At 46.6% G+C, this 144179-nt stretch overlaps 1 protein-coding gene, 1 long non-coding RNA gene and 4 pseudogenes across 2 annotated transcripts; 2 read left to right on the plus strand and 4 right to left on the minus strand.

The window, feature by feature from the left end:
- The first annotated feature begins 29662 nt into the window (after nt 1-29662).
- LOC125961327 (uncharacterized) lies at nt 29663-32193 on the plus strand. Its single transcript, XR_007471932.1, has 3 exons — nt 29663-29681; nt 31090-31165; nt 32152-32193. It is a non-coding gene; the product is annotated as an uncharacterized LOC125961327 (long non-coding RNA).
- A 3126-nt stretch (nt 32194-35319) lies between these two features.
- LOC125961286 (uncharacterized protein C2orf78-like) lies at nt 35320-65922 on the minus strand (annotated as a pseudogene).
- On the plus strand, nt 44978-75019 carry LOC101283647 (RNA/RNP complex-1-interacting phosphatase-like; annotated as a pseudogene).
- LOC101283149 (RING finger protein 11-like) lies at nt 55371-57268 on the minus strand (annotated as a pseudogene).
- LOC125961237 (uncharacterized protein C2orf78-like) lies at nt 68208-71687 on the minus strand (annotated as a pseudogene).
- Nucleotides 75020-84565: 9546 nt separating the features above from the next.
- Nucleotides 84566-86847, minus strand: LOC125961287 (uncharacterized). The gene is made up of 4 exons (XM_049698145.1): nt 86304-86847; nt 85199-86253; nt 84854-85148; nt 84566-84777 (listed from the first exon to the last, which is right to left on the minus strand). Exons 1-4 carry the CDS (start codon nt 86845-86847, stop codon nt 84566-84568), a joined length of 2106 nt encoding a protein of 701 aa, XP_049554102.1.
- Nucleotides 86848-144179: the final 57332 nt, after the last annotated feature.

The following is a 144179-nucleotide window of genomic DNA, read 5'->3' on the forward strand; positions in this document are numbered from 1 at the left end:
AGACAAAATCACACACAGAAGCATACGAATACACACTTACAAAAAGATAAAAAGTGAAAAAAAAATGTATATATATCGTTGCTCCCAAAGTCCATCTCCTCAGTTTGGGATGATTCTTTGTCTGTTCAGGTATTCCACAGATGCAAGGCACACAAGTTGATTGTGGAGATTTCATCCACTGATCCTGAGGCTGCTGGGAGAGATTTCCCTTTCTCTTCTTTGTTTGCACAGTTCCTGGGATTCAGCTTTGAATTTGGCCCTGCCTCTGCATGTCGCCTGAGGGCATCTGTTCTTCACTCAGACAGGAAGGGGTTAAAGGAGAAGCTGATTAGGGGCCTCTGGCTCACTCAGGCTAGGGAGAGGGAGGGGTACAGAGTGTGGGGTGAGCCTGCGGTGGCAGAGGCTGGTGTGACGTTGTACCAGCCTGAGGCACACCGTGTGTTCTCCTGGGGAAGTTGTCCCTGGATCACGGGACCCTAACAGTGGCGGGCTGCACAGGCTCCCGGGAGGGGAGGTGTGGATAGTGACCTGTGCTTGCACACAGGCTTCTTGATGGTTGTAGCTGCAGCCTTAGTGTCTCATGTCCGTCTCTGTGGTCCATGCTGATAGCCACAACTTGCGCCCATCTCTGGAGCTCCTTAAGCAGCACTCTTTTTTTTTTTTTTTTTTTTTGCTGTCCGCGGTCCTCTCACTGTTGTGGCCTCTCCCATTGCAGAGCACAGGCTCCGGACGTGCAGGCTCAGCGGCCATGGCTCACGGACCCAGCCACTCCACGGCATGTGGGATCTTCCTGGACTGGGGCACGAACCCATGTCCCCTGCATCGGCAGGCAGGCTCTCAACCACTGCGCCACCAGGGAAGCCCAAGCAAGCACTCTTAATCCCCTCTCCTCGTGCACCCGGAAACAAAGAGGCCAGAAAATGTCTCTTGCTTCTTTGCCAGTTCCAGACCTTTTCCTGGACTCCCTCCCTGTCAGCCATGGCGCACTAGCCCCCATCAGGCTGTGTTCATGCAGCCAACCTCAGTCCTCTTCTCGGATCTGATGTCCGAAATCCAAGCCTCAGCTCCCACCTCCCACCCGTCCCGGCGGGTGAGCACACAAGTCTCTTGGGCTGGTGAGTGCTGGTGGGCACCAATCCTCTGTGTGGGAATGTCTCCGCTTTGCCCTCTGCATCCCTGTTGCTGCGCTCTCCTCTGTGGCTCTGAAGATTCCACCCTCCACCACTTGCAGTCTCCGCCCACAAAGGGGCTTCCTAGTATGTGGAAACCTTTCCTCCTTCACAGCTTCCTCCCTCTGGTGCAGGTCCCATCCCTATTATTTTGTCTCTGTTTTTGCTTTTTTCTTTTGCCTTACCCAGGTACGTTTGGAGTTTCTTGCCTTTTGGGAGGTCTGAGGCTTCTGCCAGCATTCAGTAGGTGTTCTGTAGGAGTTGTTCCACATGTAGATGTATTTCTGATGTATTTCTGGGGAGGAAGGTGATCTTCACTTCTTATTCTTCTTCCATCTTGAAGCTCCTCCACCAAAACAATCTTATTCACTCCTCCTCATAACAACTTTGTTATTAACTCCCTGCTCTGGGCGAAATCCCAGGTTCTAGGCCTTGGGGCCTCGTTTACTCAGTGTGCCCCACCTTTTGCTTCCTCTGACAGGCAGACACTAGGCACGTCACAGGGAGCCGTTCATTGAGGACTGCACGAGCTACCAACGCCAGGCCTGACCTGGATGCCAGATGCTGCCTGGGGCCTGGTTCAGCTCCGACCCATGGAACTCAGAAGCTCTGGAAGTTTATACCTTCTGAGTCCCTTCATCCCATTTCTCCTACCCCCTCCCCATGCTTCTGATAACCAAAAGTCTGATGTCTTTTTTAAAAGTTTGTTTGGTTTTGAAGTGCAGTTGATCTACAACACTATGTAAGTTCCTGGTGCACAGCATAATGATTTGATATTTCTATAGATTACAAAATGATCACCACAATAAGTCCACTTACCATCTTTGATCATACAAATGTATTACATAATTATTGACTATGTTCCAAACACTGTACATTACTTAACTCTGACTCATTTATTTTGGAACTTGAAGTTTGTAACTTTTAGTTTCCCTCATTTATGACTTTCATCTCCCCACCCCCACCTCTGGCAACCACCTGTTTTTTCTATGTATCTATGACTGTTCCTATTTTTTGTGTTTGCCCATTTGTTTTGCATTTTAGATTTCCATGTATAAGTGAAATCATGAGGTATTTGTCTTTCTCTCTCTGATTTACTTTGCTTAGTATAATACCCTCTCTATCTGTGCTGTCACAAATGGCAAGATGTCATTCTTTTTTAATGGCTAATAGTAATATACTAACAGTAATTAGTAATAGTAATATATATAAAATACATATTATATATACCACTATATTTCTACCACAGCTTCTTTATCCATTCATCTATTGATGAACATTTAGGTTGTTTCATAATTGGCTATTGTAAAAATGCTTCACTGAAAACAGGGGTGCCTATATCTTTTTGAATTAGTGTTTTCATTTTCTGAGATTAATATCCAGGAGTGGAATTGCTGGATCATATGGCAGTTCTATTTTTCATTTTTTGAGGACTCTCCAAATTGTTTTCCATAGATGCTGTAACAATTTACACTCCCACCTACTATGCACTAGTGTTCCCTTTTCTACACATTCTCACCAACATTTGTTATTTATTGTATTTTTGATGATAACCATACTGAAAAATGTGAGGCAATATCTCACTGTGGTATTGATTTGCATTTCCCTAATGATTAGTGATGTTAAGCATATTTTTATGTGCCTCTTGGCCATATGTATGTCTTTTTTGGAAAAATGCCTATTAAGATACTCTGCTAATTTTTAAACCATATTGCAAATATCTTTTATCCCATTCTGTTGCCAGCTTTTCATTTTGTTGATATTTCCCTTCACTATGCAAAAGCTTTTTAGTTTGATATAGTCACAGTTGTATATTTTTGCTTTTGTTTCCCTTGCCTGAGGAGACATATCCAAAAAACGTTGTGAAGACCTACATCAGAGAGCATAATATGCATGTTTTCTTCTAGAATATTTATGATTTCAGGACTTACATTTAAGTCTTTAATTCATTTTGAGTTTATTTTTGTATATGGTGTCAGAAAGTAGTCCAGTTTGATTCTTTTGCATGCCACTGTTCAGTTTGCCGAACAACATTGTTGAAGAAGTATTTCTTCCCCATTGTATAATTTTGCCTGCTTTGTCCTAGATTAATTAACCATAGAACTGTGGGTTCATTTCTGGGCTCTCTATTCTCTTCCATTGATCTATGTGTTTGCTTTTGTGTCAGAATCATACTGTAGTTCTGTAGTATAGTTTGAAATCTTTGCTACTGTACATCTAAGAGTTTTGAAAGTACATGTCTTTTGCCTCCTTAGATTTATTCCTAGGTATTTTGTTCTTTTTAATATGAATGTAAATGGGATTTTCTTAATTATTCTTTCTGATAGTTTATTGTAAGTTTATAGAAAGCAGTGGATTTCTGTAGATTAATTTTGTATTCTGCAACTTTACCAAATTCATATGATGAGTTCTAATAATTTTTTACTGGTGTCTTTAGGATTTTCTATGTATGATATCATGTCATAGGCAAACTGTGACAGCTTTACCTTTTTTTTTCCAATTTTGATTCCATTTATTTCTTTTTCTTGTCTGATTGCCTTGGCTAGGACTTCCAAAATTATACTGAAGAAAACTGACAATAGTGGGCATTCTTGTTTTATTCTTGATATTAGAGGAAATGCTTTCACTTTTCATCATTGAGTGATATTAGCTGTGGGCTTATCATATATGGCCTTCATTATATTGAGGTATGTTCCCTCTATATCAACCTTTAGAGTTTTTAATATTAAAAGGATGTTGAAATTTATCAAAAGTATTTTTCTGAGTTTATTGAGATAATCATATGATTTTTATCTTTGTTTTGTTAATGTGATGTATCACATTGATTGATATGCAGATATTGAACCATTCTTGCATCACTGGGATGAATCTCACTTGATATTGGTGTATGATACTTTTATTGTATTGTTGAATTAAGTTTGCTAATATTTTGTTGAAATTTTGCATCTATGTTCATCAGTGATGTCAGCTTGTGCTTTTCCTTTTTGTAATGTCTTTGGTTTGGTATTAAGCTGATGCTGGCCTTTTAGAATGAGTTTGAAAGTATACATTCCTCTTCAATATTTGGAATAATTTGATAAGGATAGATGTTAACTCCTCTTTAAGTGTTTGAAAGAATTCACCTGTGAAGCCATCTTGTCCAGGACTTTTGTTTTGCGGAAGTTTTTTGATTAGTGAATCAATTTGATTATTGGTAATTGGTCTGTTCATATTTTCTACTTCTTCCTGATTCAGTCTTGGAAGACTGTACATTTCTAGGAATTTGTGCATTTATTCTAAGTTGCACATTTTATTAGTGTATAATTGTTCATAGTATTCTCTTGTTATTCTGTGTATTTCTGTGGTATTGGCTGTAACTTCTTTTTCATTTCTGATTTATTCGTTTGGGCTCTCTCTCATTTTCTTTTTTCTTGATGGGTCTGGCTAAGGGTTTATCAATTTTGTTTACCTTGTCAAAGAACGATCTCTTAGTTTCATTGAACTTTGCTATTGATTTTTGTCTCTATTTCTATTTATTTTTGCCTGGATTTTTATCATTCATTCCTTCTAGTAATTGTGCATTTTGTTTATTCTACTTTTTCTAGAGCCTTTAGGTATAAGCTTTGGTCATTTATTTGGATTTTTCTTGTTCCCTGAGGTAGGCTTATATTGCTATAAAGTTTCCTCTTATAACTGATTTTGCTGTGTCCTATAGATTTTGGATAGCTGTGTTTTTGTTTTATTTTGTCACTTGGAATTTTGATTCCTTTTTTTCTTTCTTTAGTGACCCATTCATTGTTAAGTTGCATATTGTTTAGCCTCCACTCCATGTATTTGTGGTTTTTGCAGTTCTTTTCTAGTCTCATAATATTGTAGTTCAAAAAAAATGCTTGAAATGATTTCAACCTTCTTAATTTACTGAGATTTGTTTTGTGTCTTTCTTAGCATGTGATCTGTCATGAAGAATGTTCCATGTGCAGTTGAGAAAAATATATTCTACTGCTTTTGGATGGAATGTTCTTTATATATCTATTAAGTCTATTGTTCTACTGTATCATTTAAGGGCTGTGTTTCTTTATTGATTTTCTGTCTGGAATGATATGTCCATTGATGTAAATGGTGTGTAAAAGACCCTTACTATTATTGTGTTCCTATCATTTTTTCATATTTTATGTGTTAATATTTGTTGTATACATTTAGGTGATCCTATATTCAGTGCATATATATTTACAATTATTATATCTTCTGGTTGGACAGATCCCTTTATCATTATGCAATGTTCTTTTTTGGCTCTTGTTACAGTCTTTGTTTTAAAGTCTATTTTGTATGGTACATTTATTGCTACCTCCACATTCCTTTTATTTCCATTTGCATGGAATAACTTTTTCAATCCTTGTTTTTTCAGTTTGTGTGTTTCTTTAGATCTGAAGTGAGTCTTTTGTAGCCAGCATACATATGGGTCTTGTTTTTATATCCATTCATCCACTCCACGTCTTTTGATTGCAGCATTTGTTCAATTTACCTTTAAAGTAATTATTAAAATATATGTACTTATTGCTATTTTATTAATTATGCTGGGGTTGCTTTTGTAGTTTTTTGTTGTTGTTGTTCCTTTTTTCTTCTTTTGCTCTCCCTTATGATTCAATATCTGTCTTTAGTGTTAGTTTGGATCCCTTTCTCTTTTTTCTTTATGTATCACAAATTTTGGTTGGTGGTTAACATGAGGTTTATTTTTAGCAATCTCTCTCTATATATATACATGATTAATTTAACTTGATGATCTAAGTTTGAATGTATTTTTTCCTCCTCCCACCCAATGATTAATATCTTTGATATCATATTTTACATCTTTTTGGTTTTGTATCTATCCCTTAACCACATATTATGGATATAGATGATTTTACTACTTTTGTCTTTTAACCTTGCTCTTAGCTTTATAGGTCATCGATAATCTACTTTAACTTTATATTTTCCTTTAACAATACTATTTGTCTTTTCATACTTTTTATATTTCTAGCTGTGGCCTTTGCTTTCCTTTTAAAATTTCTTGTAGAAACACTTCTGTGGTGCTGAAGTCTTAGTTTTTGCTTGTCTGTAAAACTCTTGATTTCTCCTTCAAACCTGAATGATAGTCTTGTCAACTAACGTTCTCTAAGTTCTAGGTTTTTGTTTTTGTCCTTTCATTACTTCCTTTTGGCGTGGAGAGTTTCTGCTTAGAAGTCCATTGATAGCCTTATGGGAGTTTCCTTGTACATAACTAGTTGCTTTTTCCTTGATGTATATAATATTCTCTTTTTAGTTTTAATTCTTACCATTTTAGTTACAATTTAATTACAATTTACCAATTTAATAACAATATGTCTTGGTGTAGACCTCATTTGGTTGATTTTGTTTAGGATACTCTGTGCTTCCTGTGTCTGGATGTGTTTCTTTTCAATTTTAGGGATGTTTTCAGCTATTATGTCTTAAGATACATTCTCTGTCCCTTTATCTCTTCTCCTTCTGGTACCCCTACAATATAAATGTTAGTACCCTAGATGTTGTCTGAAGTCTCTTAAACTCTCTTTTTTAAATTATTTGTTTTCCCTTTTTCTGTTTAGCTAGGTTGATTTCCACTACTCTGTCTTTGAGTTCACTGATCTTTTCCTTTGTATCAACTAATCTACTGTTGATTCCTCCTAGTGTATTTTTATTTCAGTTATTATATTATTCAGCTCTGTCTCATTCTTACTTATATTTTCTAACTCTGTTAAAATTCTCACTGTGTTTGTTCATTCTTTTCCTGAGTTCTCTGAACATATTTATGTCACTACCCTGAACTCCTTATTGGGTAATTTGCTTATTTCCATCTCACTTAGTTCTTCTTCTGAGGTTTTATGTTTTTCCTTCTTTTGGAACTCATTCCTCTGTTGCCTCATTTTTTGCCTAATTCTCTGTTTTTATTTCTGTGTTTTAGATAGATTGATTATGTTTCCTGATCTTGGAAAAGTGACCTTATATAACAGACATTCTACAGGTTCTAGCAGTGCAATAACCAGAGGTATATGCTCTAGGGGTGCTCTCTATGTGGGCTGTTTGGGCCCTTCTACCGTGATAGGGCTAACTACTATGGACACAGTGATAGGCATGGCTGGCTCCTAGCCTGGTTGTTGCCAGGCCTGCCTAGTGTGGAGGTTTCCATCTGCTTGTGTTCAGCCCATGTACTGGGCTTGTGTTCAGCCCATGTACTTATATATCTATTAAGGAGTCAAGGAGTCCTTGTCCTGGTGCCAGCCTGTTGCTTGGTGGGTTAGGTCAAGGAGTGGCTGGATGCATGGCCCTTGGTTCGTGGATCTGGTGTCAGCCCACTGGCAGGTGAGCTGGGTGCTGACATGACTACCTGTAGGGATGCAGTGTTCCCAGATCTTTTGTCACTTGTGGATGGACAGGGTCTGGGCCTTGTGCTAGTGCCATCCCACACTGGTGGGTGGGGCTGGATCCTGGTATGGTTGGCTGAAGGTCCTAAGTTGTCCCATAGCTGATGTTGTTCACTGGTAGGTGGGGCTATATCCCAGTGAGACCTGAAGCTGGTACCCACTCACTGGTGGATAAGGTCCCAGGACTAGTGTTAGCTTACTGGTGGGTGAATTTTTATCTTGAGGTCTTTGGCTATTGGGTTCAGGATTCTCAGAGCTGACATTGGTTCTTTGGTTGGTGAGGCTAGGTTCTGCATCTAGAACAAGTCCACTGGTGGGTGGGATCAGATCCCTGAGTGGCTGACTGAGGGGTCCAAAGTGACCTGGAGTTGGTGCTGGTCCACTGGTGGCAGAAACTGGGCCCCAAGATCTCTGACTGTGGGACCCTGACAACCCTGGAGTTGATGCCAGCCTTTTGGTTGGTGAGGTTGTGTCCTGATGGGACTCAAGAGATCCCAGGGATAGTGCTGGACCACTGGTGGATGGGGCTTAGTCCTGGGCCCTCTTGTGGGTGTCAGGATACTGGGACGCCTGGGGCCTTAGGGGTCTCTACAGCTGTTTCCAATCTGATGTTAAGTGGAGCTGTGTCCCCATGCAGCTAGCTGCTTGGTCTGGGAAGTCCCAGAAATGGTGCTGGCTGGGTGGTGAGTGGGGCTGGGTCCTGGTGCTAATAAGCTAGAGGGAAACTCCAAAATTCTGCTTGCCAGCACCAGTGTACTCCTGGTAGAAGTGTTCTCTAAAAGCATTGCCATCAGTGTCTATGTTCCCAGAGTGAGTCCCAGTTGCCTCTTGCCTCTCCAGAAGGCTCTCCAAGATTAACAAGTTGGGTCTGATCCAGGCTCATCTTAAATTACTACTTCTGCCCTGGGTCTCAGAGCATGTGAGATTTTGTATGCACCGTTTAAAAGCAGAATCTCTGTTTCATACAGTCCTTTGGCTCTTCTGAAATCCAGCCCTTCTGACCTTCAAAGCCAAACTTCTGGAGGCGAATCTTCCTGGTACAGGATTCCCAGGCACAGGTTCCCAATGTGGGGCTTGGACCCACCCCACCATCACTTCTTGGGGACCACCCCTGCAATTGTGATTATCCTCTTATTTGTGGGTCACCTACCCAGGGGTCGGATCGTGACTATACCTTGTCTCGTGCCTTACTGACTTTTTGTGGTTCCTTCTCTATATCTTTAGTGGTAGGTTATATATTCTGATAGTTTTCAGGCCATTATCATTGATAGTTGCTCTGTAAATTGTTGTAATTTTGGTGTGCCTGTGGGAGGAGGTGAGCTCAGGGATTTCCTACTCCACCATCTTGGTCACTACTTTTGCCCTGCTTTCTTTTCTAACTCTTGTGAAAACATCCCATTTAGCCACTCACCACTATGACTCCTCATTGTTTGGAAATTACATTATATTTGTAAGTATCTAATGAGAATATTGGCAAACATTATCTCTTTTTTTTATGACAACCAGTTGAAATATATGTACTATTTCTCATGTGTCTGATGGAGAAATTGGGTATGGAAGGTCACACATATCTAAGAATCACAGTTTTAACTCATGCCTATCTGACTACAGAGCCCATGTCCTTTATCAAAAATACTTTGTTCCTGAGCAAAGCTTCTGCCCATAAAACCTGTTTCCCTACTTTTCATGCTGAGAATATCTGTGAATCCTAGAATAAAACTTCAAAGACTCACTTACCTCTCGATTTTAGAGTCTGGAGCCAAATCTGGCCAAAAACAACTAGTGCCCAATCCTTCTCTTCTTTCCCCTACCATGTGCCTCTAGCTCTGCTTAGAGAGTCTCATCCATTAAATGTAACTTCAAATATGTCTTCCCATCTCAAAATTCCAACCATAGAGGGAAGAGGTCAGAATTTATTTGTCCATGGAAATTATGATACTTTTTAAAATAATTTAAAGGCTGATGCTTGATCGTCATTTGAATTGTAAACACTTGGCAGTTACATTCAGTCTTATCCTAAGAAATACAGCATAATAATGGAGCAGAAGGGAAGAATGTGGATCTAGCATGCCTCAGGAACTAATAATTCATTAATGTTTCACTTTCAAACTAGTCTTATTGTGGTGATCATTTTGTAATGTATATAAATATTGAATCACTATGTTGTGCACCTGGAATTAACACTCTGTAGGTCAATTATCTTTCAGTTAAAATAATTAATTAATTAAAAAAATAACAACAGTATTTCACTTCCAACCTCTTCTACAAAAGTCTGGGGACTCCCCTGGTGGTGCAGTGTTAAGAATCTGCCTGCCAATGCAGGGGACACGAGTTTGATCCCTGGTCCGGGGAGATCCCACATACTGTGGAGCAACTAAGCCTGTGTACCACAACTACTGAGCCTGCACTCTAGAGCCCTCAAACCACAACTACTGAAGCCCACATGCCTAGAGCCTGTGCTCTGCAACAAGAGAAGCCACCACAATGAGAAGCTGCATACCTCAAGAAGAGTAGCCCCCACTCTCTGCAACTAGAGAAAGCCTGTGCATAGCAATGAAGACCCAATGCAACCAAAAATAAATAAATAAATAAATTTAGGGGGGAAAAAAGCAATCTCTCTTACAGGAGGGACTGCATTATAAAAGTCTGACTATGCAAGGTCAAGAATAGCTGACTGTAAGCTCCTTCTCACTGTACAGTTCAAGAGGTTTTCACATTTTAAGAAATAAATGGGAGGTGTTAGAGGTAAATAGGGGATTTTTAAGGCAGTGAAACTATTCTTTATGATACTATAATGGTGGGCATGTTATTATACATTTTTCAAAACTCATAGAACTATATAACACACAAAAATACTTTTTACTTAATAATATTAATATTTTTCATCAGTTGTAACAAATGTTCACACTAATGCAAAATGTTAATAATAGGGTAAACTGTGGGGAGGAGAAGAGGGGAGCATATGGAACTGTACTTTCTGATCAAATTTTCTGTAATTCTAAAACTGCTGTAAAAGCAAAGTCTATTAATTAAGAAAGAGAGAGATTAGTCCATATTTCTGGCAAGGGGAAATGGAAACTGAAGAATGTCAGAGGTTGAAGGTGAGGGTGTTTGGCTCTTCTTAGTACCCTTAGTTATTCCTCTACTTATTTCTGAAAATGTTTAGACTGTTATGTCTACCCATGTAAACCAGTCATCTGGGCTCTGAGGTGAATTGTATTTAAAATTATTATGAAGGTAAAAATTATTGAACAGCCCTCCTTCCTCCCCCAAGAGAAAAAACAATTTACCTATGCTTCCGTTTCTATAAAATTCACTGGTTTCCTTGAATTTAGTTGTCTTCCTGGGGAGCAGTAGTGTTCTGAAGTTTTTAAATACTGGAAAATCACAGGACCTGACACTGTTTTGGAACACAAAGTAAGAGATAAACCCCAAATTAAAAGCAGTATTACTTGGGACACTGTAGTTTAACACATATTACAGTCAATCTTTCCCTGTCTACTAAGTTTTCTTTCTTATTTCTTGCAGAATACCTTGTGTCATGATACTAAGGGCAGACCTTGATTCAATCTTTCATCCTAACATAAGAGGAGGAAGATTAGGTGAAGATTACATGTGTAGTCTTTTGACAAAAACTGCATGTACTGTTTTCCAACACTTTAACTGTCAGCCTCAGTGCCAGAATTGTCACCCATTTCTAGAACCTTCACATCTTTCAGAGGTTAGATCAAATCTACCTCCTAAAACTATATCTTGATAGTCACCTTCACCCGTGCTTTCAGCTTCTCACTGAGCACTTCAGCTGGCCAACTCAAAGTTCAGAACTTGACCACATGCCACTGTATTGTACATTGTACTTTCAATTTACAATCTTGTCTAACTTAAAATATAGAATATATATATGTATATGTATTCCTAAAGCTAGGAGTTTCTTATTACATCTGTTGAAACTTTACTTCTAACCACTCTCAATGCCTGCCACTGTGTGTGTTTGTTCAAAGCAATATGTTGGAGATTTGAAAGGAAAAAAACCTCAGAAGCCCTCTGTGTGCACTATTTCCTTTCCTAATTAGACCCTGAAACTCTAAATTTTTACCGTTACATTCCTAGGCTTACTGGGTTGACTCTGATATTATCCTATTTGATATTTATTACAAAAATTTTGTTTCATTAGTCAATTAATACAGACCCTTTTAGCCTATGCTTGAGATTTTAGGAAAGCAAGGTATCCTGTTTAAATAAGGAATGTGAGAATAGAGTCTTTCTATGAATAGAGAGGAAGAACAGAATAGCAAAGCTGTGGGACAGAGGGCACAGGCCCTGTATGATTAGATCAGTTTGGAGCATCAACCACACAGTGCTGGACCCTGAGATAGAACATGTTCCCAAGGAAGAAATAAGGATTTGGGATTCAAATACTTGTTCTAATACTTTAAAGTCCTGTGAGCAAGTTTCTTACCTTAAAACTCAGTTTTCACATTTGGAAATAAGTTTTGCTTCTGTCTCACACACATCAGTGAAAGCCACATAAGACAATACCTAAGAAAGTTACAAAGTGCAAAATACAGGTATGGATTTGTCAGTGATAAACGAAAAGTTAGCATGATAGCATTTTCTATTTTGGGAAGGTGGGATGTATAATGAGAGATATAGATTCTAGAAAAACAGGAAGTGATTGCCAGTTATAAAGTTTCCCTACTTCTTTATTTGAGATTAAGCCTGTTCAAAGAAACAGAGAATTCAAAATGACTGAAACAAACTTTGATAACTGTTTAGTTGAATGTCTTTGTTTTCTAAATAATGAGATTGAGTCACCAAAAGATTAAATGCAAGCCCAAGTTTCGATGCATGAAACATAGTCACATTCATATATCTTTGGCCAAAGCATGTGAAGATTTCCAAATTATTGGCTTGAACTTGGGCAATTTTTTCTTATTGATTATCTTAGCCATAGTTTTTATTCTTATCATGGAAATTTTGAAAGCCATCTGGCAAAAGACCTGTCAATTTACCTCTTTGGTTTTCAGTATTGAATCAACTACTTTGCCTAATGTTAGCATTAACTAGCACCCCAAAATGGCTAGGAAAATTTTATGTTGTACTTTGCATTTATACAGTTTTGCTTTCTCCCATCTATGTAATACAGTGACATTTTCTGCAAAGTAGAAGGAGAAATTTGTCCTCTGCTGGTGTTCCTTTTCCTATAAACTCCTCCCAATCACTTGCATTCCCAAAAGTGAATTCTCTCACGGAATTCTGTATCAATGACAGACTAAACCTAAGGCTTGTTTGTTTTCCTTTCTTTTCTTTTTTTTTTTTTTTGTCACAGAACTGACCAAGAACTGATGAATAGTCAATTAACCAGGATTTATTGAGAGCTTACTATGTGTTAGATAAAGATCAAAAAGGACGCATAAAGACCCTGCCCTATTCAAGGAGGCAAGCTATATACTTCACAGAAACAAAAGAGGCTATGATGTGGGGCAAACTGAACTCTAACAATGACACATGGAGTTCATTGGAAGGGTAATTGTACTAAATATGGAAGCTCAGAGGTTGATGCACAGAATGGATCATGTTGAAGATGTTCTGAGAAATGTCAAGGTTTAAATCAGCAGAGTGGAGGAGAGGAGAATGCCATGTGTAGGAAACTGGAATTAATGAAGGGCAGGATTAGGCAAATCAAATAATAAGCTTGAGGAGAAGATTGTTATGCCTGGAATGTAAAGTTGGTCTGGGGAGATGATGAAAAATGAGGCAGAAAAACATTTTAGGATAGACTGTGGATCACCATTCCTGCCAGGATGAGAAACCAGGCCTTCTGTTGTTAGCACTGATGTGTGAACACAGAATGGGTTTTCAGAGCCTGAGCACAGAGCCAGAGACATTCAATTTTGACTTGTGACACATAAATCCACCATCTGCAGGATTGGGGTAACTTGCATGATTCCTCTGATTCTTGATTTCCCTGATTCTTGATTTCCCTCAATGTAAAATTAAATTAATAAAATCTCATAGGTCTATGTACTATGTAAAGTAAAGTAGGTACTATAATAGAGTAGGTGCTGAACATTGTTTGGGGGCTATTGCTTTCCAGTATTGGTTTATATTTTGTTTGTTTTGGAATAGCAGTCATGTTGATGTGATTGTTTTTCTTCTTAGCTTCTTAGTAATTATCTGACTTAGAATACTACTTTAAAAATACATCTTTTTCTATCTATTCTCATTAATGGTTTTCAGAGCCAACATATTCTTCCTGATTATGGGATCATGAACTTTGAATTTCAATTTCCCTCTAGTCAGCACTTCTTTACATTTTGGGAGCTACAACCATCAGTCATCATCTGACCTTGTGTCATTTTCATAAATTAAAAGTTATAGAATAAATCTTTATAATGAAAAATGACAAGTAACCTGCAAATAACTTTTATTTTTATACTAAAAGAAAAAAGCTGTTTCGTGAGTAGGTAAAATCAGCAACTTTAAAAGAGTTTTCTTCTTCAACAGAAATATTTCCCTCACTGACCTCCCATGGTGCCTGAAATTCCACCATATGCTCTCCTCCTTAAAACGTCATGGACCCAACATGAGCATATTGATACAATTATGGCTTTCATGGGCATTATATTCTCTGGGAAAGGTAACACATTTACAAGCCAATACACCAAAAGTATATCTTTCATCTCATATTGGTCACCCTGTTACTCTCCTCTAACATCATGGAAGTGCTTCAAAGGTGGTCAATGACAAAATAAGAATTATAGAAAATACCTATAGTACTTGCTATATGCCAGGTATGTAAAATTCTTATAACATTTTTTGGAGATGGGTACTAATACTACCCTCATTTTACAGTCAAAATAACTGAAGCAGAGAGAGATGACTAAGTTTAAAAAATAAGTTACAGGACTGGAATTTGATTGAACTCAGATCCTTTGGCTTTAAGTCTAGTGCTTAACCATTGCTTGAAACTATCTTGATCTATAAAATGGTTGCTTATTTCCTCCTCCATGATCAATGATGGGACCTTTTTGGGAGACATGAGGGAAATAGAAGTAGATCTGATGACAGAATTTTTTTTGCATCTATAGGGCTTCGTCAATAATTGTGTACATCTGTGTTCCCTCCTCCTCCACCTTTGGAGATTGTAATTGCCATTTCAGGGCGGCTTCACCTGCAAAGCTTTGTAAGGCTATCAATGCTTATCTTTACCTGATCAGGGGAAATTAAAGTAGTTGCCTTCTTATGCCTGGTCTTGTTTCAAAACTTTAAAACTGAAAAGCAAACGCTATTTTATTAAAGTTTTTACAGTACACATTCAAGGTCTCCACAGCCTTGTATAGACTAAATTCTAGCCAGCAATGAAAAGCATACATTCTGTTAAAGTACTTGAACAAGGAGGCCATTAGGCTATTAAACAAGCTGGGTCTTATGACTTGGCAGCATAGGTAAGCAAACCAAAACCTAAGCTAGTCTCAATTCTTATAAATGCCTCAAGGTTAATAAATCAAAATTTAAGAAAAACTAATCACAAATAGCCAATTAGACTTTCCCAAATAGGGCAACAGCTTAAGTTATAGTCAATCAAATCATTTCCCTGTTTGCTTGTTTTGCTTCCAGTCTGCCCGATAAAAGTCTTTCCCTTAGCTCCTGCTGATGGAATATTTCTAATCATTTTTTGGCTTGTTGCTGCCTGATTCAAATAGATCTTTGCTCAAATAAAATCTTCAAAATTTTAATGTACCTCAGTTTACCTTTTAACAGTCACATTATGCTAAATCTCCTCGGAGTCTCATTTTATCAGCAAAGACCTGGGAAGATGTATATAGAAAAAGAAAGGAAAATGTCCCACATCATGTATGATTACCCATCCTGACAGAATGGAAACAAGATCAGATAACTTTGATAGGGGAAGAGGCTGAAAGAATGATGCTCAAAAGAGCATGAAAGCTCAGAATTTTTTATGAAGTAGAACATATAAAGCAGAAAGAGATCTAAAAGACAAGGCTGTAATATATGGAGGATTTGGCACATACTATCTGAAGCTTAACAACCCAGAGATTGCATATCAATAATTGTGGAAGACTATATTTTCCAATGATGACCACAACAGTATCTACCATTCCTTTGTTCTGCAATGTGACTTTGCTGCTCTTCCATCAAGAGTAAAATCTATATCTCCATACTCCCTCTTTGAATCTGTATGACATAGGGTCAGTGACTGTTATCTAATATAATCTGGTAGTAGTGACACTGAGAATCCAGTAAACATGCTGGGACATCCAAGGTGCATGGAGTAATCATGTATAGGTATTCCCATAGACAGTCCCAGCTTCCAGCTAACAGCCAGCATAAACTACAACCACATAAGTGATCTTAGTTATCTAAACTAGTCCATTCTATCAATGGTTCCAGCTCCAGCTGTTGTCTGACTGAAGCTACGTATAAGGCCTTGAGCAAACACTGGGCTGATAAGCTCAGTCAACCCACAAAACCACAGAGATAATAATAAATTGCTGTTTTAAACTACTAAGTTTTAGGATGACTTATTATACAGAAATAAGATAACCAAAAGAATACTGCAACCAAAGGGGGCAGAACATAATACTACCTAAAGAATTCTTAATATCTAAGAACTAAGCAGAAGGAATTCTAGGGTACTGATACACCAGCATATGACAACCACACTAGACATACCTTCCCCTTTATTGAGGTCCTATGCCCTAATTCTAATGAAGACCACCATTCTCACTTCCTTTAGCACAGAAAAGACTTAATTTCTTCTTGAGATTTTTGGCCTCTTTCTTCTGAATCAATGTACTGCAGATTTACACTGGAGGTTTTATCTCTAGGTCCTGCTGTAGTTCCTATGAGAAGTAATTCCTCCCCTGAACCCACCAGACCTAATAATAAAGACCTATCAGGAGATGGGGACTAATGGACAGGAGATCACTTGAAACTCAGAAAGAGGCCAATAATTCCACTCCCATCTTTCATTCTTCAAATATCAATGAACATTTTTCATGAAAAAGATAAAAATAAATACAGCATTGACCAAAATAATACCTCCTGCACCAGTGAATTATTGGTGAGTTTCTCTATTTCCATCTTCATCTTCCAAATTCCTTTCAAATCTTCTGCAGGTGTGTCATGAAAATTCAAACAGGATATCTTTGAAATACTCTGGCCACTTGCTGTTGAACTTGGGCCTCTAGAACCTCCATGAAGTTATTATACTTCTTCCTATTCTCCTATGCTTTTGATGTGGCTGCTTGCAGCTTGTTATCTGTGTTCTACCCTCTCAGGTGCCTTCAAAGTATGTCTGATAGTTTCACTAGTTTAGTCAATTTATATGTATTTGATTTTTTCCTGCTTTGATTAAATGTCAGTGGCACTTCAGTTGGTAGCACAAACACATTAATGTTACCAGTAAGCTTAACAAAAAGCACAAGTTTTTCTCCAGCTTCTTAAACTTCCATTTCTAGATATTATTTTGGAGAAGATTACATCATAATTCTAAGATTTTCTTTCTTATCAAAATAAAGGTACAATAATAGATCCTTTCTTGAACTCATCTATTAATAGAACTCAAAGTGTTCCTAGATACCAAATGCCAAGGTGGCTAAATAAATCACATTATTTAGATATGTAATAGATTAACAACTATCTACTTGAGTATACTTTGCTTTGAAAAGTCTACTGTGAAGTGGTCCAGGGGGTTATAAATCCCTGAGAAGAGCCTTTTTAGGCATGGTGATTCAAAGTAGAGATGGGCAGTGGCAATCAAAGAGTTGGAGCTGTCGCTAGGTGATAAACTGAGCCTAGAATTAATACAGTTCAGGAGCGAAGGCACATTTCTGCCTGGATTCTTTTCTAGCAGATAAGGTAGGCTTGGGGTTCATGAGCGTGGGTGGAATTTAACAGCAGTATAATTGCTAGCTCTCTGCTGTATTAGTTTTGGTGAAGATTGACCCTATGCTCATGTCCTTGCAAAAAAAGTTGTCCTTTTATTAAAAGCTGATGCTTGAAGAAAGTGTCCAAATTTCCTTGTGCATAGCATCATTCAGTGGCTGTGTCCACCAAGAAGAGTAACTGCTCCATGCAACTGAGAGAGTATGTAGAATATTTCTGTCTTGGCATAACTTGTCAATTTTATTTTTTAATCTCTTAGTGTGATCTGCTAAATAAGCTGCTTTAAAAACTAAAATAAGACCCAGAAAAAAGATCATTTCATAAAATCAATACAGATTTTTAGCTCCAAAGGTAAATCTAAACAACAGATTGCCTTCAGTAAATTGCTTTTCCCACTGCACAGTATAGTTTTTGTTTTGTTGCATGTACAAGTGTGTGTGTCTTTGTGTAGGTCATAGGTCATCATCATGATGTTTTTCTTTCACTCATTAATTTACTATTCTTTTTTAAAAAAATTTGTTCAGCAAATGATTGTAGAGTACCTACTAAGTCCCATGCTCTCTTTAAGTACTGGGATATGATATTGAATAACACGCTCAAAACCTGATCAGAGAGGCAAAGGAATAGTAACAGTAGAGGGTAAGGGCTGAGAGGCAAACATGGACCTTGTGCTAAAGGAACACAAATGAGAGGGTGACTTACTTTTCCTGGAAGTGTCAGAAAACCTTTGCAGGAGTGGGAACTGAAGCGAATATTAAGGGATTTTCCAGGTTGTAAGCTATATTTTTAAAAAGTGTACATTTTAGAAAAAGAAATAGAAAAATAGAACGCACAGTGCACTTGGGGTTTAGTATGGCAAGTAACAAAGCCCCGTGTTAAAGAGGGTAAGCACCAAGCAGGCTTAATCCCTGGTCTACCTGGCTGGTTGTGGGAACTTAAATAAGCCTCTGACCTCCCTGTGTCTCACTTTCCTCATCTGGCAATAATAATTATATCTACCTCATAAGGTTGTTCAGCAGACTAAAACAGTTAGTTCCTGTCAAGTTCTTACAAAAACGAATGACTACATAAATGTTTTATTGAAACATGGTGATTCAAAGTAGAGATGGAAAAGTGACAATAAAAGACTTGATTTTTATAGATGAAATTAAGGGTCTGATTTGGGAAAGAGACGGGAATGAAATTAAAACTTAGGAAGGTATAGAGCATAACTGAAGATTGTAGTATGAAGTTTGGATTTTATTTCTATCCAAGATCATGCCTTAGAAGTGCTTTTAAGTAGAATGATTGCCTAATTAAGTACTCATCTATAAAAAGTTCCTTGATGGTGATATATAGGAAGGAAACTCAATTTTGAGCTCCTTACAATAATGCAAATAAGATAAATACTTGAGCTAGAAACAAGGGAAGTGGAGGAGTGAGAATGTATATTAAAGATTATAAAGACAACCTATAGCTTTTGGGAACTATATTTTGGATTATAAGTAGCCTAAAATAATTGACATATTCTTGTTTACATAACTAGATGTACAGTTTCTATTCATTAAAATAGAAAATTCAGGAAAAATGTAAGTTGAAAATAGTATGATGAGTTGGTTTTCAGACATGATGAGCTTGAAGTATTTAGGGCTATCACGGTAGGCAGCTATATGTCCTGATGTCAGGTGTTGAATATTTATTCAATATGAATCTTGAAATATAGAATTAATAATCCCAAGCTTAAGTATGGTTAAGCCATAGAAACAGTTAGATAATAAAACTAGAATTTACTGAGTACTTATTATATGCTAGGACACAAACTAATCTCTCTGCATGGATAATCCTACATGTTATAAACGTCAAAGGGAAGAGTCTTTAAAAGCTTAGGTAACTTGCGAAAGTTCACATAGCTAAAAAGTGGAGAACAGGAATGAACAAATTGCTACTAAATTCTTGTGAGTGACAGATCCCTCAACACAATAGTGAGTTAAATAATGTTAATGCATTTCCTTTTCATCTCAAATAAATCTAAAGGGACCCAATTTCCTTCTAATTTATTTCTCTGCAATACTTAGCATCTGGTGTTCTTTTCAAATTCCATTGTGTCTGTATTCCAACCAGCAGAAAAGAAGAAACTAAAGTATGTTACTCTGGTATGAACTCTCTCTAGAAGTTGGACCCAATGCTTCTTCTTACATTCTACTGGTAGTACTTAGTCACATGACATTCTACCTTCAAGGGAATCTGGAAAATGCTGTGTTTTAATTTTTCCTCCTGGGGAGCTATTGCTCAGGTAAAAATTGCAGATTTAATTACTACATAGAAATTGGAAAATAGATACTAAGACAGAAATAACAACCTCTACTTCAGGGATCCACTAAAAAAGGTAAAGTTTAGAAAACTTAACTGAATACATCAGTTAGATTCCTGGAGAACTTCAGCATTAAATGGAGAAGCTGAAGGAAATGAGTCAAAAAACATACTCAGATATCCTAGCAGACTAGGATAGGTCTGAGACTTATCATTGTTATCATCATGAGTACATTAATGGGATGAATATTGAGGCCTAACAGTAGGTTGGGCACACTGAAAAATGAATATTCTTGGTAGGAACTTGGTGTACGTAATACACACAACTCTGTTGAAGAGAAACATGGAGAAATCTGGAGAGCTATAACTAGATATGTCAAGGCATCAATTTAGTTCAACCCTCACTTTAACACCACTACAAATAAACCAAGCATAATGAAACGATGATTATTTACTTATTAAATGTTTGCTCAAATTACAAAAGGATTTATCTCAAGGTTTCTGTAAATAATGAACTCCCCTAGTGCACTTAAAATATAATTCATTTTAAGACATTGAATTTGCAGGAACTTTTCAGAAACATATTTATGAGGTAAGCAAGATGTACCTAAATCTCAGGAATAGAAAGGAGTGATTGGCACAAAGAGGATCATTGCAGGTAAATATTTAGATTTGAGGAGAGAAACTAAGTGTTTATGTTCTGAGGGAGCTCCTTTAGGGAGAGAGGTTTTTATATAAGATGCTTACCTTGAATAGTTTTTCTTAAGAATACCTGAAAAGAATCTTCAAATAGAATTCTCCTGAATGTTCTTGGTTCTATGTCAAAGCTAATTCTCAAATGTATACTTCCATATAATTTTGAAAAAAAAGTTGTGAATGATGAAGAGGTTTTATAAATTGCCTCACAGACCTGACTTATGTGAGAGGAGAATAGAGAGGCAAATCATCACACTGTCCTGCCTATACATTTCCTGTTTTTCAGGGATACATAGATACATAAAAACATACATACATACCATTCACCTAGAAACATTTGCAAATTAAATTTGAATCAGAGATTCAATAACTGGCTTTGAATCCTTAGGATGTGTACGACAGTCCTTACATTTGTAAGTCAAAGACAGTGCTTTTTGCCCCAAAGGTAACCTGGTCTCATCCTTAGTCTAATTCTGTGTTTAAACTTTTTGCTGAAATCTAGACACATTGATTTACTACAAAAGTCTCTTTAGCACCTCCCCAAAACCCTATCCTTCATATCTGTCATCTTAGTTTGGTGAAACCTGCAATTTCATCATTACAAATGTATGGCTTTAGTTTAAGCACAATGGGATATTTTACCTTTATACGAAGGGTTCTAGTAATAGAACATAGAAATCTTGCCACCTATTTACACCTTAGTTACCAAAGGAAGAACTAAAGTACCTGAAGATGGGGTATAGAAATATGAACTGCGAGTATATTTCTACTTCCATACTGTACTTGATATTCAGAGAGTAAATTGCAAATTGTTTAAGAGTCTCCTCAGCAGAGTTTCCTCTAGGCTATTTCTTTTCTTTTTAATTAACTTTTTAGTGAGGTATAATTGACATTTAACATTACATTAGTTTCAACTGTACAACATAATGATTTGATATTTGTATACACTGAAAGATGATCACCATAATAAGTCTAGATAACATCCATCACCATATATAGTTACAAAAATATTTTTCTTGTGATGGAACTTAATTATTTTTATTTAAGTATCCTTGACATAAAATATTATATCAGTATCAGGTGTAAAACATAGTAATTAAATATTTTTATAGATTATACTTCACAAAAAGTTATTACAAAATATTTACTATATTAACTGTGCTGTATATCAAATGATTGTAACATTTATTCCGTACCTAGTACTTTGTACCTCTTAATCCCCTTCACCTATTTTGCCTGGACCCCCACCTCACTGTCCTCTAGTAAAACACTAGTTTGTTCTCTGTATCCATGAATCTGTTTCTGTTTTGTTATATTTGTTCATTTGTTTTATTTTTTATTCCATACATAAGTGAAAATATATATTATTTGTTTTTATCTGTCTGACTTATTTCACTAAGTATAACACACTCCAGGTCCATACATGTTGTCACAAATAGCATAATTTCATTCTTTTAGATGTCTGAGTAATATTCCTGTGTGTGTGTGTGTGTGTGTGTGTGTGTGTGTGTGTGTGTGTGTGTATAACATCTTCTTTATCTGTTTATCTGTTGATTTACAGCACTCAGGTTCCATATCTCAGCTATTATAAATAATGCTGCTATATCAATTGAGGATGCATATATCTTTTCAAATTAGTGTTTTCATTTTCTTTGGATAAACACTGAGGAGAGAAAATGCTGAGTCTCATGATAGTTCTATATGTAATTTTTTGAGGACTCTCCATACTGTTTCCATAGTGGCTGCACCAATTTACTTTATCACCAACAGTGCAAGAGGATTCTCTTTTCTCCACATTCTTGCCAGCATGTGTTATTTCTTGTCTTTCTGATGATAACCATTCTGACAGGTGTGAGGTCACAGCTCATTGTGGTTTTGATTTGCATTTCCCTGATGTTGAGCATCTTTTCATGTGCCTGTTGGCCATTTTTATGTCTTCTTTGGAAAACATGCCTATTCAGGTCCTCTGCCCATTTTCTAATCTGGTCATTTGGTTTTTTGGATGTTGAGTTGTTTATATATTTTGAATAGTAAACTTTTATTGGATGTCATGTTTGCAAATATCTTCTCCCATTCAGTAGGTTGTCTTTTTTGATTTGTTGATGGTTTCCTTAGATGTGCAAAATCTTTTAAGTTTAATTAGGTCCCATTTATTTTTGCTTTTATTTCCCTTGCCTAAGGACACAGATATAAAATATATTGCTAACACCAATGTCAAAGAGCATCCTGCCTATGTTTTCTTCTAGGACTTTTAGGGTTTCAGGTCTTACAGGTCTTCAGGTCATACATATAAGTCTTTCATCCATTTTGAGTTTATTGTGGTACATGGTGAAAGAAAATGTTTTAGTACCATTTTTTACATGTAACTATACAGTTTTAGTGGCACTACTTATTGAAGAGACTGTCTATTTTTCATTATATATTCTTACCTCATTGTTGTATATCCATTGACCATATGTGCATGGGTTTATTTCTGGGTTCTCTATTCTGCTCCATTGATCTATGTGTCTACTTTTGTTCCAGTACCACACTATTTTGATTACTATAGCTTTTACTATACTCTGAAATCAGGGAGTGTGATACCTACATGTTTATTCTTTTTTCTCAAAATTACTTTGACTATTCAGGGTATTTTGTGGTTTCACACAAATTTAGGATTTTTTTTTTTAGTCCTGTGAAAAATGCCCTTGTTATTTTGATAGGTATTACATTGGATCTGTAGATTGCTTTGAGTAGTATGAACATTTTAACAATATTAATTCTTCCAGTGCATGAACACATAATATCTTTCAATTTATTTTTATTTTCTTCAATTTCCCTCATCAATTCTTATCAGTTTTAGAGTACATTCTTTTACCTCCTTGGTTAAATTTATTCCTGGGTATTTTATTCCTTTTCATATAATTTTATAAGGGGTTGTTTTCTTGATTTTTCTTTCCATTTATTGTTAATGTATAGAAATGCAGCAGATTTCTGTATATTAACTTTGTATCCTGCAAGTTAACAGAATTCACTGACTAGTTCTGATAGTTTTTTGGTGGTGTCTTTAGGGTTTTCTATATATAATATTATGTCATCTGGAAATAGTAACAGTTTTACTTCCTCCCTTCCAACTTGGGTGCCTTTTCTTTTCATTTCTTGTCTGATTACTGTTACTAAGACTTCCATTACTATGTAAAATTGAAGTGGTGAGAGTGGGCATGTGTCTTATTCCTGATATTAGAGGAAAAGCTTATAGCTTTTCACCCTTGAGTATGATGTTAGCTTGTCATAAATAACCTTCATTATGTGGAAGGAGGTTCCCTCTATAACAGCTTTGTTGAGAGTTTTAAACATGAATGGATGTTGAATATTGTCAAATGCTTTCCATGCATGTATTAAGATGATCATATGATTTTTATATTTCATTTTGTTAATGTGGTGTATCACATTGATTGTTTTTTGGTTATTGAACCATCCTTGCATCCCTGGAATGAATCCCACTCAATTATGATATATGATCCTTTTTATATATTGTTGAATTTAGTTTGGTATTATTTTGTTTGTGATTTTTGCATCTGTGTTTATTAGAGATTTGGTCTGTAGTTTTCTTTCTTGGTAGTGTCTTTGTCTTGTTTTGGTATCACATATGCTGGTCTTGTAAAATGAGTTTGGTAGTGCTCCTCTCTCTTCAATTTGTTGAAATAGTTTGAGAAACTGTCTTTAAATATTTGCTAGAATTCCTCTGTGAAGACTTCTGATGCTGGACTTTTGTTTGTTGGGAGTTTTTGATTACTGATTTAATTTTTTTACTAGTAATTGGTCATTTCATATTTTCTATTTCTTCCTGATTCAGTCATGAGAGATTGTACATTCTAGGAATTTATCCATTTCTTCTAGGTTGTTCAGTTTGTTAGTGTGTAACTGTCTATAGTGTTTTCTTATGGTTGTGCTTTTGTGATATCAGTTGTAATGTCTCCTTTTTAATTTCTAATTTTATTTTGGGGGGTCTTCTTTCTTTACCTGGAGGAGTCTGGCTAAATATTTATCGATTTTGTTTATAAATAACTGGCTGTTAAATTTATTGATATTTTCTATTACTCTTTGGTCTCTATGTATTTCCACTCTGGCCTTTATTATTTCCTTCCTTCTGCTTACTTTGGGCTTTTTTTCCTCTACTTTTTCTAATTCCTTTAGCTAGAAAGTTGGGTTGTTTATTTGAGATTTTTCTTTTCTTGAAGTAGGACTGTATCATGATAAACTTCCCTCATAAACTTCCCTCAAAACATTTGACTACAGACCTAGGCCATGAAAGGTTTCATCTTTGTTTACTACTCTAGAAGTTTTTACTTTTGTTTAATAGTGGCTTTACTAAGATGAAATTCACATTCCATACAATCCACCCATTTAATTGTTTAGAGAACAATTAAGGTTTCTTTTTATATTTAAAGATTTACACGTATTTACAGATATGGGCTACCATATGGGCTACCAGATATGGGCTACAGATATTTACACATATTTACAGATATGGGCTACCATCATCACAGTCAATTTAGATCATTTTTGTCACTTCAAAAAGAAACTCTGTACACTTTAGCTATCACTCTTGTAATTCCCGATATCCCCAAGCCATAAGCAACCACAAATTTACTTTTAGACACAATTAATTTACCTATTTTGGACATTTAATAAAAATAGAATCAAATAATATATGTAATTTGTTACTGATTTCTTTTCACTAAACAATATTTTCAAGGCTTTCCTATGTTATATTTATCAGTACTTTCTAGTTTTCTGTGACTGAATAATATTTAATGGTATAGATATAAACATTTTGTTTATCCATACATCATTTGATGGATATTTAGAGGTCTTTGCTTTTCATTTTACCTTTTATATTTATATTTACTGTCCATCTGAAATTGAATTAGGTGGTGATATAAAGTAGAAATTCAAGACTTGTTTTTTTTTCCTTATGGATACTGAATTGATGCAGTACCATTTATTGAAAAGGTCATTCTTTCCTCACTACATCAATATTAGGAAGTTTGTTTGTTGTTTTACTCTTCTGTTGCTGTTTATTATCATGCACCAGGTCATTCTATATGTGTGTTTGTGGCCTCTTTCTTCTGTCTCCCCTGTATTTTTTTTTACATCTTTATTGGAGTATAATTGCTTTACAATGGTGTGATAGTTTCTAGTGTATAACAAAGTTAATCACTATAGGTACACATATATCACCATATTCCCTCCCTCTTGCATCTCCCTGCCACACTCCCTATACCAATCTTCTAGGTGGACACAAAGGATCAGGCTAATTTCCCTGTGCTATGTGGCTGCTTCCCACTAGCTATCTATTTTATATTTGGTAGTGTATATATGTCTATGTCACTCTTCCATTTCATCCCAGCTTACCCTTCCCCACCCTGCATCCTCAGGTCCATTCTCTATGTCTGCATCTTTATTCCTCTCCTGCCCCTAGGTTCTTCAGAACCATTCTTGGTTATATTTAGATTCCATACATATGTGTTAGCATACGGTATTTGTTTTTCTCTTTCTGACTTACTTCACTCTGTATGACAGTCTCTAGGTCCATCTACCTCACTACAAATAACTAACTTTCGTTTCCTTTTCTGGCTGAGTAATATTCCATTGTATATATGTGCCACATCTTCTTTATCCATTCATGTGTTGAGGGACATTTAGGTTGTTTCCATGCCCTGGCTATTGTAAATAGAGATGCAATGAACATTGTGGTACATGACTTTTTCTGAATTATGGTTTTCTCAGGGTATATGCCCAGTAGTGGGTTTGCTGGGTCATATGGTAGTTCTATTTTTAATTTTTTAAGGAACCTCCATACTGTTCTCCATAGTAGCTCTATAAATTTACATTCTCACCAACAATGCAAGAGGGTTCCCTTTTCTCCAAACCCTCTCCAGCATTTATTGTTTCTAGATTTTTTGATGATGGTCATTCTGACTGGTGTGAGATGATACCTCATTGTAGTTTTGATTTGCATTTCTCTAGTGATTAGTGATGTTGAGCATCCTTTCGTGGGTTTGTTGGCAATCTATACCTTCTTTGGAGAAATGTCTATTTAAATCTTCTGCCCATTTTTGAATTGGGTGGTTTGTTTTTTTGATATTGGGCTAAATGAGCTGCTTGTATATTTTGGAGATTAATCCTTTGTCAGTTGCTTCATTTGCAAATATTTTCTCCCATTCTGAGGATTATCTTTTCATCTTGTTTATGGTTTACTTTGCTGTGCAAATGGTTTTAAGTTTCATTAGGTCCCATTTGTTTATTTTTGTTTTTATTTCTATTTCTCTAGGAGGTGGGTCAAAAAGGATCTTGCTGTGATTTATGTCACTGAGTTTTCTGCCTATGTTTTCCTCTAAGAGTTTGATAGTGTCTGGCCTTACATTTAGGTCTTTAATCCATTTTGAGTTTATTTTTGTGTTTGGTGTTAGGGAGTGTTCTAATTTCACTCTTTTACATGCAGCTATCCAGTTTTCCCAACACCACTTATTGAAGAGACCTTCTTTTCTCCATTGTATATTCTTGCCTCCTTTATCAAAGATAAAGTGACCATATGTGAATGGATTTATCTCTGGACTTTCTATCTTAATTCATTGATCTATATTTCTGTTTTTGTGCCAGTACCATGCTATCTTGATTAATGTATCTTTGTAATATAGTCTGAAGTCAGGGAACCTGATTCCTCCAGCTCCATTTTTTTTCCTAAAGATTGCTTTGGCTATTTGGGGTCTTTTGTGTTTCCATAGGAATTGTGAAATTTTTACTTCTATTTCTGTGAAAGCTGCTCTTGGTAGTTTGATAGATTGCATTGAACCTGTAGATTGCTATGGGTCGTATAGTCATTTTCACAATGTTGATTTTTCCAGTCCAAAATATGGTATATCTCTCCACCTGTTTGCATCATCTTTAATTTCTTTCATCAGTTTCTTATAGTTTTCTGCATACAGGTTTTTCTCTCCTTAGGTAGGTTTATTCCAAGGTATTTTATTCTTTTTGTTGCAATGGTAAATTGGAGTCTTTCCTTAATTTATCTTTCAGAGTTTTCATCATTAGTGTATAGGAATGCAAGAGAATTCTGTGCCACACCCCATTTGCTGACAGAGTTTCTGCTGAAATATTAACCTTATGGGGATGTCCTTGTATGATATTTGTTGCTTTTCCCTTGCTGCTTTTAATTTTTTTCTTTGTACTTAATTTTTGATAGCTTGATTAATATGTGTCTTGGCATGTTTCTCCTTGGATTTATCCTGTATGGGATTCTCTGTGCTTCCTGGACTTGATTAACTATTTCCTTTCCCATATTAGGGAAGTTTTCAACCATGATCTCTTCAAATATTTTCTCAGTCCCTTTCTATTTCTCTTCTTCTTCTGGGACCTCTATAATTTGAATGTTGGTACATTTAATGTTGTCCCAGAGTTCTCTGAGACTGTTCTCAATTCTTTTCACTTTATTCTACTCTGCAGTTGTTACTTCCACTACTTTATCTTCCAGGTCACTTATCCGTTCTTCTGCCTCAGTTATTCTGCTATTGATCCCTTCTAGAGAATTTCTAATTTCATTTACTGTGTTGTTCATCACTGTTTATTTGCTCTTTAGTTCTTCTAGGTCTTTGTTAAAAGTTTCTTGTATTTTTTCCATTCTATTTCCAAGATTCTGGATCATCTTTACTATCATTACTCTGAATTCTTTTTCAGGTAGGCTGCCTATTTCTTCTTCATTTGTTTGGTCTGGTGGGTTTTTACCTTGCTCCTTCATCTGCTGTGTATTTCTTTGTCTTCTCATTTTGCTTAACTTACTGTGTTTTGTGTCTCCTTTTCACAGGCTGCAGGTTCATAGATCCCATAGGCTTTGTTGTCTGTCCACAGTGACTAACGTTGTTTCAGTGGGTTGTGTAGGCTTCATGTTGGAGGGAACAGGTGCCTGTGTTCTGGTGGATGAGTCTGCATTTTCAGCAAATATTTGTATAACACCTTCTAAGTTGAAGGCACTGTTCTAGGAAGTAGGAAGAGAACAAAGTTCTTGCCCTTACGTACTTTACATTCTAGTGGGGGAGAGAGGTGAATAAATAAGTCAATATATGGAGTGTCAAGTGGTGGTAAATGCTGTGGAGAATAACAAAAGAAGATGAAGAGGTGAGGGAATGTGGTAGGTGATCAGGGAAGTCCCCTCTATTAAAATGTCGATTGAGCAGAGCCTTGAAGTGAGAAACAAGCCATTGGATATGTGGGAGAGTGGAGATGGGGTGGGAGGGTGTGTTCTGAAGCAGAAGGAATAGTATGTGCAAAGTCCCTGGGGCACGATTGCGCTTGGCATATTTGAGGAATAGTAAGGAAGCCAGTGTGGCTGGACAGGGGAAAGTGAGTGAGGGCAGGGCAGTAGAGGATGAGATCAGGGAGGCTGGCAGGGCAAAGGAGGGAGGTGGATGATGTAGGTCCTTGTAAGTCATAGTTTCAACTTATAATTCAGTTGGAGAAACAAACTGATATTTGTTTATGAAGAGTTCTCAATGCTGTGCTAAAAACTTGGGCTTTATTCTGTGCTAAGTGAAGATGTTTAAGCAACAGAACAATCCAGCCAAGTTTATATTTTAGAAAGGTAACAGCGGCACTATCCAAGACACATTGTAGACTAAGTATATAGTATGTACATAGTATGCTGCTCTTCTATAAAATACAGGATATCTGTTACATACAAATACTTACATACAAGATACAACTGTGAATGTAAGCACTTGGGAAATATCTGAAAGAGCCACACAAGAAACTGGGAGAGTGGGACAACTTTCCATGTCCCATATGATTGGAATTCTGAAGGGTACACACACGAACTAATGGACGTGTGCTACCAGCCTCCGGCTAAGGAGGGAAATTGCAGGCATCAGAATCCTCTTTACTAATCAAGCGCGTTAATCCGCCTGCGTGATGACGTCATCTCGATGCGGGGTGACGCATGCGCAGTAAAAAAGTGGTCCGCGAGCTGCGTGGGCTTGTGCCTAGGCGCCTGTGGTTCTTGGCCTTGTGCTGGCACCGGGGGCGCCGGGTTGGCAACTTTGTTACTCCTGGCATTGGGTGGGCGGTATCTTGGGGGTGACGTGAGCCAGTGGCATCATACCCGCGGGCGTTGGGGTCAGCATTGCGGCTTTCCCGGACGTTCGTTCGTCAGCATGAGGAAGGGTGGAAAGCACATCCCGGAAAGGTAATACGCCTTGGGCCCTGGGCGTTGTTGGTGGAGTTCAGAGCCCCTGGGCCTGAGCTTCGTCTCTTGTGCTGTCGCCTGTCACAGTTGCCCCCGCGCGCTGGCCCGTCCGCGCTGTGCTGGGGGTATTTGTCGTCTCGTGGCTCAGTTCACAGTAGCTGAAAGGGACAGTGTGTGATGTTCTGCTTTCTCCCCATCGTTTTAAAAGGGAGGCTCTGGCCATTGCTCCTTGGGTAAAATGCAGAGGGACTGCTTTTTAAGATTGGGACTGTCAGTGTTGGGGACACTCCTTAATTACCAAAATGGAATTCCCTTCAGTTCCTCAAGCTGTGTTGTTTAGGCACAGAAAACGTGCGTAATAGTTACTGGAACTAAGTTTGAGTGAAAAAACGCACCGGTAGCGCCGAATTTTCCATCGAAACAGTTGATTTGTGTTGTCTCTAGGAATTATAAAGGCCGTACTGTTGCTTCCTAACCAGTGTCATTTGAGAGATCTACCTCTGTACGTTCAAATGATTAATTTTGCGGCTGTGCTCATGTGTATAGTAAACCCTGAAATTCCCTAAGACCTTCCTTTCCTCCATCTCATACCCCATTAAGCCCGCTTCAGTTTATCTCCTGAATTTCTTCCGAATCTGTCACCTCTTCCTCAACATCCTAATACTGAACTTGCCTGTGTGCTGCAATTAGGTCCTAACTAGTGTCCATATATCTTGTTTCCTTCCAATCCATCCTGCACACAAGAAACCATAAAAGCAAGTTGGAACATTGCTCATAAACATCGCTCAAAAACATTCTTTTGAGAATAGAAAACAAACTGTTGGCCTTTAAGACTCTGCGTGGTCTAGAATCCTCTCTGATTCTCTAACCCCATCTTGTGCCACTATTGCCCTCACTTTCTATGCTTCAGATATACTGAATTAACCTTAGTTCTAACTCATCTTACAGAAGTCAGTTCAGATATTATTTTTCACTGTGATTCCTAGCATCAAGGAATTTTATTATTCAGGTTTTGTATAAGTACTAAAAGAAAATTATGAAGTGGAATAATTGAGTTTAAACTATTTCAGTCAACACGCATGTATTAATGATACCTTAGTAGTCCACACCAGGCTAGGTTCTATCAGGGATACAGAAGTTCTGGCCACCTCTGGTTTTAGATATCCCTTATTTGTTGAGACCGTTGCATTGTTTTGTTGCCTTTTATCTGTTTTCAAGATGGGAAAACAGGAACAAGGGAAGTATAGCTTATTACAAGGTGGGGTTGAATAAGTGGAGCAGCAAAGTGCAAAGCAGAAAGAAGAGGGACCTACTATAGAGGGATATGATTTCCATTTTCAAGGCGCATTCATCCTATGCAGGGAGACAGCCTAACATAAAATTTGCCTAACAAAAAATATATTAACAGGCGGTAAGACTATCTCCCAGTTGAACAGCGGATGCCTGGGACTCGTTTCATTGCTTTCAAAGTTCCTTTAAAAAAGGTAAGCAAAAGTTAATACCGTATTCTTCCAGAAATCTGAATTCACCATATAGAGCCCTGACTCTCAACCCCATCGTACTCCATTTTCCCTTTATATAGCAAATTATTTTTACTACCACTTTCGCTATCCAGAAATGGAATTCATAGATAAATACAACCTACTTTTGTACTTAATTTAAAAAAACAACAAAAACAATGGAATACCCTAACTATAAATAAAGAATATAGTAATTTATAAGAAAGTAATATGTATCTCTGTATGTAAATGCTTGGGGATGACTATACTAGAAATAAAGAAATAGTCAGTTACTTGTATCAGGAATGCAATAAACTATGGACTTTGATTGATACTGATGTGTCAGTGTTGGTTCATGAATTCTCACAAATGAAGCACACTGGTATGGCATGTTGATAATGGGGAAGGCTGTGTGGTTTGAAGGAGAGAGGGTATAAGTGGGAACTGTGTACTTTTAGCTCAGTTTTTCTGTGAATCTCAAACTGCTCTAAAACTAGTCTACTAATTTAAAAAAAAAAGTGTGTTGCTGGCACTTGAATAACCAAACAGATCAATCGAACAGAGTACATAAATAAGCCAAATACATAAAAGATTATTTAGCAGTGAAAACCATCCTTGATATAGGTAGATATTCAAGAAGTATTTATTTATGTGTCTATTCACAGGCACTCTGCTTGGAGCTGGCAGTACAGCGGTAGGCAAAATTGATGTAGTCCCTGCCTTCTGGGAGTTTACAATCTGGTTAGGAGACCAACATGAAATAAAGAAACAGAGAAATAAATATATAGAAGTGAGCTTATTTTCTTCCGTCTAATCTCTCTGGAAGAAAGGATCGTAATACCGCTTGTAAACTCCAGAGGAAGAAACTTTACTTTGAATCTCATATGTTAGCATCACAGAGTTTGAATAAATGGATAATATAATAAAGGATTTTAAATGCATGTTCTTTCTTACTTTATTCTTTCTGACAGAGTTTTGAAAAGAATCTTGCTCCAGAAGAATGTATTTCCACCTTGGATTTTTTTTAACAAACTCCAAGAACACAACGAAGAACTTGGGCTGATTATTGAGTTAACATATACTCGCCGCTATTATAAGCTAGAGGTAAATGGAACCCGTAATTGAAAATGACCTTCTTTCTGATACTGTAATAATTCATAGTAGTTCAGTAATTATCATCTTATGCTAAGGTGAATCCTGACCTTCTTTCATGGGTTCAAAAAGGGAAGCTAGTCGTTTCCTTAAATACACATTTGTAATTGCTGTTTCAAAATGAGATTAAAGATATGAATTGCACTATTGTATTTGGCAGTAGGCTCTAGATATGCTTAAGAAGTGCTATAAGCTTCCATGTTCTATATTTTGAAAATGAAGTAAACTTTTAGTAAGAATAGTAGTAGCCTAAAAGGAAAGAAAGGTATGTCCATTATGTCTTTAGCACTTATTTTAAGCAGTTGCCTGAGCATGTTTAAGCATCGGGGTAAAAGACAATTGTTCTCTAAGTTTTATGCTTTCTTTTCCTAATACCTTCTGATATAGTACAGAAACCCATATATTCTCTTGGCCCATGTAGGACATACCAGTGCAAAAGAATTATCCTTCTTCTGACCTGTTCCATAGCTTTGGGAGACAGTAACACCTAATGTTTGTTAATATTTATATAGCAGTTTGCCATTTATAAGGTTCTTTCATATCCATTGACTTAGTTAATCTTCACAAGAGTCCTTTGCTGTTGAAGTGGAAGTAGTACTGATACCTCCTACTGAATGCTTACTCTGCACTAAACTCAGAGGATAGACAACTACAATTACGAATTTTATGGACGATGAAACTGAGTATCGGACAAGGAAGAATTGAAATTTCAACTCAGTTATTCCTCTTTTTTATTGTGGTTAAATATACATAAATCATATTTATTTTAACCATTTATAAATATGCAGTTCAGTGGCATTAAATACAGTCACAGTGTTGTGTAACTATCACCACTGTCTATAACCAAAACATTTTCATCATCCTCAACAAAAACTGTGTAACCATCAAAAAGTAACAACCCCATTATCCCTCCCACCAGCCCTTAGAAACCTCTATTCTATTTTCTGTCTCTATGAATTTGCCTATTCTAGGTACCTCGTGTAAGTGGAATCTACAATATTTATCCTTCTATGTCCGGCTTATTTCACTAAACCTATTGTTTTCAAGGTTCATCCATGTTATAGCATGTAACAAAATGCCATTCCTATTTTGGCTTAATAAATCCCACTGTGTGTATATACCATATTTTGTTATTCATCGGTTGATTGACACTTGGGTTGTTTCCACCTTGTAGCTATTGTGAATCTTGCTGCTATGATCATTGGTGTACAAATATTTGCTCAAATCCCTGCTTTCAGTTCTTTTAGATGGGCAGTGTAGGTAGTAGCAGAGTTGTTGGATCATACGGTAGCTCTACGTTTAATCTTTGAGAAACTGCCAAACTGTTTTCTACAGTGTCATCTTGATTTTAAACAATTATCACAAATTTTAAACATACACAAAAGTATACAAAATACTGTAAGTGTTCCTTGTATACACATGAACTCATCCAGCTTTAATATTTACCAACTGATGGCTGTCATGTTTTATCTGTACTCCCACCTGTTTCACCCCATTCCATATTATCTTGAAGCAGCTCCGAGACAACATGTAATTACACCTATACATTTTTAAAAATTAATTATTTAGTTTATTTATTTTTTGGCTGTGTTGGGTCTTCGTTTCTGTGAGAGGGCTTTCTCTAGTTGCGGCAAGCAGGGGCCAGTCTTCATCGCGGTACGTGGGCCTCTCACTATCGCGGCCTCTCTTGTTGTGGAGCACAGGCTCCAGACGCGCAGGCTCAGTAGTTGTGGCTCAGGGGCCTAGTTGCTCCGCGGCATGTGGGATCTTCCCAGACCAGGTCTCGAACCTGTGTCCCCTGCATTGGCAGGCAGATTCTCAACCACTGCGCCACCAGGGAAGCCCCAGCTATATATTTTTGGTATGTATATTTAAAATCTAGGACTTCTATTCCTTAATATCATTTTTTAATAGTAAATACCCAGTGACTGCTCAAATTTGCAGTTGTCTCCTAAATGTCATAAAAAATTGTTTTTAAGAATTTTGAGTTAGATCCAAATAAGGTCCACACTTTGCCATTGATTGTTAGGTCTCTGAAGTCTTCTTTAATCTCTAGGCCCTGCCTCCATGTCTCTGTCACTTTTTTTTTTTCCTCCTTGACTTTTATTTTTAAACAAACCAGGTAATTTGTCCCATCTAGATTTTGATGATTATATTCACCTCTCTAAGTGAAGTGGCACAGGAATACTGGCCTTGCCTGTCATTGCCAGGATTAACTGAATAGTTCATTAGCTGCCCTGGTGCTCAGGTGTTGAGTACATGGTGATTTACATACCAGGCCCTATTCGTGGGCCTCCTGATGCAGCAGTTCCCTTGGCTCAGCCCCTGTCGTCAGCTGCCCCTAGGATAACTCTGAGCCCTAGCCACCTCTCTCGTAGATTTCCCTATCCCCCCACTATAATCACACCTGAATAAGGCAACTCAAACCTTTCAGAGGTGTGTCCTGAACCTCTTGTTTTCTTAAATACCTATCTGGTGGTTGTGAGACTTAAGGCCAACCTCCCCAAGAGACCTTTTCTATTTCTCCTAGTGAACCTAGAGTCACCTTCTGTCATCTTCAACTCTACTCAGATTTGGTTCTTTCAACCCTGACCTCTGACCCTGCTTTTTACTTCTGCCATTTCATCCTCACTCCTGCTTCCTTTCATAAATCCATAAATGTCTTTTGGCCTTCCTAGCCCTGGGCCAAGTTCCTTTTTCTTTCCTCAGTTTTTACCCCTTTCCTTCATTGTCCCATCCAACATTCAGTTCTTCCTTTCTCATGCAGACTTTGACTCCAACTCCATCAAAAACAAAACAAAAAAACACGCCACAGTTAGCAGCATCTCAAAATTCAAAAGGTTTATTACTCATCTATTAATTCTATTACATTTTTTATTCAGTTTTATTGTTTTAAAATATACCAATATAAATAAATTTATGCCTATCTTGTCTATATATGGAAGAACAGCTGGTCCCCAAGGTGGCACCAGCAATCCTAGCAGCTCTTACTTTAAATATCCGTAGTAGTCAGCAATTTCCATTTCTTTTTCCCTCTCAATGAAAAATTGCAGTTTCCCCAAAGAGGTGTATTTGGCAGCATTCTCACCTTGTTGTTGGGCCCACCTCTTCATGGCCTCCCGCTCTGGCCTCTGCTCTTTTTTGATGGGCTTTGACATTACTGCCTCAGGAACATTGCGTTCCCTCCATGGAACTGGTTGCTTGCTGAAGTCTTGGAGTAGAAATGGGGTTTGGAGCTTGGCTGGGGACTGGCGCTTAGTCACAGCAGGGGGAACAGGCTCTCGCTGGAGAGAAGTGCAAGATAAAGTTTTGTAGGGTGCAAGCCTAGGAGCAGCAGACTGAGGGACACTAGGCTGGGTACGGTCGGTCCAACCTGGTTACGTTGGGTTGGTCACAGTTGGCTGAGATGGTTTGGCAGGACCTGACAAAGAGGCAGGAGCTGGCTGGGAAGAACTGACTGCAGCAGGTTGAGCTGAGTTAGTAGAAGCAGGGTGGGCACGGTCAGCAACAGCAGGCTGATGTGAGGCCAGAGACTGTGGCCTCCGAGGAGCAGGTCGACCTTGGGGCTTGTCCCAGGCAGAGAAAGGCAGAGGTATCAACTTGACCTTCCCAGGAGGCAGCAGCTCATAGTGGGGTGGAGACGGACACTCTCTTTCAGCACTGCTGTCTGGTTTCTGGGCTTCGACTTGAGTTTTCTCAGGACCCTTACCCTCACGTGGGGTATTCCGCCATGGCTGGATAGCTGGGGGTGGCTGGGGGTCTTTAGGTTTGCTTGAATTTCCCAAGACCCAACAGGAGGAGAGCCCAGTTCTCTTATCATTCTTCTTCCCCAGTGCATGAAAAACCTTCACAGACTCCAGCATGCACATGCCTATGGAGGTTCGAGGCTTTTTAAAGCTCTCTTGGATAAGCTCAGTTTGGTGTTGCTTTCACTTCGTCTGGGGAATTGTTGGCTTCTCTTCTGCCTTGAATTTGTTCCCTGACTGCTTATTCTCTTCAGCCTTCTTTCTTCCTCTGGTGCTTTTTGTCTTTTCCTGCCCATGGCTCGCTCGTTTTGCTGATCTTTCTGGATGCAGCTTTCTGAGGTTTGCCTTTAGAATCCTTGGCCGTGTTCACAGGAGCCCTGTCACTGACTGCAGCATTGCATAGAACCACTTCTCCCCCTAACAGGCACTCGATTCTTTGGCTGGATTTTGGCCTTGGGAGCACCACTGATAGGCTCAGAGGCTTTATGTTTGTTCTTCCTGGGTTGATCAGAGGGAAGCTTTATGATACCTGTCTTTTCCTGCACCTGATTCACCTTAATGGCTCTGTTGCCTTTGGCTTTGATCACGTTCGGACCTTTTGATTGATCAAAATCTTTCAAAGAATTAAAGAGCTGGGGAAGGTGAATATCCTCTGCCAATGTAGTAATGTCTGCAAAACCACTGCTAGATTCCATCCCATTTTCAACTGTCCCTCGGTCCTCAAGACTCAGGCTGTTCTTTCCCAGATCAGCATTTTCAGAACCAGGCTTCTCCTCTTGGCTGAGGGGATCAGTGCAAGCCAGGAGCTGGTGAGTATCAGGGATTTCTTGAAAACTTGTTTCTGTGATGGGTTGAGCATACACAGGGTAGTAGATTCCAGAGGTGGAAGCTGGTGGTTGGATATTTGTGGGCTGAATCTCCCTTAGTACCATTACCAATTCTGGTTGCACAGAGGCCCTACTTCCTGTGTATGACACAGAGCCATAGGATTGCATGCAGGAGCCAAGTTCTCCATACAGTAAAGACCCCAATGTTCCTTGGTTATAGTAATATATTTGCCTTCCTTCCTGGTAGGGAAGTGACAGGCTGTGTCCCTGATTGGGAATTTGAGATGGTGTTCCCTGAGCAAGTCTGGCAGAAAGTGATGGATATAGAGGGGCCATGTTATTGGGGCCTGCAGTTTTATCATACTGGGCTGCCATAAACATGGAGGAAGCATCTGTGTGTGGGTCAGTGACTGCCAGAGTAAAGTCTCCGAGTGAAGAAAAATTCTTTTCAGTGCTTCCTGTGATGTCCCAGTCAAGAACACCTGGATAGGAAGCAGCTGAAGTGGAGATCTGGCTCTGGTCAGTAACTGCAGATAACATAGTTGTGCTAGACTGTTGGTGAAGGTAGGCACTACACATGAGTGTCCGGAAGGAGGTACCAGTAGCTGATGCCAAACTGATGGCAGGAGCAGAGACTCTGGAGAAGTTGCAGACACTTCCTGTTAGGGAAGTTGCATTCCTCACCATAGGAAGAGAGTGCTGCAGAGAATTTAGAGTTCCAAGTACAGGTGGATTTTGGAAATTTTCTGTAAGAACAAGAGGGTAATGAAAAAATCAGGGAGATTGATAAATTCTCACTATGTTTGAGGAACAGCATTATCTTAAGATTCTTGCTATCAGGACACCTCTAACGTCAATACTTACTGAGAAACCAAAAATCAGACCGTTATGATGGTTGTAAGGACTGAGCAGTTTTACACTCTTCTGTATTAACTGCCTGTGCTCCCATGTTGGGCACAGATGGGCAGAAGACCCAAGTGGTATGGTTCAGACATTGTTCTCTAGGCTGGAAGCAACCTTCTCCCTGCCCTATCTTTCCCTTCAGCCTGCGCTAGTATTGACTTCTATGCTGTTTCCTAGACTGGAAGCATTTTAGAACTAGGAGGTCCTTAGAGAACTTCTATTTTCACAGTCTCATTTCATGAGGAAGGAAACTGAGGCTCAGAGAGGTCGGGTTGAATTGTTCAAATTCTCTCATTATGTTAGTATCCTTACCAGGTTTCAGAACCTAAGTATCCTGACTTCCTTGGCAGGATGCTACTCTGAGCATGATACTGCCAGAAAGCAGGAGAAATAGAACTTATACTATAGGCAGTTTTTTTGTCTGTTAGAAAACAGTACGGCTATTACCATTGTAATCTTCAGTGTCTCACTTTGCTTGTGCAGTTCCCACGCTATTACCTAGAGTTCACATATAGCTCAGTCCACCTGGTAAATTTAAAGAGTCATTTTTACCCTTGTCAAGCCTGGTTTCTCATCCTACCTCAAAATGATTACCTGAAAGTGAATTTCTTAAGAAAGTAAATTTCTTTTCTTAAGAGAAAAGTTATCTGATTACTTCAGATTACTCATCTATAAAGTGGTTATAACACCACCACCAATAATAATAGCAGTAATAATTAATACATGAATAAACTGTTATATTGTATATGATTTATATGGAGGAAGATACAATAAGTTCTAGAAAGACAAAGAAAAATCATGAAAAACATATTACATAATGAAAACGAAATACATAGTTATGAAAACTGGGGTATGTGGCAAGTATCAAAGCATAATGAGTTTACTAACAAATGACATTCTGTACCATACATACAATGTTATGAAAGTGAATTTTGCCCACTGTGTTTTAGTGAATACTATTAACCAAAAAACACGATAGAAGGTGATTTTGAATGAATTCCTAGCCAATACATACAGACAGAGAAGATATATCAGTAAAAATGCATAACAAGCAACAAAATTCAATCAATGTGAAAGTATAGGTAGCCACAATATATGCAGACAAGTATTTCAATGAAAACTGGTACAAAGCAGACAGCAAAATAATAAGTGTAAAAGAATTTCATTATTGTGCTCATTCATATTTTTTACCCAGCAAGTAACAGGTATTAAGCCTAGTAGAAATATATGTTTCAAAGAATAGAAATATATAATAAGCAGAAAGGAAGCTTAAAAAGTATCAAGAAGGTTTTTGTATTTATCCTAGAACTTAGATTATAATCATCTTCAACATCCAAGAAGATGACATCCCAAAACCTAAAAAAAACATCATCACTAGAGTCCAATTAAAAAAGATTTTTCAAATTTAAGAACATCGAAAGGACTCCGCAATATTGTTCTAGATAAATGTGGAATTTTTTTTTTTTTGCCACGCCGCGTGGCCCTGGCAGTGAAAGCACCGAGTCCTAACCACTAGATCCCCAGCGATTTCCCTCAATATGGAATTAGAAATGTGGGGCTTGACTTTTTTTTTTTCTTCTTAGGTAGCTAAGATGTAAAAACGAACGATGGCTGTTGATCAATGTGCTCTCTGTGTTAGGAAGGAAAGAACTGTAAAGATGAAAAGCAACCTTGCCTTAGAAGCTACATATCACACAAAGGAAATAGTCCTTCTGATTCAATTTCGAAGATATCATTTAAAATGTTTAATTGGTAAAACGTCTACATAGTTTAAACATTAGAAAGAATAAAACATTGAAAAGCAGACCCCTAGATAACCACTTTGGTTTCTTGTATATAGGAAGCATCATTTCTAGGACATATTTCTAAAATGTTTATATTGAAAACTGTCAAGTGCCAGCTGTATTCAGAGAGGCAATAAAAGAAAAAAAAACTGAGTATGACTTTTCTGGTAAGCTGCCTTTCCTGGTGATACCCTCTTCTGTCCTTACTTTCCTCTTAGTCTGTTAAAATAAGGATTTGCTACAATCAACTTTGTTTTGCCCTGCTCTGAGCAGAATTCACTCTATGCTGTTTCTGCTTTAATTTAAAATCTTTGGTTCCCATCAACATTCCATTGCAAACTACGTTTTTCTTGAGAGCTCCTCAATGCTTTCCCTCTTCATTCTTATATTGTTTCCTATCTCTTGGTTCCTGTTGGCCTGTGCTGATGAAAACAATCCTAAACTTCCTTACGTTTGACTCTGTGCCTCCCTATATAGCCCAGTACTCTCCATCCTCTCTCCCTGTTTTCTCTTTTCAACTAGTCGAAATATTAGTGGAGGGAGACCAGTAGAGATGAAACATCTTGGTATATATTGCTAGTTTTCTATGTCACCTGGCTTTTCTGTGTTTCTGTTGAAACACTCTTGAGAAGTCCCTGCTTTCATTTTCTACATGGGTACCCTTTAAGGCTCAATATTAGAGAAGAAAGGGATCAGAGTGATCAACCAATGTAGTATCCTAACGTAACAGGTAAGGAAAATATCAGGCTTTGTGAGACAGTCACTGATTTGTCCAAAGTCACACAGATAGTAAAGTCAAACCTGAAATTAGGTCTCCAGACTTCTAGTGCAATACGTTCCCTCATTATTCCATGCTATTTTGAATCTACTAGTAAATTTAGGGGCAAAATAAATCTAATGAAAAACTTTTAAAAGTTTCTTTTCTTACCTGACATGGTCAGAGAAGAAGAGAAAACATCAACTGCAGATACAAGGGATGAGGAGGCAACACCAGAGGATGTCTGAGTGGCTGCAGCTGAACAGTGCATGTGTCCAGTACAAAGGTCACTGGTTACTACTCACTGGTCACTTATATGATATAGGAGAATGATGTCACAAAGCAGGCAGTTTCAAGGTATGAGATAGACAATAGGGAGGTCCGATCCCAAACAGGAAGGTGGGGTTGGGTGGACAGAGTGTAGGAGAGCTAAAACAACACCTAAATTTCTGAGCTCTGGGGAGGAAATCCTAGAAGACAGATTTACCTCCCCCAGGCTCTTACATTAGGGAAATCATTGCAACATTTCTTACAGACGTTCATTAATATAATTTACTAACAGTTACCTATATCCTACACAGTATTATATTTTATGTATCATATACTTAGAGCTATATATATCTTATTTAATTAATATCCTTAGGAAGGCAAGAGCCATCTAGTTTGAACTATTACAGGTGCTCTGAAATCATATCTGTCTAATTAGTGAACTTATAGCAGCTTTTAAGGAGCAAAAGTAAGGATTAAGAAGCTCTTTTTGTAACTTGGTTAAAGCGTAGGGTGAAGTTCGTTGAGTGTACCTTGTGGAGAGTGTTGTGGTCCAAGGCTCTTCTCTTTTAATTTCGTCTCCTTGACTCCTACCTTCCTTGGACTGGGCCAGGCTGGGCCAGGTTGGACTTGCGACTTACATTTCTCTTCTGCTTTCTTTTTTTTTTTTTTTTCCATTATGGGCATTGTTTCTAGGACAAGCCTTGATCTTACCCTCATGGATGTTACTTCCTGTCAACTTCAAGCAGCAGGAGTCTTCTTTTCAGTGTTTGATGCTTCACAAAATAGACTCTGCCTGTTGGACGCAAATACCAGAGAGCTAGGAGACAGAGCTGGTTGCAAACATTTCCTCTTCCAGCCTTTGGTTACAGTTGTTTTCCCCATAATTTGCTACCTCTAGTTCCTTGGGCCACACAGGTATCCTGCCATCCAGCTCTTTTATATGTGAGAGACATTCTGAATACTGTCCCTTTTTCTTTGCACAGAAGTATATACAGTGTGACAGTTACTGTAATCTCCTCCTCCCCCTTGCAAACAGCCACTCTAGAATCTTGGACCTCTAGGATTCTGTCTTGCATGCTTGGGTGCAAGGCCAAGCAAAATGAAGAGGAGAATAATTAGAGAAGGAAGAGGACATTCGTGGAGAACTGGGAGCAGATAAGGTGAAAGGGCACAGGAGAAAAGTGATTCATGTAGATTTTTTGGTTTCTGTGGGAAACAAGTTGACACACTTTGGCCTCATTTTGTATTACCAGAACAGACAGTCATAGATGTAAGTAGCTCGATAGTGCAGCAACTGCCATGAATTCTGTACACTAAAGGGAACAGTCTTACATATATTTCTCATTTTGTTTTATGTCATATTACCTTATTAATAGCATTCACTGGTATGTTTGTAGAATACAGATTATTTTAAATGCTCTGGTTTTGTCTACATGGTTATCTCCTTGTCATATTTTTAAGGACTGCAACATTGTAAGACATATTGCATGTTTTTCTCTTGACAATTGTTTATCTCAAAGCATCATGAACGAACATGACCTGTTGGATTTTGTGGAGAAACTTTAAAAAGGGTCTGTGAAAAAGGCATTGTGGCGAGTCGCATTCTGCACCCAAGCGTAAGGAGCAGATATCTGCCATCAGCCCAGCTTGGCCTGGGTGACCTCTGTTTTAGTTCCCGTGGTTAGTGCTTTGCTCCCTAACCACTCTTGTGACTGTGATAATGTGAGTAAAGGCTGAGTTGCTAATGATTTATGTTTGAGGTAAGCTGGTTTGAGGGAGGAAATCTATGGATCTAGTCATTTTCCTTGGTGGTAAGCTTTCAGGGAGGGGTGCAAAGATTGATCTTTCTGGCGACTTTTCTAGTACCAGGAAGATATCCCATAGATGGGACCTCCAAAGACACACATTTAATATTTAGGCCTGTTTTTATTATTATGAGATACGAGTTTTTTCACTGATGGGGATGATGCTTATCTGAGAAGAAATTGTGAAAGGTGTTGTAGTATAGAGATGTGGCTTAAGCTTTTAAGTGTTTTTCAAGGTTTTTCCCCTAAGCTTCCTACTTCAGATGGTCTACTTACATGATACTAGTATGTGATGTGAGCCTAACAACTTACTAAATACCTGAAAGCCAGATCAGTGTCTCTTTTCTCTATATTTCCATGGAAATCAAGGGACCCATAGCCACTGCAGGTTAGGGTGGGTGGTGTGAGATTGGGGGGAGTGTGGTAAGCCACATTTTGGGGTCAGTAAAATGTTTACATATTAAAATATTCAGTTCCAACATTCAATTCTGTTTAGTTAGGCAAACCGTTAGTTAGGCTTTTCCTGGTTCCGAGCCTATGTAACTTAGTTTCCCTCCCTGGTTCCAGCCATTTAACTTTAGCTTGCAGGCTCAGAATCATCTTAACCTCTAAAAGAATCTTACATGTAGGAGGAAGAAACTAAAGAGCTCTATTTCAACACTTAGGAACATGAGGCCCTACCCTGACCGAAACCTTTATTCTTACAGTTAGGGTATTGTCTTGTCCCGTATACCCACTTCCTGCATTTTGAACCCATCAGGTTAACTGAGACATGTCTTGGTGTAAACATCCCCAGTTCGTCTACCCCTGAGGCTGTCCTTAATTCTTCCCATTGTCACATTTTGATTTAATTAAATACTGGAATCCCTCAAACCCTTGCATGGTACCTGAGGCCCTATGGGATACTGGTAGATTTTGTTAGTGTCAAATACTTAGCTGTCTGATTCTCCAAATATCCCTTGTTCCTATATTTTCCATCCCAGCATACTACATACCCATTAAGGCATTATTTCATCTCATGTTGGACCCACTCCCATCCAGAGGCCTACTCTTTGCTAGTTCCCGTACTTTCTGGAAACCCCGTTATGGCCAGGTCTGGATTTTTTTGTGTTCCCACCCAAAGCCTGTATCTTTTAGCAAGCTGGAACTATAAGACCAACATAGATTTTCTAGTTTCTGATAGATTTATGTCACAATTTGTACATTGTCATGTCTATAGATATTTGTATCATTTGTACTTTTTGGCCATTACATGCCTATTGGATATTTTTCATAAATTGCAAAAGAATATTTTATGACTTAGCACCAAATTGAATGTGCCTAATTGTAAGTTTGTGAACTAGGTTGTGCTAACTTGTATCTTTTCTTTATCCAAGTAGTAATTGACTACTATTGTCCCATTTGTAATTATGTGGAAGTTTTCAGAATTGTAAATAAATGCTTGTGGATTGAAACTTGGTTAGACTATGGACTGTCCCAGATACATTAAAGCTACTGAACTTTTTACTCATTCATTCATTCATTCAATAATTCTGACCTTCCTGACTCAGTTTACCCAGCTCAAATGGTTGTGAAGAAGATTACTAACAGTGTATGTCAGATACTTTCAGAAATTAGAAACTGAAAAGTAAAACTAACAAAAAACATAGGTTATTATAAATAACAATGGAATTTAGTATGCTATTATACCTTCAGACCTACTGTAGGACATACTGTTCTTTGCTGTTCCACTTGTGGCAGGATTCATAGTTTTTCTAACAGGTACAGATCCCTATGCCTGATACTGTGAGGAAATGTTATACTTGAGCTCCACTCTTATCTCTCTCAGGCATATTTTGGTATTGTCTAAAATGTAAATCCATACTGTCAACCTCCAGCATGATACCAGGCACATAATAGAAACCCAATAAATGTTTCACTGTGAGTGGAGTATAAGTTGATAGAGTATTTTTGAAGGTTGATTAGGCAGATTAGATGGATTGAAAATCTTTCAATATTTTAAGTTTGCATCTCTTTCATTCCATAATTTCTATGTCTAGAAATTTGTATATAGCTATACACATGTATAAAGAGGTTCACATTGCAGCCTATCTATAACAGAGGACAAAAACAAACAAACAAAACAAACAAACAAAATACCCCCAAACTGATAACAACTAAAAGTCCGTCAATATTGGACTGGCCATGTAAAGTATGTAATCTGACGCAGCTATTAAAGAGAATCGAATGGATGTATGCAAAAATTGACTGGCAAAATCACTATCCAAGACAGATTGTAGACTATGTATAGTATGCTGCTCTTGTATAAAATACAGGATCTCCATTACGTAGAAATACTTACATACAAGATACAAGTGTGAACGTAAGCACTTGGGAAATATCTGAAAGAACCACACAAGATACTGGGAGAGTGGGACAACTTTCCATGTCCCATATGATTGGAGTTCTGAAGGGTGCACACACGAACTAATGGACCTCTGCTACCATCTTCCGGCTAAGGAGGGAATTGCAGGCGTCAGACTCCTCTACTAATGAAGTGTCTCGGCGTGAGGACGTCATCTGGACGGGCGGTGACGCATGCGCAGTAGAAGGAGGTCCGCGAGCTGTGTGGGCTTGTGCCTTGGCGCTTGTGGTTCGGGGCCTTGTGGTGGCACCGAGTGCGCCGGGTTGGCGACTTCAGCACTCTTGGCGTTGGGTGGGCGGCATCGTGGGGGTCACGTGAGCCAGTGGCATCATGCCCGTGGGCGCTGGTGTCAGCGTCGCGGCTTTTCCGGAGGTTCGTCGGCCAGGAGGAAGGGCGGAAAGCACATCCCGGAAAGGTAATACGCCTTGGCCACTGGGCGTTGCTGGTGGAGCTCAGAGCCCCTGGGCCTGGGCTTCATCTCCTGTGCCGTCACCTGTGACTGTTGCCCCCGCGCGCTGCCCCGTCCGCGCTGTGCTAGGGGGTATTGGTCGTCTCGCGGCTCAGTTCACAGTAGCTGAAAGGGACAGTGTGTGATGTTCTGATTTCCCCTCGTCGTTTTCAAAGAGAGGCTCTGGCCATAGCTCCTCGGGTAAAATGCAGAGGGACTGCTTTTTAAGATGGGACTGTCAGTGTTGGGGACACTCCTTAATTACCAAAATGGAATCCCCTTCAATTCCTCAAGCTGTGTTGTTTTGGCACAGAAAATGTGAGTAAGAGGACCTGGAACTAAGGTTGAGTGAAAATACGCACGGGTACTGCCGAATTTTCCATCGAAACAGTTGATTTGTGTTGTCTCTAGGAATTATAAAGGGCGTACTGTTGCTTCCTAACCGGTGTCATTTGAGAGATCTACCTCTGTACGTTCAAATGATTAATTTTGAGACTTTGCTCATGTGTGCAGTAAACCCTTTAATTCCCTAAGACCTTCCTTTCCTCCATCTCATACCCCATTAAACCCGCTTCGGTTTATCTCCTGAATTTCTTCCGAATCTGTCACCTCTTCCTCAGCATCCTAATACTGAACTTGCCTGTGTGCTGCAATTAGGTCCTAAGTAGTGTCCATATTTCTTGTTTCCTTCCAATCCATTCTTCACACAAGAAACCTTAAAAGCAAGTTGGAACATTGCTCATAGACATCGCTCAAAAGCATTGTTTTGAGAATAGAAAACAAACTGTTGGCCTTTAAGACTCTGCGTGGTCTAGAATCCTCTCTGCTTCTCTAGCCCTATCTTGTGCCACTATTGCCCTCACTTTCTATGCTTCAGATACACGGAATTAACCTTAGTTCTAACTCATCTTACAGAAGTCAGTTCAGATATTATTTTTCACTGTGATTCCTAGCATTAAAGAATTTTATTATCATGTTTTGTGTGAGGACTAAAACTAAACTGTGAAGGGGAAGAATTGAGTTCAAACTATTTCAGTCAACATGTATGTATTAATGATACCATAGTAGTCAACACCGGGCTAGGTTTTATTAGAGATACAGAAGTTCTGGGCATCTCTGGTTTTAGATATCCCTAATTTTTTGAGACCTTTGCATTGTTTTGTTGCCTTTTATCTGTTTTCAAGATGGGAAAACAGGAACGAGGGAAGTATAGCTTCTTACAACGTGGGGTTGAATAAGTGGAGCAGCAAAGTGCAAAGCAGAAAGAAGAGGGACCTACTATAGAGGGATATGATTTCCATTTTCAAGGCGCATTCATCCTATGCAAGGAGACAGCCTAACATAAAATTTGCCTAACAAAATATATATAAATAGGTGGAAAGACTATCTCCCAGTTGGAGAGCGGATGCCTGGGACTCGTTTCACTGCATTCAAAGTTCCTTTAAAAAAGGTAAGCAAAAGTTAATACCGTATTCTTCCAGAAATCTGAATTCACCCTATAAAGCCCTGGCTCTCAACCCCATCATATTCCATTTTCCCTTTTTATAGCAAATACTTTTTAATACCGCCTTTACTATCCAGAAATGGAATTCATAGATAAATACAACCTACTTTTGTACTTAATTTAAAAAAAACAAAACCAGTGGAATGCCCTAACTATAAGTAAAGAATAATGTAATTTATAAGAGAGTAATATGTATCTCAGTATGTAAATGTTTGGGGATGACTATACTAGAAATAAAGAAATAGTCAGTTACTTGTACCATGAATGCAATAAACTATGGATTTTGATTGATACTGATGTGTCAGTGTTGGTTCCTGAATTCTTACAAATGAAGCACACTGGTATGGCATGTTGATAATGGGGAAGGCTGTGTGGGATGAAGGAGAGAGGGTATAAGTGGGAACTGTGTACATTTTGCTCAGTTTTGTTGTGAATCTCAAACTGCTCTAAAGATAGTCTCCTAATTTAAAAAGAAAAGTGTGTTGCTGGCACTTGAATAACCAAACAGATCAATCGAACAGAGTACATAAATAAGCCAAATACATAAAAGATTATTTAGCAGTGAAAACCATCCTTGATATAGGTAGATATTCAAGAAGTATTTATTTATGTGTCTATTTACAGGCACTCTGCTTGGAGCTGGCAGTACAGCGGTAGGCAAAATTGATGTAGTCCCTGCCTTCTGGGAGTTTACAGTCTGGTTAGGAGACCAACATGAAATAAACAGATGTAGAAATAACTATATAGAAGTGAGCTTATTTTCTTCCATCTAATCTCTCTGGAAGAAAGGATCGTAATACCGCTTGTAAACTCCAGAGGAAAAAACTTTACTTTGAATCTCATATGTTAGCATCACAGGGTTTGAATAAATGGATAATATAATAAAGGATTTTAAACGCATGTTCTTTCTTATTTTATTCTTTCTGACAGAGTTTTGAAAAGAATCTTGCTCCAGAAGAATATTTTTCCCCCTTAACAAACTCCAAGAACACAATGAAGAACTTGGGCTGATTATTGACTTAACATATACTCGCCGCTATTTTAAGCCAGAGGTAAATGGAACCCGTAATTGAAAATGACCTTCTTTCTGATACTGTAAAAATTCATAGTAATTCAGTAGTTATCATCTTATGCTAAGGTGAATCCTGGCCTTCTTTCATGGGTTCAAAAAGGGAAGCTAGTCGTTTCCTTAAATACGCATTTGTAATTGCTGTTTCAAAATTAGATTAAAGATATGAATTGAACTATAGTCTTCAGCAGTAGCCTCTAGAGATGCTTAAGAAAGTCTATAAGCTTCCATGTTCTATATTTTGAAAATGAAGTAAACTTTTAGTAAGAATAGTAGTAGCCTAAAAGGAAAGAAAAGTATGTCCATTATGTCTTTAGCACTTATTTTAAGCTGTTGCCTGAGCATGTTTAAGCATCACTGTTAAAGACAATTGTTCTCTAAGTTTTATGCTTTCTTTTCCTAATATCTTCTGATATAATACAGAAACCCATGTGTTCTCTTGGCCCATGTAGGACATACCAATGCAAAAGAATTATCCTTCTTCTGACCTGTTCCATGGCCTTGGGAGACAGTAACACCTAATGTTTGTTAACATTTGTATAGCAGTTTGCCATTTATAAGGTTCTTTCATATCCATTGACTTAGTTACTCTTCACAAGAGTCCTTTGCTGTTGAAGTGGAAGTAGTACTGATACCTCCTACTGAGTGCTTACTCTGCACTAAACTCAGAGGATAGACAACTACAATTACTAATTTTAAAGACGATGAAACTGACTCTCGGACAAGGAAGAATTGAAATTTCAACTGAGTTATTCCTCTTTCTTTTACTGTGGTAAAATATACATAAATCATATTTATTTTAACCATTTATAAATATGCAGTTCAGTGGCATTAAATGCAGTCACAGTGTTGTGTAACTGTCACCACTGTCTATAACCAAAACATTTTCATCATCCTCAACAAAAACTCTGTAACCATCAAACAGTAACAACCCCATTTTCCCTCCCACCGGCCCTTAGTAACCGCTCTTCTATTTTCTGTCTCTATGAATTTGCCTATTCTAGGTACCTCGTGTAAGTGGAATCTACAATATTTATCCTTCTATGTCCGGCTTATTTCACTAAACCTATTGTTTTCAAGGTTCATCCATGTTATAGCATGTAACAAAATGCCATTCCTATTTTGGCTTAATAAATCCCACTGTGTGTATATACCATATTTTGTTATTCATCGGTTGATTGACACTTGGGTTGTTTCCACCTTGTAGCTATTGTGAATCTTGCTGCTATGATCATTGGTGTACAAATATTTGCTCATATCCCTGCTTTCAGTTCTTTTAGATGGGCAGTGTAGGTAGTAGCAGAGTTGTTGGATCATACGGTAGCTCTACGTTTAAACTTTGAGAAACTTCCAAACTGTTTTCTACAGTGTCGTCTTGATTTTAAACAATTATCACAAATTTTAAACATTTACAAAAGTATACAAAATACTGTGAGTGTTCCTTGTATACCCACGAACTCATCCAGCTTTATTATTTACCAACTGATGGCTGTCATGTTTTATCTATATCCCCACCTGTTTCACCCCATTCCATATTATCTTGAAGCAGCTCCGAGACAACATGTAATTACACCTATACATTTTTTAAAATTAATTATTTAGTTTATTTATTTTTTGGCTGTGTTGGGTCTTCGTTTCTGTGAGAGGGCTTTCTCTAGTTGCGGCAAGCGGGGGCCAGTCTTCATCACGGTGCGCAGGCCTCTCACTATTGAGGCCTCTCTTGTTGTGGAGCACAGGCTCCAGACGCGCCGGCTCAGTAGTTGTGGCTCAGGGGCCTAGTTGCTCCGCGGCATGTGGGATCTTCCCAGACCAGGGCTCGAACCTGTGTTCCCTGCATTGGCAGGCAGATTCTCAGCCACTGCACCACCAGGGAAGCCCCAGCTATACATTTTGGGTATGTGTATTTAAAATATCGGACTTTTATTCCGATGATATCATTTTTTAATATTAAATACCAAGCGAGTGCTCAAATTTGCAGTTGTCTCCTCAATGTCATAAAAAATTGTTTTTAAGAATTTTGAGTTAGATCCAAATAAGGTCCACACATTGCCTTGATTGTTAGGTCTCTTAAGTCTTGTTTAATCTCTTGGTTCTCCCTCCATATCTCTCTCACTTTTTTTTTCCTCCTTGAATTTTATTTTTAAAGAAACCAGGTAATTTGTCCGATCTAGATTTTGATGATTATATTCCATGTGTTGTTAACATATTCTTCAATCCTTTTATTTCCTGTAAATTGGTAGTTGATCAGAATGAAGCTTGCATGTTTTGTTTTGGCAAGACAGTTTCGTAGGTGATGATGTTTTCTTCCATGGAGACATATAATTGTCTCTTTCTGTGATATTAGCAGTCACTGATGATTCATACCTACATCCATTAATTCACTTGAGGCTTCAAATGTTGGTGAATTCTGTTGTTCTTTTTTTCACTTATTAGCTGGGTATATTTCTATGGGGAGAAGATTCCCCTCATCAGCTATTTGGTTGCCCAGTTGTAGAGGCATGATTCTCTTCTTTTGTTTAACAGTTTTCAAAATAATGAGTTGATTCACAAATATCCTCCAGTGGTGACCAGTTTTGTAAAATTTATTTATTCATATCACCGTGGACTCTGTTACAGTTATTATTCTAACTGAGACCCTATCTTTGGCCAGTTGGAGCTTCTCAGTGACTCCTGAGTCCTTTTGACATGACATCAGTTTTTTCTAGACTTTTTCAGTGGTCAGAGCTAGGAAATATGTATGTTTGTTTTTAATATTTTTAAAATATGTCATAGGTTCATACTGCTACTTTCCATTTAAATTCAGAACTAGAGAATTTTCACTTATCCTTTTCTGTCTTCTATTGATAGTCTATTTCTCCCATGCCAGGCATACCAGTTGTCAACAATGCCTGAAATTTGCTCTATTTCCTAATTCGAATCCAAGTTCTTCTGACTCTATTCTACTATTCTACTTAAATCACAGCTGCTTTATGGCCCTTGAAATGTAAGATAGAACATAAATGTAAGTAGAACTGTTTATATCATTTTGAGTTACATGTGCATTCATTCACATAGATTTGCTTTTCCTTTTGCATGCCTAGTAACTGTCCATTCTGCAGTTTTAATGAAAATCAAGTGATAATTACTGGTTAAAACAGCTTTGGAAAAAATGGCTCTTATCAGAATGACTGACATACTAAGTTTAATGTACTCTCCTGGTTTATATTCTGCCTTCTCTAATGAATATTTTATTCTTTCCCTACAAAGGAAATAATACATATTTTCATGGTTTTGCCTTATAGGACTTACCAGAAACTATTCCTTATTTAGAAATTTGTACAATTGGGTATCAGGTGCCAGATGACGACACTAGTTTTAAATTCCAGTGTGCTGTTAATGGGTTTCTGAAAGAAAATAAAGATAATGGTGAGTTTTTGTTTTTGTTTTCCTTTACCAGAACTTTGGTATGCATTTTGAGTGGGGTTGGGGATTTTTAACATTTTTAATACTTCTGACATTAGGCCTGTTGTGCTTGGTAACATTAAGGTGGAAATGTCAGATGGTGCTAATAGAGGACGGTGTTTTTCCTGTTCATGGTCACAAACAATTTAGTTTGGAAAGTGATTTTGTGAGAAATATGAACTGAACTAGCTTACTTATCTCTTTTTTAAAAATTTGAATGGAAAATACATAAAAAAATAAAAATGTTCTTTTGTCCTATTTATTGGTTGAGTGGTGGAAGAAAAGGTTAAGACTCTCAGGTTCTTAGCGTATATAAAAGAGAAAACATAAAGCAAAGGTTTGCAGTGAGACAGATCCCTAGAGGCAAAGCAAAACAAGTGGACCAGAAGAGTGGCTTCCTCATCATACTTGTTTAAGATATTTTTGCTGCCTTTACACTTTGGGTGCAAGTGAGGAAGTACACTACCACCTCTTATTCTCATCTTCAGGCAGGAAGAACTTAAAAGGCTGGTGTTTTATTGTTTCTGCTTTAGGATCTACTCTGTTGATAGTAGGTCTTAAAAGCATGTGAATTTTAAGGATCCACATGCCTTTTTCTAGCATCTATCTATCAGAAGGAACATGGTGTTTGCCATGTTTTAAGACTGAGGAATCTTTTGTCTTTGGAACGCCACTCACCCCCATGAGAAAGTGTTCATTTTGTCCTCTTTCTAAATTGAGCCTGAGGAGTGTGCACTTTATTAAATAAATCTAACAGACAGTAAATATTCCGTGTATATATAAAATGATGCACATATATACATAAAACAGGGAGTAGGGGAGAAGGAATAGAGATGGAGGTGGGAAGATAGGGGAAAGGAGGTGAGAGAGAGAGGAAGAGACTGGAATTTCAAGATAAATTTTCATTCTATAACCTGGTGGCTTAATGCAGGTACTAGCTCTTAAATATCTTAAGCCCTATTCACAGATTGTCCCTGTACTTTAGCTTTAAAACTTTACAGGCTTGGTCTTGCGTGTGATAACCAGGGTGTCTAGAAAGGAGGCAAATTATCTGATTTGTGTAAGCTGTAGTCACAGAAATGTTACCTCTTAAGATGTTAGGGTGCAGCTGCTGACCAACTTGCTTCCTCCAGGCTCCTTTGTGTGTGTGTTCTGTCTGTTCCCCATGGGCTAGAAGATCCTTACAAGTGCAGGAGAACACGTTTGTAAACCTTGATTGTTCACATGTTATACCAAGTGTAGTCCATTGCATATGCTGACTCCTCTGTGGGTCTTCTGCCTCCAGTGAGCTAACTTCACCATACTCTCTGCCATTGCAGTCTCAGGACCTTAGTTATGATCCTTTGGTGACTTCCTCTGCTATAAGCCCCTCCCACAGATGCCAGGCTCACTGATAATGAGGAGGAGACTATACTATCCACTCCCTAGAATTGGTAGAGACTCAGAAAATAAATTGTTTCAGTAAACACCGAGAGCCTTATAGGTTTGTTGTTACGGCACGGGGATACAGAGGTGAGTAGAAGTCTTTGTTCAGTAGCAACTTACAGTTATCTAGGAAGATAAACATGTAGTGACTATAAGTGGGTTAATTATGATAAAAGAATCAAGTGCATCAGGAATATAGAGGAGAAATTGAGGAAGGCCTGACTGAGGAGACAGCGTTTGAGCTGGGCTTGGGGTAAGAGGATTTTGCGGAATGAGGAAAGGACAGCCCAGGTATTGGGAACAGGTACAAAAGGCACAGGGCTTGAACTTGTGCTCTGGAAGGGCAGCCTCTGGTGTGACTAGAGGGTAATGTGAAAGGGCAAAGAATCCATACATTCATTTTCAGCAAATATTTGTATAACACCTTCTAAGTTGAAGGCACTGTTCTAGGAAGTAGGAAGAGAACAAAGTTCTTTCCCTTACGTACTTTACTTTCTAGTGGGGGAGAGAGATGAATAAATAAGTCAATATATGGATTGTCAAGTGGTGGTAAATGCTTTGGAGAATAACAAAACAAGATGAAGAGGTAAGGGAATGTGTTAGGTGATCAGGGAAGTCCCCTCTAATAAGATGTCGGTTGAGCAGAGCCTTGAAGTGAGAAACAAGCCATTGGTTATGTGGGAGGGTGGAGATGGAGTGGGAGGGTGTGTTCTGGGAGAGTGGAGATGGGGTGGGAGGGTGTGTTCTGAAGCAGAAGGAATAGTAGGTGCAAAGTCCCTGAGGCACAACTGTGCTTGGCATATTTGAGGAATAGTAAGGAAGCCAGTGTGGCTGGACAGGGGAAAGTGAGTGAGGGCAGGGCAGTAGAGAATGAGATCAGGGAGGCTGGCAGGGCAAAGGAGGGAGGTGGATGATGTAGGTCCTTGTAAGTCGTGGTTTTTTTGTGGGGTTTTTTTTGCAGTACGCGGGCCTCTCACTGTTGTGGCCTGTCCCGTTGTGGAGCACAGGCTCCGGACGTGCAGGCTCTGCGGCCGTGGCTCACGGGCCCAGCCGCTCTGTGGTATGTGGGATCCTCCTGTACCGGGGCACGAACCCGTGTCCCCTGCATCGGCAGGCGGACTCTCAACCACTGCGCCACCAGTGAAGCCCGTAAGTCATAGTTTGAACTTATAATGCAGTTGGAGAGAGAGACTGATACTTGTTTGTAAAGAGTTCTCAATGCTGTGCTAAAAACTTGGGCTTTATTCTGTGCTAAGTGAAGATGTTTAAGCAACAGAGCAATCCAGCCAAGTTTATATTTTAGAAAGATAACATCTTCCATGTTGTGGATTAGTTGAAATAGAAGAGATTTTTAGAATTGTAGGGCGATAGTAATCCAGGCAGGAGATGACGAATGCCAATCACCACATAGTCACAGACATATCTTTTGCAGAGATCAGCTACGTGTTGTTGTGTTTTATTTACTTTCTCATATAATTTTTTTAAGTGCTGGACCACGAAATACTGTGGCATAGTTGGGAAAACCTGAGACTCAATTCTAGTCTTTTTTCTGTTTGCCTGCTGTGCAGCTTGGGCTTACGTCTCAAGCCTTACTTTTTCATTGTGAAACAAAAACGGTACTAGTTAACCCGGGAACTCCACAAGCACATAGACCCGTGGCATGTGAGGAGCACTGAATGAGAGAAGGAATGGAAGTGCTTTGGGACCCCAAGAGCCCTTCAGAAACCGTTTGTTCTTTTTAATATTGAGCATTGAAAGTGAAGGCATTCCATCTGTTTCACTCAAAAACAAATGCTATTCTTCTGGTAGCCTGTTTTTTTTTTTAATCCACTCCCTTTTTCTATAGTCACATAAGTTCCTGATGGGCATTCTCCAGTCCACGCTACTGCATCTGATTGGAGGCTATGCAAAATTTCCCAGAGACAATGAATTTTGACATATAGTAGTTAATTCTTGATAGTACATTCCTGCAAAAACACTCTTTTCTTCAGAGTTTTTCCTTTTCAGGATAGTGGTAGTGTTGTGGTAACTAATAAAGGCTACTCTTCAGAAAATTGTATAACTTGGTTTTAGTGTATTTACTTTGCTTACTTAATTCCATATTCCCTGTTTTATAGACAGACTTATTGGTGTCCACTGTACCCATAATTTAAACAGGACTGGCTACCATATCTGCAGGTGAGTTGCCAACCCCAAGAGGCAGACCATGTTTAAATTGTTCTGTTTACAGCAGTAATGTAAGCTAATGTAAGCTGAATGCAAAAAATGCAGTCATAGAAATGTCTGAAGTGGAAGGCAATTGTGCCCCCTACTCAGAGGTTACCACCAGTAATAATTTAGCACATATTTTTTCAGATGTAAAAAATGCAGATAGAAGCATATACAGTGGTCCCTTGGTATCTGCAGGGGTTTGGTTTTAGGACTTCCCATGGATACCAAAATCCTCCGATGTTCAAGTCCCATATGTAAAATGATGTAGTATTGTCAGCCTTCCATATCTACAGGATATGGAACCGTTGGATATACAGCACTGACTGTACATTTGATTTAATGGTATAGTATTTAGACATTCTGGTTTATAATTTAATATATGGTGGACATCTTCCTATGAAAATATTTGGAGACCTCAATCTTATTTATTTATTTATTTATTTATTTCCCTCCAAATTTGCTTTATGTAGTTGGATATAAATTAATGAACCAAAACTTAAGCAAGATACATGTAAGGATTTAATAGAACCTGATACTCTAATTCTTTCAGGTTTTCTCAAACTCATCATGGGGCTTGTAAGAAAATTAACCAACATGGATACTACTACAGTTGAATGTCAAATCCTTAAGTGCTTATGACATACTAAATTCTTCTATAATGCACTTATGAAGAACCCTTCAAGAGACTTGTGTTTTGTATGTAGAAAAGTGTTGATTTCTTTGAGGAGAGAAGAATTCAGCTTTTGTGGATAAATCCTTGTTAGGCTGAGGCAATCATTATCATATCCCTCCTTGCCATGAATTGTCTTATGAATGGTCATATCAATCTGTTTTGGCAAATGAGTAATTAGGGGAAGACTGTTATTGTGCTTATGAGAATGATATTTTTCTCTGAAGAAAGATAAATATGCATTAGGAAAATGACCGTTGGGACTCTTTTTCTGCTTCCTCCTTGTTTTGTTAGAATATATGATACTTGGTTTTACAGCAGCCATCTTGTGACCCTGAGATGATCGTATGCCAATAATGACAAATGGTAGATTAGAAAGAACCAGCAAAGACAGAAAACAGCAGCATCAATAGGAACAACAATCACAGCAAAAGAACAATGGGACCTTAACTTGTGGAGTTCCTATAAAGTAAAAAATAAATGCTCTATGTTTATTCTAAAAAAAAAAAGAACTATGCAAAAAAGCTTAAAACTACTTTTTTTGTGCCAGTGTTATAAAATGTAGCTTTAAATAAAACCTTGACCTAAATGCCAGCAACTTCAGAAAAGAATTTGGGTAGGGGAAAGAAGAAAGATATCTCACTTAGGAAAAACAACCATTATCTTTATCCTAATCTTCGACACACAACTGAAACATATATAGCTGCTGTAACACTTTACACAAATCCTATGTACTGGAGCAATAACAAGATCTAAATACAATTATATTTTTAAACACTGAACGAAGGCTTTACATAAAAATAGCATCCTACTTTTCCCCCTAAATTTCTAAACTATTACGTACTTTTCCCCAACATCTGCAGCCATTCAGGAATTTTTAGGAAACTTTCATGCATGGTCTTATTCCTAATCCCCCGCTCTTTGGGCTCAATGACAAAAGATCAAAACCACCAAAAATGATGGTTCTCTTGAAGTCAGGTGAGAGACACTGGCTCAGTTAGTCTCGTAGGACAAAAGCAGTGCTGCATCAACTGTCTCCATGCAGGAGGGGCACGTGAAGGATCTCATCAGCCAGTCATCTGTACAGCCCAGGTGATCTGCATACACAGCAGAAATCAAATTGGGTTCTCATAAACAAAGTCCATCATACAGATCACACACTCCCGGATCTTTTTTTATAATATTTGTTTTATTCTATTGATTGATTTTTTTTTTTTTTTGGTTGTGCTGGGTCTTAGTTGCAGCCAGTGGGCTCCTTTGTTGTGGCATGCAAACTCTTAGTTGCGGCATGCGTGTGGGATCTAGTTCCATGACCAGGGAATGAACCCGGGCCCCCTGCATTGGGAGTGCAGAGTCTTTATCCAGTACACCACCAGGGAAGTCCCCCGGATCATTTTTTCTGATCCATTTCTTCCAGGGTCATAAACTGCTTTAGGCTGATGCTGTATGAGGCCTGTTCTTTTGAGCTATCCTATTTTGTTCCTCTCAGCTGAGTTGCTAGGCAAGTCTGGCTAGGTGTTGGATGATAGACTAAAACTGGAACTTGATCCAGATATGGCAGCAGCGGCTCCCGATCCAGCTCCGTCCCCTTGCCAAAGCTAGCCCAGTCGGACTGAGACTTGTGAGGCAGGGAGATGTCATCCAAAGTGGGGGACTTACGGCACTTCCCCATCTTCCGGGGCTTGAGTATGTGATCTGTGTGCTGTTTTGACAGTCTTCCAACCTCATTCTTTTTTTTTTTAATTATTAATTAATTAATTAATTTTTTATTTATTTATTTTTGACTTTTAAAAATTTATTTATTTTTTATACAGCAGGTTCTTATTAGTTATCTATTTTATACATATTAGTGTATATATGTCAATCCCAATCTTCCAATTTATCTCACCACCACTGACCCCCGCCCTGCCCCGCTTTCCCCCCTTGGTGTCCATACGTTTGTTCTCTACATCTGTGTCTCTAGTTCTGCCTTGCAAACCGGTTCATCTGTACCATTTTTCTAGATTCCACATTTATGCATTAATATACAATGTTTGTTTTTCTCTTTCTGAATTACTTCACTCTGTATGACAGTCTCTAGGTCCGTCCACGTCTCTACAAATGACCCAATTTCATTCTTTTTTATCTCTGAGTAATATTCCATTGCATATACGCACCACATCTTCTTTGGCCTTTCATCTGTCGATGGGCATTTAGGTTGCTTCCATGACCTAGCTATTGTGAGTAGTGCTGCATTGAACATTGGGGTGCATATGTCTTTTAGAATTATGGTTTTCTCTGGGTATATGCCCAGTACTGGGATAGCTGGGTCACATGGTAATTCTATTTTTATTTTTTAAGGAACCTGCATACTGTTCTCCATAGTGGCTGTATCAGTTTACATTACCACCAGCAGTGCAAGAGGGTTACCTTTCCTCACACCTTCTCCAGCATTTGTTGTTTGTAGATTTTCTGATGATGCCCATTCTAACTGGTGTGAGGAGATACCTCATTGTAGTTTTGATTTGCATTTCGTTAATAATTAGTGATGTTGAGCAGCTTTTCATGTGCCTCTTGGCCATCTGTATGTCTTCTTTGGAGAAATGTCTATTTAGGTCTTCTGCCCATTTTTTGATTGGGTTGTTTGTTTTTTTAATAATGAGCTGCATGACCTATTTATATATTTTGGAGATTAATCCTTTGTTGATTCGTTTGCAAATATTTTCTCCCATTCTGAGGGTTGTCTTTTTGTCTTGTTTATACTTTCCTTTGCTGTGCAAAAGCTTTTAAGTTTCATTAGGTCCCATTTGTTTATTTTTTTTTAAGGCTGCATTGTTGCTTTGCTCACTGATGAACATATAAAAGTCCGAAGTTTTTGATATTATAAAACGTCATAGTAATGAACATTGCTGTGTGAACACCTTTGAATATATATGCTTTATCTCAGTTAACTTCACTCAGAATGGGACTTCTGCATCAAAGAATTGATGCCCTTATGCTTTTTGTGGATGTTGCTACACTGTACCAATTTATGGTGGTTCATGCAGGAAATACTTATTGAGCATGTGTTATGTTTAAACACTGTGCTGGTTGCTAGCAAAAAGACTTGTGAAATTTTGTGAGTGAAGAGACTTGACCTGCCCTTTGTGAATTCTAACAGTCCTGAGAGGGAAGAATAGATATTCAAGAATCATACTCTGCATGTAGAATTACAACTCTGACAAGTGCCAAGGAGAGGAACATGGTACCATGAGAGCATATTTTAGGGAGGATTTGATCTCATCATGGAGATTAGAGAAGGTTTATTTAGGGATGTTTCAGCTGATATCTGAAGGATGAGTAGGTATTAAGCAGATAGGGACGTTTCGGAGAGATTTCTGAGCATAAGGAATAACAAAAGACCGTATAAGAGGAAAGCATATGTTGTGTTGGAGGAACTGGCCAGGAAGGTGGGGCTGTTGGGGGAGCATGTGATTATAATGGAGCTACAAGTGAGGGTAGGAGCTCAATCGTGCAGGCTTATGTTTAAGGTTTCAGACTTTAAGAGTAATAAGAAACCATTGAACTTTTTTTGTTGAAGGTGAGTGTGTGGAACATACCCAATTGCATTTTCAACCTATCATTTTGCTACCGAGTGGAGAATACACTGCAGGGAAAAAGAATGGAAGTGAGGAAACAAGTTAGGAGACTTTCGTAGAAATTGGGCATAATGGTGGTTTGAACCAGGGTATGGTGGTCATTTTGGTGGAAAGATGTGGACAGATTCTAGAGGTATGTAGGCAGTATCATTGTTAGCACTGGTGGTGGGTTGAGGATGAGGGTGAGGGAGAAATAGCTGTCAGTGATGGTGATTCCTAAGTTTCTGGCTCCTATGGTTGGTTAGATAGGGTTTTTTAGATATGATGTTAATATTTATCCTAATTTGTCTTTTGTTATTTGTTGGTTCTTGATGAATACTCTGTCATATTAAGTCTCCTCTTTTTAGCGTACAGAGCATTTTCACCGAAACTGTTGCATGTTATCAGATAACTTTTTAACATCTGCCAGTTTGGTCCTGTATTTTATTCTCTTTCATTTATTAGTTAAGTTGTTGTATTAATGTAAATAATTATATTAATAGAGTTTCTAAAGTTGCGTTAGCCTTGCATCCTTGGAATAATGCCTTTTTGTAGTCCTGGTGTGTATCATTCTTTAATAATTATTGATTAGATGTGCTGATAGTTTCTTACGATTTTTATATCTATATTTGTAAAGTGAAATTGGACCTTTTTTTGCAAAACCTTGATTTTCTTTTCTTTTTATTTACAAATAACTCGAATTTTGTTGTTTTGTAGATATTTGATTGATGTAGAAGGTATGTGGCCAGATGATGCAATTGGATGTAAGTATAACGGTTGTCACTACTTTTCCCTTTTTATAAAATTTGAAGGTAGAAGCGTAGGGGAATTTCTCAAATTTTGGACAGAAAGAAATGTTTGTAATTCATTTGTTCTGACATAAGATAACCTTTTACCAAAAGTTTTAAAAGGGATGTATCTGGAAATAGCGGGATATAACAGCCTGAATAATTAGTGGATTTCAGCATTTTTTTTTCTTTTTTAAATTTATTTAATTAATTACTTTATTTTTGATATTATATCCACTGCACCACCAAGGAAGTCCCTTTTTCTTCCTTCCTTCCTTCCTTCCTTTCTTCCTTTCTTTAAAGCTCCAAGTCATTTAAAATATCTGACTTCTTACTAAAACTCTCCAGTTCATATAACCAAGGGGTTTATAACTTCTCCTCTAAAAGTTATATTCCTGGGACTTCCCTGGTGGTCCAGTGGTTAAGACTCTGCATTTCCAGTGCAGCAGGCATGGGTACAATCCCTAGTTGGGGAGCTAAGATCCCACATGCTGCATAGCCAAAGAAATTTTTTTAAAAAGTTATATTCCTGTATTATTGAATTTAGTGGTTTAGATTTTCTTTTAATGTTTAGAAGATTTCAATTTATTTACCAGGAACAAACAAAACAAAATGTAAAAATAGTTTTCCGGAAACTATTTCCATCATTCTCTTCTCCCCTTTCTCCTGCAGACTGGTGTTTTATCTTTACAAGTTCTCCATCATTCCATAAGAAAGCTGCTCTTCTTCTGGTTTCATAAGAGATGGTGAACAGTGGTAAAATATCCAGTTTACCTAAATTTCTAGAGTACACTTCGGGGAACGAATGATGGGGTGGGATGTTGGGGCAGAGTGAGAGATACAGATTCTGGTGAGACTGAGAGTCATTCACAGAAATTACTGGGCTGTGGTGAAGGGAGAACAAAAATAAATCAGGTTCCTGCTGGTGGACAGGAAGCCAAAATGAAGAAGAATAGTGCGTAGCTGGGCAGTATAATTAGGCCCATAAGTGCTGTGTCTTCTGATAGTAATTATGAACAGAAACCAACTAATAATTACTAATAACATGTAGGTGACCAATCCTTGAGAGCTGAGGCAGAGAGAAGGAAAGATGGCATTATACCTTGTCTCTGGTTCATTGAGTTTCCCAGGCTGGTTTGTGACCAATCTTGGGTGAAACCATAACTAAATCATTTTTGCTAAGGTGATCAGCTTTCGTGGGGTCCTTTCTCTGCACTCTGTCCAATGATAAAGCCCACTGGTTTATGCCTCCTGGAAAACAGTTATTTCAAAACAGTATAAGTAGGGCTTCCCTGGTGGCGCAGTGGTTGAGAGTCTGCCTGCCGATGCAGGGGACACAGGTTCGTGCCCCGGTCCGGGAAGATCCCACATGCCGCGGAGCAGCTGGGCCAGTGAGCCATGGCCACTGAGCCTGCACTCCACAACGGGAGAGGCCACAGCAGTGAGAGGCTCGTGTACCAAAAAAAAAAAAAAAAAAAAACACACCAGAATAAGTGAAGCATTGATGAAACAGCCATGAGGAACATGTTTCCACATGGCCTCGCACCTCCTTTTCAAAGTGCTTTAAACCTATTTTCATCCAAAAATCAATAAAAGAAAAGGATTGGGATCAAATCCCGTACAGAGGTAGTGTAAGGGAAAAGAGAATAAGAATAGCATCTCTTCAGACAATAAAATAAATTTGGAAAAGACAGGTCCACAAAACAGATCAAAACTGTAACCTATTATTTCAAAGTGGGCTAAAAGATGTTAGGAAAAACAGTGGAAAAGATGAAAGAACATGGATCGAAGAGGGAATGGGAAGTTATTGTTTAATGGCTCTAGAGTCTGTTTGGGATGGTGAAAAAGTTCTGGAAACGGTAAATGCTGATAAATGCCACCTATGGGTGTTTGGTTTTAGTTGATCTTCTTCCATGAAAGGGTTTGGAGAGATTCAGAAACTATGCTGCTGCCTCCATCTTTCTGAGGTCCTGCTCAATCTTTAGACATAATTATTTTGAATTTGGATAGTGGTGATGGTCACACAGCATTGTGAATATATTTAATGTCACTGAATTGTATACTTGAAAATGGTTGAAATACTAAATTTTGTTTTATATATATTTTACCATAATGAAAAAAAGGTGAACGAACAGCATAAACCAGAATTAGGTAAGATGTTAGAACTCAGGACAGAATTCAAAATAAAGGAAAAAAATTCAGAAATGAGGACTAAATTTAAAATAATACAAGAGTGGGGACTTCCCTGGTTGTCCAGTGGTTAAGAATCTGCCTTCCAATGCAGGGGATGCAGGTTCGATCCCTGGTTGAGGAACTGAGATCCCCCATGCCACAGACAAACTAAGCCCGCACACTGCAACTACTGAGCCCACGTGCTGTGGAGCCCACGCGCCACAACTAGAGAGCCCACGAGCTGCAAGGAAGAGCCCACGCACTGTAACGAAGAGCCCACATGCTGTGACTAATACCCGACACCTCCAAAAGTAAATAATTTAAATAAAATCATATGAGTGAATGAACATAATACCTTAAGAGAAACAAACAGGAAAAGGAAAAATTATTTTTGAAGATAAAAAGAATTTTAGAGAAATGGAAAACATAAAAGATAGGCAAAAAAGAGTCAGGACAGCTCTGAAAAGAGTAATATAAATATGTATAAGAATCTATTATAGGGCTTTCCTGGTGGCGCAGTGGTTGAGAGTCTGCCTGCCGATGCAGGGGACATGGGTTCATGCCCCGGTACGGGAAGATCCCACATGCCGTGGAGCGGCTGGGCCCGTGAGCCATGGCCGCTGAGCCTGCGCGTCCGGAGCCTGTGCTCCACAACTGGAGAGGTCACAACAGTGAGAGGCCCACGTACCGCAAAAAAAAAAAAAAAAAAAGAATCTATTATACCATAAAAGTGACATTTCAAATCAGTGGGACAGGTTAGTCAATAAATTGTGATACATACATGTTGAGGTATAAATTGTTCTCTGGAAGGATCCACAGCATGGCAAAAGCAGATGTCTCTGAGGAGGGAAATGTGTGGCTGGGGAACGTGGGGAAAAGGGTGACTTTTCATTGAATACCCTTGTGTACCTTTTCTAATGTTCTGTCATGTGAATTTATTACCTCTGAAGTTCGCCTGAGTTCAAACCCCAGTTCCCCAAATTACTAGCTCTTGATCTTGGGCAAACTCTTCACACTCTCCAGGCCTCTTTATCTGTGAAATAAGGTCAGTAACTTAGCCTGGTGCTGCCTGGCACAGAATAAACTGTCAATAAATGGAGATTATTAGTGTAAAAAAACCAAATGCCCATCAATGGATGAATGGATTTTTTAAATGTGGTGTATATGTGAAATATTATACAGTCATAAAAAGGAATGAAGTACTGACACATTCTACGACATGGACGAACTTGAAAACATTATGCTAAGTGAAAGAAGCCACACACGGTGGTCACATTTGTATTATTTCATGAAATGTCCAGAAAAGGCAAAACTATAGTGACAGAAAGGAAATTAATGGTTGCAGGGACTGAAGGAGGAGGGGATGAAGAGGGCCTGCTGATGGTTACGCGGGGTTCTTTGTGGGGTGATGAAAACGTGATGGGTTAGATGACGGTGATGGTTGCATAGGCTTGTGAATGTACGAAATGACACTGAATTTGCAGTTTCAGAAGGTGAATGTTATGGCATGTGAATAACATCTCAAAAAATTAATTTTGAAAATGAAAATTGCCAGTTTTCCCATGGTCACTATCCACTATCCACTGTCTCCATCTCTCCCTTCTCCCTACTATATTCCTTTTGACGCCCACCCCTGCCACTCTCTCCCATCCTCACTCCCTCGACCTGCCCCACGAGGCCTCCCAGGGAACCCGTGAACCGCTGGGCACCTGGGTCCTGTGGCTGTTGGAGCGACTGCCCAGTGTGCGTGCCTCCACCGCTTTCACCCGTGAGAGTGGACGCTTCCGTCGGATTTTTCTTGTGCGTTTCAGTTGATGGTGATGTTTACAGAAGGCGGCACACACCCTGGTCAATGGAGGAAGCCCCTCAAGATAATATTTAGGCCCGTCCAGAAGTTTGATCTCGTCCACCAGTAACCTCAGGATGCTGTGCTCTGAAAGCCAGGTTGGCCGCCTGCGGGCACTTGTAAATACTGAGGACTTCGGAGGCATTTGGGCCTCCAGTTGAGGCCTTGTACCTCCACATGCGACGTGACCTCAGCCCTTTGCTGCACCTCTCTAAGTGAAGTGGCACAGGAATACTGGCCTTGCCTGTCGTTGCCAGGATTAACTGAATAGTGCATTAGCTGCCCTGGTGCTTAGGTGTTGAGTACAGGGTGATGTACATACCAGGCCCTATTCGTGGGCCTCCTGATGCAGCAGTTCCCTTGGTTCTGCCCCTGTTGTCAGCTACCCCTAGGATAACTCTGAGCCCTAGCCACCTCTCTCGTAGATTTCCCTAACCCCCCACTATAATCACACCTGAATAAGGCAACTCAAACCTTTCAGAGATGTGTCCTGAACCTCCTGTTTTCTTAAATACCTATCTGGTGGTTGTGAGACTTAAGGCCAACCTCCCCAAGAGACCTTTTCTATTTCTCCTAGTGAACCTAGAGTCACCTTCTGTCATCTTCAACTCTACTCAGATTTGGTTCTTTCAACCCTGACCTCTGACCCTGCTTTTTACTTCTGCCATTTCATCCTCACTCCTGCTTCCTTTCATAAATCCATAAATGTCTTTTGGCCTTCCTAGCCCTGGGCCAAGTTCCTTTTTCTTTCCTCAGTTTTTACCCCTTTCCTTCATTGTCCCATCCAACTTTCAGTCCTTCTTTTCTCATGCAGACTTTGATTCCAACCCCATCAAAAAAAAAAAAAAAAACAAACACACACCACAGTTAGCAGCATCTCAAAAGTTTTATTACTCACCTATTAATTCTATTACATTTATTTATTCAGTTTTATTGTTTGAAAATACATCAAAATAAATAGAGAAATTTATACCTATCTTATCTATACATGGAAGAACAGCTGGTCCCCAAGGTGGCACCAACAATCCTAGCAGCTCTTTCTTTAAATATCCGTAGTAGTCAGCAATTTCCATTTCTTTTTCCCTCTCAATGAAAAATTGCAGTTTCCCCAAAGAGGTGTATTTGGCAGCATTCTCACCTTGTTGTTGGGCCCGCCTCTTCATGACCTCCCGCTCTGTCCTCTGCTCTTTTTCGATGGGCTTTGACATTACTGCCTCAGGAACATTGTGTTCCCTCCATGGAACTGGTTGCTTGCTGAAGTCTTGGAGTAGAAATGGGGTTTGGAGCTTGGCTGGGGACTGGCGCTTAGTCACAGCAGGGGGAACAGGCTCCCGCTGGAGAGAGGTGCAAGATGAAGTTTTTTAGGGTGCAGGCCTAGGAGCAGCAGACTGAGGGACACTAGGCTGGGTACAGTCGGTCCAACCCAGTTGGGTTGGGTTGGGTTGGTCACAGTTGGCTGAGATGGTTTGGCAGGACCTGGCAAAGAGGCAGGAGCTGGCTGGGAAGAACTGACTGCAGCAGGTTGAGCTGAGTTAGTAGAAGCAGGGTGGGCACGGTCAGCAACAGCAGGCCGATGAGAGGCCAGAGACTGTGGCCTCCGAGGAGCAGGTTGAGCTTGAGGCTTGTCCCAGGCAGAAAAAGGCAGATATATCAACTTGACCTTCCCAGGAGGCAGCAGCTCATACTGGGGTGGAGACGGACACTCTCTTTCAGCACTGCTGTCTGGTTTCTGGGCTTCGACTTGAGTTTTCTCAGGACCCTTACCCTCACGTGGGGTATTCCGCCATGGCTGGATAGCTGGGGGTGGCTGGGGGTCTTTAGGTTTGCTTGAATTTCCCAAGACCCAACAGGAGGAGAGCCCAGTTCTCTTATCATTCTTCTTCCCCAGTGCATGAAAAACCTTCACAGACTCCAGCATGCGCATGCCTATGGAGGTTCGAGGCTTTTTAAAGCTCTCTTGGATAAGCTCAGTTTGGTGTTGCTTTCGCTTCGTCTGGGGAATTGTTGGCTTCTCTTCTGCCTTGAATTTGTTCCCTGACTGCTTATTCTCTTCAGCCTTCTTTCTTCCTCTGGTCCTTGTGGTCCTTTCCTGTCCATGGCTCTTTATTTTGCTGATCTTTCTGGATGCAACTTTCTGAGGTTTGCCTTTAGAATCCTTGACCATGTTCACAGGAGCCCTGTCACTGACTGCAGCATTGCATAGAACCACTTCTCCCCCTAACCGGCACTCTGGATTCTTTGGCTAGATTTTGGCCTTGGGAGCACCACTGATAGGCTCAGAGGCTTTATGTTTGTTCTTCCTGGGTTGATCAGAGGGAACCTTTATGACACTTGTCTTTTCCTGCACCTGATTCGCCTTAATGGCTCTGGTGTCTTTGGCTTTGATCACGTTGGGACCTTTGGATTGATCAAGATCTTTCAAAGAATTAAAGAGCTGGGGAAGGTGAATATCCTCCGCCAGTGTAGTAATATCTGCAAAACCACTGCTAGATTCCATCCCATTTTCAACTGTCCCTCGGTCCTCAAGACTCAGGCTGTTCTTTCCCAGATCAGCATTTTCAGAACCAGGCTTCTCCTCTTGGCTGAGGGGATCCGTGCAGGCCAGGAGCTGGTGAATATCAGGGATATCTAAAGGGAGTAGTGGAGGCTCTTGGTTTTCTCTTGGGATCTGGTAGGCATCCAGAGGCTTTGAAAGCTTGGTTGTAATATCCTCCAAGTGCTTCCTGTCTATTTTTCCCTGGCTTGGAGCTGGAGGCAGGGCCAGGAGACTACTGGCACTCTGGACTGGAGCTGTCCCTGAAATGTCCCCAAGTTCAGGTGGTGGGTTACTCTCAATTATCTGAATATTTCTGCCCCTGCAGGACTTGGGGAGTTCTTGAGTTTGTGTCACACAAAATGTCTGGCTTGGAGGCTGCAATCCCAGGGAATTTTTCATCACCAGGGAAGTCTCCATCCCTACAAAGGAATCAAGGTAGAAGTCATTCCCTGGTAAGTGAGATGCTCCCCCTAAACACCAACACAGCAATCACGTACCTTTCAAGGTACGTGATTGCTGTGTTGGTGCTTAGGGGCAAGATGGGCAAGGCATTTCTACTAACTCTTCTTAAGAATCACAGACAGTGCCCTATGCTACGAGATAAGCGGAGACTGTTGTAATTCTTACTGGTGATCATTTCATGTCACTGATTTCTTGGCTTTCTTTGTATTTCATAGGATTGTTAGAAGTCAAATAAAAAATGAGTCTTATTTTTTTAAAAATGAAATGTTTTACAAAGCCTAGCATTCTCATATAGAGTTCTTTCAATTCTCCCCACTTTCCTGAAAGGCTAAGAACACTTCACACCATGAACTAGGAGAGGGAGTAGAGCCCTTCCTGATGAAACATATAAACAAAGACAGAGTCTTAGCCTACTTGCTCTGGACAGGATCCCGGACCACAAGGTCTTAAATCCTGGTATAATTTAAGGAAGTGAGGACAGGTAAACTGGCACTATCATAATAAGAGATCTGAAACACCTTCCAAAGAGACTCTAGCAGTAGATCAGGGAAGGGAGTGATACACTGTGGTAGTACAGGGGGAATGATCGGCTACCACAGTGAAAAATGTGGTACCTATTGGTATGCTCTCGGGGTTCTTGTACATGTAGCATAGATGACCTTTAGAGAGTCCCTCCCACCTTCCCACCTCAATTAGGTGTGATTTTTTTTTAATTTATTTTTATTTATTTATTTTTTGCACTTATTTATGTTATGCATGAATTTTGTTGGCTGCACTGGGTCTTCATTGCTGTACACGGGCTTTCTCTAGTTGTGGCTAGCGGGGGCTACTCTTGGTTGCAGTGTGCGGGCTTCTCATTGCAGTGGCTTCTCTTGCTGCAGAGCACGGGCTCTAGGCACGTGGGCTTCAGTAGTTGTGGCTCACGGGCTCTAGAATGCAGGCTCAGTAGTTGTGGCACATGGGCTTAGTTGCTCCACGGCATGTGGGATCTTCCCAGACCAAGGCTCGAACCCGTGTCCCCTGCATTGTCAGGCGGATTCTTAACCACCGCACCACCAGGGAAGCCCTAGGTGTTCTTATATAGAGTCGAAAAACAGAGAGCCCTGAGCGAAGGTAGTGGTTATTAAAGGCTCAGGATCTAAATTCTACCTGTCTGTACACCACTTTCCAGCTGTAGACTTGACCCCATTTTTTAATGCTGACCTCATTGTTCAACTTTCTTGCTGTTTGTACTCACCTTGAAAACTTGTTTCTGTGATGGGTTGAGCAGGCACAGGGTAGTAGATTCCAGAGGTGGAAGCTGGTGGTTGGATATTTGTGGGTTGAATCTCCTTTAGTACCATTACCATTTCTGGTTGCACAGAGGCCCTACTTCATGTGTATGACACAGAGCCATAGGATTGCATGCAGGAGCCAAGTTCTCCATACAGTAAAGACCCCAATGTGCCTTAGTTATAGTAATATACCTGGCTTCCTTCCTGGTAGGGAAGTGACAGGCTGTGTCCCTGATTTCGAATTTGAGATGGTGTTCCCTGAGCAAGCCTGGCAGAAAGTGACGGATATAGAGGGACCATGTTATTGGGGTCTGCAGTTTTATCATACTGGGCTGCCATAAACATGGAGGAAGCAGCTGTGTGCTGGTCAGGGATGGCCAGAGTAACGTCTCCGAGTGAAGAAGAATTCTTTTCAGTGCTTCCTGTGATGTCCCAGTCAAGAACACCTGGATAGGAAGCAGCTGAAGTGGAGATCTGGCTCTGGTCAGTAACTGCAGATAACATAGTTGTGCTAGACTGTTGGTGAAGGTAGGCACTACCCATGAGTGTCTGGAAAGAGGTAGCCGTAGCTGATGCCGAACTGATGGCAGGAGCAGAGACTCTGGAGAAGTTGCAGACACTTCCTGTTAGGGAAGTTGCATTGCTCACCATAGGAAGAGAGTGCTGCAGAGAATTTAGAGTTCCAAGTACAGGTGGATTTTGGAAATTTTCTGTAAGAACAAGAGGGTAATGAAAAAATCAGGGAGATTGATAAATTCTCACTATGTTTGAGGAACAGCATTATCTTAAGATTCTTGCTATCAGGACACCTCTAATGTCAATACTTACTGAGAAACCAAAAATCAGACCGTTATGATGGTTGTAAGGACTGAGCAGTTTTACACTCTTCTGTATTAACTGCCTGTGCTCCCATGTTGGGCACAGATGGGCAGAAGACCCAAGTGGTATGGTTCAGACATTGTTCTCTAGGCTGGAAGCAACCTTCTCCCTACCCTATCTTTCCCTTCAGCCTGCACTAGTATTGACTTCTATGCTGTTTCCTAGACTGGAAGCATTTTAGAACTAGGAGGTCCTTAGAGAACTTCTATTTTCACAGTGTCATGAGGAAGGAAACTGAGGCTCAGAGAGGTCGGGTTGACTTGTTCAAATTCTCTCATTATGTTAGTATCCTAGCCAGGTTTCAGAACCTAAGTATCCTGACTTCCTTGGCAGGACGCTACTCTGAGCATGATACTGCCAGAAAGCAGGAGAAATAGAACTTATACTATAGGCAGTTTTTTTGTCCATTAGAAAACAGTACAGCTATTACCATTGTAATCTTCAGTGTCTCACTTTGCTTGTGCAGTTCCCACGCTATTACCTAGAGTTCACATATAGCTCAGTCCACCTGGTAAATTTAAAGAGTCATTTTTACCCTTGTCAAGCCTGGTTTCTCATCCTACCTCAAAATGATTACCCGAAAGTGAATTTCTTAAGTGCTTTTGGAAAGAAAAAAGTTATCTGATTACTTCAGATTACTCATCTATAAAGTGGTTATAACACCACCACCAATAATAATAGCAGTAATAATTAATACATGAATAAACTGATATATTGTGTATGATTTATATGCAGGAAGATGCAATAAGTTCTAGAAAGACAAAGAAAAATCATGAAAAACATATTACATAATGAAAACAAAATACATAGTTATGAAAACTGGGGTATGTGGCAAGTATCAAAGCATAATGAGTTTACTAACAAATGACCTTCTGTACCATACGTGTAATGTTATGAAAGTGAATTTTGCCCACTGTATTTTAGTGAATACTATTAACCAAAAAACACAATAGAAGGTGATTTTGAATGAATTCCTAGCCAATACATACAGACAGAGAAGATATATCAGTAAAAATGCATAACAAGCAACAAAATTCAATCAATGTGAATGTATAGGTAGCCACAATATATGCAGGCAAGTATTTCAGTGAAAACTGGTACAAAGCAAACAGCAAAATAATAAGTGTAAAAGAATTTCATTATTGTGCTCATTCATATTTTTACACAGCAAGTAACAGGTATTAAGCCTGGTAGAAATATATGTTTCAAAGAATAGAAATATATAATAAGCAGAAAGGAAGCTTAAAAAGTATCAAGAAGGTTTTTGTATTTATCCTAGAGCTTAGATTATAATCATCTTCAACATCCAAGAAGATGACATCCCAAAACCTAAAAACACCATCATCACTAGAATCCAATTAAAAGAGATTTTCAAACGTAAGAACATTGAAAGGACTCCACAATATTGTTCTAGATAAATGTGGAATTTTTTTTTTTTTTTTGCCGTGCCGCGTGGCCCTGCCAGTGAAAGCACCGAGTCCTAACCACTAGACCGCCAGTGAATTCCCTCAATGTGGAATTAGAGATGTGGGGCTTGACTTTTTCTTCTTAGGTAGCTAAGATCTAAAAATGAATGATGGCTGTTGATCAATGTGCTCTCTGTGTTAGGAAGGAAAGAACTGTAAAGACGAAAAGCAACCTTGCCTTAGAACCTACATATCACACAAAGGAAATAGTCCTTCTGATTCAATTTAGAAGATATCGTTTAAAATTTTTAATTGGAGAAACATCTACATAGTTTAAAAATTAGAAAGAATAAAACATTGAAAAGCAGACCCCTAGATAACCACTTTGGTTTCTTGTATATAGGAAGCATCATTTCTAGAACATATTTCTAAGATATTTATATTCAAAACTGTCAAGTACCAACTGTATTCAGAGAGGCAGTAAAAGAAAAAAAACAGAGTATGACTTTTCTGGTGAAAAGTTGATGAAAACTATCCTAAACTTCCTTACATTTGACTCTGGACCTCCCTATAGCCCAGTACTCTCCATCCTCTCTCCCTGTTTTCTCTTTTCAACTAGTCGAAATATTAGTGGAGGGAGACCATTAGAGATGAAACATCTTGGTATATATTGCTAGTTTTCTTTGTCACCTGGCTTTTCTGTCTTTCTGTTGAAACACTCTTGAGAAGTCTCTGATTTCATTTTCTACATGGGTACCCTTTAAGGCTCAATATTAGAAAAGAAAGGGATCAGAGTGGTCAACCAATGTATTATCCTAATGTAACAGATAAGGAAAAAATCAGGCTTTCTGGGAGAGTCAATGATTTGTCCAAAGTCACACAGTTAGTAAATGCCAAAATCAAAACTGAAATTAGGTCTCCAGAGCTCTAGTTCAATACTTTCCCTCATTATTCCGTGCTATTTTGAATCTACTAGTAAATTTAGGGGCAAAATAAATCTAATGAAAAACTTTGAAAAGTTTCTTTTCTTACCTGACATGGTCAGAGAAGAAGAAGAAGCATCAACTGCAGATACAAGGGATGAGGAGACAACACCAGAGCATTTCTGAGTGGCTGCAGCTGAATGGCGCATGTGTCCAGTACAAAGGTCACTGGTTACTGGTCACTGGTCACTTGTGATGATCCAAATTTATTTACAGACAACTCCACGGAAACCCCAAGACTCTACCAAGTGGTAGTGGGTTTGGTAGGAGAATGACGTCACAAAGCAGGCAGTTTCAAGGTATGAGATAGCCAATAGGGAGGTCTGATCCCCAACAGGAAGGCGGGGGTGGATGGAGAGAGTGTAGGATATCTAAAACAACACCTAAATTTCTGAGCTCTGGGGAGGAAATCCTAGAAGACCAATTTACCTCCCCCAGGCTCCTACATTAGGAAAATCATTGCAACATTTCTTACAGACATTCATTAATATAATTTACTAACAGTTACTTATATCCTACAGAGTATTAATATTTTATGTATCATATACTTAGAGCTATATATATCTTAATTAATATCCTTTGGAAGGAAAGAGCCATCTAGTTTGAACTATTACAGTTGTTCTGAAATCGTATCTGTCTAATTAGTGAACTTATAGCAGCTTTTAAGGAGCAAGTGTAGGGATTAAGAAGCTCTTTTTGTAACTTGGTTAAAGAGTAGGGTGAAGTTTGTTGAGTGTACCTTGTGGAGAATGTTGTGGTCCAAGGCTCTTCTCTTTTAGTTTCATCTCCTTGACTCCTACCTTTCTTGGGCAGGGCGAGGATGGGCCAGGTTGGACTTACATTTCTCTTCTGCTTTCTTTTTTTTTTTTTTTTTTTCCCATTATGGGCATTGTGTCTAGGACAAACCTTGATCTTGCATTCTTACCCTCATGAATGTTACTTGCTGTCATCTTCCAGCAGCAGGAGTCTTCTTTTCAGTGCTTGATGCTTCACAAAATATACTCTGCCTGTTGGAAGCAAATACCAGAGAGCTAGCAGACAGAGCTGGTTGCAGACCTTTCCTCTTCCAGCCTTTGGTTGTTCTGATTCTTTGGGCCACACAGGTATCCTGCCATCTAGCTCTTTTATATGTGAGAGACATTCTGAATACTGTCCCTTTTTCTTTGCACAGAAGTATATACAGTGTGACAGTTACTGTAATCTCCTCCTCCCCCTTGCAAACAGCCACTCTAGAATCTTGGACCTCTAGGATTCTGTCTTGCATGCTTGGGTGCAAGGCCAAGCAAAATGAAGAGGAGAATAATTAGAGAAGGAAGAGGACATTCGTGGAGAACTGGGAGCAGATAAGGTGAAAGGGCACAGGAGAAAAGTGATTCATGTAGATTTTTTGGTTTCTGTGGGAAACAAGTTGACACACTTTGGCCTCATTTTGTATTACCAGAACAGACAGTCATAGATGTAAGTAGCTCGATAGTGCAGCAACTGCCATGAATTCTGTACACTAAAGGGAACAGTCTTACATATATTTCTCATTTTGTTTTATGTCATATTACCTTATTAATAGCATTCACTGGTATGTTTGTAGAATACAGATTATTTTAAATGCTCTGGTTTTGTCTACATGGTTATCTCCTTGTCATATTTTTAAGGACTGCAACATTGTAAGACATATTGCATGTTTTTCTCTTGACAATTGTTTATCTCAAAGCATCATGAACGAACATGACCTGTTGGATTTTGTGGAGAAACTTTAAAAAGGGTCTGTGAAAAAGGCATTGTGGCGAGTCGCATTCTGCACCCAAGCGTAAGGAGCAGATATCTGCCATCAGCCCAACTTGGCCTGGGTGACCTCTGTTATAGTTCCCGTGGTTAGTGCTTTGCTCCCTAACCACTCTTGTGACTGTGATAATGTGAGTAAAGGCTGAGTTGCTAATGATTTATGTTTGAGGTAAGCTGGTTTGAGGGAGGAAATCTATGGATCTAGTCATTTTCCTTGGTGGTAAGCTTTCAGGGAGGGGTGCAAAATTGATCTTTCTGGTGACTTTTCTAGTACCAGGAAGATATCCCATAGATGGGACCTCCAAAGACACACATTTAATATTTAGGCCTGTTTTTATTATTATGAGATACGAGTTTTTTCACTGATGGGGATGATGCTTATCTGAGAAGAAATTGTGAAAGGTGGTGTAGTATGGAGATGTGGCTTAAGATTTTAAGTGTTTTTCAAGGTTTTTCCCCTTAGCTTCCTACTTCAGATGGCCTACTTACATGATACTAGTATGTGATGTGAGCCTAACAACTTACTAAATACCTTCAAGCCAGATCAGTGTCTCTTTTCTCTATATTTCCATGGAAATCAAGGGACCCATAGCTACTGCAGGTTAGGGTGGGCGGTGTGAGATTGGGGGGAGTGTGGTAAGCCACATTTTGGTATCAGTAAAATGTTTACATATTAAAATATTCAGTTCCAACATTCAATTCTATTTAGGCAAACCGTTAGTTAGGCTTTTCCTGGTTCCGAGCCTATGTAACTTATTTTCTCTCCCTAATTCCAGCCATTTAAATTTAGCTTGCAGGCCCAGCATCATCTTAACCTCTAAAAGAATCTTACATGTAGGAGGAAGAAACTAAAGAGCTCTATTTCAACACTTAGGAACATGAGGCCCTACCCTGACCGAAACCTTTATTCTTACAGTTAGGGTATTGTCTTGTCCCGTATACCCACTTCCTGCATTTTGAACCCATCAGGTTAACTGAGACATGTCCTGTTGCAACATACCCAGTTCATCTATCCCTGAGGCTGTCCTTAATTCTTCCCATTGTCACATTTTGATTTAATTAAATACTGGAATCCCTCAAACCCTTGCATGGTACCTGAGGCCCTATGGGATACTGGTAGATTTTGTTAGTGTCAAATACTTAGCTGTCTGATTCTCCAAATATCCCTTGCTCCTATATTTTCCATCCCAGCATACAACATACCGATTAAGGCACTGTTTTATTTCATGTTGGACCCACTGCCATCCAGAGGCATACTCTTTGCTAGTTCCCATACTTTCTGGAAACCCTGCCAGGTCTGGATTTATTTGTGTTCCCACCCAAAACCTGTATCTTTTAGCAAGCTGGAACTATAAGACCAACATAGATTTTCTAGTTTCTGATAGATTTATGTCACAATTTGTACATTGTCATGTCTATAGATATTTGTATCATTTGTACTTTTTGGCCATTACATGCCTATTGGATATTTTTCATAAATTGCAAAAGAATATTTCATGACTTAGCACCAAATTGAATGTGTCTGTTTGTAAGTTGGTAAACTATGTTGTGCTACCTTGTATCTTTTCTTTATCCAAATAGTAATTTACTACTATTGTCCCATTTACAATTATGTGGAAGTTTTCAGAATTGTAAAAAATGCTTGTGGATTGAAAATTGGTTAGACTATGACTGTCCCAGATACGTTAAAGCTACTGAACTTTTTACTCATTCATTCATTCGTTCAATAATTCTGACCTTCCTGACTCAGTTTACCCAGCTCAAATGGTTGTGAAGATTACTAACAGTGTATGTAAGGTACTTTCAGAAATTAAAAATTGAGACAGGAGAAGATGGTGGAAGAGTAGGACGCAGAGATCACCTTCCTCCCCACAGATACATCAGAAATACATCTACACGTGGAACTGCTCCTATAGAACACCCCTGAACGCTGGCATAAGACCTCAGACCTCCCAAGAGGCAAGAACCTCCCCCACATACCTGGGTAGGGCAAAAGAAAAACGAAAAAACAGAGACAGAAGAATAGGGATGGGACCTGCACCAGTGAGAGGGAGCTGTGAAGGAGGAAAGGTTTCCACACACTAGAAGCCTCTTTGTGGGCAGAGACTACGGGTGGCGGAGGGGGGAAGCTTCAGGGTCATGGAGGAGAGCGTAGCCACCAGGGTGTGGATGGCAAAGCGGAGAGTTTTCTGCACAGAGGATCGGTGCCTGCCAGCACTCACCAGTCCCAGAGGATTGTCTGCTCACCCGCCGGGAAGGGCGGGGACTGGGAGCTGAGACTTGGGCTTCTGAGCTTAGATCGCAGGGAGAGGACTGGGGTTGGCGGCATGAACATAGCCTGAAGGGGTTAGTGTGCCACGGCTAGCCAGGAGGGAGTCCGGAAATGTCTGCAGCTGCCAAAGAGACAAGAGACTCTTTCTTGCCTCTGTTTCCTGGTTCGCGACGAGAGGGGATTATGAGCACTGCTTAAAGGAGCTCCAGAGAAGGGCGTGAGACGTGGCTATCAGTGAGGACCCCAGAGACGGGCGTGAGCCGCTAAGGCTGCTGCTGCAGCCACCAAGAAGCCTGTGTGCGAGCACAGGTCACTATCCCTACCTCCCCTCCCGGGAACTCCTGCAGCCCGTCACTGCCAGGGTCCCGTGATCCAGGGACAACTTCCCCGGGAGAACACACAGCGCGCCTCTGGCAGGTGCAACATCATCTCGGCCTCTGCCGCCGCAGGCTCACCCCATATCCATACCCTTCAGTCCACACGGCCTGAGTGAGCCAGAGCCCCGGAATCAGTGGCTCCTTTAACCCCGTCCTGAGTGAAGAACAGACACCCTCATGCGACCTACATGCAGAGGAGGGGCCAAATCCAAAGCTGAACCCCGCGAGCACTTTCACCATGAGCACTGTCACCATGGGTACAGTCACCATGGGCACTAATACCGTGAACTATATTCCCGTGAGCACTATAACCGTGAGCTCAGTCACTATCGGTACTGTCACTGTGAGTACTGTCACTGTGAGCACTGTCAACATGGTTACTGCAACCATGAGCACTGACACCATGAGCACAGTCACCATGGACACTATCACTGTGTGCACTGTCACCATGGGCACTGTCAGCATTTTGCACTGCCACCATGTGCACTACCATCATGGACACTGTCACTGTAGAAACTGGCATCATGGGCACTATCACCGAGAGCACTGTCACCATGGGTATAGCGACTATGGGCACTGTCACCATTGGCAATATGACTGTGACTACTGTCACCATGGACAATGTCACCATGTGCACTGTCACCATCGGCACTGCCACCATGAGCACTGTCACTGTGAGCAATGTCAACATGGTTACTGCAACCATGAGCACTGACACCATGAGCACAGTCACCATGGACATTATCACTGTGTGCACTGTCACCATGGGCACTGTCAGCATTTTGCACTGCCACCATGTGCACTACCACCATGGACACTGTCACTGTAGAAACTGGCACCATGAGCACTATCACCGAGAGCACTGTTACCATCGGTACTGTCACCATGGGCATTACCACCATGAGCACAGTCACCATGGACACTATCACCGTGAGCACTGTCACCATGGGTATAGCGACTATGGGCACTGTCACCATGGGCAATATGACTGTGACTACTGTCACCATGGACAATGTCACCATGTGCACTGTCACCATCGGCACTGCCACAGTGGGCATTGTCACCATGGGAACTGCCATCATGGGCACCGTCACCATGGGCATTATCACCTTGAGCAAGGTCACCATGGGCAATGTTACCATGTGCGCTGTCACCATGGGCATTGCCACCATGGGCACTTCCACTGTGAGAACTGTCTCCATGGGCACTTCAACCATAAGCACTGCCACAATGAGCACTGTCACCATGGGCACTGCCACCATGAGCACTGTCACCATGGGCATTGTCATCGTGAGCATTGTCACCATGGGCACTGTAACCGTGAACCCTGTCACCATGGGCACTCTGACCTTGGGCACTGTCACAATGGCCACTATCACCATGGGCAATATCACAATGGGCACTGTCACTGTGGGCACTGCCACTGTGACTATCACCATGAGCACTGCGACCATGGGCACTGCCACCATGGGCACTGTCAGCATGAGTACTATCACCATGAGCACTGTTCCAAGAGCACTGGCACCATGGGCACTATCACCCTGAGCACTGTCACCAAGAGCACTGCCACCATGAGCACTGTCACTATGAGTACTGTCACCATGAGCACTGTCACCATGGGTGCTATCACCATGAGCACTCTCACCATGGGCGCTGCCACAATGAGCACTGTCACTATGAGCACTGTCACTATGGGCACTGTCACCATGGGCACTGCCACCATGGGCACTGCCACAGTGGGCATTGTCGCCATTGCAACTGGCACCATGGGAACTGTAACCATGGGCATTATCACCTTGAGCAGTGTCACTGTTGGCACTATTACCATGGGCACTATCACCATGGGCACTGTCACCCTGGGCACTGCCACCGTGAGCACTATCACCATGAGCACTATCACCGTAAGCACTTTCAATGTAAGCACTGTCACCATGAGCAATGTCACCATGGGCATTTTCACTGTGAGCACTCTCACCATGGGCAATGTCACCATGTGCACTGTCACCATGCACACTATCACCGTGAGCACTGTCACCATGGGCACTGTTACCATGGGCACTATCACTGTGAGCACTGACACTGTGGTCACTGTCACCATGGACACTGTCACCATGAGCACTGTCACCATGGGCACTGCCGCCATTGGCACAGTCACTGTGAACCCTGTCACCATTGGTACTGCAACCCTGAGCACTGACCCCATGAGCCCTGTCACCATGGGCACTATCACCATGGTCACTGTCACCATGAGCAATGTCACCATGGGTACTTTCACCATGAGCACTGTCACCATAAGCACTGTCACCAGGGCGCTATCACCATGAGCACTATCACCGTAAGAACTAGCACTGTAAGCACTTTCACCGTAAACACTGTCACCATGAGCAATGTCACCATGGGCATTGATACTGTGAACATGGTCACCATGGGCACTGCCACCATGGGCACTGTCACCATGGGCTCTATCACCATGAGCACTATCACCATGGGTACTGTCACCATGGGCACTGCCACCATGGGCACTGTCACCATGGGCACTAAGACTGTGAGCACTCTCACCTTGTGCACTATCACAGTGGGCAATGTGACCATGGGCACTTTCACTGTGAGCACTGACCCCCATGGGCAGTATCACCATGGGCACTGTCACTATGAGCATTTTAATTGTGAGCACTGTCAACATGGGCATTGTCACTGTGGTCACTGTCACCATGAGAACTCTCACCATGGGCACTGTCACCGTGAGCACTGTCACCATAGGCACTATCACCATGGGCACTGTCACCATTGGCACTGTCATCGTTAGCACTGTCACCATGGGCATTTTCACTGTGGGAAATGTCACAATGTGCACTGTCTCCATGCACACTCTCACCATGGAGACTGTGACCGTGGGCACTGTCACCATGGGAAAAGTCACAGTGGGCACACTCACCATGGGAACTGTGCATACTGTCACCCTGAGCAGTATCACCAGGAGCACTGCCACCGTGAGCAATATCACCGTAAGCACTGTCACCATGGACACTGAAACCATTGACAGTGTCACTGGGAGCACTGTCAACATAAGCACTATCACCATGAGCACTGCCACAATGAGCATTGTAACCATGGGAACTGCCACCATGAGTGTTGTCATCATGAGCAATCTCAACATGAGCACTCTCATCATGGGCACTGTCACCGTGAGCAATATCACCATGAGCACTCTCAGCAAGGGCACTGTCAACATGGCCACTATCACCGTGAGCTCTGTCACCTTGAGCGTTATCACTGTGGGCAATGTCACCATGGGCACTTTCACCGTGAGCACTGTCACCACTGGCACTATCACCATGGGCACTGTCACAATGGGCAGTTTAACCATGAGCACCATCACCATGGGCATTGTCACCATAAGCACTGTCACCATGGGCAGTGTGACCCTGGGCACTTTCACCATAGGCACTGTCTCCATGGGCACTTTCACTATGGGCACTACCACCGTGTGCACTATCACCATGAGCACTGTCACAATTGGCACTGTCACCATGGGCACTGCCACCATGGGTACTATCACTGTGAGCACTGTCACCATGGGCACTGCCACCATGGGTGCTATCACTGTGTGCACAGTCACCATGGGAACTGTCACCGATAGCACTGTCACCATGGGCACTATCACCATGAGCACTGACACTGTGCTCACTGTCACCATGGGCACTACCACCATCGGCAGAGTCACTGTGAACCCTGTCATCATGGGTACTGCAACCCTGAGCACTGACCCCATGAGCACTGTCACCATGGGCACTGTCACCATGAGCACTGTCACCCAGGGCGCTATCACCGTGAGCACTATCACCATAAGCACTAACACCGTAAGCACTTTCACCATAAGCACTGTCACCATGGGCATTAACACTGTGAACACGATCACCATGAGCACTGCCACCATGGACACTGTCACCATTGGCACTGCCACCTTGAGCAATGTCACCATGAGCACTGCCACCATGGGCACTATCACCTTGTCCAGTGCAACCACGAGCACTGTCAGCATGAGTACTGTCAGCAAGAGTAACGTCACCATGGGCACTGTTACCGTGAGCAATATCACCATGAGCACTATCACCTTGAGAACTGTAACCATGAGCACTGTCACCATGGGCACTGAAACCATTGACACTATCACCGGGAGTACTGTCACCATGGGCACTGTCAGCCTTTTGCACTGACACCATATGCACTAAAACCATGGGCACTCTCACCGTAGACACTGTCACCATGGGCACTATCACTGAGAGCACTGTCACCATGGGTAGTGTCAACATAGGCACTGCCACTATGTGCACTGCCACCATGGGCATTATCTCTGTGAGCACTGTCACCATGGGCAGTGACACCATGGGCACTGCAGCCATGAGAACTGTCAACATGGGCACTGTTACCGTGGCCACTGCCACCATAGGCACTATCACAGTGAGCACTGTCACCATGTGCACTGTCACCATGGGCACTGTGACCGTGGGCACGATCACCATGGGCACTATCACTGCGGGCACTGTCACCATGGGAACTATCAACGTGGGCACTGTCACCATGGGAACTGCCACCTGAGCAATATCACCATGAGCACTGCCAACGTGAACACTATCACCATAAGCACAGTCACCATGGGCACTATCACCTTGAGCACTGTCACTATGGGCACTGCCACCATGGGCACTATCACCGAGTGTACAGTCACCATGAGCACTGTCACCATGAGAATTGTCATGGTGACAGTGCTCTTGGTCACAGTGCTCATGGAGATAGTGCCCAATGTGACAGTACCCATGGTGGTAGTTCACATGGTGAGTGCACAATGGTGAGATTGCCCATGGTGACAGTGCACACAGTGATAGTGCCCATGGTGGCAGTACCCATAGTGACATTGCCCATGGTCACAGTGCTTATGGTGATAGTGCTCACAGTAGCAGTGTTCATGGTGATAGTGTCCACGATGACAGTGTCCATAGTGAGAGTGCCCATGGTGACAGTGCCCATGGTGAGAGTGCCAACAATGAGAGTGCCCATGGTGAGAGTGCTCACAGTGACAGTGCCCATGATGACAGTGACCACGGTGACAGTGCTCATGGTGATAATGCCCATGGTGACAGTGCTCATGGTGAGAGTCCCCATGGTTCCAGTGCCCATGGTGAGAGTGCTCATGGTGACAGTGCCCATGGTGATAGAGCCCATGGTGACAGTGCTTATGGTGATACTGCTCACAGTGGCAGTGCTCATGGTGATAGTGCCCATGGTTGTAGTGCCTACGGTGACGTACACTATGGTGTTGGTGCGCACGGTGACAGTGCCCATGGTGACATTGCCCAGTCACAGTACCCATGGTGACAGTGTTCACAGTGGCAATGCGCATGATGAAAGTTCCCATGGTGACACTGCCCATGGTGAGATTTCTCACAGTGACATTGCCCATGGTGAGAGTGCCCATGGTGATAGTGCCCATGGTGACAGTGCTCATGGTGATAGTGCCCATGGAGACAGTGCTCACGGTGATAGTGCCCATGTTGAGAGTGCTCACGGTGATAGGGCCCATAGTGATTCTTCCCACCATGACAGTGCCCATGGTTATAGTTCCATGGTGACAGTGCTCACAGGGAAAATGCCCATGGTGAGATTGCCCAGGCTCACAGTGCTCACAGTGATAGTGCTCACAGTGACAGTGCCCATGATGACAGTACCCATGGTGACAGTGCTCATGGTGATAGTGCTCCTGGTGACAGTGCCCATGGTGACAGTGCTTATGGTGCTAGTGCTCACTGTGGCAGTGCTCATGGTGATAGTGCACATGGTGACAGTGCACATGGTGACAAGGCTCACTGTGATAGTGCCCATGGTGAGAGTGCCAATGGTGGTAGGGCACATGGTGTCATTGCAAAATGGTGACACAGCCCATGGTGAGACTGCTCATAGTGATAGTGCCCATGGTGACTGTGCTCATGGTGACTGCTCACGGTGACTGCTCACGGTGACACTGCTCATGGTGACAGTGCCCATGGTGCCAGTGCACTTGGTGATAGTGCTCACGGTTGCAGTGCCCACAGTGACAGTGCCAATGTGGACAATGCCCAAGGTGATACTTCCCATGTTGACATTGCCCAAGGTGAGAGTGTCCATAGTGACAGTGCCCAAGATTACAGTGCCCATTGTGACAGTGCTCACGGTGACAGTGCCCATTGTGAAAGTGCCCTTGGATAAAGTGCTCACGGTGACAGTGCCTATAATGACAGTGCTCACAGTGACAGTGCACATGGTGACAGTTCTCATGGTGATAGTGCACATGGTAATAATACACTTGGTGGCCGTGCCCATGGAGACAGTTCCCAAGCTGACAGTACACATGGTGACAGGGCTCATGGTGATAGTGTCCATGATGACAGTGCCCATGGTGGTAGGGCCCATGGTGTCATTTGAAAATGGTGACACTGTCCATGGTGAGAATACTCATGGTGATAGTGCCCATGGTGACAGTACTCATGGTGACAGTGCTCATGGTCATAGTGCCCATGGGAACAGAGCTCACGATGAAAGTGCCAATGGTTAAAATGCCCATAGTGCCAGTGCTCAAGGTGATAGTGGCCATGTTGAGAGTGCCCATGGTGACAGTGCCTATGGTGACAGTGCTCATGGTGACAGTGCCCATGGTGGTAGTTCACATGTTGGCAGTGCAACATGGTGACAGTGTCCATGGTGACCATGCCCATGGTGGCATATACCATGGTGACAGTGCCCATTGTGGTAGCGCCCCTGGTGAAACTTCTCATGGTAACAGTGCCCATAGTGACAGTGCTCATGGTATTGGTGCCCATGGGGACAGTGCCCATGGTGAGAGTGCCCATGGTGACATTACTCACAGTGGTCGTGCCCATGGTGACAGTGCCCACTATAACAGTGCCCACGGTTAACAGTGCCAGTGTTGATAGTGCCCATGGTGATATTTACCATGGTGGCTGTGCCCATGATGGCAGTGCCCATGGTGACAGTGTTCATGGTGATAGTGCCCATTGTGAGAATGCACATAGTGTCCGTGCCCATGTTGATGGTGTCCACTATGACAGAGCCCATGGTGACAGTGACTACAGTGATAGTGCCCATGGTATCAGTACCCATGTTGATAGTGCCCATGGTGACAGTTACCATGTTAGCTGTGCCCATGATGGCAGTGCCCATGGTGACAGTGCCCATGGTGACAGTGCCCATGGTGGTAGTTCATATGTTGACAGTGCAAAATGGTGTCAGTGCCCATGGTGACAATGCTCATTGTGACACTGCTTATGGTGATAGTGCTTACGGTGATAGTGCCCATGATGACAGTGCTTTGGTGACAGTGCTCATGGTGATAGTTCCCATGGTGACAGTTCTCACTCTGATAGGGCTCAAGGTAACAGTACTCACGGTGATAGTGCCCATGGTGATAGTGCTCACGGTGATAGTGCTCACTGTGACAGGGCACACCATGATAATTCCCATGGTGGCAGTGCCCATGGTGAAAATGCCCATGGGGACATTGCACATGGTGACACATTCATGACAGTGCTCACGGAGATAGTGCTCTCGGTGACAATGCCCATGGTTAAAATACCCATGATGAGAGTTCTCATGGTGAAAGTGCCCATGGTGGCAGTGCGCATGGTGAAAGTGCGCATGGTGACAGTGCTCATGGTGGCAGTGCTTGTGGTGAAACTGTTCATAGTGACAGTGCCCTTGGTTGCAGAGCTCACGGTGTCAATTTCCATGGTGACAGTGACCACGAAGACAGTGCTCACAGTGACAGTGCACACCGTGATAGTGCCCATGGTGGAAGTGCCCATCTTGATGCTGCCCATGGTGACAGTGCCCATGGTGACATTGCTCATGGTGACAGTGCTTACGGTGATAGTACCCATGATGACAGTGCACATGATGACAGTGCTCATGGTGACAGTGCACACCATGATAGTGCCCATGGTGGCAATGCCCACGGTGACACTGCCCATGGTGACATTGCCCATGGTGAAAGTGACAATGGTGACATTGTTCACGGAGATAGTGCTCACAGTGACGGTGCCCATGGTGAAAATACCCATGATGACAGTTCTCATGGTGAAAGTGCCCATGGTGGCATTGCGCGTGGTGACAGTGCTCATGGTGACAGTGCTCATGGTGAAACTGTTCATGGGACAGTGCCCATGGTCACAGTGCTCATGGTGACAATTCCCATGGTGATAGTGACCACGATGACAGTGCTCACAGTGACAGTGCCCATTGTAACAGTGCACATGGTGGCAGGGCTCAGGGTGACAATGCTCACAGTGACAGTGCCCATGATGACAGTAACCACGGTGACAGTGCTCACAGTGAAAGTGTCCATGGTTACTCTGCTAGTGGTGACACTCCCAATGATGTCAGTGCCCATGGTGACAGTGCCCATGGTGACAAAACCCATGGTGACAGTGCTCATGGTGAAAGTGCCCATGGTGGCAGGACTCATGGTTACAGTTCTCATTGTGACAGTGTTCATGGTAGCATTGCCCAAGGTGGCATTGCTCATAGTTACAGTGCACATGGTGACACTTCACATGGTGGCAGTTACCATTGTAACAGTCCACATTGCGGCAAAGACCATGTTGACAGTGCTCATGGTGGCCGTGCCCATGGTGATAGTGCCCATGGTGACAGTACCCATTGTGATAGTGAATTCGGTGATAGTGCCCATGGTGACAGTGCCCATGGTGGTAGTGCACATGGTGAGAGTGCAAAGTGTTGACAGTGCCCATGGTGACATAGCTAATGGTAACAGCGCTTATGGTGATAGTGCTTCTGGTAATAGTGTCAATGGTTACAGTGCACACGGTGACAGTACTCATGGTGACAGTGCTCACAGTGATATTTCTCATGGTGATAGTGCTCACAGTGATAATGCACATGTTGAAAGTGCGCATGGTGACAGTGCTCACTGTGACAGTGCACACCGTGATAGTGCCCATTGTGGTAGTGCCCATCATGAGGCTGCCCATGGTGACAGTGTTCATGGTGACAGTGCTTACAATGATAGTCCTTACGATGATGGTGCGCATGCTGACAGTGCACACGATGACAGTGCTCGTGGTGACGGTGCTCACGGTGATAGTGCCCATGAGAGTGCTTTGGTGACAGTGCTTATGGTGATAGTTCCCATGGTGACAGTTCTCACTGTGATAGGGCTCACGGTAACAGTGCTCACGGTGATAGTGCTCACAGTGACAGTGCACACCATGATAGTTCCCATGGTGGCAGTGCCCATGGTGTCACTGCCCATGGAGACATTGCCCATGGTGAAAGTGACAATGGTGACATTGCTCACGGAGATAGTGCTCATGGTGACGGTGCTCATGGTGAAAATACCCATGATGACAGTTCTCATGGTGAAAGTGCCCATGGTGGCATTGCACGTGGTGACAGTGCTCATGGTGACAGTGCCCTTTGTTGCAGTGCTCACGGTGACAATTCCCATGGTAACAGTCACCACGATGACAGTGCTCATGGTTACCGTGCACATGGTGGCAGTTCCCATTGTAACAGTGCACACTGTGGCAAAGACCATTGTGACACTGCTCATGGTGACAGTGCCCATGGTGGCATTGCCCATCGTGACAGTGTGCATGTTGAGAGTGCTTATGCTGATAGTACTCACGGTAGCAGTGCTCATGGTGATAGTGCTCCTTGTGGCAGTGTCCACGGTGACAGTGCCCAGGGTGACAATGCCCATGCTGACAGTTACTACGGTAACAGTGCTCATGGTGAAAGTCTCCATGGTTACAGTGCTAGTGGTGACAGGCCCAATGGTGCCAGTTCCCATGGTGCCAATGCTCATGGTGATAGTGTTCATGGTGACAGTGCCCATGGTGACAAAACCCATGTTGACATTACTCATGGTGAAACTGCCCATGGTGGCAGGTCTCATGGTTACAGTTCTCATAATGACAGTGTTCATGGTGGCATTGCCCAAGGTGGCATTTCTCGTGGCGACAGTGCACATGGTGACACTGCACATGGTGACAGTTACCATTGTAAGAGTGCACATTGTGGCAAAGACCATGTTGACAGTGCTCATGGTGACAGTGCCCATGATGACAGTGCCCAGGATGGCAGTGCCCATTTTTACAGTGCTCACGATGATAATCCCCGTGGTGACATTGCATATGGTGGCCGTTCTCATGGTGACTGTGTCCATGGTGAAAGTACCCATGGTGACAGTGAATTTGGTGATAGTGCCCATGGTGACTGCCCATGGTGGTAGTGCACATGGTCATAGTGCAAAGTGGTGACAGTGCCCATGGTGACATAGCTCATGGTGTCAGCGATTATGGTGATAGTGATTTCGGTAATAGTGCCAATGGTAACAGTGCACATGGTGACAGTACTCATGGTGACAGTGCTCACAGTGATATTTCTCATGGTGATAGTGCTCACGGTGATAGTGCCCATAGTTACAGTGCTCATGGTGACAGTGCTCACTGTGATAGTGCCCATACTGACAGTGCACACGATGACAGTGCTCATGGTGACAGTGCTCTCGTTGAGAGTGCCCATGTTGGTAGTGCCCATGGTGACAGTGCTCACAGTGATAGTGCCCATGGTTACAGTGCCCATGGTGACAGTGCTTATGGTGAAAGCCCTTACAGTGGCAGTGCTCATGGTGATAGTGCTCATGGTGGCAGTGCCCATGCTGACAGTGCACACAGTGACATTGCACATGGTGTGAGTGCCGATGGTGAAAGTGCTCATGGTGACGGTGCTCACGGTGATAGTGCCCATGATGAAGGTGCCCCTGGTGACAGAGCTCACGGTGACAGTGCACATGGTGACAGTGCACATGGTGGTGTGCGCGTGGTGACAGTGTCCATGGTGACAATATGCATGGTGACAGTGCTCACAATGATAGTACCCATGGTGACAGAGCCCATGGTGGTATTACACATGGTTGCAGTGCAAAATAGTGAGAGTGACCATGGTGACAGTGCTCATGGTGATATTACCCATGGTGAGTGTGCTCATGGTGGCAGTGCCCATGGTGACAGTTCTCCTTGTCACAGTGCTCAAGGTGAGAGTGCTCACAGTGGCAGTGCCCATGGTGGCACTGCACATGGTGACAGTGCCCATGGTGACAGTGCCCATGGTAACCATGCCCATGGTGGCATATACCATGGTGACAGTGCCCATTGTGGTAGTGCGCCTGGTGAAAGTTCTCATGGTGACAGTGCCCATAGTGACAGTGCTCATGGTGTTGGTGCCCGTGGGGACAGTGCCCACGGTGAGAGTGTCCATGGGACAATATTCACGGTGGCCATGCCCACGGTGACAGTGCCCACTATGACAGTGCCCATGGTGACAGTGCCCACAGTACCAGTGCCCATGTTGATAGTGCCCATGGTGACAGTTTCCATGGTGGCTGTGCCCATGATGGCAGTGCCCATGGTGACAGTGCTCGTGGTGATAGTTCCCATTGTGAGAGTGCACAGTGTCCATGCCCATGTTGACGGTGCCCATGGTAAGAGTACCTATGGTGACAGTCTCAGGGTGATAGTGCCCATGGTGGCAGTGCCCATGGTGGTAATTCACATGTTGGCAGTGCAAAATGGTGACAGTGCCCATGGTGAAAATGCTCATTGTGACAGTGCTCACGGTGATAGTTCTTATGGTGATAGTGCCCATGATGACAGTGCTTTGGTGACAGTGCTCACGGTGATAGTTCCCATGGTGACAGTTCTCACTGTGATAGGGCTCACGGTAACAGTGCCCTTGGTGATAGTCCCCATGGTGATAGTTGTCATGGTGATATTGCTCACGGTGACAGTGCACACTGTGATAGTGCCCTTGGTGGCAGTGCCCAAGGTTACACTGCTCATGGTGACATTGCCCATGGTGAAAGTGACAATGGTGACATTGCTCACGGAGATAGTGCTCACTTTGATGGTGCCTATGGTGACAATACCCATGATGACAGTTCTCTTGGTGAAAGTGCCCATGGTAGCATTGCACGTGGTGACAGTGCTCATGGTGACAGTGCACATGGTGGCAGTGCCCAAGGTGACAGTGCTCATGGTGGCAGTGCTCGTGGTGAAACTGTTCATGATGACAGTGCCCTTGATCACAGTGCTCACAGTGAAAATTCCCATAGTGACAGTGACCACGATGACAGTGCTCACGGTGACAGTGTTCATGGTAACAGTGCACATGGTGGCAGTTCCCATTGTAACAGTGCACACTGTGGCAAAGACCATGGTGACACTGCTCATGGTGACAGTGCCCATGGTGGCACTGCCCATCGTGACAGTGTGCATGTTGAGAGTGCTTATGCTGATAGTACTCATGGTAGCAGTGCTCATGGTGATAGTGCTCATTATGGCAGTGTCCATGGTGACAGTGTCCACTATGACAGTGCCCATGGATATAGTGCCCATGGTGACAGTGCCCATGGTGACAGTTACCACGGTGATACTGCTCATGGTGAAACTGTCCGTGGTTACAGTGCTAGTGACGACAGTCCCAATGGTGCCAGTGCCCATGGTGCCAGTGCTCATGGTGACAGTGCCCATGGGGACAAAACCCATGGTGACAGTACTCATGCTGAAAGGGCCCATTGTGGCAGGACTCATGGTTACAGTTCTCATAGTGAAAGTGTTCATGGTGGCATTGCTCAAGGTGGCATTGCTCTTGGTGATAGTGAACATGGTGACTCTGCACATGATGGCAGTTACCACTGTAAAAGTGCACATTGTGGCAAAGAACATGTTGACAGTGCCCATGGTGACTGTGCCTATGGTGACAGTGCCCATGATAGCTGTGCCCATTTTTACAGTGCTCACGATGATAATCCCCATGGTGACATTGCACATGGTGGCTGTGCCCATCGTGACAGTGCCCATGGTGACAGGACCCATGGTGATAGTGAATTCGGTGATAGTGCCCATGGTGACAGTGCCCATGATGGTAGTGCACATGGTGACAGTGCAAAGTGGTGAGAGTGCCCATGGTGACATGGCACATGGTGGCAGCGCTTATGGTGATAGTGCTTCCGGTAATAGTGCCAATGGTTACAATGCACGTGGTGACAGTACTCATTGTGACAGTGCTCACGGTGATATTTCTCAAGGGGATAGTGCTCACAGTGATAGTGCCCGTAGTGACAGTGTTCACTGTGATACTTCCCATGGTGACAGTTCTCACGGTGATAGGGCTTATGGTGACAGTGCTCACGGTGATAGTGCCCATCGTGGCAGTGCCCATGATAACAGTGCTCATGGTGATAGGGATCACGGTGACAGTGCTCACAGTGGTAATTCACATATTGAAAGTGCTCACGATGACAGTGCTCATGGTGACAGTGCACACCGTGATAGTGCCCATGGTGGCAGTGCCCATCGTGATGCTGCTCATGGTGACATTGCTCATGATGACAGTGCTTACGGTGTTAGTCCTATCATTGATAGTACCCATGCTGACAGTGCACACAATGACATCATTCATGGTGACAGTGCTCACGGTGATAGTGCCCATGGTGGCAGTGCCCATGGTGAGAGTGCTCACAGTGATAGTGCCCATGGTTACAGTGCCCATGGTGGCAGTGCTTATGGTGAAAGCCCTCATGGTGGCAGTGCTCATGGTGATCGTGCTCCTGATGGCAGTGCCCACGCTGGCAGTGCACATGGTTACAGTGCACATGGTCTGAGTGCCGATGGTGAAAGTGCTCATGGTGATGGTGCTCAAGGTGATAGTGCCCATGATGAAGGTGCCCGTGGTGACAGAGCTCACGGTGATAGTGCCCCTGGTGACAGTGCACATGGTGGTGTGCGCATGGTGACAGTACCCATGGGGACAACATGTATGGTGACAGTGCTCACAATGATAGTACCAATGGTGACAGTGCCCATAGTGGTATTACACATAGTCGCAGTGCAAAATGGTGACACTACCCATGGTGAAATTGTTCATGGTAATAGTACCCATGGTGAGTGTGCTCATGGTGGCAGTGCCCATGGTGACAGTTCTCCTTGTTGCAGTGCTCAAGGTGAGAGTGCTCACAGTGGCAGTGCTCCATGTTGACAGTGCCCATGGTGACAGTGCTTATGCTGATAGTGCTTATGGTAGCAGTGCAAATGACGAGAGCGCTCATTGTGACAGTGCCCATGGTAACAGTGCTCATGGTGAGAGTGACCATGGTTTCAGTGCCCATGGCGACATTGCACATGGTGGCTGTGCCCATTGTGACATTGTGCACAGTGACAGGGCCCATGGTGGCAGTGCCCATGGTGACAGTGCCCACGGTGACAGTGCTTATGGTGGCAGTGCCCACGGTAACAGTGCCCACCATGACAGTGCCCATTGTGACTCTGCCCAGTGTGTCACTTACCATGGTGACAGTGCCCATTGGGGTAGTGCCCATGGTGAAAGTGCTCATGGTGACAGTGCCCATATTGACAGTTCTCACGGTAACAGTACCCGTGGGAATAGTGCCCATGGTGACAATGCCCATGGTGAAAGTGCACATGGTGGCAGTGCCCATGTTGACAGTGCCCATGGTGACAGTGCTTATGCTGATGGTGCTTATGGTAGCAGTGCAAATGGTGACAGTGCTTATGGTGACAGTGCCCATGGTGACATTTACCACACTAAGCATGCTCACGGTCATAGTGCCCATGCTGAGAGTGCTAATTGTGACAATGCTCAGGGTGGCAGTGCCCATGGTGACAGTGCCCATGGTGACCATGCCCATGGTGGCATATACCATGGTGACAGTGCCCATTGTGGTAGTGCCCCTGGTGAAAGTTCTCATGGTGACAGTGCCCATAGAGACAGTGTTCATGGTGTTGGTGCCCGGCTTCACATTCCATCTAGGACCTCATGCCTGAAGTCCCGCTGCCTCCAAGAGAACGTCACCTTGCGTTCTTACTGCAATTTAAGTCCTGTTCTTCATGTTCCACTGCAAACTTTTGAATAGCCACAGGCCCAGAGGCGTAGCTACAGTGTTCCTTGGTAGAAGAAGTTCCCTTGATGCAGAACACCCTACTTCGAGAAGTTGATTCAGGGAAGGAAACACTGAGAAAACTGTTGTCTCTTTTGACTTCTTAGAAACCACAGGAATATATGCTGCATGTGGCCATGGAAACTGGGACATGCTGGAACTAGCCTTGCTTCCCGTTTTGAAGGCTGCAGTCATACTGCCTTGAAGCTACCTGACATTCACTGCTGTTGACAGGCCTGTAGCCCCTGTACACATGCATCTGGGAGAAAAATGAGTTTCCTCTGGTTAAACCAGGTGTTTCCATGACAGCAGTGTGGCTCAGCCTGCCAACCTCTAAAGCTCAACGTGAGAACTTGCCTCCAGGTTAGGCCATGAGTAGCTGTGCAGAAAGGGAGGCATTCAGCTGTTTCCATGAGTTCTAAGTCGCTGTTCTGCTATATTTTAAAGGAAGTACCCATTTAAGGACTCCTAGGTGCCTCGTGTGTGCATCGTTTTCCCTCCAAGGACACTGAATACCTATAGACACCTGTGGGCCGGCTGAGCAACATCGTGGCCCATTGGTCTGTCCCTCGGAGCCACTCTGTGCATGCCAAGTGATGGGCAACACACTTCACGTTCCTTGAGAGCTACATTTCCAGAGCCCACGAACAGCCTCAAGACCACATTTCTGGTGAGTCCGAAGTGCCCAGGAAGTTTTGTACAGAAAGGGAGGCATGCAGCTGTTTCCATGCGGTCTTAGTCGCTGTTCTGCTTTATTTTATAGGAAGTACCTTTTAGAGGATGCCTAGCCCCTCGGGTGTGCATCATTTTCCCTCCAATGTCACTGAGTACCTCCAGAGTCCTGTGGGCCAGCTGAGAAACATCGAGACCCATTGGTGGGTCCTTCGGAGGCCCTGTGTGTACCGAGGGCTGGGCAACACACTGCATGTTCCTTAAGGAGAGGTACATTTCCAGAGCCCTTGAACAGCCTCAGGCCCAGGATTCTGGTGAGTCCGATATGCCCTGGAAGTCTTTGTCATGGCCCACGTGTGAGCTGCCATGAGAAAACACTCTGCTTTGAAAACTTCAAGGACCACGTACCTGAAGTCACTCTGCTCGAGGAGGAAGTCAGCATCTTACCATGCTGTGTCACTAACGGGACACCCAGCATGAACACATGCTTGGAGGTTAGGCCCTGATTTGTAGTGCAGAAGCAGAGACGTGCAGCAGTTTCCATGAGGCCGTGGTCTCTGCTCTGCATATCCTTAATGGCAACACAGTTTTATGGAGACCTAAGAGGCTCGTGTGGGCACCCTGTTCCCGGCAGGAATACTGAGTACCAACAGGCCCCTCTGGGTCTGCTAAGCAACATCCAGGCCCGTAGCCCTTTGGAGCCACTCAGTGTATGCCGAGTGTAGGGAAACGCACTGCACTGTCTTTTGGAGCAGCTTAATTTCCCCTGCACTCCCACACGTTCACGAACACCGTTCTGGCATGGCCCACATGCCCTCGAAGTCTTCAGCATTGCCCTAGTCTGAGTTTCACTGAGAGAAACCCTCGGCTTCGCATTCCATCTAGGACCTCCTGCCTGAAGTCACCGTGCCTCCAAGAGAAAGTCGGCTTGCGTTCTTACTGAAATTTAAGTCCTGCTCTTCCTGTTTCACTGCAGGCTTTTGAATAGCCGCAGAGGGAAGAGGCATAGCTACGGTGTTCCTTTGTTGAGGCAGTTCCGTTGATGCAGAACACCCTACTTCGAGAAATTGATTCACGGAAGAAAACACTGGGAAACCTGTGTCTCTTTTGACTTCTTAGAAACCACAGGGATATATGCTGTATGTGCACATGGAAACTGGGGCCTGCTGGAAGTAGCCTTGCTTCCGGTTTTGAAAGCTGCAGTCATGCTGCCTTGAAGCTACCTGATATTCACTACTGTTGACAGGCCTGTAGACCCTATAGGCATGCTTCTGGGGAAAAAATGAGCTTCCTCTGTCTAAACCGGGTACTTCCATGGCCGTCGTGAGGTTCAGCCTGCCACGCTCTAGAGATAAAGGGAAACTCAACGTGAGAACTTGGCTCCAGGTTAGGCCCTATATAGCCGTGCAGAAAGGGAGGCATGCAGCCGTTTCCATGTGGTCTTAGTTGCTGTTCAGCTTTATTTGACAGGAAGTACCCTTTAGAGGATTCCTAGCCCCTCGGGTGGGCATCATTTTCCCTCCAGTGTCACTGAGTACCTCCAGACCCGTGTGGGCCTGCTGAGCATCATCGCGGCCGATTGGTTGGGCACTCAGAGGCCCTCTGTGTGTGCCAAGTGATGGGCAGCACACTGCACGTTTCTTAAGGAGAGCTACATTTCCAGAGCCCTCGAACAGCCTCAGGGTCACATTTCAGGTGAGTCCGACGAGCCCTGGAAGTCTTTGTCATGGCTCTGATATGAGCTGCCATGAGAAAAACTCTGCTTTGAATTCTTCGAGGACCTTGTACCTGAAGTCACTCCGCTCGAGGACGAACTAAACATCTTACCATGCTGTGTCGCTAACGGGACACCCAGCATGAACACGTGCCTGGTGGTAGGGCCCTGATTTGCCGTGCAGAACCGGAGGTGTGCAGCTGTTTCAAAGAGGCCGTGGTCTCTGCTCTGCATATCTTTAGCGGCAGCACAGTTTTCTGGACACCTAGGAGGCTCGCGTGGGCACCGTGTTCCCGGCAGGAACACTGAGTACCCACAGGCCTCCCTGGGTCTGCTAAAAAGCATCCAGGCCCGTAGCCCTTTAGAGCCACTCTGTGTGTATGCCGAGGGTAGGGAAACGCACTGCACTCTCTTTTTGAGCAGCTTAAATTCCCCAGCACTTCCACACGTTCATGAACAACGTTCTGGCACGTCCCACATGCCGTCGAAGTCTTCCGCATTGCCCTAGTCTGAGCCGCACTGAGAGAAACCCTCGGCTTCATATTCCATCTAGGACCTCCTGCCTAAAGTCACACTGCCTCCAAGAGAAAGTCGCCTTGCGGTCGTACTGCAATTTAAGTCCTGTTCTTCCTGTGGAACTGCAGGCTTCTGAATAGCCCCAGGCCCAGAGTCGTAGCTACGGCGTTCCTTGGTTCAGGCATTTCCCTTGATGCAGAACACCGTACCTCGGGAAGTTGATTCAGGGAAGGAAACACTGCGTAACCTGTGTGTCTTTTGACTTGTTAGAAACCACAGGGATATATGCTGTGTGTGCCCATGGAAATGGGGACCTGTTGGAACTAGCCTTGCTTTCCCATTTGGAAGGCTGCAATCATGCTGCATTGAAGCTACCTGACATTCACTGCTGTTGCCAGGCATGTAGAACCTATAGGAATGATTCTGGGAGAAAAATGAGTTTCCTCTGGTTAAACTGGGTGCTTCCATGGCCGTGGTGGGGCTCAGCCAGCCATGCTCTACAGCTAAATGGAAAGTCAACGTGAGAACTTACCTCCAGGTTAGGCCCTGTATAGCCTTGCAGAAAGGGAGACATGCAGCTCTTTCCATGAGTTCTTAGTCGCTTTTCTGCTTTATTTTAAAGGGAGTATCATTTTGACGACCTCTAGGCCCCCCGGGTGTGCATCATTTTCCCTCCTATGTCACTGAGTATACCGCCAGACCCATGTGGACCGGGTGAGCAACATCGAGGCCCATTGGTCTGTCCCTTGGAGACCCTGTGCGCGTACCGAGTGATGGGCAACACACTGCTCGTTCCTTGAGGAGAGCTATATTTCCAGAGTCCTCAAAGAGCGTCAGGACCACATTCCTGGTGAGTTGGAAATGCCCAGGAATTCTTTGTCATGACCCTTGTGTGAGATGCCATGAGAAAACCCACCGTTTTGAATACTTCGAGGACCTCGTACCTGAAGTCACTCGGCTCGAAGATAAAGTCAGCATCTTACCATGCTCTGTCGCTAACAGGACACCCAGCATGAACACATGCCTAGAGGTTAGGCCCTGATTTGACGAGCAGAAGCGGAGGCATGCAGCAGTTTCCATGAGGCTGTGGCCTCTACTCTGCGTATCTTTAACGACAGCACAGTTTTCTGGACACCTAGGAGGCTCGCGTGGGCACACTGTTCCCAGCAGGAACACTGAGTACCCACAGGCCCTGCTGGGTCTGCTAAGCAACATCCAGAACCGTAGCCCTTTGGAGCCACTCTGTGTAGGCCCAGTGTAGGGAAACGCACTGCACTCTCTTTTGAAGCAGCTTAATTTCCGCAGCATTCCGACACGTTCACAAACACCGTTCTGGCACGTCCCACATGCCGTCAAAATCTTCCACATTGCCCTAGTCCGAGTTTCACTGAGAGAAACCCTCGGCTTCGCATTCCATCTAGGACCTCCTGCCTGAAGTCACCCTGCCTCCAAGAGAAAGTCGGCTTGCGTTCTTCCTGCAATTTAAGTCCTGTTCTTCCTGTTCCACTGCAGGCTTTTGAAGAGCCACAGGCCATGAGGCCTAGCTACGGTGTTCCTTGGTTGAGGCAGTTCCGTTGATGCAGAACACCCTACGTCGAGAAGTTGATTCAGGGAAGGAAACACTGGGAAACCTGTGTCTCTTTTGACTTCTTAGAAACCACAGGGATATATGTTGTGTGTGCCCATGGAAACTGGGGCCTGCTGGAACTAGACTTGCTTACCGTTTTGCAGGCTGCAGTCATGGTGCCTTGAAGCTACCTGACATTCACTGCTGTTGACAGGCCTGTAGACCATTTATGCATGCTTCTGGGAAGAGAAATGAGTTTACTCTGGCTAAACCTGGTGTTTCCATGGCTGCGGTGTGGCTCAGCCTGGCATGCTCTAGAGCTAAAGGGAAACTCAACGTGAGAACTTACCTCCAACTCTGGCCCTGAGTAGCCTTGCAGGAAGGGAGGCATGCACCTGTTTCCATGTGGCCGTAGTCGCTGTTCTGCTTTGTTTTAAAGGAAGTACCATTTAGAGGACTCCTAGGCCCTCGGATGTGCATTTTTCCTTCCAATGTCATTGAGTACCTCCAGAACCCTCTGGCCTGGCTGAGCAACTTCGAGGAACATTGGTCGGTCCCTCAGAGGCTCTCTGTGTGCCGAGTGATGGGCATCACACTGCACGTTCCTTAAGGAGAGCTACATTTCCAGAGCCCTCGAACAGCCTCAAGACCACATTTCTGCTGAGTCCGAAATGCCCAGCTAGTCTTTGTCATGGCCCTGGTGTGAGCTGCCATGAGAAAACCCTCTGCTTTGAATACGTCGAGGACTTCGTACCTAATGTCACTCTGCACGAGGAGTAGGTCAGCATCTAACCATGCTCTGTCCGTCACGGGACACCCAGCCTGGGGGATAGGCCCTGATTTGTCGTGCAGAAGCGGAGGCGTGCAGCAGTTTCCATGAGGCCGTGGTGTCTGCTCTGCATATCTTTACTGGCAGCAAAGTTTTCCGGGGACCTAGGAGGCTCGCGTGGGCACACTGTTCCCGGCAGGAATACTGAGTACACATAGGGCCCTCTGGGTCTGCTAAGCAACATCTAGGCCCGTAGCCCTTTGGAGCAACTGTGTATGCCGAGTGTAGGGAAACGCACTGCACTGTCTTTTGGAGCAGCTTAATTTCCCCAGCACTCCCACACGTTCACGAACACCGTTCTGGCACATCCAACATGCTGTCGAAGTCTTACGCATTGCCCTAGTCTGAGCTGCACTGAGAGAATCCCTCGGCTTCGCATTCCATCTAGGACCTCCTGCCTGAAGTCACCGTGTCTCAAAGAGAAAGTCAGCTTGCGGTCTTACTGCAATTTAAGTCCTGTTCTTCCTGTTCCACTGCAGCCTTTTGAATAGCCACAGGCCCATAGGCCTAGCTACGGCGTTCCTTGCTTGAGGCAGTTCCCTTGATGCAGAACAGCCTATTTCGAGAAGTTTATTCAGGGAAATAAACACTGAGTAACCTGTGTCTCTTTTGACTTGTTAGAAACCACAGGGGTATATGCTGCGTGTGCCCATGGAAACTGGGGCCTGCTGGAACTAGACTTCCTTCCCGTTTTGAAGGCTGCCATCATACTGACTTGAATCTACCTGACATTCACTGCTGTTGACAGGCCTGTAGCCCCTGTACGCATGCTTCTGGGAGAAAAATGAGTTTTCTCTTGCTAAACCGGGTGCTTCCATGGCCGCAGTGGGACTCAGCCTGCCATGCTCTACAGGTAAAGGGATACTCAACGTGAGAACTTACCTCCAGGTTAGGCCCTGAATAGCCGTTCAGAAAGGGAGGCATGCAGCTGTTTCCATGAGTTCTTAGCCACTTTTCTGCTTTATTTTAAAGGGAATACCATTTTGAGGACTCCTAGGTCTCACGGGTGTGCATCATTTTCCCTGCAAGGTCACTGAGTACCTCCAGACCCCTGAGGTCTGGCGGAGCAACATTGAGGACCATTGGTCTGTCCCTCGGAGGCCTTCTGTGTGTGCCGAGTGATGCGCAACCCACTGCACGTTCCTTAAGGAGAGCTACATTTCCAGTGCCCTCGAACAGACTCAAGACCACATTTCTGGTGAGTCCAACGTGCACTGGACGTCTTTGTCATGGCCCTGGGCTGAGCTGCCATGAGAAAACGTTGTGCTGTGAATATTTCGAGGACGACGTACCTGAAGTCACTGTGCTCGAGGAGAAAGTCAGCTTCCTACCATGTTGAGTCACTAAGGGGACACTCAGCGTGAGCACATGCCTAGATGTATGGCCCTGATTTGCCGTGCAGAAGCGGAGGGCTGCAGCAGATGCCATGAGGCCATAGCCGCTGCTCTGCATTTCTATAATGGCAGTACGGTTTTCAGGACACTTAGGAGGCTCGCGTGGGCACCCTGCTACCGGCAGGAATAGAGATTACCCACAGGACCCCTGGGTCTGCTAAGCCACGTGCAGAACCGTAGCCCTTTGTAGCCACTCTGTGTATGCCGAGTGTATGGAAACGCACTGCACTCTCTTTTGGAGGAGCTTAATTTCCCCAGCACTCCCTCACGTTCCCGAGCACCGTACTGGCACGTCCCACATCCCTCCAAATCTTGGGCATTGCCCTAGTCTGAGTTGCACTGAGAGCAGCCCTCGGCTTCGCATTCCATCTAGGACCTCCTGCCTGAAGTCACCCTGCCTCCAGGAGAATGCCGGCTTGCATTCTGGCTGCAATTGAAGTCCTGATATTCCTTGGGCACTGCAGGGTTCTGAATAGCCTCAAGCCCACAGGCGTAGCAAGGGCGGTCCTTGGTGGAGGCAGTTCTCTTGATGCGGGACACCGTACTTCGAGAAGTTGATTCATTGAAGGAATCACAGGGTCACCTGTGTCTCCTTTGACTTGTTAGAAACCACAGGGATATATGCTGCGTGTGCCCATGGAAACGCGGGCCTGTTGGAACTAGCCTTGCTTTCCCATTTTGAAGGCTGCACTCATGCTGCCTTGAAGCTACCTGACATTTCCCTGCTGTTGACAGGCCTGTAAACCCTGTAACAATGCTTCTGGCAGGAAAACGAGGTTCCTCTGTCTAGAGCAGTTGCTTTCTTGGCCGCGGTGGTGGTCAGCCTGACACGCTCTAGAGCTAAAGGGAAAATCAATGTGAGAACTGGCCTCCAGGTTAGGCCCTGAGTATCCGTGCAGAACGGGAGGTATGCAGCAGTTTCCATGAGATCTAAGTCGCTGCTCAGCTTTATTTTAAAAGAAATACCCATTTGAGGACACCTGGACCCCTCGGGTGTGCATCATTTTCCCTCCAAGGTCACTGAGTACCTCCAGGCCCCTGTGGGCCTGCTGAGCAACTTCGAGGCCCTTTGATCATTCCCTCGGAGGCCCTCTGTGCGTGCCAAGTGATGGGCAAACCACTGCACGCTCTTTGAGGAGAGCTAGGTTTCCAGAGCCCACGAACAGCCTCAAGACCACATTTCTGGGGAGTCCGAAGTGCCCAGGAAGTCTTTGTCAAGGCCCACATGTGAGCTGCCATGAGAAAACCCTCTGCTTTGAATACGTCGACGACCTCGTACCTGAAGACGCTCTGCTCGAGGAGTCAGCGTCTTACGGTGCTGTGTCGCTAACGGGACACCCAGCATGAACACGTGCCTGGTGGTAGGGCCCTGATTTGCCGTGCGGAAGCGGAGGCGTGCAGCACTTTCCATGAGGCCGTGGCCTCTGCTCTGCATACCTTTAGCGGCAGCACGGTTTTTTGGACACCTAGGAGGCTCGCGTGGGCACCCTGATCCCAGCAGGAACACTGAGTACCCACAGGCAGGCCTGGGTCTCGTAAACAACATCCAGTCCCGAAGCCCTTTGGAGCCTCTCTGTGTGTATGCCGAGGGCAGGGAAACGCACAGTACTCTGTCTTGGAGCAGCTTAACTTCCCCAGCACTCCCTCACGTTCCCGAGGACGGTTCTGGCACGTCCCACATCCCTCCAAGTCTTACTCATTGCCCTAGTCTGAGCTGCACTGAGAGCAGCCTTCGGCTTCGCATTCCATCCAGGACCTCCTGCCTGAAGTCACCCTGCCTCCAGGAGACTGTCAGCTTGCATCCTGGCTGCAATTGAAGTTCTGATATTCCTGGGGCACTGCAGGGTTCTGAATAGCCTCAAGGCCACAGGCGTAGCAAGGGCGGACCTTGGTGAAGGCAGTGCTCTTTCTGAAGCTCCCAGCAAGGAACTGAGAGCAGCAGGCCTCAGACTAGTACACTCAGACGGCTTCCGTCACGAGTAAACTCAGGCCTCTTATGGGAGGCCTTCCGGCAACAAAGAGAAGGTGGGCGCAAGGAGTGTGCTTCAGGTAGCTTAGGACCCAACTTAGGCAGCTTAGGACTCCGTCTACTACGGAGGGGAATAAGGTTTGCCCAGGGTCGCCCAGTTTCAAAGCTGAGCACACGTAGTTATCCTCAGTGGTTTCTGATTACCTCAAGGAAACACACGGGAGGAACAGGGCCCTTCCGTGGAGGCCCTTTTGGGCACAGGGACCTCGGCGTGGGATCTAGTGGGTAAGTATGGCAGTACCTAAGATAGGCCTCAGTGACCAAGGCTGTCGTCTGGCTCATGCCTTAGCTGTGTTAAGTGTGGAAAACGTGCTTGTCCTCAGGCTGGGCCCACAGCCTAGCTTTGGCTTCTGTGAGAGTGCTGTCCCGAGTCTCCTCTTGGAGCCAGTCATCAGCACGGTGCCTTTTGGCACGGCAGTTCTCTTTCAGTCAAGGAGGCCGTGCGACTGGCAAAGGGAGTCTGCGCAACACTGCCTTCGCGAGACTCTTTGACGACTGGGGCACTCAACCCAGGCAAGCCAGAGAGCAGTACGTTGCCCTTGCTATGAATGTGAAGAGCTTTCTCCAGGGGCCTGTTTAGGCTAAGGTCGCTCAGAAGCCAGGAGCCGCCGTTCCCGAACGGAGAGAAATCATCCTGCGAAATTGGCGAACGAGCTCCTATCCTGTGTGCCCCCAGGAGCGTCGCAGAGTTAAGGCACTCCATGGTGGAGTATGGCCTCATGGAAAGCACTGCACACCCAACTCCCCCGACGTGAAACACTGGAACTTACCTTGAGGCCTGAGGTCACCTTTCGTTTGCCCGGAGCTGAACATGTGGTGCCTTGGGAGGAGTTTCTAGAAAGGGATTGCCAGCACGGTTTTCGCTTTGAGAGAACACGCAGCCTCAGCCTACAAAGACAATCCTGCCGTGCAGAGACGTCGGGCCGCTAGTGCTGTTCAGGCAGCTCTGAAGCCAAGCGCAAGGCGCCTCCAAACGGCGAGAAAGCGTACTCTCCCCTCCGCGTCCCACGTTCAAGCTGAATGACGCAGCATGTTTCTCAAGCTGAATGACGCAGCATGTTTCTCGGAAGGCTCTGCCGAGCTATCTAGTACAAGGGAGAGAGTGCCTGCCTCTGCTGAGAAAGGTTTTGACGTGGGGATTGCTGGACATGAGGAAGAGCGTTCCCCAGGCCGTGCAAAGTTTAGGCTTTGGTGACTCTGGATGGTCCCAAGGGTCCAGAATTGTCCCTGGGAAAGCTGTCCTCTTTTTCTTTCTCCGGCTGGAAGTAAACAGCTGGCAACCGACTGCCGTACGCAGACGTCCAGGGGGAGACTCCAGTTTCATATGGGCCGCACGTTGGTGTCTCACAGAAGAGCCCATATTCCTAATTGGGGGCACACCAGCATGGAATGTAAGGCTGTTTAGAAGTGCGTACCCTGAGGCCGTTGGAAGGCCGTACAAACGAGAGCTTTCGAGCGAACAGGGCAGCGCTTCGCCATCATCGTTGCACGTTCACGGAGCTTAATCAAACGAATGCATTTACTTCCTGTGGCTCAAACGCAACAGAGGAGTTGGAAGGCATACAGTGCCCTTTGACAGTTGTTACAACGAACGTGAGTGCACAGTGTCTCATGAAATAAATCCCTAGCACTGTTGAAGCATTCCGTGAACGCATGCTTCTTCGCTCCTATGGCACTCCGAGGTGTTACTGACGGGGGAAATCTGGACTTTTACTTGAGGCCGGGGGGGCTCACAATTCTTTTGTCGGCGAGCTCCAGAGTGCTCTTGCTGAAGCTCCCAGCAAGGAACTGAGAGCAGCAGGCCTCACACGAGTACACTCAGACGGCTTCCGTCACGAGTAAACTCAGGCCTCTTATGTGAGGCCTTCCGGCAGCAAAGAGAAGGTGGGCGCGACGAGTGTGCTTCAGGCAGCTTAGGACCCGCAACTGTCTCGTGTACCACGGGGTGGAATAAGGTTTGCCCAGGGTGGCCCAGTTTCAAAGCGGAACTCACGTAGTTATCCTCAGTGTTTCTGATTACCTCAAGGAAACACACGGGAGGAACAGGGCCCTTCCGTGGAGGCCCTTTTGGGCACAGGGACCTCTGCGTGGGATCTAGTGGGTAAGTATGGCAGTACCTTAGATAGGCCTCAGTGAGCAAGGCTGTTGTCTGGCTCATGCCTTAGCTGTGTTAAGTGTGGAAAACGTGCTGGTCCTCAGGCTGGGCCCACAGCCTAGCTTTCGCTTCTGTGAGAGTGCTGTCCCGAGTCTCCTCCTGGAGCCAGTCGTCAGCACGGTGCCTTTTGGCACTGCAGTTCTCTTTCAGTCAAGGAGGCCGTGCCACTGGCAAAGGGAGTCTGCGCAGCACTGCCTTCGCGAGGCTCTTTGACGACTGGGCCACTCAACCCAGGCAAGCCAGAGAGCAGTACGTTGCCCTTGCTATGAACGTGAAGAGCTTTCTCCAGGGGCCTGTTTAGGCTAAGGTTCCTCAGAAGCCAGGAGCCGCCGTTCCGGCACGGAGAGAAGTCATCCTGCGAAATTGGCGAACGAGCTCCTATCCTGTGTGCCCCCAGGAGCGTCGCAGAGTTAAGGCACTCCGTGGTGGAGTATGGCCTCATGGAAACCACTGCACACACAACTCCCACGACGTGAAACACTAGAACTTACCTTGAGGCCTGAGGTCACCTTTCGTTCGGCCGGAGCTGAGCATGTGGTGCCGTGGGAGGAGTTTCTAGAAAGGGATTGCCAGCACGGTTTTCGCTTTGAGAGAACACGCAGCCTCGGCCCACAACGACAATAGTGCCGTGCAGAGACATCGGGCCGCTAGTGCTGTTCAGGCAGCTTTGAAGCCAAGCGCAAGGCGCCTCCAAACGGGGAGAAAGCGTACTCTCCCCTCCGCGTCCCACGTTCAAGCTGAATGACGCAGCATGTTTCTCGGAAGGCTCTGCCGAGGTATCTAGTACAAGGGAGAGAGTGCCTGCCTCTGCTGAGAAAGGTTTTGACGTGGGGATTGCTGGACATGAGGAAGAGCGTTCCCCAGGCCGTGCAAAGTTGAGGCTTTGGTGATTCTGGATGGTCCCAAGGGTCCAGAATTGTCCCTGGGGAAGCTGTCCTCTTTTTCTTTCTCTGGCTGGAAGTAAACAGCTGGCAACCGACTGCCGTACGCAGACGTCCTGGGGGAGCCCCCCGGTTTCATTTGGGACACACATTGGTGTCTCACAGAAGAGCCTAAATTGCTAATTGGGGGCACACCAGCATGGAATGTAAGGCTGTTTAGAAGTGCGTACCCTGAGGCCGTTGGAAGGCTGTACAAACGAGAGCTTTCGAGCGAACAGGGCAGCGCTTCGCCATCGTCGTTGCACGTTCACGGAGCTGAATCAAACGAATGCATTTACTTCCTGTGGCTCAAACGCAACCGATGAGTTGGAAGGCATACAGTGCCCTTTGACAGTTTTTACAATGAACGTGAGTGCACAGTGTCTCGTGAAATAAATCCCTAGCACTGTTGAAGCATTCCGTGAACGCATGCTTCTTCGCTCCTATGGCACTCCGAGGTGTTACTGACGGGGGAAATCTGGACTTTTACTTGAGGCCGGGGGGGCTCACAATTCTTTTGTCGGCGAGCTCCAGAGTGCTCTTGCTGAAGCTCCCAGCAAGGAACTGAGAGCAGCAGGCCTCACACGAGTACACTCAGACGGCTTCCGTCACGAGTAAACTCAGGCCACTTATGTGAGGCCTTCTGGCAGCAAAGAGAAGGTGGGCGCGAGGAGTGTGCTTCAGGCAGCTTAAGACCCGCAACTGTCTCGTGTACCACGGGGTGGAATAAGGTTTGCCCAGGGTGGCCCAGTTTCAAAGCGGAACTCACGTAGTTATCCTCAGTGTTTCTGATTACCTCAAGGAAACACACGGGAGGAACAGGGCCCTTCCGTGGAGGCCCTTTTGGGCACAGGGACCCCTGCGTGGGATCTAGTGGGTAAGTATGGCAGTACCTTAGATAGGCCTCAGTGAGCAAGGCTGTTGTCTGGCTCATGCCTTAGCTGTGTTAAGTGTGGAAAACGTGCTGGTCCTCAGGCTGGGCCCACAGCCTAGCTTTCGCTTCTGTGAGAGTGCTGTCCCGAGTCTCCTCCTGGAGCCAGTCGTCAGCACGGTGCCTTTTGGCACTGCAGTTCTCTTTCAGTCAAGGAGGCCGTGCCACTGGCAAAGGGAGTCTGCGCAGCACTGCCTTCGCGAGGCTCTTTGACGACTGGGGCACTCAACCCTGGCAAGCCAGAGAGGAGTACGTTGCCCTTGCTATGAACGTGAAGAGCTTTCTCCAGGGGCCTGTTTAGGCTAAGGTTCCTCAGAAGCCAGGAGCAGCCGTTCCGGCACGGAGAGAAGCCATCCTGCGAAACTGGCGAACGAGCTCCTATCCTGTGTGCCCCCAGGAGCGTCGCAGAGTTAAGGCACTCCGTGGTGGAGTATGGCCTCATGGAAACCACTGCACACCCAACTCCCCCGACGTGAAACACTGGAACTTACCTTGAGGCCTGAGGTCACCTTTCGTTCGGCCGGAGCTGAACATGTGGTGCCGTGGGAGGAGTTTCTAGAAAGGGATTGCCAGCACGGTTTTCGCTTTGAGAGAACACGCAGCCTCGGCCCACAACGACAATAGTGCCGTGCAGAGACTTCGGGCCGCTAGTGCTGTTCAGGCAGCTTTGAAGCCAAGCGCAAGGCACCCCCAAACGGGGAGAAAGCGTACTCTCCCCTCCGCGTCCCACGTTCAAGCTGAATGACGCAGCATGTTTCTCGGAAGGCTCTGCCGAGCTATCTAGTACAAGCGAGAGAGTGCCTGCCTCTGCTGAGAAAGGTTTTGACGTGGGGATTGCTGGACATGAGGAAGAGCGTTCCCCAGGCCGTGCAAACTTTAGGCTTTGGTGACTCTGGATGGTCCCAAGGGTCCAGAATTGTCCCTGGGAAAGCTGTCCTCTTTTTCTTTCTCCGGCTGGAAGTAAACAGCTGGCAACCGACTGCCGTACGCAGACGTCCTGGGGGAGCCCCCCGGTTTCATTTGGGACGCACATTGGTGTCTCACAGAAGAGCCCAAATTCCTAATTGGGGGCACACCAGCATGGAATGTAAGGCTGTTTAGAAGTGCGTACCCTGAGGCCGTTGGAAGGCCGTACAAACGAGAGCTTTCGAGCGAACAGGGCAGCGCTTCGCCATCGTCGTTGCACGTTCACGGAGCTTCATCAAACGAATGCATTTACTTCCTGTGGCTCAAACGCAACAGAGGAGTTGGAAGGCATACAGTGCCCTTTGACAGTTGTTACAACGAACGTGAGTGCACAGTGTCTCGTGAAATAAATCCCTAGCACTGTTGAAGCATTCCGTGAACGCATGATTCTTCGCTCCTATGGCACTCCGAGGTGTTACTGATGGGGATAATCTGGACTTTTACTTGAGGCCGGGGGGGCTCACAATTCTTTTGTCGGCGAGCTCCAGAGTGCTCTTGCTGAAGCTCCCAGCAAGGAACTGAGAGCAGCAGGCCTCACACGAGTACACTCAGACGGCTTCCGTCACGAGTAAACGCAGGCCTCTTATGTGAGGCCTTCCGGCAGCAAAGAGAAGGTGGGCGCGAGGAGTGTGCTTCAGGCAGCTTAGGACCCGCAACTGTCTCGTCTACCACGGAGGGGAATAAGGTTTGCCCAGGTTCGCCCAGTTTCAAAGCAGAGCTCACGTAGTTATACTTAGTGGTTTCTGATTACCTCAAGGAAACACACGGGAGAGACAGGCCCCTTCCGTGGAGGCCCTTTTGGGCACAGGGACCTCTGCGTGGGATCTAGTGGGTAAGTACGGCAGTACCTTAAATAGGCCTCTGTGACCAAGGCTGTCGTCTGGCACATGCCTTAGCTGTGTTAAGTGTGGAAAACGTGCTGGTCCTCAGGCTGGGCCCACAGCCTAGCTTTCGCTTCTGTGAGAGTGCTGTCCCGAGTCTCCTCCTGGAGCCAGTCGTCAGCACGGTGCCTTTTGGCACTGCAGTTCTCTTTCAGTCAAGGAGGCCGTGCTACTGGCAAAGGGAGTCTGCGCAGCACTGCCTTCGCGAGGCTCTTTGACGACTGGGCCACTCAACCCAGGCAAGCCAGAGAGCAGTACGTTGCCCTTGCTATGAACGTGAAGAGCTTTCTCCAGGGGCCTGTTTAGGCTAAGGTTCCTCAGAAGCCAGGAGCCGCCGTTCCGGCACGGAGAGAAGTCATCCTGCGAAACTGGCGAACGAGCTCCTATCCTGTGTGCCCCCAGGAGCGTCGCAGAGTTAAGGCACTCCGTGGTGGAGTATGGCCTCATGGAAACCACTGCACACACAACTCCCACGACGTGAAACACTAGAACTTACCTTGAGGCCTGAGGTCACCTTTCGTTCGGCCGGAGCTGAACATGTGGTGCCGTGGGAGGAGTTTCTAGAAAGGGATTGCCAGCACGGTTTTCGCTTTGAGAGAACACGCAGCCTCGGCCCACAACGACAATAGTGCCGTGCAGAGACATCGGGCCGCTAGTGCTGTTCAGGCAGCTTTGAAGCCAAGCGCAAGGCGCCTCCAAACGGGGAGAAAGCGTACTCTCCCCTCCGCGTCCCACGTTCAAGCTGAATGACGCAGCATGTTTCTCGGAAGGCTCTGCCGAGCTATCTAGTACAAGGGAGAGAGTGCCTGCCTCTGCTGAGAAAGGTTTTGACGTGGGGATTGCTGGACATGAGGAAGAGCGTTCCCCAGGCCGTGCAAAGTTGAGGCTTTGGTGATTCTGGATGGTCCCAAGGGTCCAGAATTGTCCCTGGGGAAGCTGTCCTCTTTTTCTTTCTCTGGCTGGAAGTAAACAGCTGGCAACCGACTGCCGTACGCAGACGTCCTGGGGGAGCCCCCCGGTTTCATTTGGGACACACATTGGTGTCTCACAGAAGAGCCCAAATTGCTAATTGGGGGCACACCAGCATGGAATGTAAGGCTGTTTAGAAGTGCGTACCCTGAGGCCGTTGGAAGGCCGTACAAACGAGAGCTTTCGAGCGAACAGGGCAGCGCTTCGCCATCGTCGTTGCACGTTCACGGAGCTGAATCAAACGAATGCATTTACTTCCTGTGGCTCAAACGCAACAGAGGAGTTGGAAGGCATACTGTGCCCTTTGACAGTTGTTACAACGAACGTGAGTGCACAGTGTCTCGTGAAATAAATCCCTAGCACTGTTGAAGCATTCCGTGAACGCATGCTTCTTCGCTCCTATGGCACTCCGAGGTGTTACTGACGGGGGAAATCTGGACTTTTACTTGAGGCCGGGCGGGGCTCACAATTCTGTGTCGGCGAGCACCAGAGTGCTCTTGCTGAAGCTCCCAGCAAGGAACTGAGAGCAGCAGGCCTCACACGAGTACACTCAGACGGCTTCCTTCATGAGTAAACTCAGGCCTCTTATGTGAGGCCTTCCGGCAGCAAAGAGAAGGTGGGCGCGAGGAGTGTGCTTCAGGCAGCTTAGGACACGCAACTGTCCCGTCTAACACGGAGGGGAATAAGGTTTGCCCAGGGTCGCCCAGTTTCAAAGCGGAGCTCACGTAGTTATCCTCAGTGGTTTCTGATTACCTCAAGGAAACACACGGGAGGAACAAGGCCCTTCCGTGGAGGCCCTTTTAGGCACAGGGACCTCTGCGTGGGATCTACTGGGTAAGTATGGCAGTACCTTAGATAGGCCTCAGTGAGCAAGGCTGTCGTCTGGCTCATGCCTTAGCTGTGTTAAGTGTGGAAAACGTGCTGGTCCTCAGGCTGGGCCCACAGCCTAGCTTTCGCTTCTGTGAGAGTGCTGTCCCGAGTCTCCTCCTGGAGCCAGTCGTCATCACGGTGCCTTTTGGCACTGCAGTTCTCTTTCAGTCAAGGAGGCCGTGCGACTGGCAAAGGGAGTCTGCACAGCATTGCCTTCGCGAGGCTCTTTGACGACTGGGGCACTCAACCCAGGCAAGCCAGAGAGCAGTACGTTGCCCTTGCTATGAACGTGAAGAGCTTTCTCCAGGGGCCTGTTTAGGCTAAGGTTCCTCAGAAGCCAGGAGCAGCCGTTCCGGCACGGAGAGAAGCCATCCTGCGAAACTGGCGAACGAGCTCCTATCCTGTGTGCCCCCAGGAGCGTCGCAGAGTTAAGGCACTCCGTGGTGGAGTATGGCCTCATGGAAACCACTGCACACCCAACTCCCCCGACGTGAAACACTGGAACTTACCTTGAGGCCTGAGGTCACCTTTCGTTCGGCCGGAGCTGAACATGTGGTGCCGTGGGAGGAGTTTCTAGAAAGGGATTGCCAGCACGGTTTTCGCTTTGAGAGAACACGCAGCCTCGGCCCACAACGACAATCCTGCCGTGCAGAGACGTCGGGCCGCTAGTGCTGTTCAGGCAGCTTTGAAGCCAAGCGCAAGGCACCCCCAAACGGGGAGAAAGCGTACTCTCCCCTCCGCGTCCCACGTTTAAGCTGAATGACGCAGCATGTTTCTCGGAAGGCTCTGCCGAGCTATCTAGTACAAGGGAGAGAGTGCCTGCCTCTGCTGAGAAAGGTTTTGACGTGGGGATTGCTGGACATGAGGAAGAGCGTTCCCCAGGCCGTGCAAAGTTGAGGCTTTGGTGATTCTGGATGGTCCCAAGGGTCCAGAATTGTCCCTGGGGAAGCTGTCCTCTTTTTCTTTCTCCGGCTGGAAGTAAACAGCTGGCAACCGACTGCCGTACGCAGACGTCCTCGGGGAGCCCCCCGGTTTCATTTGGGACGCACATTGGTGTCTCACAGAAGAGCCCAAATTCCTAAGTGGGGGCACACCAGCATGGAATGTAAGGCTGTTTAGAAGTGCGTACCCTGAGGCCGTTGGAAGGCCGTACAAACGAGAGCTTTCGAGCGAACAGGGCAGCGCTTCGCCATCGTCGTTGCACGTTCACGAAGTTTCATCAAACGAATGCATTTACTTCCTGTGGCTCAAACGCAACAGAGGAGTTGGAAGGCATACAGTGCCCTTTGACAGTTGTTACAACGAACGTGAGTGCACAGTGTCTCGTGAAATAAATCCCTAGCACTGTTGAAGGATTCCGTGAACGCATGCTTCTTCGCTCCTGTGGCACTCCGAGGTGTTACTGACGGGGGAAATCTGGACTTTTACTTGAGGCCGGGGGGGCTCACAATTCTTTCTTCGGCGAGCTCCAGAGTGCTCTTGCTGAAGCTCCCAGCAAGGAACTGAGAGCAGCAGGCCTCACACGAGTACACTCAGACGGCATCCGTCACGAGGAAACTCAGGCCTCTTATGTGAGGCCTTCCGGCAGCAAAGAGAAGGTGGGCGCGAGGAGTGTGCTTCAGGCAGCTTAGGACCCGCAACTGTCTCGTCTACCACGGAGGGGAATAAGGTTTGCCCAGGGTCGCCCAGTTTCAAAGCGGAGCTCCCGTAGTTATCCTCAGTGGTTTCTGATTACCTCAAGGAAACACACGGGAGGAACAGGGCCCTTCCGTGGAGGCCCTTTTGGGCACAGGGACCTCGCGTGGGATCTAGTGGGTAAGTATGGCAGTACCTTAGATAGGCCTCAGTGAGCAAGGCTGTCGTCTGGCTCATGCCTTAGCTGTGTTAAGTGTGGAAAACGTGCTGGTCCTCAGGCTGGGCCCACAGCCTAGCTTTCGCTTCTGTGAGAGTGCTGTCCCGAGTCTCCTCCTGGAGCCAGTCGTCAGCACGGTGCCTTTTGGCACTGCAGTTCTCTTTCAGTCAAGGAGGCCGTGCGACTGGCAAAGGGAGTCTGCGCAGCACTGCCTTCGCGAGGCTCTTTGACGACTGGGGCACTCAACCCAGGCAAGCCAGAGAGCAGTACGTTGCCCTTGCTATGAACGTGAAGAGCTTTCTCCAGGGGCCTGTTTAGGCTAAGGTTCCTCAGAAGCCAGGAGCAGCCGTTCCGGCACGGAGAGAAGCCATCCTGCGAAACTGGCGAACGAGCTCCTATCCTGTGTGCCCCCAGGAGCGTCGCAGAGTTAAGGCACTCCGTGGTGGAGTATGGCCTCATGGAAACCACTGCACACCCAACTCCCCCGACGTGAAACACTGGAACTTACCTTGAGGCCTGAGGTCACCTTTCGTTCGGCCGGAGCTGAACATGTGGTGCCGTGGGAGGAGTTTCTAGAAAGGGATTGCCAGCACGGTTTTCGCTTTGAGAGAACACGCAGCCTCGGCCCACAACGACAATAGTGCCGTGCAGAGACTTCGGGCCGCTAGTGCTGTTCAGGCAGCTTTGAAGCCAAGCGCAAGGCACCCCCAAACGGGGAGAAAGCGTACTCTCCCCTCCGCGTCCCACGTTCAAGCTGAATGACGCAGCATGTTTCTCGGAAGGCTCTGCCGAGCTATCTAGTACAAGCGAGAGAGTGCCTGCCTCTGCTGAGAAAGGTTTTGACGTGGGGATTGCTGGACAGGCGGAAGAGCGTTCCCCAGGCCGTGCAAAGTTGAGGCTTTGGTGACTCTGGATGGTCCCAAGGGTCCAGAATTGTCCCTGGGAAAGCTGTCCTCTTTTTCTTTCTCCGGCTGGAAGTAAACAGCTGGCAACCGACTGCCGTACGCAGACGTCCTGGGGGAGCCCCCCGGTTTCATTTGGGACGCACATTGGTGTCTCACAGAAGAGCCCAAATTCCTAATTGGGGGCACACCAGCATGGAATGTAAGGCTGTTTAGAAGTGCGTACCCTGAGGCCGTTGGAAGGCCGTACAAACGAGAGCTTTCCAGTGAACAGGGCAGCGCTTCGCCATCGTCGTTGCACGTTCACGGAGCTTAATCACACGAATGCATTTACTTCCTGTGGCTCAAACGCAACAGAGGAGTTGGAAGGCATACTGTGCCCTTTGACAGTTGTTACAACGAACGTGAGTGCACAGTGTCTCGTGAAATAAATCCCTAGCACTGTTGAAGCATTCCGTGAACGCATGCTTCTTCGCTCCTATGGCACTCCGAGGTGTTACTGACGGGGGAAATCTGGACTTTTACTTGAGGCCGGGGGGGCTCACAATTCTTTTGTCGGCGAGCTCCAGAGTGCTCTTGCTGAAGCTCCCAGCAAGGAACTCAGAGCAGCAGGCCTCACACGAGTACACTCAGACGGCTTCTGTCACGAGTAAACTCAGTCCACTTATGTGAGGCCTTCCGGCAGCAAAGAGAAGGTGGGCGCGAGGAGTGTGCTTCAGGCAGCTTAGGACCCGCAACTGTCTTGTGTACCACGGGGTGGAATAAGGTTTGCCCAGGGTGGCCCAGTTTCAAAGCGGAGCTCACGTAGTTATCCTCAGTGTTTCTGATTACCTCAAGGAAACACACGGGAGGAACAGGGCCCTTCCGTGGAGGCCCTTTTGGGCACAGGGACCTCTGCGTGGGATCTAGTGGGTAAGTATGGCAGTACCTTAGATAGGCCTCAGTGAGCAAGGCTGTCGTCTGGCTCATGCCTTAGCTGTGTTAAGTGTGGAAAACGTGCTGGTCCTCAGGCTGGGCCCACAGCCTAGCTTTCGCTTCTGTGAGAGTGCTGTCCCGAGTCTCCTCCTGGAGCCAGTCGTCAGCACGGTGCCTTTTGGCACTGCAGTTTTTTTCAGTCAAGGAGGCCGTGCGACTGGCAAAGGGAGTCTGCACAGCATTGCCTTCACGAGGCTCTTTGACGACTGGGGCACTCAACCCAGGCAAGCCAGAGAGGAGTACGTTGCCCTTGCTATGAACGTGAAGAGCTTTCTCCAGGGGCCTGTTTAGGCTAAGGTTCCTCAGAAGCCAGGAGCAGCCGTTCCGGCACGGAGAGAAGCCATCCTGCGAAACTGGCGAACGAGCTCCTATCCTGTGTGCCCCCAGGAGCGTCGCAGAGTTAAGGCACTCCGTGGTGGAGTATGGCCTCATGGAAACCACTGCACACCCAACTCCACCGACGTGAAACACTGGAACTTACCTTGAGGCCTGAGGTCACCTTTCGTTCGGCCGGAGCTGAACATGTGGTGCCGTGGGAGGAGTTTCTAGAAAGGGATTGCCAGCACGGTTTTCGCTTTGAGAGAACACGCAGCCTCGGCCCACAACGACAATCCTGCCGTGCAGAGACTTCGGGCCGCTAGTGCTGTTCAGGCAGCTTTGAAGCCAAGCGCAAGGCACCCCCAAACGGGGAAAAAGCGTACTCTCCCCTCCGCGTCCCACGTTCAAGCTGAATGACGCAGCATGTTTCTCGGAAGGCTCTGCCGAGCTATCTAGTACAAGCGAGAGAGTGCCTGCCTCTGCTGAGTAAGGTTTTGACGTGGGGATTGCTGGACATGAGGAAGAGCGTTCCCCAGGCCGTGCAAAGTTGAGGCTTTGGTGATTCTGGATGGTCCCAAGGGTCCAGAATTGTCCCTGGGGAAGCTGTCCTCTTTTTCTTTCTCCGGCTGGAAGTAAACAGCTGGCAACCGACTGCCGTACGCAGACGTCCTGGGGGAGCCCCCCGGTTTCATTTGGGACGCACATTGGTGTCTCACAGAAGAGCCCAAATTCCTAATTGGGGGCACACCAGCATGGAATGTAAGGCTGTTTAGAAGTGCGTACCCTGAGGCCGTTGGAAGGCCGTACAAACGAGAGCTTTCGAGCGAACAGGGCAGCGCTTCGCCATCGTCGTTGCAAGTTCACGGAGCTTAATCAAACGAATGCATTTACTTCCTGTGGCTCAAACGCAACAGAGGAGTTGGCAGGCAAACAGTGCCCTTTGACACTTGTTACAACGAACGTGAGTGCACAGTGTCTCGTGAAATAAATCCCTAACACGAAGCATTCCGTGAACGCATGCTTCTTCGCTCCTATGGCACTCCGAGGTATTACTGACGGGGGAAATCTGGACTTTTACTTGAGGCCGGGGGGGCTCACAATTCTTTTTTCGGCGAGCACCAGAGTGCTCTTGCTGAAGCTCCCAGCAGGGAACTGAGAGCAGCAGGCCTCACACGAGTACACTCAGACGGCTTCCGTCACGAGGAAACGCAGGCCTCTTATGTGAGGCCTTCCGGCAGCAAAGAGAAGGTGGGCGTGAGGAGTGTGCTTCAGACAGCTTAGGACCCGCAACTTTCCCGTCTACCACGGAGGGGAATAAGGTTTGCCCAGGGTCGCCCAGTTTCAAAGCGGAGCTCACGTAGTTATCCTCAGTGGTTTCTGATTACCTCAAGGAAACCCACGGGAGGAGCAGGGCCCTTCCGTGGAGGCCCTTTTGGGCACAGGGACCTCTGCGTGGGATCTAGTGGGTAAGTATGGCAGTACCTTAGATAGGCCTCAGTGACCAAGGCTGTCGTCTGGCTCATGCCTTAGCTGTGTTAAGTGTGGAAAACGTGCTGGTCCTCAGGATGGGCCCACAGCCTAGCTTTCGCTTCTGTGAGAGTGCTGTCCCGAGTCTCCTCCTGGAGCCAGTCGTCAGCACGGTGCCTTTTGGCACTGCAGTTCTCTTTCGGTCAAAGAGGGCGTGCGACAGGCAAAGGGAGTCTGCGAAGCACTGACTTCGCGAGGCTCTTTGACAACTGGGGCACTCAACCCAGGCAAGCCAGAGAGCAGTACGTTGCCCTTGTTATGAACGTGAAGAGCTTTCTCCAGGGGCCTGTTTAGGCTAAGGTTCCTCAGAAGCCAGGAGCCGCCGTTCCGGCACGGAGAGAAGTCATCCTGCGAAATTGGCGAACGAGCTCCTATCCTGTGTGCCCCCAGGAGCGTCGCAGAGTTAAGGCACCCCGTGGTGGAGTATGGCCTCATGGAAACCACTGCACACCCAACTCCCCCGACGTGAAACACTGGAACTTACCTTGAGGCCTGAGGTCACCTTTCGTTCGGCCGGAGCTGAACATGTGGTGCCGTGGGAGGAGTTTCTAGAAAGGGATTGCCAGCACGGTTTTCGCTTTGAGAGAACACGCAGCCTCGGCCCACAACGACAATCTGCCGTGCAGAGACGTCGGGCCGCTAGTGCTGTTCAGGCAGCTTTGAAACCAAGCGCAAGGCGCCTCCAAACGGGGAGAAAGCGTACTCTCCCCTCCGCGTCCCACGTTCAAGCTGAATGATGCAGCATGTTTCTCGGAAGGCTCTGCCGAGCTATCTAGTACAAGGGAGAGAGTGCCTGCCTCTGCTGAGAAAGGTTTTGACGTGGGGATTGCTGGACATGAGGAAGAGCGTTCCCCAGGCCGTGCAAAGTTTAGGCTTTTATGACTCTGGATGGTCCCAAGGGTCCAGAATTGTCCCTGGGGAAGCTGTCCTCTTTTTCTTTCTCCGGCTGGAAGTAAACAGCTGGCAACCGACTGCCGTACGCAGACGTCCTGGGGGAGCCCCCCGGTTTCATTTGGGACGCACATTGGTGTCTCACAGAAGAGCCCAAATTCCTAATTGGGGGCACACCAGCATGGAATGTAAGGCTGTTTAGAAGTGCGTACCCTGAGGCCGTTGGAAGGCCGTACAAACGAGAGCTTTCGAGCGAACAGGGCAGCGCTTCGCCATCGTCGTTGCAAGTTCACGGAGCTTAATCAAACGAATGCATTTACTTCCTGTGGCTCAAACGCAACAGAGGAGTTGGAAGGCATACAGTGCCCTTTGACAGTTGTTACAACGAACGTGAGTGCACAGTGTCTCGTGAAATAAATCCCTAGCACTGTTGAAGGATTCCGTTAACGCATGCTTCTTCGCTCCTGTGGCACTCCGAGGTGTTACTGACGGGGGAAATCTGGACTTTTACTTGAGGCCGGGGGGGCTCACAATTCTTTCTTCGGCGAGCTCCAGAGTGCTCTTGCTGAAGCTCCCAGCAAGGAACTCAGAGCAGCAGGCCTCACACGAGTACACTCAGACGGCATCCGTCACGAGGAAACTCAGGCCTCTTATGTGAGGCCTTCCGGCAGCAAAGAGAAGGTGGGCGCGAGGAGTGTGCTTCAGGCAGCTTAGGACCCGCAACTGTCTCGTCTACCACGGAGGGGAATAAGGTTTGCCCAGGGTCGCCCAGTTTCAAAGCGGAGCTCCCGTAGTTATCCTCAGTGGTTTCTGATTACCTCAAGGAAACACACGGGAGGAACAGGGCCCTTCCGTGGAGGCCCTTTTGGGCACAGGGACCTCTGCGTGGGATCTAGTGGGTAAGTATGGCAGTACCTTAGATAGGCCTCAGTGACCAAGGCTGTCGTCTGGCTCATGCCTTAGCTGTGTTAAGTGTGGAAAACGTGCTGGTCCTCAGGCTGGGCCCACAGCCTAGCTTTCGCTTCTGTGAGAGTGCTGTCCCGAGTCTCCTCCTGGAGCCAGTCGTCAGCACGGTGCCGTTTGGCACTGCAGTTCTCTTTCAGTCAAGGAGGCCGTGCGACTGGCAAAGGGAGTCTGCGCAGCACTGCCTTCGCGAGGCTCTTTGACGACTGGGCCACTCAACCCAGGCAAGCCAGAGAGCAGTACGTTGCCCTTGCTATGAACGTGAAGAGCTTTCTCCAGGGGCCTGTTTAGGCTAAGGTTCCTCAGAAGCCAGGAGCCGCCGTTCCGGCACGGAGAGAAGTCATCCTGCGAAATTGGCGAACGAGCTCCTTTCCTGTGTGCCCCCAGGAGCGTCGCAGAGTTAAGGCACTCCGTGGTGGAGTATGGCCTCATGGAAACCACTGTACACCCAACTCCCCCGACGTGAAACACTGGAACTTACCTTGAGGCCTGAGGTCACCTTTCGTTCGGCCGGAGCTGAACATGTGGTGCCGTGGGAGGAGTTTCTAGAAAGGGATTGCCAGCACGGTTTTCGCTTTGAGAGAACACGCAGCCTCGGCCCACAACGACAATCCTGCCGTGCAGAGATGTCGGGCCGCTAGTGCTGTTCAGGCAGCTTTGAAGCCAAGCGCAAGGCGCCTCCAAACGGGGAGAAAGCGTACTCTCCCCTCCGCGTCCCACGTTCAAGCTGAATGACGCAGCATGTTTCTCGGAAGGCTCTGCCGAGCTATCTAGTACAAGGGAGAGAGTGCCTGCCTCTGCTGAGAAAGGTTTGGACGTGGGGATTGCTGGACATGAGGAAGAGCGTTCCCCAGGCCGTGCAAAGTTTAGGCTTTGGTGACTGTGGATGGTCCCAAGGGTCCAGAATTGTCCCTGGGAAAGCTGTCCTCTTTTTCTTTCTCCGGCTGGAAGTAAACAGCTGGCAACCGACTGCCGTACGCAGACGTCCTGGGGGAGCCCCCCGGTTTCATTTGGGACGCACATTGGTGTCTCACAGAAGAGCCCAAATTCCTAATTGGGGGACACCAGCATGGAATGTAAGGCTGTTTAGAAGTGCGTACCCTGAGGCCGTTGGAAGGCCGTACAAACGAGAGCTTTCGAGCGAACAGGGCAGCGCTTCGCCATCCTCGTTGCACGTTCACGGAGCTGAATCAAACGAATGCATTTACTTCCTGTGGCTCAAATGCAACAGAGGAGTTGGAAGGCATACAGTGCCCTTTGACAGTTGTTACAACGAACGTGAGTGCACAGTGTCTCGTGAAATAAATGCCTAGCACTGTTGAAGCATTCCGTGAACGCATGCTTCTTCGCTCCTATGGCACTCCGAGGTGTTACTGACGGGGGAAATCTGGACTTTTACTTGAGGCCGGGGGGGCTCACAATTCTTTTGTCGGCGAGCTCCAGAGTGCTCTTGCTGAAGCTCCCAGCAAGGAACTGAGAGCAGCAGGCCTCACACGAGTACACTCAGACGGCTTCCGTCACGAGTAAACGCAGGCCTCTTATGTGAGGCCTTCCGGCAGCAAAGAGAAGGTGGGCGCGAGGAGTGTGCTTCAGGCAGCTTAGGACCCGCAACTGTCTCGTGTACCACGGAGGGGAATAAGGTTTGCCCAGGGTCGCCCAGTTTCAAAGCAGAGCTCACGTGGTTATCCTCAGTGGTTTCTGATTACCTCAAGGAAACACACGGGAGGAACAGGCCCCTTCCGTGGAGGCCCTTTTGGGCACAGGGACCCCTGCGTGGGATCTAGTGGGTAAATATGGCAGTACCTTAGATAGACCTCAGTGAGCAAGGCTGTTGTCTGGCTCATGCCTTAGCTGTGTTAAGTGTGGAAAACGTGCTGGTCCTCAGGCTGGGCCCACAGCCTAGCTTTCGCTTCTGTGAGAGTGCTGTCCCGAGTCTCCTCCTGGAGCCAGTCGTCAGCACGGTGCCTTTTGGCACTGCAGTTCTCTTTCGGTCAAGGAGGCCGTGCCACTGGCAAAGGGAGTCTGCACAGCATTGCCTTCGCGAGGCTCTTTGACGACTGGGGCACTCAACCCAGGCAAGCCAGAGAGCAGTACGTTGCCCTTGCTATGAACGTGAAGAGCTTTCTCCAGGGGCCTGTTTAGGCTAAGGTTCCTCAGAAGCCAGGAGCAGCCGTTCCGGCACGGAGAGAAGCCATCCTGCGAAACTGGCGAACGAGCTCCTATCCTGTGTGCCCCCAGGAGCGTCGCAGAGTTAAGGCACTCCGTGGTGGAGTATGGCCTCATGGAAACCACTGCACACCCAACTCCCCCGACGTGAAACACTGGAACTTACCTTGAGGCCTGAGGTCACCTTTCGTTCGGCCGGAGCTGAACATGTGGTGCCGTGGGAGGAGTTTCTAGAAAGGGATTGCCAGCACGGTTTTCGCTTTGAGAGAACACGCAGCCTCGGCCCACAACGACAATCCTGCCGTGCAGAGTCGTCGGGCCGCTAGTGCTGTTCAGGCAGCTTTGAAGCCAAGCGCAAGGCACCCCCAAATGGGGAGAAAGCGTACTCTCCCCTCCGCGTCCCACGTTCAAGCTGAATGACGCAGCATGTTTCTCGGAAGGCTCTGCCGAGCTATCTAGTACAAGCGAGAGAGTGCCTGCCTCTGCTGAGAAAGGTTTTGACGTGGGGATTGCTGGACAGGCGGAAGAGCGTTCCCCAGGCCGTGCAAAGTTGAGGCTTTGGTGACTCTGGATGGTCCCAAGGGTCCAGAATTGTCCCTGGGAAAGCTGTCCTCTTTTTCTTTCTCCGGCTGGAAGTAAACAGCTGGCAACCGACTGCCGTACGCAGACGTCCTGGGGGAGCCCCCCGGTTTCATTTGGGACGCACATTGGTGTCTCACAGAAGAGCCCAAATTCCTAATTGGGGGCACACCAGCATGGAATGTAAGGCTGTTTAGAAGTGCGTACCCTGAGGCCGTTGGAAGGCCGTACAAACGAGAGCTTTCCAGTGAACAGGGCAGCGCTTCGCCATCGTCGTTGCACGTTCACGGAGCTTAATCACACGAATGCATTTACTTCCTGTGGCTCAAACGCAACAGAGGAGTTGGAAGGCATACTGTGCCCTTTGACAGTTGTTACAACGAACGTGAGTGCACAGTGTCTCGTGAAATAAATCCCTAGCACTGTTGAAGCATTCCGTGAACGCATGCTTCTTCGCTCCTATGGCACTCCGAGGTGTTACTGACGGGGGAAATCTGGACTTTTACTTGAGGCCGGGGGGGCTCACAATTCTTTTGTCGGCGAGCTCCAGAGTGCTCTTGCTGAAGCTCCCAGCAAGGAACTCAGAGCAGCAGGCCTCACACGAGTACACTCAGACGGCTTCTGTCACGAGTAAACTCAGTCCACTTATGTGAGGCCTTCCGGCAGCAAAGAGAAGGTGGGCGCGAGGAGTGTGCTTCAGGCAGCTTAGGACCCGCAACTGTCTTGTGTACCACGGGGTGGAATAAGGTTTGCCCAGGGTGGCCCAGTTTCAAAGCGGAGCTCACGTAGTTATCCTCAGTGTTTCTGATTACCTCAAGGAAACACACGGGAGGAACAGGGCCCTTCCGTGGAGGCCCTTTTGGGCACAGGGACCTCTGCGTGGGATCTAGTGGGTAAGTATGGCAGTACCTTAGATAGGCCTCAGTGAGCAAGGCTGTCGTCTGGCTCATGCCTTAGCTGTGTTAAGTGTGGAAAACGTGCTGGTCCTCAGGATGGGCCCACAGCCTAGCTTTCGCTTCTGTGAGAGTGCTGTCCCGAGTCTCCTCCTGGAGCCAGTCGTCAGCACGGTGCCTTTTGGCACTGCAGTTCTCTTTCAGTCAAGGAGGCCGTGCGACTGGCAAAGGGAGTCTGCACAGCATTGCCTTCACGAGGCTCTTTGACGACTGGGGCACTCAACCCAGGCAAGCCAGAGAGGAGTACGTTGCCCTTGCTATGAACGTGAAGAGCTTTCTCCAGGGGCCTGTTTAGGCTAAGGTTCCTCAGAAGCCAGGAGCAGCCGTTCCGGCACGGAGAGAAGCCATCCTGCGAAACTGGCGAACGAGCTCCTATCCTGTGTGCCCCCAGGAGCGTCGCAGAGTTAAGGCACTCCGTGGTGGAGTATGGCCTCATGGAAACCACTGCACACCCAACTCCCCCGACGTGAAACACTGGAACTTACCTTGAGGCCTGAGGTCACCTTTCGTTCGGCCGGAGCTGAACATGTGGTGCCGTGGGAGGAGTTTCTAGAAAGGGATTGCCAGCACGGTTTTCGCTTTGAGAGAACACGCAGCCTCGGCCCACAACGACAATCCTGCCGTGCAGAGACTTCGGGCCGCTAGTGCTGTTCAGGCAGCTTTGAAGCCAAGCGCAAGGCACCCCCAAACGGGGAAAAAGCGTACTCTCCCCTCCGCGTCCCACGTTCAAGCTGAATGACGCAGCATGTTTCTCGGAAGGCTCTGCCGAGCTATCTAGTACAAGCGAGAGAGTGCCTGCCTCTGCTGAGTAAGGTTTTGACGTGGGGATTGCTGGACATGAGGAAGAGCGTTCCCCAGGCCGTGCAAAGTTGAGGCTTTGGTGATTCTGGATGGTCCCAAGGGTCCAGAATTGTCCCTGGGGAAGCTGTCCTCTTTTTCTTTCTCCGGCTGGAAGTAAACAGCTGGCAACCGACTGCCGTACGCAGACGTCCTGGGGGAGCCCCCCGGTTTCATTTGGGACGCACATTGGTGTCTCACAGAAGAGCCCAAATTCCTAATTGGGGGCACACCAGCATGGAATGTAAGGCTGTTTAGAAGTGCGTACCCTGAGGCCGTTGGAAGGCCGTACAAACGAGAGGTTTCGAGCGAACAGGGCAGCGCTTCGCCATCGTCGTTGCAAGTTCACGGAGCTTAATCAAACGAATGCATTTACTTCCTGTGGCTCAAACGCAACAGAGGAGTTGGCAGGCAAACAGTGCCCTTTGACACTTGTTACAACGAACGTGAGTGCACAGTGTCTCGTGAAATAAATCCCTAACACGAAGCATTCCGTGAACGCATGCTTCTTCGCTCCTATGGCACTCCGAGGTATTACTGACGGGGGAAATCTGGACTTTTACTTGAGGCCGGGGGGGCTCACAATTCTTTTTTCGGCGAGCACCAGAGTGCTCTTGCTGAAGCTCCCAGCAGGGAACTGAGAGCAGCAGGCCTCACACGAGTACACTCAGACGGCTTCCGTCACGAGGAAACGCAGGCCTCTTATGTGAGGCCTTCCGGCAGCAAAGAGAAGGTGGGCGCGAGGAGTGTGCTTCAGACAGCTTAGGACCCGCAACTTTCCCGTCTACCACGGAGGGGAATAAGGTTTGCCCAGGGTCGCCCAGTTTCAAAGCGGAGCTCACGTAGTTATCCTCAGTGGTTTCTGATTACCTCAAGGAAACCCACGGGAGGAGCAGGGCCCTTCCGTGGAGGCCCTTTTGGGCACAGGGACCTCTTCGTGGGATCTAGTGGGTAAGTATGGCAGTACCTTAGATAGGCCTCAGTGACCAAGGCTGTCGTCTGGCTCATGCCTTAGCTGTGTTAAGTGTGGAAAACGTGCTGGTCCTCAGGATGGGCCCACAGCCTAGCTTTCGCTTCTGTGAGAGTGCTGTCCCGAGTCTCCTCCTGGAGCCAGTCGTCAGCACGGTGCCTTTTGGCACTGCAGTTCTCTTTCGGTCAAAGAGGGCGTGCGACAGGCAAAGGGAGTCTGCGAAGCACTGACTTCGCGAGGCTCTTTGACAACTGGGGCACTCAACCCAGGCAAGCCAGAGAGCAGTACGTTGCCCTTGTTATGAACGTGAAGAGCTTTCTCCAGGGGCCTGTTTAGGCTAAGGTTCCTCAGAAGCCAGGAGCCGCCGTTCCGGCACGGAGAGAAGTCATCCTGCGAAATTGGCGAACGAGCTCCTATCCTGTGTGCCCCCAGGAGCGTCGCAGAGTTAAGGCACCCCGTGGTGGAGTATGGCCTCATGGAAACCACTGCACACCCAACTCCCCCGACGTGAAACACTGGAACTTACCTTGAGGCCTGAGGTCACCTTTCGTTCGGCCGGAGCTGAACATGTGGTGCCGTGGGAGGAGTTTCTAGAAAGGGATTGCCAGCACGGTTTTCGCTTTGAGAGAACACGCAGCCTCGGCCCACAACGACAATCTGCCGTGCAGAGACGTCGGGCCGCTAGTGCTGTTCAGGCAGCTTTGAAACCAAGCGCAAGGCGCCTCCAAACGGGGAGAAAGCGTACTCTCCCCTCCGCGTCCCACGTTCAAGCTGAATGATGCAGCATGTTTCTCGGAAGGCTCTGCCGAGCTATCTAGTACAAGGGAGAGAGTGCCTGCCTCTGCTGAGAAAGGTTTTGACGTGGGGATTGCTGGACATGAGGAAGAGCGTTCCCCAGGCCGTGCAAAGTTTAGGCTTTTATGACTCTGGATGGTCCCAAGGGTCCAGAATTGTCCCTGGGGAAGCTGTCCTCTTTTTCTTTCTCCGGCTGGAAGTAAACAGCTGGCAACCGACTGCCGTACGCAGACGTCCTGGGGGAGCCCCCCGGTTTCATTTGGGACGCACATTGGTGTCTCACAGAAGAGCCCAAATTCCTAATTGGGGGCACACCAGCATGGAATGTAAGGCTGTTTAGAAGTGCGTACCCTGAGGCCGTTGGAAGGCCGTACAAACGAGAGCTTTCGAGCGAACAGGGCAGCGCTTTGCCATCGTCGTTGCAAGTTCACGGAGCTTAATCAAACGAATGCATTTACTTCCTGTGGCTCAAACGCAACAGAGGAGTTGGAAGGCATACAGTGCCCTTTGACAGTTGTTACAACGAACGTGAGTGCACAGTGTCTCGTGAAATAAATCCCTAGCACTGTTGAAGGATTCCGTTAACGCATGCTTCTTCGCTCCTGTGGCACTCCGAGGTGTTACTGACGGGGGAAATCTGGACTTTTATTTGAGGCCGGGGGGGCTCACAATTCTTTCTTCGGCGAGCTCCAGAGTGCTCTTGCTGAAGCTCCCAGCAAGGCACTGAGAGCAGCAGGCCTCACACGAGTACACTCAGACGGCATCCGTCACGAGGAAACTCAGGCCTCTTATGTGAGGCCTTCCGGCAGCAAAGAGAAGGTGGGCGCGAGGAGTGTGCTTCAGGCAGCTTAGGACCCGCAACTGTCTCGTCTACCACGGAGGGGAATAAGGTTTGCCCAGGGTCGCCCAGTTTCAAAGCGGAGCTCCCGTAGTTATCCTCAGTGGTTTCTGATTACCTCAAGGAAACACACGGGAGGAACAGGGCCCTTCCGTGGAGGCCCTTTTGGGCACAGGGACCTCTGCGTGGGATCTAGTGGGTAAGTATGGCAGTACCTTAGATAGGCCTCAGTGACCAAGGCTGTCGTCTGGCTCATGCCTTAGCTGTGTTAAGTGTGGAAAACGTGCTTGTCCTCAGGCTGGGCCCACAGCCTAGCTTTCGCTTCTGTGAGAGTGCTGTCCCGAGTCTCCTCCTGGAGCCAGTCGTCAGCACGGTGCCGTTTGGCACTGCAGTTCTCTTTCAGTCAAGGAGGCCGTGCGACTGGCAAAGGGAGTCTGCGCAGCACTGCCTTCGCGAGGCTCTTTGACGACTGGGCCACTCAACCCAGGCAAGCCAGAGAGCAGTACGTTGCCCTTGCTATGAACGTGAAGAGCTTTCTCCAGGGACCTGTTTAGGCTAAGGTTCCTCAGAAGCCAGGAGCCGCCGTTCCGGCACGGAGAGAAGTCATCCTGCGAAATTGGCGAACGAGCTCCTTTCCTGTGTGCCCCCAGGAGCGTCGCAGAGTTAAGGCACTCCGTGGTGGAGTATGGCCTCATGGAAACCACTGTACACCCAACTCCCCCGACGTGAAACACTGGAACTTACCTTGAGGCCTGAGGTCACCTTTCGTTCGGCCGGAGCTGAACATGTGGTGCCGTGGGAGGAGTTTCTAGAAAGGGATTGCCAGCACGGTTTTCGCTTTGAGAGAACACGCAGCCTCGGCCCACAACGACAATCCTGCCGTGCAGAGATGTCGGGCCGCTAGTGCTGTTCAGGCAGCTTTGAAGCCAAGCGCAAGGCGCCTCCAAACGGGGAGAAAGCGTACTCTCCCCTCCGCGTCCCACGTTCAAGCTGAATGACGCAGCATGTTTCTCGGAAGGCTCTGCCGAGCTATCTAGTACAAGGGAGAGAGTGCCTGCCTCTGCTGAGAAAGGTTTTGACGTGGGGATTGCTGGACATGAGGAAGAGCGTTCCCCAGGCCGTGCAAAGTTTAGGCTTTGGTGACTGTGGATGGTCCCAAGGGTCCAGAATTGTCCCTGGGAAAGCTGTCCTCTTTTTCTTTCTCCGGCTGGAAGTAAACAGCTGGCAACCGACTGCCGTACGCAGACGTCCTGGGGGAGCCCCCCGGTTTCATTTGGGACGCACATTGGTGTCTCACAGAAGAGCCCAAATTCCTAATTGGGGGACACCAGCATGGAATGTAAGGCTGTTTAGAAGTGCGTACCCTGAGGCCGTTGGAAGGCCGTACAAACGAGAGCTTTCGAGCGAACAGGGCAGCGCTTCGCCATCCTCGTTGCACGTTCACGGAGCTGAATCAAACGAATGCATTTACTTCCTGTGGCTCAAATGCAACAGAGGAGTTGGAAGGCATACAGTGCCCTTTGACAGTTGTTACAACGAACGTGAGTGCACAGTGTCTCGTGAAATAAATGCCTAGCACTGTTGAAGCATTCCGTGAACGCATGCTTCTTCGCTCCTATGGCACTCCGAGGTGTTACTGACGGGGGAAATCTGGACTTTTACTTGAGGCCGGGGGGGCTCACAATTCTTTTGTCGGCGAGCTCCAGAGTGCTCTTGCTGAAGCTCCCAGCAAGGAACTGAGAGCAGCAGGCCTCACACGAGTACACTCAGACGGCTTCCGTCACGAGGAAACGCAGACCTCTTATGTGAGGCCTTCCGGCAGCAAAGAGAAGGTGGGCGCGAGGAGTGTGCTTCAGGCAGCTTAGGACCCGCAACTGTCCCGTCTACCACGGAGGTGAACAAGGTTTGCCCAGGGTCGCCCAGTTTCAAAGCGGAGCTCACGTAGTTATCCTCAGTGGTTTCTGATTACCTCAAGGAAACACACGGGAGGAACAGGGCCCTTCCGTGGAGGCCCTTTTGGGCACAGGGACCTCTGCGTGGGATCTAGTGGGTAAGTATGGCAGTACCTTAGATAGGCCTCAGTGACCAAGGCTGTCGTCTGGCTCATGCCTTAGCTGTGTTAAGTGTGGAAAACGTGCTGGTCCTCAGGCTGGGCCCACAGCCTAGCTTTCGCTTCTGTGAGAGTGCTGTCCCGAGTCTCCTCCTGGAGCCAGTCGTCAGCACGGTGCCTTTTGGCACTGCAGTTCTCTTTCGGTCAAGGAGGCCGTGCGACTGGCAAAGGGAGTCTGCGCAGCACTGCCTTCGCGAGGCTCTTTGACGACTGGGCCACTCAACCCAGGCAAGCCAGAGAGCAGTACGTTGCCCTTGCTATGAACGTGAAGAGCTTTCTCCAGGGGCCTGTTTAGGCTAAGGTTCCTCAGAAGCCAGGAGCCGCCGTTCCGGCACGGAGAGAAGTCATCCTGCGAAATTGGCGAACGAGCTCCTATCCTGTGTGCCCCCAGGGGCGTCGCAGAGTTAAGGCACTCCGTGGTGGAGTATGGCCTCATGGAAACCACTGTACACCCAACTCCCCCGACGTGAAACACTGGAACTTACCTTGAGGCCTGAGGTCACCTTTCGTTCGGCCGGAGCTGAACATGTGGTGCCGTGGGAGGAGTTTCTAGAAAGGGATTGCCAGCACGGTTTTCGCTTTGAGAGAACACGCAGCCTCGGCCCACAACGACAATCTGCCGTGCAGAGACGTCGGGCCGCTAGTGCTGTTCAGGCAGCTTTGAAGCCAAGCGCAACGGGCCTCCAAACGGGGAGAAAGCGTACTCTCCCCTCCGCGTCCCACGTTCAAGCTGAATGACGCAGCATGTTTCTCGGAAGGCTCTGCCGAGCTATCTAGTACAAGAGAGAGAGTGCCTGCCTCTGCTGAGAAAGGTTTTGACGTGGGGATTGCTGGACATGAGGAAGAGCGTTCCCCAGGCCGTGCAAAGTTTAGGCTTTGGTGATTTGGATGGTCCCAAGGGTCCAGAATTGTCCCTGGGGAAGCTGTCCTCTTTTTCTTTCTCCGGCTGGAAGTAAACAGCTGGCAACCGACTGCCGTACGCAGACGTCCTGGGGGAGCCCCCCGGTTTCATTTGGGACGCACATTGGTGTCTCACAGAAGAGCCCAAATTCCTAATTGGGGGCACACCAGCATGGAATGTAAGGCTGTTTAGAAGTGCGTACCCTGAGGCCGTTGGAAGGCCGTACAAACGAGAGCTTTCGAGCGAACAGGGCAGCGCTTCGCCATCGTCGTTGCACGTTCACGAAGCTGAATCAAACGAATGCATTTACTTCCTGTGGCTCAAACGCAACAGAGGAGTTGGAAGGCATACAGTGCCCTTTGACAGTTGTTACAACGAACGTGAGTGCACAGTGTCTCGTGAAATAAATGCCTAGCACTGTTGAAGCATTCCGTGAACGCATGCTTCTTCGCTCCTATGGCACTCCGAGGTGTTACTGACGGGGGAAATCTGGACTTTTACTTGAGGCCGGGGGGGCTCACAATTCTTTTGTCGGCGAGCTCCAGAGTGCTCTTGCTGAAGCTCCCAGCAAGGAACTGAGAGCAGCAGGCCTCACACGAGTACACTCAGACGGCTTCCGTCACGAGGAAACGCAGGCCTCTTATGTGAGGCCTTCCGGCAGCAAAGAGAAGGTGGGCGCGAGGAGTGTGCTTCAGGCAGCTTAGGACCCGCAACTGTCCCGTCTACCACGGAGGGGAATAAGGTTTGCCCAGGGTCGCCCAGTGTCAAAGCGGAGCTCACGTAGTTATCCTCAGTGGTTTCTGATTACCTCAAGGAAACACACGGGAGGAACAGGGCCCTTCCGTGGAGGCCCTTTTGGGCACAGGGACCCCTGCGTGGGATCTAGTGGGTAAGTATGGCAGTACCTTAGATAGGCCTCAGTGAGCAAGGCTGTCGTCTGGCTCATGCCTTAGCTGTGTTAAGTGTGGAAAACGTGCTGGTCCTCAGGCTGGGCCCACAGCCTAGCTTTCGCTTCTGTGAGAGTGCTGTCCCGAGTCTCCTCCTGGAGCCAGTCGTCAGCACGGTGCCTTTTGGCACTGCAGTTCTCTTTCGGTCAAGGAGGCCGTGCCACTGGCAAAGGGAGTCTGCGCAGCACTGCCTTCGCGAGGCTCTTTGACGACTGGGCCACTCAACCCAGGCAAGCCAGAGAGCAGTACGTTGCCCTTGCTATGAACGTGAAGAGCTTTCTCCAGGGGCCTGTTTAGGCTAAGGTTCCTCAGAAGCCAGGAGCCGCCGTTCCGGCACGGAGAGAAGTCATCCTGCGAAATTGGCGAACGAGCTCCTATCCTGTGTGCCCCCAGGAGCGTCGCAGAGTTAAGGCACTCCGTGGTGGAGTATGGCCTCATGGAAACCACTGCACACCCAACTCCCCCGACGTGAAACACTGGAACTTACCTTGAGGCCTGAGGTCACCTTTCGTTCGGCCGGAGCTGAACATGTGGTGCCGTGGGAGGAGTTTCTAGAAAGGGATTGCCAGCACGGTTTTCGCTTTGAGAGAACACGCAGCCTCGGCCCACAACGACAATCCTGCCGTGCAGAGACGTCGGGCCGCTAGTGCTGTTCAGGCAGCTTTGAAGCCAAGCGCAAGGCGCCTCCAAACGGGGAGAAAGCGTACTCTCCCCTCCGCGTCCCACGTTCAAGCTGAATGACGCAGCATGTTTCTCGGAAGGCTCTGCCGAGCTATCTAGTACAAGGGAGAGAGTGCCTGCCTCTGCTGAGAAAGGTTTTGACGTGGGGATTGCTGGACATGAGGAAGAGCGTTCCCCAGGCCGTGCAAAGTTTAGGCTTTGGTGACTGTGGATGGTCCCAAGGGTCCAGAATTGTCCCTGGGGAAGCTGTCCTCTTTTTCTTTCTCCGGCTGGAAGTAAACAGCTGGCAACCGACTGCCGTACGCAGACGTCCTGGGGGAGCCCCCCGGTTTCATTTGGGACGCACATTGGTGTCTCACAGAAGAGCCCAAATTCCTAATTGGGGGACAGCAGCATGGAATGTAAGGCTGTTTAGAAGTGCGTACCCTGAGGCCGTTGGAAGTCCGTACAAACGAGAGCTTTCGAGCGAACAGGGCAGCGCTTCGCCATCGTCGTTGCACGTTCACGGAGCTGAATCAAACGAATGCATTTACTTCCTGTGGCTCAAACGCAACAGAGGAGTTGGAAGGCATACAGTGCCCTTTGACAGTTGTTACAACGAACGTGAGTGCACAGTGTCTCGTGAAATAAATGCCTAGCACGGTTGAAGCATTCCGTGAACGCATGCTTCTTCGCTCCTATGGCACTCCGAGGTGTTACTGACGGGGGAAATCTGGACTTTTACTTGAGGCCGGGGGGGCTCACAATTCTTTTGTCGGCGAGCTCCAGAGTGCTCTTGCTGAAGCTCCCAGCAAGGAACTGAGAGCAGCAGGCCTCACACGAGGACACTCAGACGGCTTCCGTCACGAGGAAACGCAGACCTCTTATGTGAGGCCTTCCGGCAGCAAAGAGAAGGTGGGCGCGAGGAGTGTGCTTCAGGCAGCTTAGGACCCGCAACTGTCCCGTCTACCACGGAGGGGAACAAGGTTTGCCCAGGGTCGCCCAGTTTCAAAGCGGAGCTCACGTAGTTATCCTCAGTGGTTTCTGATTACCTCAAGGAAACACACGGGAGAGACAGGCCCCTTCCGTGGAGGCCCTTTTGGGCACAGGGACCTCTGCGTGGGATCTAGTGGGTAAGTATGGCAGTACCTTAGATAGGCCTCAGTGACCAAGGCTGTCGTCTGGCTCATGCCTTAGCTGTGTTAAGTGTGGAAAACGTGCTGGTCCTCAGGCTGGGCCCACAGCCTAGCTTTCGCTTCTGTGAGAGTGCTGTCCCGAGTCTCCTCCTGGAGCCAGTCGTCAGCACGGTGCCTTTTGGCACTGCAGTTCTCTTTCGGTCAAGGAGGCCGTGCCACTGGCAAAGGGAGTCTGCGCAGCACTGCCTTCGCGAGGCTCTTTGACGACTGGGCCACTCAACCCAGGCAAGCCAGAGAGCAGTACGTTGCCCTTGCTATGAACGTGAAGAGCTTTCTCCAGGGGCCTGTTTAGGCTAAGGTTCCTCAGAAGCCAGGAGCCGCCGTTCCGGCACGGAGAGAAGTCATCCTGCGAAATTGGCGAACGAGCTCCTATCCTGTGTGCCCCCAGGGGCGTCGCAGAGTTAAGGCACTCCGTGGTGGAGTATGGCCTCATGGAAACCACTGCACACCCAACTCCCCCGACGTGAAACACTGGAACTTACCTTGAGGCCTGAGGTCACCTTTCGTTCGGCCGGAGCTGAACATGTGGTGCCGTGGGAGGAGTTTCTAGAAAGGGATTGCCAGCACGGTTTTCGCTTTGAGAGAACACGCAGCCTCGGCCCACAACGACAATCTGCCGTGCAGAGACGTCGGGCCGCTAGTGCTGTTCAGGCAGCTTTGAAGCCAAGCGCAAGGCGCCTCCAAACGGGGAGAAAGCATACTCTCCCCTCCGCGTCCCACGTTCAAGCTGAATGACGCAGCATGTTTCTCGGAAGGCTCTGCCGAGCTATCTAGTACAAGAGAGAGAGTGCCTGCCTCTGCTGAGAAAGGTTTGGACGTGGGGATTGCTGGACATGAGGAAGAGCGTTCCCCAGGCCGTGCAAAGTTTAGGCTTTGGTGATTTGGATGGTCCCAAGGGTCCAGAATTGTCCCTGGGGAAGCTGTCCTCTTTTTCTTTCTCCGGCTGGAAGTAAACAGCTGGCAACCGACTGCCGTACGCAGACGTCCTGGGGGAGCCCCCCGGTTTCATTTGGGACGCACATTGGTGTCTCACAGAAGAGCCCAAATTCCTAATTGGGGGCACACCAGCATGGAATGTAAGGCTGTTTAGAAGTGCGTACCCTGAGGCCGTTGGAAGGCCGTACAAACGAGAGCTTTCGAGCGAACAGGGCAGCGCTTCGCCATCGTCGTTGCAAGTTCACGGAGCTGAATCAAACGAATGCATTTACTTCCTGTGGCTCAAACGCAACAGAGGAGTTGGAAGGCATACAGTGCCCTTTGACAGTTGTTACAACGAACGTGAGTGCACAGTGTCTCGTGAAATAAATGCCTAGCACTGTTGAAGCATTCCGTGAACGCATGCTTCTTCGCTCCTAAGGCACTCCGAGGTGTTACTGACGGGGGAAATCTGGACTTTTACTTGAGGCCGGGGGGGCTCACAATTCTTTTGTCGGCGAGCTCCAGAGTGCTCTTGCTGAAGCTCCCAGCAAGGAACTGAGAGCAGCAGGCCTCACACGAGTACACTCAGACGGCTTCCGTCACGAGGAAACTCAGGCCTCTTATGTGAGGCCTTCCGGCAGCAAAGAGAAGGTGGGCGCGAGGAGTGTGCTTCAGGCAGCTTAGGACCCGCAACTGTCCCGTCTACCACGGAGGGGAATAAGGTTTGCCCAGGGTCGCCCAGTGTCAAAGCGGAGCTCACGTAGTTATCCTCAGTGGTTTCTGATTACCTCAAGGAAACACACGGGAGGAGCAGGGCCCTTCCGTGGAGGCCCTTTTGGGCACAGGGACCCCTGCGTGGGATCTAGTGGGTAAGTATGGCAGTACCTTAGATAGGCCTCAGTGACCAAGGCTGTCGTCTGGCTCATGCCTTAGCTGTGTTAAGTGTGGAAAACGTGCTGGTCCTCAGGCTGGGCCCACAGCCTAGCTTTCGCTTCTGTGAGAGTGCTGTCCCGAGTCTCCTCCTGGAGCCAGTCGTCAGCACGGTGCCTTTTGGCACTGCAGTTCTCTTTCGGTCAAGGAGGCCGTGCCACTGGCAAAGGGAGTCTGCGCAGCACTGCCTTCGCGAGGCTCTTTGACGACTGGGCCACTCAACCCAGGCAAGCCAGAGAGCAGTACGTTGCCCTTGCTATGAACGTGAACAGCTTTCTCCAGGGGCCTGTTTAGGCTAAGGTTCCTCAGAAGCCAGGAGCCGCCGTTCCGGCACGGAGAGAAGTCATCCTGCGAAATTGGCGAACGAGCTCCTATCCTGTGTGCCCCCAGGAGCGTCGCAGAGTTAAGGCACTCCGTGGTGGAGTATGGCCTCATGGAAACCACTGCACACCCAACTCCCCCGACGTGAAACACTGGAACTTACCTTGAGGCCTGAGGTCACCTTTCGTTCGGCCGGAGCTGAACATGTGGTGCCGTGGGAGGAGTTTCTAGAAAGGGATTGCCAGCACGGTTTTCGCTTTGAGAGAACACGCAGCCTCGGCCCACAACGACAATCTGCCGTGCAGAGACGTCGGGCCGCTAGTGCTGTTCAGGCAGCTTTGAAGCCAAGCGCAAGGCGCCTCCAAACGGGGAGAAAGCGTACTCTCCCCTCCGCGTCCCACGTTCAAGCTGAATGACGCAGCATGTTTCTCGGAAGGCTCTGCCGAGCTATCTAGTGCAAGGGAGAGAGTGCCTGCCTCTGCTGAGAAAGGTTTGGACGTGGGGATTGCTGGACATGAGGAAGAGCGTTCCCCAGGCCGTGCAAAGTTTAGGCTTTGGTGACTGTGGATGGTCCCAAGGGTCCAGAATTGTCCCTGGGAAAGCTGTCCTCTTTTTCTTTCTCCGGCTGGAAGTAAACAGCTGGCAACCGACTGCCGTACGCAGACGTCCTGGGGGAGCCCCCCGGTTTCATTTGGGACGCACATTGGTGTCTCACAGAAGAGCCCAAATTCCTAATTGGGGGACACCAGCATGGAATGTAAGGCTGTTTAGAAGTGCGTACCCTGAGGCCGTTGGAAGGCCGTACAAACGAGAGCTTTCGAGCGAACAGGGCAGCGCTTCGCCATCGTCGTTGCACGTTCACGGAGCTGCATCAAACGAATGCATTTACTTCCTGTGGCTCAAACGCAACAGAGGAGTTGGAAGGCATACAGTGCCCTTTGACAGTTGTTACAACGAACGTGAGTGCACAGTGTCTCGTGAAATAAATGCCTAGCACTGTTGAAGCATTCCGTGAACGCATGCTTCTTCGCTCCTAAGGCACTCCGAGGTGTTACTGACGGGGGAAATCTGGACTTTTACTTGAGGCCGGGGGGGCTCACAATTCTTTTGTCGGCGAGCTCCAGAGTGCTCTTGCTGAAGCTCCCAGCAAGGAACTGAGAGCAGCAGGCCTCACACGAGTACACTCAGACGGCTTCCGTCACGAGGAAACGCAGGCCTCTTATGTGAGGCCTTCCGGCAGCAAAGAGAAGGTGGGCGCGAGGAGTGTGCTTCAGGCAGCTGAGGACCCGCAACTGTCCCGTCTACCACGGAGGGGAATAAGGTTTGCCCAGGGTCGCCCAGTGTCAAAGCGGAGCTCACGTAGTTATCCTCAGTGGTTTCTGATTACCTCAAGGAAACACACGGGAGGAGCAGGGCCCTTCCGTGGAGGCCCTTTTGGGCACAGGGACCCCTGCGTGGGATCTAGTGGGTAAGTATGGCAGTACCTTAGATAGGCCTCAGTGACCAAGGCTGTCGTCTGGCTCATGCCTTAGCTGTGTTAAGTGTGGAAAACGTGCTGGTCCTCAGGCTGGGCCCACAGCCTAGCTTTCGCTTCTGTGAGAGTGCTGTCCCGAGTCTCCTCCTGGAGCCAGTCGTCAGCACGGTGCCTTTTGGCACTGCAGTTCTCTTTCGGTCAAGGAGGCCGTGCCACTGGCAAAGGGAGTCTGCGCAGCACTGCCTTCGCGAGGCTCTTTGACGACTGGGGCACTCAACCCAGGCAAGCCAGAGAGCAGTACGTTGCCCTTGCTATGAACGTGAACAGCTTTCTCCAGGGGCCTGTTTAGGCTAAGGTTCCTCAGAAGCCAGGAGCCGCCGTTCCGGCACGGAGAGAAGTCATCCTGCGAAATTGGCGAACGAGCTCCTATCCTGTGTGCCCCCAGGGGCGTCGCAGAGTTAAGGCACTCCGTGGTGGAGTATGGCCTCATGGAAACCACTGCACACCCAACTCCCCCGACGTGAAACACTGGAACTTACCTTGAGGCCTGAGGTCACCTTTCGTTCGGCCGGAGCTGAACATGTGGTGCCGTGGGAGGAGTTTCTAGAAAGGGATTGCCAGCACGGTTTTCGCTTTGAGAGAACACGCAGCCTCGGCCCACAACGACAATCCTGCCGTGCAGAGACGTCGGGCCGCTAGTGCTGTTCAGGCAGCTTTGAAGCCAAGCGCAAGGCGCCTCCAAACGGGGAGAAAGCGTACTCTCCCCTCCGCGTCCCACGTTCAAGCTGAATGACGCAGCATGTTTCTCGGAAGGCTCTGCCGAGCTATCTAGTACAAGGGAGAGAGTGCCTGCCTCTGCTGAGAAAGGTTTGGACGTGGGGATTGCTGGACATGAGGAAGAGCGTTCCCCAGGCCGTGCAAAGTTTAGGCTTTGGTGATTCTGGATGGTCCCAAGGGTCCAGAATTGTCCCTGGGAAAGCTGTCCTCTTTTTCTTTCTCCGGCTGGAAGTAAACAGCTGGCAACCGACTGCCGTACGCAGACGTCCTGGGGGAGCCCCCCGGTTTCATTTGGGACGCACATTGGTGTCTCACAGAAGAGCCCAAATTCCTAATTGGGGGCACACCAGCATGGAATGTAAGGCTGTTTAGAAGTGCGTACCCTGAGGCCGTTGGAAGGCCGTACAAACGAGAGCTTTCGAGCGAACAGGGCAGCGCTTCGCCATCGTCGTTGCAAGTTCACGGAGCTGAATCAAACGAATGCATTTACTTCCTGTGGCTCAAACGCAACAGAGGAGTTGGAAGGCATACAGTGCCCTTTGACAGTTGTTACAACGAACGTGAGTGCACAGTGTCTCGTGAAATAAATGCCTAGCACTGTTGAAGCATTCCGTGAACGCATGCTTCTTCGCTCCTAAGGCACTCCGAGGTGTTACTGACGGGGGAAATCTGGACTTTTACTTGAGGCCGGGGGGGCTCACAATTCTTTTGTCGGCGAGCTCCAGAGTGCTCTTGCTGAAGCTCCCAGCAAGGAACTGAGAGCAGCAGGCCTCACACGAGTACACTCAGACGGCTTCCGTCACGAGGAAACGCAGGCCTCTTATGTGAGGCCTTCCGGCAGCAAAGAGAAGGTGGGCGCGAGGAGTGTGCTTCAGGCAGCTTAGGACCCGCAACTGTCCCGTCTACCACGGAGGGGAATAAGGTTTGCCCAGGGTCGCCCAGTGTCAAAGCGGAGCTCACGTAGTTATCCTCAGTGGTTTCTGATTACCTCAAGGAAACACACGGGAGGAGCAGGGCCCTTCCGTGGAGGCCCTTTTGGGCACAGGGACCCCTGCGTGGGATCTAGTGGGTAAGTATGGCAGTACCTTAGATAGGCCTCAGTGACCAAGGCTGTCGTCTGGCTCATGCCTTAGCTGTGTTAAGTGTGGAAAACGTGCTGGTCCTCAGGCTGGGCCCACAGCCTAGCTTTCGCTTCTGTGAGAGTGCTGTCCCGAGTCTCCTCCTGGAGCCAGTCGTCAGCACGGTGCCTTTTGGCACTGCAGTTCTCTTTCGGTCAAGGAGGCCGTGCCACTGGCAAAGGGAGTCTGCGCAGCACTGCCTTCGCGAGGCTCTTTGACGACTGGGGCACTCAACCCAGGCAAGCCAGAGAGCAGTACGTTGCCCTTGCTATGAACGTGAACAGCTTTCTCCAGGGGCCTGTTTAGGCTAAGGTTCCTCAGAAGCCAGGAGCCGCCGTTCCGGCACGGAGAGAAGTCATCCTGCGAAATTGGCGAACGAGCTCCTATCCTGTGTGCCCCCAGGAGCGTCGCAGAGTTAAGGCACTCCGTGGTGGAGTATGGCCTCATGGAAACCACTGCACACCCAACTCCCCCGACGTGAAACACTGGAACTTACCTTGAGGCCTGAGGTCACCTTTCGTTCGGCCGGAGCTGAACATGTGGTGCCGTGGGAGGAGTTTCTAGAAAGGGATTGCCAGCACGGTTTTCGCTTTGAGAGAACACGCAGCCTCGGCCCACAACGACAATCTGCCGTGCAGAGACGTCGGGCCGCTAGTGCTGTTCAGGCAGCTTTGAAGCCAAGCGCAAGGCGCCTCCAAACGGGGAGAAAGCGTACTCTCCCCTCCGCGTCCCACGTTCAAGCTGAATGACGCAGCATGTTTCTCGGAAGGCTCTGCCGAGCTATCTAGTGCAAGGGAGAGAGTGCCTGCCTCTGCTGAGAAAGGTTTGGACGTGGGGATTGCTGGACATGAGGAAGAGCGTTCCCCAGGCCGTGCAAAGTTTAGGCTTTGGTGACTGTGGATGGTCCCAAGGGTCCAGAATTGTCCCTGGGAAAGCTGTCCTCTTTTTCTTTCTCCGGCTGGAAGTAAACAGCTGGCAACCGACTGCCGTACGCAGACGTCCTGGGGGAGCCCCCCGGTTTCATTTGGGACGCACATTGGTGTCTCACAGAAGAGCCCAAATTCCTAATTGGGGGACACCAGCATGGAATGTAAGGCTGTTTAGAAGTGCGTACCCTGAGGCCGTTGGAAGGCCGTACAAACGAGAGCTTTCGAGCGAACAGGGCAGCGCTTCGCCATCGTCGTTGCACGTTCACGGAGCTGCATCAAACGAATGCATTTACTTCCTGTGGCTCAAACGCAACAGAGGAGTTGGAAGGCATACAGTGCCCTTTGACAGTTGTTACAACGAACGTGAGTGCACAGTGTCTCGTGAAATAAATGCCTAGCACTGTTGAAGCATTCCGTGAACGCATGCTTCTTCGCTCCTAAGGCACTCCGAGGTGTTACTGACGGGGGAAATCTGGACTTTTACTTGAGGCCGGGGGGGCTCACAATTCTTTTGTCGGCGAGCTCCAGAGTGCTCTTGCTGAAGCTCCCAGCAAGGAACTGAGAGCAGCAGGCCTCACACGAGTACACTCAGACGGCTTCCGTCACGAGGAAACGCAGGCCTCTTATGTGAGGCCTTCCGGCAGCAAAGAGAAGGTGGGCGCGAGGAGTGTGCTTCAGGCAGCTGAGGACCCGCAACTGTCCCGTCTACCACGGAGGGGAATAAGGTTTGCCCAGGGTCGCCCAGTGTCAAAGCGGAGCTCACGTAGTTATCCTCAGTGGTTTCTGATTACCTCAAGGAAACACACGGGAGGAGCAGGGCCCTTCCGTGGAGGCCCTTTTGGGCACAGGGACCCCTGCGTGGGATCTAGTGGGTAAGTATGGCAGTACCTTAGATAGGCCTCAGTGACCAAGGCTGTCGTCTGGCTCATGCCTTAGCTGTGTTAAGTGTGGAAAACGTGCTGGTCCTCAGGCTGGGCCCACAGCCTAGCTTTCGCTTCTGTGAGAGTGCTGTCCCGAGTCTCCTCCTGGAGCCAGTCGTCAGCACGGTGCCTTTTGGCACTGCAGTTCTCTTTCGGTCAAGGAGGCCGTGCCACTGGCAAAGGGAGTCTGCGCAGCACTGCCTTCGCGAGGCTCTTTGACGACTGGGGCACTCAACCCAGGCAAGCCAGAGAGCAGTACGTTGCCCTTGCTATGAACGTGAACAGCTTTCTCCAGGGGCCTGTTTAGGCTAAGGTTCCTCAGAAGCCAGGAGCCGCCGTTCCGGCACGGAGAGAAGTCATCCTGCGAAATTGGCGAACGAGCTCCTATCCTGTGTGCCCCCAGGAGCGTCGCAGAGTTAAGGCACTCCGTGGTGGAGTATGGCCTCATGGAAACCACTGCACACCCAACTCCCCCGACGTGAAACACTGGAACTTACCTTGAGGCCTGAGGTCACCTTTCGTTCGGCCGGAGCTGAACATGTGGTGCCGTGGGAGGAGTTTCTAGAAAGGGATTGCCAGCACGGTTTTCGCTTTGAGAGAACACGCAGCCTCGGCCCACAACGACAATCCTGCCGTGCAGAGACGTCGGGCCGCTAGTGCTGTTCAGGCAGCTTTGAAGCCAAGCGCAAGGCGCCTCCAAACGGGGAGAAAGCGTACTCTCCCCTCCGCGTCCCACGTTCAAGCTGAATGACGCAGCATGTTTCTCGGAAGGCTCTGCCGAGCTATCTAGTACAAGGGAGAGAGTGCCTGCCTCTGCTGAGAAAGGTTTGGACGTGGGGATTGCTGGACATGAGGAAGAGCGTTCCCCAGGCCGTGCAAAGTTTAGGCTTTGGTGATTCTGGATGGTCCCAAGGGTCCAGAATTGTCCCTGGGAAAGCTGTCCTCTTTTTCTTTCTCCGGCTGGAAGTAAACAGCTGGCAACCGACTGCCGTACGCAGACGTCCTGGGGGAGCCCCCCGGTTTCATTTGGGACGCACATTGGTGTCTCACAGAAGAGCCCAAATTCCTAATTGGGGGCACACCAGCATGGAATGTAAGGCTGTTTAGAAGTGCGTACCCTGAGGCCGTTGGAAGGCCGTACAAACGAGAGCTTTCGAGCGAACAGGGCAGCGCTTCGCCATCGTCGTTGCAAGTTCACGGAGCTGAATCAAACGAATGCATTTACTTCCTGTGGCTCAAACGCAACAGAGGAGTTGGAAGGCATACAGTGCCCTTTGACAGTTGTTACAACGAACGTGAGTGCACAGTGTCTCGTGAAATAAATGCCTAGCACTGTTGAAGCATTCCGTGAACGCATGCTTCTTCGCTCCTAAGGCACTCCGAGGTGTTACTGACGGGGGAAATCTGGACTTTTACTTGAGGCCGGGGGGGCTCACAATTCTTTTGTCGGCGAGCTCCAGAGTGCTCTTGCTGAAGCTCCCAGCAAGGAACTGAGAGCAGCAGGCCTCACACGAGTACACTCAGACGGCTTCCGTCACGAGGAAACGCAGGCCTCTTATGTGAGGCCTTCCGGCAGCAAAGAGAAGGTGGGCGCGAGGAGTGTGCTTCAGGCAGCTTAGGACCCGCAACTGTCCCGTCTACCACGGAGGGGAATAAGGTTTGCCCAGGGTCGCCCAGTGTCAAAGCGGAGCTCACGTAGTTATCCTCAGTGGTTTCTGATTACCTCAAGGAAACACACGGGAGGAGCAGGGCCCTTCCGTGGAGGCCCTTTTGGGCACAGGGACCCCTGCGTGGGATCTAGTGGGTAAGTATGGCAGTACCTTAGATAGGCCTCAGTGACCAAGGCTGTCGTCTGGCTCATGCCTTAGCTGTGTTAAGTGTGGAAAACGTGCTGGTCCTCAGGCTGGGCCCACAGCCTAGCTTTCGCTTCTGTGAGAGTGCTGTCCCGAGTCTCCTCCTGGAGCCAGTCGTCAGCACGGTGCCTTTTGGCACTGCAGTTCTCTTTCGGTCAAGGAGGCCGTGCCACTGGCAAAGGGAGTCTGCGCAGCACTGCCTTCGCGAGGCTCTTTGACGACTGGGGCACTCAACCCAGGCAAGCCAGAGAGCAGTACGTTGCCCTTGCTATGAACGTGAACAGCTTTCTCCAGGGGCCTGTTTAGGCTAAGGTTCCTCAGAAGCCAGGAGCCGCCGTTCCGGCACGGAGAGAAGTCATCCTGCGAAATTGGCGAACGAGCTCCTATCCTGTGTGCCCCCAGGAGCGTCGCAGAGTTAAGGCACTCCGTGGTGGAGTATGGCCTCATGGAAACCACTGCACACCCAACTCCCCCGACGTGAAACACTGGAACTTACCTTGAGGCCTGAGGTCACCTTTCGTTCGGCCGGAGCTGAACATGTGGTGCCGTGGGAGGAGTTTCTAGAAAGGGATTGCCAGCACGGTTTTCGCTTTGAGAGAACACGCAGCCTCGGCCCACAACGACAATCCTGCCGTGCAGAGACGTCGGGCCGCTAGTGCTGTTCAGGCAGCTTTGAAGCCAAGCGCAAGGCGCCTCCAAACGGGGAGAAAGCGTACTCTCCCCTCCGCGTCCCACGTTCAAGCTGAATGACGCAGCATGTTTCTCGGAAGTCTCTGCCGAGCTATCTAGTACAAGCGAGAGAGTGCCTGCCTCTGCTGAGAAAGGTTTGGACGTGGGGATTGCTGGACATGAGGAAGAGCGTTCCCCAGGCCGTGCAAAGTTTAGGCTTTGGTGATTCTGGATGGTCCCAAGGGTCCAGAATTGTCCCTGGGAAAGCTGTCCTCTTTTTCTTTCTCCGGCTGGAAGTAAACAGCTGGCAACCGACTGCCGTACGCAGACGTCCTGGGGGAGCCCCCCGGTTTCATTTGGGACGCACATTGGTGTCTCACAGAAGAGCCCAAATTCCTAATTGGGGGACACCAGCATGGAATGTAAGGCTGTTTAGAAGTGCGTACCCTGAGGCCGTTGGAAGGCCGTACAAACGAGAGCTTTCGAGCGAACAGGGCAGCGCTTCGCCATCGTCGTTGCACGTTCACGGAGCTTCGTCAAACGAACGCATTTACTTCCTGGGGCTCAAACACAGCCGAGGAGTTGGAAGGCATACAGTGAGTGCCCTTTGACAGTTGTTACAACGAACGTGAGTGCACAGTGTCTCGTGAAATGCCTTCCACGGTTGAAGCATTCCGTTAACGCATGCCCCCCCGCTCCCTCTGGCACTCCGAGGTGTTACTAACGGGGGAAATCTGGACTTTTGCTTGAGGCCGGGGTGGGGCGGGGTGGACTCACAATTCTTCTGCCGGCGAGCTCCAGAGCGCTCCTGCTGAAGCTCCCAGCAAGGAACTGAAAACAGCAGGCCTCACACGAGTCAACTCACACTTCTTCTGTCACGAGTCAACTCAGACTTCTTATGTGAGGCCTTCCGGCAGCAAAGAGAAGGTGCGCGCGAGGAGTGTGCTTCAGGCAGCTTAGGACCCGCCACTGTCTCGTCGACCACGGAGGGGAATCAGGTTTGCCCAGGGTCGCCCAGTTTCAAAGCGGAGCTCACGTAGTTATCCTCGGTGGTCTCTGATTACCTCAAGGAAACACACGGGAGGAACAGGGCCCTTCCGTGGAGGCCCTTTTGGGCACAGGGACCTCTGCGTGGGATCTACTGGGTAAGTATGGCAGTACCTCAGGTAGGCCTCAGTGACCAAGGCTCTCTGGCTCACGCCTAGCTGTGTAAAGAAGTGTGGCAAACGTACGTACTGCTCCTCAGGCTGGGCCCACAGCCTAGCTTTCGCTGCTGTGAGAGTGCTGTCCCGAGTCTCTTCCCGGAGCCAGTCGTCAGCGCGGTGTCTTTTGGCACTGCAGTTCTCTTTCAGTCAAGGAGGCCGTTCGACTGACTGGCAGAGGGAGTCCGCCCAGCGCTGCTTTCGCCAGTCTCTCGGACGACTGGGCCACTCAACCTGGGCAACCCAGAGAGGAGTACACTGCCCTAGCTATGAATGTGAAGAGCTGTCTGCAAGGGGCCTGCTTACGCTAAGGTTCCTCAGAAGCCAGAGGCCGCCGTTCCGGCACGAAGAGAGGTCAACCTGCGAAACTAGTGAATGGGCTCCTACCCTGTGTGTCCCCAGGAGCGTCGCAGGGTTAAGGCACTCCGTGGTGGAGTATGGCCTCATTGGAGACCCCTGCACACCCAACTCCCCTGACGTGAAACACTGGAACTTCACCTTGAGGCCTGAGGTCACCTTTCGTTCGGCCGGAGCTGAACCTGGGGTGCCGTGGGAGGAGTTCCTAGAAAGGGATTGCCAGCACGGTTTTCGCTTTCGGAGAACACGCAGCCTCGGCCCACAACGACACTCCTGCCGTGCAGAGACGTCGGACCGCTAGTGCCGTTCCAGGCAGCTTTGAAGCCAAGCGCGAGGCGCCTCCAAACGGGGAGAAAGCGTACTCCCCCCTCCGCGTCCCACGTTCAAGCTGAATGACGCAGCATGTTTCTCGGAAGGCTCTGCCGAGCTATCTAGTGCAAGGGAGAGAGTGCCTGCCTCTGCCGAGAAAGGTGTTGACGTGGGCATTGCTGGACAGGCGGAAGAGCGTTCCCCAGGCCGTGCAAATTGAGGCCTTGGTGATTCTGGATGGTCCCAAGGGTCCGGAATGGTCCCTGGGAAAGCTGTCCTTTTCCCTCTTTTTCCGGCTGGAAGTACACCTCTGGCATCCGACTGCCGTTCGGCGACGTCCTGGGGGAGACGCCCTGGTTTCACTTGGGACGCACACTGGTGTTTCTCAGAAGAGCCCAAATGCCTCCCTGCGGGTGGGTGGGGGGCTTGGCACACCAGCATGGAATGTAAGGCTGTTTAGAACTGCGTACCTTGAGGCCGTGTGAAGGCCGCACGAACGAGAGCTTTGGAGCGAACAGGGCAGCGCTTCGCCATCACCGTTGCACATTCACGGAGCTTCGTCAAACGAACGCATTTACTTCCTGGGGCTCAAACACAGCCGAGGAGTTGGAAGGCATACAGTGAGTGCCCTTTGACAGTTGTTACAACGAACGTGAGTGCACAGTGTCTCGTGAAATACCTTCCACGGTTGAAGCATTCCGTTAACGCATGCCCCCCCGCTCCCTCTGGCACTCCGAGGTGTTACTGATGGGGGAAATCTGGACTTTTGCTTGAGGCCGGGGTGGGGCGGGGTGGACTCACAATTCTTCTGCCGGCGAGCTCCAGAGCGCTCCTGCTGAAGCTCCCAGCAAGGAACTGAGAGCAGCAGGCCTCACACGAGTCAACTCAGACTTCTTCTGTCACGAGTCAACTCAGACTTCTTATGTGAGGCCTTCCGGCAGCAAAGAGAAGGTGCGCGCGAGGAGTGTGCTTCAGGCAGCTTAGGACCCGCCACTGTCTCGTCGACCACGGAGGGGAATCAGGTTTGCCCAGGGTCGCCCAGTTTCAAAGCGGAGCTCACGTAGTTATCCTCGGTGGTTTCTGATTACCTCAAGGAAACACACGGGAGGAACAGGGCCCTTCCGTGGAGGCCCTTTTGGGCACAGGGACCTCTGCGTGGGATCTACTGGGTAAGTATGGCAGTACCTCAGGTAGGCCTCAGTGACCAAGGCTCTCTGGCTCACGCCTAGCTGTGTAAAGAAGTGTGGCAAACGTACGTACTGCTCCTCAGGCTGGGCCCACAGCCTAGCTTTCGCTGCTGTGAGAGTGCTGTCCCGAGTCTCTTCCCGGAGCCAGTCGTCAGCGCGGTGTCTTTTGGCACTGCAGTTCTCTTTCAGTCAAGGAGGCCGTGCGACTGACTGGCAGAGGGAGTCCGCCCAGCGCTGCTTTCGCCAGTCTCTCGGACGACTGGGCCACTCAACCTGGGCAACCCATAGAGGAGTACACTGCCCTAGCTATGAATGTGAAGAGCTGTCTCCAAGGGGCCTGCTTACGCTAAGGTTCCTGAGAAGCCAGAGGCCGCCGTTCCGGCACGGAGAGAGGTCAACCTGCGAAACTAGTGAATGGGCTCCTACCCTGTGTGTCCCCAGGAGCGTCGCAGGGTTAAGGCACTCCGTGGTGGAGTATGGCCTCATTGGAGACCCCTGCACACCCAACTCCCCTGACGTGAAACACTGGAACTTCACCTTGAGGCCTGAGGTCACCTTTCGTTCGGCCGGAGCTGAACCTGGGGTGCCGTGGGAGGAGTTCCTAGAAAGGGATTGCCAGCACGGATTTCGCTTTGGGATAACACGCAGCCTCGGCCCACAACGACAGTCCTGCCGTGCAGAGACGTCGGGCCGCTAGTGCCGTTCCAGGCAGCTTTGAAGCCAAGCGCGAGGCGCCTCCAAACGGGGAGAAAGCGTACTCTCCCCTCCGCGTCCCACGTTCAAGCTGAATGACGCAGCATGTTTCTCGGAAGGCTCTGCCGAGCTATCTAGTGCAAGGGAGAGAGTGCCTGCCTCTGCCGAGAAAGGTTTTGACGTGGGCATTGCTGGACAGGCGGAAGAGCGTTCCCCAGGCCGTGCAAAGTTGAGGCCTTGGTGATTCTGGATGGTCCCAAGGGTCCGGAATGGTCCCTGGGAAAGCTGTCCTTTTCCCTCTTTTTCCGGCTGGAAGTACACCTCTGGCATCCGACTGCCGTTCGGCGACGTCCTGGGGGAGACGCCCTGGTTTCACTTGGGACGCACACTGGTGTTTCTCAGAAGAGCCCAAATGCCTCCCTGCGGGTGGATGGGGGGCTTGGCACACCAGCATGGAATGTAAGGCTCTTTAGAACTGCGTACCTTGAGGCCGTGGGAAGGCCGCACGAACGAGAGCTTTGGAGCGAACAGGGCAGCGCTTCGCCATCACCGTTGCACGTTCACGGAGCTTCGTCAAACGAACGCATTTACTTCCTGGGGCTCAAACACAGCCGAGGAGTTGGAAGGCATACAGTGAGTGCCCTTTGACAGTTGTTACAACGAACGTGAGTGCACAGTGTCTCGTGAAATACCTTCCACGGTTGAAGCATTCCGTTAACGCATGCCCCCCCGCTCCCTCTGGCACTCCGAGGTGTTACTAACGGGGGAAATCTGGACTTTTGCTTGAGGCCGGGGTGGGGCGGGGGGACTCACAATTCTTCTGCCGGCGAGCTCCAGAGCGCTCCTGCTGAAGCTCCCAGCAAGGAACTGAGAGCAGCAGGCCTCACACGAGTCAACTCAAACTTCTTCTGTCACGAGTCAACTCAGACTTCTTATGTGAGGCCTTCCGGCAGCAAAGAGAAGGTGCGCGCGAGGAGTGTGCTTCAGGCAGCTTAGGACCCGCCACTGTCTCGTCTACCACGGAGGGGAATCAGGTTTGCCCAGGGTCGCCCAGTTTCAAAGCGGAGCTCACGTAGTTATCCTCGGTGGTTTCTGATTACCTCAAGGAAACACACGGGAGGAACAGGGCCCTTCCGTGGAGGCCCTTTTGGGCACAGGGACCTCTGCGTGGGATCTACTGGGTAAGTATGGCAGTACCTCAGGTAGGCCTCAGTGACCAAGGCTCTCTGGCTCACGCCTAGCTGTGTAAAGAAGTGTGGCAAACGTACGTACTGCTCCTCAGGCTGGGCCCACAGCCTAGCTTTCGCTGCTGTGAGAGTGCTGTCCCGAGTCTCTTCCCGGAGCCAGTCGTCAGCGCGGTGTCTTTTGGCACTGCAGTTCTCTTTCAGTCAAGGAGGCCGTGCGACTGACTGGCAGAGGGAGTCGGCCCAGCGCTGCTTTCGCCAGTCTCTCTGACGACTGGGCCACTCAACCTGGGCAACCCAGAGAGGAGTACACTGCCCTAGCTATGAATGTGAAGAGCTGTCTGCAAGGGGCCTGCTTACGCTAAGGTTCCTCAGAAGCCAGAGGCCGCCGTTCCGGCACGGAGAGAGGTCATCCTGCGAAACTGGTGAATGGGCTCCTACCCTGTGTGTCCCCAGGAGCGTCGCAGGGTTAAGGCACACCGTGGTGGAGTATGGCCTCATTGGAGACCCCTGCACACCCAACTCCCCTGACGTGAAACACTGGAACTTCACCTTGAGGCCTGAGGTCACCTTTCGTTCGGCCGGAGCTGAACCTGGGGTGCCGTGGGAGGAGTTCCTAGAAAGGGATTGCCAGCACGGTTTTCGCTTTGGGAGAACACGCAGCCTCGGCCCACAACGACAGTCCTGCCGTGCAGAGACGTCGGGCCGCTAGTGCCGTTCCAGGCAGCTTTGAAGCCAAGCGCGAGGCGCCTCCAAACGGGGAGAAAGCGTACTCCCCCCTCCGCGTCCCACGTTCAAGCTGAATGACGCAGCATGTTTCTCGGAAGGCTCTGCCGAGGTATCTAGTGCAAGGCAGAGAGTGCCTGCCTCTGCCGAGAAAGGTTTTGACGTGGGCATTGCTGGACAGGCGGAAGAGCGTTCCCCAGGCCGTGCAAAGTTGAGGCCTTGGTGATTCTGGATGGTCCCAAGGGTCCGGAATGGTCCCTGGGAAAGCTGTCCTTTTCCCTCTTTTTCCGGCTGGAAGTACACCTCTGGCATCCGACTGCCGTTCGGCGACGTCCTGGGGGAGACGCCCTGGTTTCACTTGGGACGCACACTGGTGTTTCTCAGAAGAGCCCAAATGCCTCCCTGCGGGTGGATGGGGGGCTTGGCACACCAGCATGGAATGTAAGGCTCTTTAGAACTGCGTACCTTGAGGCCGTGGGAAGGCCGCACGAACGAGAGCTTTGGAGCGAACAGGGCAGCGCTTCGCCATCACCGTTGCACGTTCACGGAGCTTCGTCAAACGAACGCATTTACTTCCTGGGGCTCAAACACAGCCGAGGAGTTGGAAGGCATACAGTGAGTGCCCTTTGACAGTTGTTACAACGAACGTGAGTGCACAGTGTCTCGTGAAATACCTTCCACGGTTGAAGCATTCCGTTAACGCATGCCCCCCCGCTCCCTCTGGCACTCCGAGGTGTTACTAACGGGGGAAATCTGGACTTTTGCTTGAGGCCGGGGTGGGGCGGGGGGACTCACAATTCTTCTGCCGGCGAGCTCCAGAGCGCT

Source organism: Orcinus orca, chromosome 15 (genome assembly GCF_937001465.1).
Source record: "Orcinus orca chromosome 15, mOrcOrc1.1, whole genome shotgun sequence".
NCBI classification, from domain to species: domain Eukaryota; kingdom Metazoa; phylum Chordata; class Mammalia; order Artiodactyla; family Delphinidae; genus Orcinus; species Orcinus orca.

Bases quoted from the DNA above. Each gene is read 5' to 3' on its own strand.
- LOC125961287 (XM_049698145.1), bottom strand. From the start codon at position 86,847: ATGTGCACTGTCACCATGTGCACTGTCACCGTGAGCTCTGTCACCAGG. The intron at 86,254-86,303 runs GCACTGTCACCA...CACCATGGGCAG, and splicing joins CATGAGCTATGTCACCATGG to TCACCATGGGCACTATCACC. The intron at 85,149-85,198 runs GTGAGCCCTATC...TATCACCATAAG, and splicing joins TCACCGTGAGCACTGTTACC to CACTGTCACCAAAGCACTCT.